At 41.3% G+C, this 126,482-nt stretch overlaps 5 protein-coding genes and 1 long non-coding RNA gene across 8 annotated transcripts; 4 read left to right on the top strand and 2 right to left on the bottom strand.

Moving 5' to 3' along the window:
• Positions 1 to 13,600: 13,600 nt before the first annotated feature.
• Positions 13,601 to 20,436, bottom strand: LOC307029590 (E3 SUMO-protein ligase ZBED1-like; the record flags this gene model as incomplete). The annotated part of the gene is made up of 3 exons (XM_079665670.1): positions 13,601 to 14,828; positions 14,998 to 16,056; positions 20,119 to 20,436. The coding sequence occupies 3 exons, from the start codon at positions 20,434 to 20,436 to the stop codon at positions 14,313 to 14,315; spliced, it is 1,893 nt and encodes a 630-aa protein (XP_079521796.1). The 3' UTR covers positions 13,601 to 14,312.
• A 2,629-nt stretch (positions 20,437 to 23,065) lies between these two features.
• Positions 23,066 to 29,053, bottom strand: pole3 (polymerase (DNA directed), epsilon 3 (p17 subunit)). The gene is made up of 4 exons (XM_079664320.1): positions 28,632 to 29,053; positions 25,124 to 25,209; positions 24,821 to 24,939; positions 23,066 to 24,487 (listed from the first exon to the last, which is right to left on the bottom strand). The coding sequence occupies exons 1-4, from the start codon at positions 28,695 to 28,697 to the stop codon at positions 24,309 to 24,311; spliced, it is 450 nt and encodes a 149-aa protein (XP_079520446.1). The 5' UTR covers positions 28,698 to 29,053; the 3' UTR covers positions 23,066 to 24,308.
• Positions 29,054 to 34,869: 5,816 nt separating this feature from the next.
• On the top strand, positions 34,870 to 44,499 carry kmt5b (lysine methyltransferase 5B). Its single transcript, XM_079666159.1, has 10 exons — positions 34,870 to 35,230; positions 37,434 to 37,679; positions 37,764 to 37,911; positions 38,067 to 38,232; positions 38,319 to 38,428; positions 38,633 to 38,799; positions 38,954 to 38,973; positions 39,079 to 39,215; positions 39,828 to 40,027; positions 40,425 to 44,499. The coding sequence occupies exons 2-10, from the start codon at positions 37,523 to 37,525 to the stop codon at positions 41,912 to 41,914; spliced, it is 2,595 nt and encodes an 864-aa protein (XP_079522285.1). The 5' UTR covers positions 34,870 to 35,230; positions 37,434 to 37,522; the 3' UTR covers positions 41,915 to 44,499.
• Positions 44,500 to 50,758: 6,259 nt separating this feature from the next.
• Positions 50,759 to 54,469, top strand: LOC307029538. Its single transcript, XR_013805382.1, has 2 exons — positions 50,759 to 53,440; positions 53,568 to 54,469. It is a non-coding gene; the product is annotated as an uncharacterized lncRNA (long non-coding RNA).
• An 11,770-nt stretch (positions 54,470 to 66,239) lies between these two features.
• On the top strand, positions 66,240 to 69,395 carry LOC307028738 (G2/mitotic-specific cyclin-B2-like). 2 transcript variants are annotated; one of them, XM_079664006.1, is made up of 8 exons: positions 66,240 to 67,080; positions 67,267 to 67,380; positions 67,640 to 67,927; positions 68,002 to 68,160; positions 68,233 to 68,469; positions 68,773 to 68,913; positions 68,992 to 69,102; positions 69,175 to 69,395. In XM_079664006.1, the coding sequence occupies exons 1-8, from the start codon at positions 67,054 to 67,056 to the stop codon at positions 69,283 to 69,285; spliced, it is 1,188 nt and encodes a 395-aa protein (XP_079520132.1). In that variant the 5' UTR covers positions 66,240 to 67,053; the 3' UTR covers positions 69,286 to 69,395. The 2 variants fall into 2 exon arrangements, with proteins under 2 accessions (XP_079520132.1, XP_079520131.1); XM_079664005.1 differs by having other exon boundaries at positions 66,251 to 67,080; positions 67,264 to 67,380.
• Positions 69,396 to 71,689: 2,294 nt separating this feature from the next.
• On the top strand, positions 71,690 to 120,103 carry LOC307030720 (CD82 antigen-like). Of its 2 annotated transcripts, none has more exons than XM_079667335.1 (9): positions 71,690 to 71,912; positions 99,566 to 99,638; positions 103,565 to 103,637; positions 111,171 to 111,292; positions 111,833 to 111,907; positions 116,908 to 117,006; positions 118,052 to 118,225; positions 118,335 to 118,418; positions 118,875 to 120,103. In XM_079667335.1, the coding sequence occupies exons 2-9, from the start codon at positions 99,576 to 99,578 to the stop codon at positions 118,950 to 118,952; spliced, it is 768 nt and encodes a 255-aa protein (XP_079523461.1). In that variant the 5' UTR covers positions 71,690 to 71,912; positions 99,566 to 99,575; the 3' UTR covers positions 118,953 to 120,103. The 2 variants fall into 2 exon arrangements, with proteins under 2 accessions (XP_079523461.1, XP_079523462.1); XM_079667336.1 differs by lacking the exon at positions 71,690 to 71,912 and adding an exon at positions 95,167 to 95,188.
• The last annotated feature ends 6,379 nt before the right edge of the window (positions 120,104 to 126,482 follow it).

Genomic DNA, 126,482 nt, shown 5'->3' with positions numbered 1-126,482 from the left:
GTTGTCTCATTCTATATCCTGTGAGAAAATGATATACATTTAGCATTAAAAACATACTATTCCTGAGGAAGATCTGAATAATCAACAGATTTGAATGGAATCTCTAACATTTTCATGTAGAATAAAGAAAAGAGTGATTATACAAATTACATTTATTGAAATTTGAACCAGAAGATGAAGTCTCAAAGAATGTTTTAAATAAAAGGACATACAACAAAAAGGTGGATAATAATAAAATCTATTACAATAAATGTATATGTAAAGACATTTGGTCAAATGAAATGATACTGAGCAAGTGATAACAGTAACGCCCAGCGTGGATGAAGCTGGTGCAGGTCTTTCTTCATGCTGAACGCTGACTCACTGCTAGCTATGTAGCTAACTGTTAGGCTACTTAGCTTGCATTGTTATGGATCTAAAGGTAGCGAAATGCTAACTTTCTTAGCACAGCTTTACTTCTCACTTACCACAATAAAGAAACAGACCGTATAGTACAGCACAAACAACACAAATGATCAATACTTACATATATTTTCACTTGTAGTATAGTATTATAATAAATGAAATGCTGGTTCTTCTGGAGGTGTTGTTGGCGCACCGCAGCTGCCTGCACTGTACAATCGCTGGAGGACTGGGCTGTCACTCAAAAACTGAGTAGCCAATGGGGGCGCACCCCTGAAAGTCCCGCCCGCCTGGGAGGTTTGTGTCAGAATCGAAAACAAAAAATGAGGGAGCGCAAATGAGAGTGCTGCAGCGAGAGCAAAAGTCTGATCATTGAGAAAGAAGAAACAAGAATTGCAAACAAAGACCTATGTTAAAAAAAAGAAAAAATACTTATAGTTTACATGATTACACAAATGATTTGTTTGCAACTTATAGTTTTATTTTTGAATTTTATTTTATTTTGCTTGACTCAGTTTTTTTTTCTTTTAAACTCTTAGTTTTGCTTTATTCTGAGAAAGTGTTGCTTTGTCTTTATGATACAAAACTAATCCCATACTATCCTAGTTAGCGTTAGTTTATTTATCATGTCATGCTAGAAAGTACATGTGGAACTCTGTTTTGTAAAAGTGAAACTAAAACCTAAATACAGTTGTATTAATGTGATTGTGACCTTTTTAATCATTTAAGTCTTCTACACACTTTAGGTCTGCAGCTCCTTCAAAATGAAACGAGAATCTATGCAGTTTTTCCTCTTCTGTGTTCTGAGGTTATGAGCCCACCATTAGTCAAGTTTGTTTTCATAATGTTCTGTAATAATAATAATAATGTTCTGTTAAAACAAAGAAAAAAAGACTTATAGTTTACATGATTACACAAATGATTTGTTTGCAACTTATAGTTTTATTTTTGAATTTTATTTTATTTAGCTTGACTCAGTTTTTTTTTCTTTTAAACTCTTAGTTTTGCTTTATTCTGAGAAAGTGTTGCTTTATCTTTATGATACAAAACTAATCCCATAGAATAGCCACCAAACTGTGTTTACAGACGAATTATACCTGAAGTCAAGCCAGACTTTATTGGGCCCCGAGCCTGTTTTCCAGGTCTTCCAGCGTTTTTCTCGTTTTAATGCCATTGAACACACATTTTGATCAGAAAAACAGCTAAAGGTAAGCATATCTCCGTTTTTTGCTACCTAAAGCTAACACACTAAACTTTGCCTAAAGTGTTGTGGGGCTTAAGAGGCAACAAACGTATACGACTTACCTTCTAGAAGTCTGGTGGATTTTTGTCAAGTCAGTAGAAAAGTCAATAGAGAGAAACGTTTTGCTGCAACCTGCTGCTGTCTGTGCGAATCTCAGATACCTCATTCACACCAACGCAACTCCGGTTCAAGCTCCGTGCTAGAGCTTTTCAGGTTCAGAACCGGTTCTTCGGTTTAGCTCCGGCTCTTTTCACACTGCCCAAAGTCCGGCCGTTTCTCAATCGCGAGGATGCTTGCTTGGTAGCACATGTCTTCCGAGTCACTTCCTTCAGAAGCTAGGCAAGAATCCTTCCTGGCATTCGGAAAACGAAGAGTGGAACAGGCTAGCAAGTGTGCAGGTGTGCGTAATATGAGAGGCCCCGCCTTACATTTTCCGCCACAGCTTTGGGGAAATTGGTCCGTGCGCAAAGCATTGTGGGGATTTTAAGGAAGCAAAGTCTACCCATGTGCAGCCTCAACATTTCCCCCAAACCAAGGACGCGGCCTCGGTGGAATTCCAAGTATGCTGGAGATTTGAACAGTCCTTCGGCGGCACTCGATGACGTAGTATCCTTGAAATATTGGCTTGGAAGCCAGTTTCCTCGAGATTGAGAAACGGCCTCCGACTGGGGCTGCGTCATTGGTTCATCGTTTGCGTCATGACGTAACCGTTTGCGTGCCTGCTTCATATAGCCAAACCGCGCGGAAACCCCTCACAGCTCACACCGACAACAACAACAATGGCCGATTGTGCTCCAGCTTCCTCTGTACCTCTTCGGAAGACCAGATTTCCAGTAGGTAGCTGGTCTCTTCAGTAGTCCACTGCTGCTTGTTAAGTTTCTCCATCGTTGTGTACAAACTGGATAAAACGCCGGCTTTTTGCTGTTGTTCAGGAGTTGATCCCGCCCCTGCCCCTGCCCCCGCCTCAACGTAAGCGTGACGTATGCGGTGCTTTTGCTCTAGCCGGACAATTTTTTGGTGCTCGGATTCTGGAGCTAAGAGGCTGCTCCGCTGCGGTGTGAACAGGAAAACCCGGTGCTTTTCAAGCTCCAGCTCCGAACCGGCCCTGAAACAGTTGGTGTGAATGAGGTAGGGCTGCCCCCCGATTAGTCGACCAAAGGTTAGTCGGCCAAAGAGTCTTTGGTCGGTCAAGATTTAATTGGTCGTTGGTTGCCAAAAAAGAAAAGATTGAGAAAAAAAAAACGGAAACAGGAGGTGACAGTGAGTCACTTGTTTTCACGTCAGATAAGCTGCTAGTTTTAACCATGTCAGGCGTAAAATCAAGAGCTTGGGAGCATTTCGAAAAAGTAACAGACAACCCGAAGAAGGTGATATGCAAACTTTGCAAGCAAATATTCTCCTATCATTCATACAACTACATGACTTATCACCTGAAACATGTAAGTACCGTGCAAGCCATTAAAAGATGGACGCTCTGCGGCTCTAGCCTTAATAAAAAGCCTGTTAGATCAAATGTATTGTTATATTATGGGCTATTAGGCTTAGTGTAAACTTAAATGAATGTGCATTTCTCTCAATAGGCTCATCCACTATACGTTGATAGGGCCACCGCATCTACCTCAACTTCATCTTCGCAGCCGCCATTGAAACTCTCACAAACAACACTCGTTTTGAAGCCCCCTCTTTCCGAGAAAAGGAAGAGAGACATCACCGACAAAATTGCAGATTTTGTGGCACTGGACATGAGACCTGTAAACATTGTCGAGGGGGAAGGGTTCAAACAGATGATGAAATTCATCGAACCGGGTTACACTGTACCCAAACGTGACACCGTAATGCACGCGATTAAAAACAAATATAACACGACCAAACAGGTACTTTTGGAGAAACTTAAAGCCTGCACAGCAGTCAGCTTCACTACTGACACATGGACCTCCAACCAAATGGATGGTTACATGACTGTGACGGCACACTTTATTTCCCAAAAATAGCAATTACATTCATTCGTGTTGGAGACTAAAGTGCTGGAGGTGAGCCACACAGCTGCCAACATAGCAGAGCGACTCAGCGAAGTGATGGAGGAGTTTGGGATTCCGCCAGAAAAGTCGGTCGCTGTGGTACACGACAATGCCGCTAATATGGTGTTGTGCGCTAAACAGCTATCTCAAAACCCGTCCTGGGGTAATGTCCAGGGAATTCGTTGTGCGGGGCACACCTTGTAGTTGTGCATAAACGCGGCTGTTAAATTAGATCCCATCTGCCGAGTGATTGCTGCTGCCAGAGGCCTTGTGGGACACTTCAAAAAAAGTGCCAAGGCAACAGCAGCTCTCACTTTGAAACTGAAGCAACAGAATGTGGCTGAACACAAACTGATACAAGATGTGTCCACACGATGGAACTCCACTTATTCGATGCTGGAGCGTCTTCTGGAACAGAGATGTCCGGTTACAGCTGTGCTTTCAGAACCCGGGACCACCCACCGGTCTGACCGAGATCTGGATCTCACAACTGCCCAATGGAGGACAGCGGAGGACATTGTCTCCGTGCTGAGGCCCATGATCACCCTCACCGAGCTGCTCTCACAAGATATAAACGCATCTCTGTCTGCTACGCTGCCGATGCTCGTCAACATGAAGAGGCGCTACTTGTTGAGTCGTGATGATGACAGCACGACCGTGAAGGCAGTTAAGAAAAAAATCACAGAGGAAATCGACAAAAGGTGGGAGCTCACAGGGAGTCTGGAGGGCAGCATATATATTCAAGCTGCAGTCCTTGACCCACGGTTCAAGAGCTTGTCATTCCTCGGTGCAGAGAAACGGGACGATGCATACACAACGGTGTGGGATCTGGCTGAGAGTTTATCTCCAGCAGAAGAAGCTACTGCTCAGAGAGAGGACAGCAGCGGCGCAGAGGAAAGTGAGCCCACACCAAAGCGGCAAAGGGAAAAGCAGCAGGACATATCAATGCTGATGGCCTTTGATGAAGATCAACAGACGGAAGAAGAGAAAAATGAAATGAAGACATACTTGGAGGACCGAACCAAGGTTGACAAGGGACGACTGATTTGGTGGAAAATTAATGAGGAACGATATCCCAAGCTTGCCAGAGCAGCTAAGCGCATCCACTCCATCCCTTCCACATCCACGCCATCGGAGCGCATATTTTCCAAAGCCGGCTTCATTGTGAGCAAGACACGGAGCTCACTTCTCCCGGACAACACAGACAAACTCGTGTTCTTGTCTCATAATATGAGAAGACTAAGATCGGAGGGAAACCCTGAAAGTCAGGTAGTGGCCTAGCCTAATATAACACCATAGTTTTGTAGTTTATAGTTTTCGTTCTTCGTTCGTTCAACTGAAGTGTTTAAGTTAAGTTTTGCGGTATATTTATAATTTTTGTTTGCATTCCGACCTCAGGAAAAAACTGAGTTTTATTTTCATGTTGAGAATACTTCTCTGTAGGCCTGTTTACTTTTGCACTGATATTTAAATATTTAAGTTGGCTTGAGCCTATATTTATTTATTCGTTTGTTTATATAATTTATATTTATTTTACATGTTTAAAAGAAACGGAAAATATAGTTTAAATTTAGTTTAACAGAAGACTGTTTTTGTTTGTTTTATAAAAGTTATTGTGTTGGTTTTAAAAGTTCATAAGTTGTGTGATGTTTTTATATGGTGTGTTGTGTTGAAATAAATTAACAAAATGTTAAGACAGTCTCCTTGTTGATTTTTCCAACACATTCAGAATCCTAATTTAATTACTTGCCGGTTGCGCGAAAAAGGCGCTTTGTCTCTGCGTGCGCTTTCATTCGCGCCACTGGTCGATCAATGGTCGACCAGTGGCCTTACCTGACGACCAGTGGTCGACCAGGAAAATCTTTGGTCGGGGGCAGCCCTAGAATGAGGTAAAAGTGCTGCGCGCGAGTGTCAGAGTGTTACCATGGTAGCAGAGGGAGAGGGAGGGGCTGCGGTATGCGTTGGAAGCTCAAATCAAGCGACTCGCTGGCTGTGTATTTGTTGTTAAATATCAGATAAACTACTACGCATACGTGACTGGCGAGGCGGTGTGTGTGGTGGGGGGGCCAACAAATATATCAGGGTGGCCATGGCCCCCCCTGCTGGCGCCACTGCCAGCAAGTAGCAACAGACTAATTGTATGTAACAGCCTGAACAAATACTAGAACAATATGCATCCAAAACATATTAACGTTAAACCGGTGTTTTTCAGAAAAACCAAAAAACTGACGTTATTCAGTTTTTAAACGAAAACGGGAAAACAGATAAATCAAGGTATTGTTTGTATGATTTACGGAGAATCCAGTGAATGCTGGGAAAACGAGGATGACCCCCGGTTTCCACCGGGTCCGTCTGTGTCGCGTTACGGCGTTCGCAAAGCTCAATGGGTGCTATTCCACCACACACGACGCGTTAGAGCTCAGAAGCGTCCCAGAAGTGTCTCGGCGCAGGGCTCCTCTAAAATTAGGATGAATCCTATTTTTTACGCGACGCAGCCATAAGGTAATGTCGGGCAGGCAGGAAGTGGAACGTTCAGAGCCTATATAGCATATAGCCTATATATACACACACACAAACTCATTTTGCAGACCCTATCCCTACGTAGTCTTTCAAGTAGGAGGAGAAATGCCAGCGTTGTCCTCCGGTTTACAAGAACTGTGTAAATTACATATTGTGGTGATCACTGGTTGACATAATTCACCACGGAACTGTGGGGTAGGGGTATTGTTTCCGCACGGGCATATGTGTTGCCCTCTATATATATTGTGTGCCCTTCTAGTTTCTTTCTCTTCTCTTCCCGGGCTCCGACCCAACAACATGTGCACTTCTGCTGCTCAATAAAGCCAGCTTTGTACCTTCATTGCATCGCCTCCGACTCCCTTCTCTCTGCACTACATTGGTGACCCTGACCAGGGGCGGACTGGGACTAAAATTCAGCCCTGGAAACTGACCCAGTCCGGCCACATGAAATGTCAAATGTTAGAAATCCGCTGTTTATTATTTAACGTTTTACGTCCGATTCGCTCCTTTTTTCCTCTCTGTACACAGCCTAGCTTCCCTTGGCCTCCAGGAGAAAACGCCACTGAGTTCAAGGGATAATTCTCACCCACCTCTTGCTCTTGCCCTGCACTTGTATGTGCCAGAGTTGAGCTGGTTCTTCCACCAGCTCAACTCTGTCCGTCATCATGAACGCAGGAGGCTGGCTATCTGAACTCGCACCCTCATCATTCTCTTCATCATCTAGCACTTGTTCTAATGCTACGTTCACACCGGACGCGATGCGACGTTTGGGGGCGGCGCGATTACATGTAAAGTCAATGCAGAGACGCGATCAGACGCGAATTCGCTCCGACGGCGAGCATGAAGCGGTGGACACGGCGCGAATCACGCGATTTAGGCGATTGAAGGGGGCCGCGTCAAACGCGAGAGTTCAATTTTTTCAACTCGAGCTTCAAATTCACGTGACGCGTTCTCGCGGAAGCCAATCAGAGGTGAGGATCTCAGCCTGCCATCACTGACGTTCAACCAGAAAACATCAGCCATTAGCTGTTAGCAGTTAGCACACAGAGATCACAGCTCCTCATATCTGTTCAGAAACTGTACAGAAGTTAAACAAGTACAAACCACAGACTGTCTGTGTCATGGCGAATACAGTCGCTGGTTTATTTATGTCTGTAGGCCGTTGTTATGAGTGTGGAGTGAGCATATACAACGTTAGCTTAGCCTGGTCGACCCAATCTCCATTCAGAAAACAAGCATTTTAAAAGGTTTTTCGCCTGCTGTCTTGTCTGCAGACTTGTCAAGCATTAATTCATGGTTTTTACTAACCGGTATCAGTATGTTGTTACGTCGGCATCATTTAGAAACGTGTATTACAATTTAATCATGGTAAAATATGTTCATTTTGTTGTAGTTGTAGCTCCCGAGCCAGCGCGTCTTGTTTGAATGATGCGAGTAAACACAGCTGGCAGCCGCGGTGAAACTCGAGCGACTAGAGTGATGCGATAGGAGCGTTTAGAGCGAAGCGAATATTCGCATCGCGTCCGGTGTGAACGTAGCATAAGCTGCTGCTGATAGTGCTTGTAGCAGCGCTGCTGCCAAAAAGGTCTGTCAATTTGCGACATTTATGCTTCACCTGCGAGTGACTTCACCTTTTTTTCTCTTGCCTTCTCGGCCCCACCTCGTTTTCTTTGATTTGTATCCATGTTTTTTCATTCTCCCTGTTTGCCACGTCGTCTAATCCCTTCTCTTCGTGTGGCCGGTCTTTTTTCTTCTTCATGTGTGATTATTAGACAGATAAGAACCACACAACTGCATTTGCGTCCGCTGTCTCCCTCTGACGGCCGTCAGCGCAACTTAAATGATGACGTTAAACAAAAAATGTTTAAAGGGCCGGCCGGCCGTCAACGGCCCTTGACGACCGGCCGTTTCTGTGGTTCTCCAGATTCTCCAGATGGCCAGTCCGCCCCTGACCCTGATATAGTCTCGAGTTTTTTTTTCTGGAAATGCCGGGTATTTATGGAGACCTCCGTGGCTGCCACCGGCACGCGGACTGAGGCTCAGTGCGCCCCCCACGGAATGGCTGAGGACATCGCTCACCATTCCCACATCGTCTCGGCACTGGAAGACAGCAAGCCTTCCGGCTAAAGGGAGACGATGCACGACCTGCTGGGTGGGGAAGAACCCATTCCTGCCTCATGGGGCCGTTTCATCGGGACGTGCGGCTGCATGTCCAGGCTGCGCTAGCTAACGAAGGCTAGCAGCTACCGATGGCTGCCAGCTAGTTGCTAACGGCTTTCGACATTCATCGGTTGACGCCTGACTGTTGACAGTTTTTTTTTTCTTCTGGTGCCAGAGAGGAGGTTCGGCCATGTCTGGTCGGCCTCGTGTGGGCCCTCTCGCCTTTTCACCACCTCGACGGCGGCTTCAGACGTCGCCCATGCCCTCTTCTGCGGCCGGGAAGCGCTCCTTCCTGCTGGGGACCACCAGGTTATTCACGCCGTCGCGGCTCAGCGACCCAGCTTTATCCGACTGGCGGGTGAGTTCTTTGTTCGCCACGACGCCTACTGCGGCCCCCTTACGATGGCCCGTTCCGGCCCGCCCCCAGTGGGAATTCCCTCGCCCTCGTTAGGGCCCCTACCTTTTCCTGCGGCCCCCTTCCGACGGCCCATTCCATGGCCCGGGCCTCACCTGCTTCCTCCCAGACGTGGGGATTGTCTCCATGGTTGAATTCTGGGGGGGCTTGTGTAGTGATCACTGGTTGACATAATTCGCCACGGAACTGTGGGGTAGGGGTATTGTTTCCGCACGGGCATTTGCCCTCTATATATATTGTGTGCCCTCCTGGTTTCTTTCTCTTCTCTTCCCGGGCTCCGACCCAACAACATGTGCATTTCTGTTGCTGAATAAAGCCAGCTTTGTACCTTCATTGCACCGCCTCCGACTCCCTTCTCTCGGCACTACAATATATAGAATAATTATGATGATGATGAATGCATTTTTTTACCACTAAAATACAGCAACACATATTTGATTCATGTCGATTATAACTGGAATATTATTATTATCATTAACTTTGTCTGTACAAAGTAGCCTGTCCAGGAAATATGCCCAAATCAACAAAACTGTGAGCCGGCAGGCAAGACGCTCCGCTTCTGAAATGCTTCTGAAACGCGCCCGGTGGGTTATGACGCTAGAGGAGGTCGGACCAAAACGGCGGCGCAGCCGGACCTGGTGGAAACTAGGGGTTACCCTACGGCTGCGCCACGGCTTCCACAAGGATCGCGGCCACTCTAGTCAATGGGTGCTTCTGAAATGCTTCTGAAACGCACCCGGTAGGGTATGACGCCGGAGGAGGCCGGACCAAAACCGCGGCACAGCCGTAACGCGCCGCAGACGGACCCGGTGGAATCTAGGGGTTAGGCTCAGCCGCCGAATCCCTCGGAACACCATAAAAGCCATTTTCAACTGTTTTCTGGTGAAAGTTTAACTAGGCTACTGGATGAAATGTTATGACTGGTATAGGTGCGAAAATTAAACGAAAATATTTTTATATATTTATAATTCTTCAAATATTACGATAAACTCACAGCTATTTTGCGGCCCGGCAGTAACACCCGGGGGTTGGGAACCCCTGCTCTAGCTAGACCAGTGGTTCTCAAAGTGGGGGGCACGACCCCCCTGGGGGGCGCAGACGCATGACAGGGGGGGTGCGAGAGACCAGGAGGAAAAATGGTTATTTAAAAAAAAAAGATTAAAAAAATAAATAATCATTATTTCAATAATTATTGATTAAAAAATAATATGATACAGTACTGTTACTGTAGAATGATCGAGGGTCGAGTATCTTTCACGACTCAGGTTTATTATACAGTCAGTCAAGACATTACAGTAGGCAGGCGGCAACAACACAACTGCGGGCTTACTCTGAAGTAAAGCAGTCCTTCGCATGCCGTAAAGCAGGGGTATTCAACTCAAATTCAACAAGGTCCAGTTAGAGAAAATCTCCCCATGCAAAGGTCCGGAGCTTCAAAATTTCTAAGTTGCTTTATGAATTAGTGTGATATATATTGAAGTAGCCTGCAGCATTATCAACGTCTGCATGTAATCAACAGCTGACTGCCAATCAAATAAAGAAAGTACAATTCAAAAACAACAATATTTATTGTCAATTAACATTGAACTATACAGATATACAGTACATACTGTGGATATGTGTAATGTTCCTCTCGGGCTGCATTTAAAAATAAAATAGAGAAAATAAATAAAATAGCTTTTGAAAATATGTGCATCTTAAAGTGCTTGATTTTAGATAAATAAAGTGTAGCAGCAGCTTGAGTTTCCCTTTTTCTTTGTTAACCGTTTCACAACATGACTTAACAGTTTCAGCCGATTATAGAACAATATCAGTCTTTACACATCATAACAATTGAACAGTTTTAAAGTTTCTCTTTCTTTCCCTCTTATATTGCAGTCCCTCACTCACTTTGTTTAAATTCAGTGCGAGAATTGAGCTCGAGCTTGTCCCGCCAGGAGTTTGTAAATCTGGGCTGAAATGGTGTCAAAAAAACTAAATTCACAGCCCATTAATTTGGCCTTTCTTTCAGTCTGTGCAAAGAAAAAGCAACCTCTTAATCCAGATATCTTACCATGACTCACGTATGCATGCATGTGCACGGTGTGGCATGACCACCAAAACAGAAAGATATGGACACAAGATGTGTGCAAATGTATTTAGTATCCTATAGGGATGTCCCGATAACCTTTTTTTGCTCCCGATCAGATTCCGATCATTTGATTTTGACAATCTGCCGATACCGATTTTTCCCGATCCGATCTTTATGCAATACATTAAGAGAAAAAAAGGTAACAGATAACGGCTGGTCATCCAACGCGATGAATTCAGCTATCTTGGCTGTTGGCTTGACTGTTCAGGGGCAGTTTCTCTTTCCTTTTAAAAGTCTCTGAAAGTGTTGGTTGTTTCAGTGCCGTTACCTGAGTGGCCGCTGTGTACTCGTCGTGTTGTTGTTGGTGTTTGTTTCTCAGGTGGCGTATTAGATTGGTCGCGTTGAACGTAGCTCTGTTCTTTCCACCACGCGGAACCTCCGCCTTGCAAACATTGCATCTGGCTGTTACACTGCCTTCGCTTTCAATTTTATAATACTTCCAAACTCCTGACGTTTTCTCTGTCCCGACTCTCGAGTCACCAGCTGAATGTAGCCTCTCGTTAACTTACTGTTACTATTAGACACTGCGCCCTGCCCACTCTGTTGCCAGATTTGAGAGAAATAAGCAACCAGGTCTATGAAAACAAGCCCAAAAGAAGCAACACATACATGATGTTGTGTAATTTTAAACCAAAACGAAGGCCTCAGAATAACTTTAAGACGTTAACATGGTCATTTTTGTTTTGTAACATTAAATAAAATAATACAAATATTTTATTAAAAAAAAAAAAAATCCCGATCCCCGATTTTTTTCTCCCGATTCCGATCTTTTCAAAATCACGTCATCGGCTCCGATCCCCGATCACGTGATCGGATCGGGACATCTCTAGTATCCCATCCATGTGAACATGATTTAAGTGGAGGGGGGGACCTAACCTCCTCTAGGGGGGTCCGGGGGCATGCTCCCCCGGGAATAATATTGAAGTTAAAAGCATCAATCTGGTGCACTTTGAGAGCAACATGAAGAGATCTATGGATTCATCTTTCAACACCCATTTGAAACAGAACTGTAAGCAGATTTTCCTTTTGGATATTTTACAAATCACTCCCGTTTTAAACTCTATTCTTGTTATTTTTAACAACTTTTTTTTCATATAGTATTTTATACCTGTTTTTCATTTAGTCTCATTAATAACTATCATGATCATATTAAGGTGTGCCTTAACCTCACTGAGCTGAGGTTATTTGAGCCTCTCAGGAGAGAGCTCTCTTCCACCTGGTTGTAGAAAAGCTCTTTAAATTCGTTAGCATAGCTAGCTAACCAGATGCTAATAACAACAGACCGCTACTAAAGACAAAGCCACGCAAACACTGCGGCATGTGTACGGCTCCTTATGGGTACTGCAATATTTGAAGGGCTGGAGCGGCCTTCCGGTGCTCTCTGTCAGCACTCCTTTCAGACGAGTCATATACCACGTGGAGACACGTTACGCTTGTGTTGTGTTCAAGGAACCTGTCCTTGGCCAGGAAAAACAGGTACTCTTGTTTAATTATGTTTGCGGTCTAGATTTCTTCTTCTTTTTTGAAGTGAGAAGTTGTCCGTCAGTCGGACTGACGGACGGACTCCCCACCCCCAAAACGAAAACTCTTCGGTTCTCCACGAATTACACAAGTCACCCAAATCAGCGTTAAAAAAGCGGGAGGCGCCGAAAAATCCCCTATTAATGTATTGATTATAGCTCCGGGTCTGTATAGGTCGGCGTCTGGGTCCGGATCCAGACCGCGGTCCGCCTGTTGCCGACCCCTGCCGTAAAGCATGTCGCAACACTGTCATAACAGTCCTTAACTCTGTATGCATTGTATGCATATGTGACATCTCCCCTTTTTTACTAGTTATTTAATTTTAAATAACTGTAAAGAGTTTTGACAGATTAGTCACAGCATTATCCTGTAATAGTAAACAACAGTCAAACTGTGATAGCAAATGTTCATTCAGTCGTACTGACTAACCAAAAGTGTCCAATGAATGCAGGTTAACTTCACAGATTATGTTAATAAAGATGGGTAACCGATACCTTCAGTAGTGCTGTTATAAAATAAAATTCAAGATGCAAGTTTTCTTTTCTAAACATTGCAGCAGTTATATCACATTTGTACATAACATTCACAAATTTAGCAGACTCAGAGTCTGTCCCTATTAATTAACCAAAACACTCCTGTCTACAAGTCCAACCTAATGGCCGACTTACTAACACGGTCAGACCTGGTCTGAACATGTCGTGGTGTTGGTGTATGGGTTGTCACCTCACTTGGTTTCACGGTAACAGTCTCTGGTGTGTTGGCGCTTACAGACTGGGAAATCGCAACAGCACTCTCTGCTGGTGTTAGTGCGATGTGCTGTGCAGGTCGGGAAGTTGGTTCTGCCCGGAGATGAAGTCGGTTCCGCCGCAGCACTGCACCTCCTTGTGTGTTAATGAGGTAAGACCTCGGAGTAACACACTCTTTTGAGACGATTGCTGGTGTCTTCCAGGACTTCTCGTTGTCGAGCTCGGTGTAGACTGTGTCTCCTGGCTGTAGAGCTGGTAGATGCCTGGCACCATGTCGTCGGTTGTAATTAGGGATGGGCATTTTAAGAAATCTCTTTAATCGATCATCGTGAGACGTTAACGATCAATTATCGATTAATCGTTAACATTTATACCCGTCAAAAAAACTGTATGACGTATTGTAACGTCCACCCGGACAGGTCGGAATGACGAGCGAAGCGTATACAATCTTAACAGCTTTATTGCGGTTACAGGAAGGGTCACTGTGGGCCGGGACCACGCCAAAACAACCAAAAACAACAAACCGCTCAACAACGTGCTGCTCTTCCTCTCCCTAACATGCAGCCTTTCTCACCCACACGCACGCGCCCACACAGACACGCACTCAAAAAGCCCTCTGCTCTCCACCCCGCCCCTAACTGCTCTCCTCACAGAAGCCTGACCATAAAACAACCGTTAACAGAACACGTGAACATTAATGCAGGTCGATACAGAATAACAGAAGTGAGAAACTCACTTTTATGTTTATTTAAATGTGCAAATGTTAAACAAAAGAAATATCCCCGACGCCTCCGCGACATTAAAAAAATAAGAGCCAGTGTTCTTAAAACAAACAAAAACCAAATAAATACAATTCCGCCTCTTTTAGACATAAAACATTAACTAACAATAGTATAATGAGAAACTCCTGTGTTTAAATGTGCAAACAATAAACAAAAGAAATGTCGCGGAGGCGTCGGGGATATTAACAAAATAAGAGCCAGTGTTCTCAAACAAAATAAATACAATTCCGCCTATTTTAGATATAAAACTTTAACTAACAATAGTAAACACAAAACAATAACACGTTATAGGCCTCGGTCTGACTAAAGGCTACGGTGGTTAGGAGGCTATAGCTTACTTAACCTACTGGTTTTTGTTGAGGAAAATTAGCATGTTAAAATTGCTCGGGGGTGAGACGTGAACGGAGCCGAGTGACGGTCAGTCCAGCGGCTGAAAAGACCCGCTCTGACGGGACCGAGGTGGCGGGGATGCAGAGATAGCGTCTAGCTAATTTAGCCAGCCTGGGAAACTTTCCACCGTTCACTTTCCACCAATCAGTCGGGCTGCACTCCAGAGGTGGGGGTATGTCCCTCAGAAAGTTCTGAGTCTCTGTTTCAATGCCAGTGTCCTGTGGGGTAGATGAGTATTGCTCCCCCAGGAGAAGTGCCATCGCAGAAACGTGCGTAGTGGCAGTGACAGTTGTGGGACTTCCCCGGCATGACAACACCGCCTCCTCTCTCCCAGTCTGTGGGATAGCCGCCTCACCTGCATCAATTGCCTCTCCCAGTTCAACCAGTTTAGCATTAGCAATTAGTCTCTGTGGTGGCGAAAGAAAGCTCAAATGCTTGTGACGGGGATCCAGCATGGATGCAATCATTGGGGCGGATGTCACAAACTCGTCAGACCAAACCTGTATAAATAAATTATAGAAAAATGTCGGATGATCGATAAAAAACGTTTGAAAATATGCCATATCTAAATAAGCAAAGCACATAAGCGACATTTAGCTATGCCTATGTCAGTCTCGTCATCAGCGGCTATTTATTATGAGTGTCATGTCAACTAATTAGTTAGTTTACCTTCATTCTGTTGCTGAGGGAGGACTTCACTTTGGTCTTGAATTCGGTTACTCTGGTCTCGTCTCCTTCTCTCCGCATGAGATGGGTGTTGATGAGGCTGAAGCTTACTGGATAAATGTTTGAGATGGAGACGTCCTTCTCGGCAGACATGGCAGTTGTGACACACTTAAGTGCTGCTAACACAGGCTGTGCGTCCTCCATGAGCCGCCAGTGCTCATCCTTCAGCTCCAGGACCCTGGCATCTTGAAGCTTGGTCAGGGTTCTGTCCGAGAGGACAGCAACAACAGCCCAGCGCTGCTCCACAAGTCGCTCAAACATCTCACAGACTGAGTTCCACCGTGTTTTGCACGATTGAATAAGCCGGTGGGTGGCGAGGCCCATTTGCTCCTGCTTCTCCTTAAGCGCATTGGTTGCCACAGTGCTGTGATTAAAGTGGCTAACGAGTTTACCAGCTGCAGAGATGACCCGATGCAGGTATAGAGCAAACCCGTCATTTATGGCTAATTGGAGAGTATGTGCAAAGCAAGCAACAGACACCCAGCTGACTCTGGTGGGATTGTTGGCAGCCGTAATGTTGGCCGCGTTGTCGTGGACGCAGGCGATAACTCTGGCTTCAAATCCCCACTGCTCTACAGCTTCATTCATCTTCCCAGCGAGAAGGTCGGCAGTATGCCGGCCTGGAAGGCTTTCAGTGAGCAGGACCGCTGAATTCATTTGCCAGTTGTCGCAAATGTAGTGGCATGTGATAGTGATGTAGCTCTCCGCTGTTAAAGCGGTCCAACAGTCTGTTGTTATAGCAACACTAGCTGCTGTGGCTAACTTGTTTAGGAGCTCCTGTTTTCGCTCCTTGTAGTGGGTTTCTATGACCCTGGTGATAGTGCGCCGTGAGGGAATCTGATACGCTGGTTCAAGTAAACTAACCACATCTCTAAATCCTTTCCCCTCGACGACACTTGTGGGGAAGATGTCCACTTCAATCATTTTGGCGATACTTTCTGTGATTTTCTCCGCCCGCTTCGCATCACAGCTCCTCCGGTTTAAAACTGAGGTGATGGTGGGCTGAACGGAGGATTCAGTGCCTCTTAACACGCTGGGATGAAGGCTCTTTAAGTGGTACATCATCGGAGTTGTTGTCGTGTTGTACTTGTAAACCGTGTCGCAGTGTATACAGTGAGCGGACTCGTTTTTTATCTCAAAATGGTCCCACACCGGACTTCGTTTCGCGCGCTTCATGTTGTTATCTTTGTGAGTGAGCAGCTCGCAGGAAGTTTTCTCTGCTGTCGCGACTCCTTACGCTATATCGCCCCCTGCTGGTAGGATGTTTTATTACCGATCATCGATAAGAAAAATACGAAATCGACAAAATCCTTAACGATCAATTATCGATCATCGATTAATCATGCCCATCCCTAGTTGTAATAAAAGGCTTGTTTTGCTTTATCACTCGTGTCCTATGGTTTGAGAATCTGTCTGTTAGGCCATTTAGGCCGTAGATTTTTCTCGATTGCGGGAGAGTTGTTCTGATCCTTCTCCCCATTAGCAGTTCTGCTGGACCAGAGGCGCGGAAAGGTATTTTGAGTGGGGGTGCTGAGGTGCTGGACTCCAGTGAACACTATTACGGGCACTATATAGACCCTCCAGAAAAACGTGGGCTAAATTCCTTGATTATGCGGGCTAAAATCCTTGATTATGCGATTAAACATGCGGGGTTTTTATGTGATTTTATGCGGTGAAATTGCGGGAAGTTGCGAAAAATGCGGAAAGTTGCGAAATATGCTAAATATGCGGGGAAAAAGAATAACAATTTTTTTTAAAAATTGGGCTGTCTTATTTATTCTCTCTCACACACAACCTGCCACTAACGTTAAACCCCTTTACTATTCAATTAAACACATTCAATGTTTATTTATTGTAAAAGCAATTGGGCTATTTTAATCTCACACACACACACACACACACACACACACACACACACACACACACACACACACACACACACACACACACACACACACACACACACACACACACACACACACACACACACACACACACACACACACACACACACACACACACACACACACACACACACACACACACACACACACACACACACACACACACACACACACACACACACACTTCTCCGCCTCATTCTGTTTTCATTTACTCGTTCGTTATCTGACCAGCTTCAATCTTGTAGGCTACTCACTTCGTTTCTTGTAGCCCTCGAAAGGGTTTTGGAGGTTGATGCCTTGGTGAACGTGAGTTGTTTGGCTTTCTTGTCCGCAGCAGCAGAAAGCATTTTCGAATGTTTGAATGAATCAAAGTGGGTCGTCACCATTGATTTTCTCTTATGCTCCAACACACAGTTGCACAGGGTGCAGAATAGTTTCCCCCCACTTTTTGCCCGGTCTTTAGTATAAATGTTCGTCGGTAAATGAGATGGATTCGATTTTTTCATCTTGGTGTTTTCTCTATCGTGTGAGCTCCACACGTTCACTCTATACAGTGTTGTTTACATTCTGTGATGCGCGAGCTGATGACGTCACGTCAAGACGCGTTAACTTTTTTTTTTGTCAACTTTGTGTGGAAAAATGCGGGGATTATGCGGCCTTTTGATAAATATGCGGCCTTTTAAAAATCTGCGCCATTTTGCTGATTATGCGGTGAATTCTGCGATCGCAGAATCACGTTTTTCTGGAGGGTCTAACTATAGAGCACGCACAAAAGCACTCCCCACACGCAAACACACGACTGACACCCGCGACTGTTGCAATGAAGGCTCGATAATCAGCTCACGGTGTTACAGTATAAGTTGAGTCATGACAACTGGCGACATTCTATTATTTTCGTCATAGGAATCCGGGGCGTGTACATTGAGGACCCATTGTTGACTTACCAGGAAAGAAACATCGTTTGTCGTTTACGTTCATCTTTTGCTATATCTGCCTTCCTAAGATCACTTTGCTGCACATTCAGTACTCGTATGTGAGAGTCCGATATCGTGAAGCTTACAGGGAGGTATCGAACATTACAAAGTAGGTGACTGTATGGATGCCTGTTCAAAACATTGCAAACTTCAATAAATCATTTAAATTAGATATTTGTGTCCGACTTTCATTTGTTCATCGTTCTTAATGTGATGTATAGTAGCTTTGATAGCTGTCCATACCTTCAGACAGCCTAAAAGTAAAACACAAGTTGTTTATTCACAGCCCGAACGCTCATCGAGATGACTGGATCAGTCATGACAACTTGTGATCAGCTCCGATTAAATTGTGATATCAATTCTGTAGCTAACCTCCAGGGAGCACGTTTATTTTATGAAATAAACGTTAAACGTATGTGCTTAAAGGCATAATAGAACTACCGTATTATATGTATTCAACTTGTGCCCCGCTGGACTTACTTTTCTGTGGTTTACCGTTACTGTGACATATCAGTATAGCCACGGAAGATAGTTTGTGTGTTTAATTCCCATGCATCAAGGTTATTTTCATGTATGTAATTGTTTTTCCTGCACAGTGTAGAGTCTTGTTGTGATGAGAGGGATACAGGTATTTCATAAAATAAACGTGCTCTCTGGAGGTTAGCTACAGAATTGATATCACAATTTAATCGGAGCTGATCACAAGTTTCATGACTGATCCAGTCATCTCGATGAGCGTTCGGGCTGTGAATAAACAACTTGTGTTTTACTTTTAGGCTGTCTGAAGGTATGGACAGCTATCAAAGCTACTATAGATCACATTAAGAACGATGAACAAATGAAAGTCGGACACAAATATATAATTTAAATGATTTATTGAAGTTTGCAATGTTTTGAACAGGCATCCACACAGTCACCTACTTTGTAATGTTCGATACCTCCCTGTAAGCGTCACGATATCGGACTCTCACCCACAACCTCACATACGAGTACTGAATGTGCAGCAAAGTGATCTTAGGAAGGCAGATATAGCAAAAGATGAACGTAAACGACAAACGATGTTTCTTTCCTGGTAAGTCAACAATGGGTCCTCAATGTACACGCCCCGGATTCCTATGACGAAAATAATAGAATGTCGCCAGTTGTCATGACTCAACTTATACTGTAACAACGGCATGGAGGCAGGGGTAAAGTGAGCGGGGATCTCACCTCCTCTAGGGGGGTCCGGGGGCATGCTCCCCCGGGAAGATTTTTTTAAAATATTGAAGTTAAAAGCATCAATCTGGTGCACTTTGAGAGCAACATTAAGAGATCTATGGATACATCGCTCAACACCCAGATGAAACACAACTGTAAGCAGATGTTCTTTTTCTTTATGGATATTTTACAAATCACTCCCCTTTCAAACTGTATTCTTGTTTTACTGCCATATAGTATTTCATAACTGTTTTTCCTTTATTCTCTTATTTTTTTTATAACTATAATGATCATATGAAGTTGTGCCGCGGAAATAATCTTTTGAATAATTTTTGACCAAACCGTTTGAGACCCACTGAGATAACTTAGACGAAAGTTAACTATCGAAACACTCAGAGAGTCCTTTAGCTCACCTGAGCCTCCAGCTTGTTGTGGAACAAACAGCTCCGTATGTCCGTTAGTGCAGCTAGCTAACCAGATGCTAACAACACGGTCCCTGCTGCTGGCACCGGTCCCTCTCTCTCTCCCCCTCTCTCACACACAGTAAATGCGCTATTTCCGCACACACACAGAGCCGCGAGCTTGAATGACACAAGCACACTTTTATTTCCATGCAACTCTCTGATTGGTCTGGTGTCTTGCCTCTGTTGCATTCAATGAACACGGGAAATTACAGTCCTGCCGTCCTTTCTAGTGTCTTGATGAGGTTCACGTAAAGCACGGTTAATGTATTATATTATTGAGGTAGAATTGTCCGGGGCTACAGAAAAAACATTCGGGGCAGGCCAAAATATTATTTTACCAATAATGTGGAATTTATTGGCTACATATTACACAGATTATGCACAGCGAGAGCAGCAATAACCGTCAAATAATAATTCAGACAGGGGAACTCCGCACCCCCTGCCTGCCGCTAGGGGGTGCTGCAGCGCCCTCAGCACCCCCCTTCCCGCGCCCATGGACCCCACTGTGTCTTCCTGCAGACTCACTTGTGCTGCGACCTCCTCTGACTGCCTGACGCTCCGTATCGTCAGTGCCAGTGTTAGGTCCGCCGTCAGCTGCAGGCTGCGCGAGAGCTCTCTGTCTCGTATCCCGACAACAATTTGGTCGCGGATATTCTCATCTCGGCTTACGCCAAACTCACAGTGTTCAGATAGATCATACAGGGCTCGGATGAAACCCTCTGCCTTCTCCCCTGTTCGCTGCACCCGCTGCTGGAAACATACCCTCTCGTGGATAACATTCCTCCTCGGGAAAAAGTACTCGTTGAACTTTCCCACCACAACGGCAAAGTCATTCGCCATCATCTTCTTAGGCAAAAGTGAACGACTTGAATATGTTTTCTGCCGTCGTTGCCCATGGCATAAATCAGGCAGCTCACCTGCACTCTCCCGTCATCTTTGTCGAGTTTAGTAGCGAGTCTGCACCACTCAAAGCGTTGCTCCATTCTAGCCATTCAGTCGGCTTATCAAATTAAAAGTTTGCTGGGGGATTAAACTTGGCCTTTCCTCCGTCTATATTCCTTTACTTTGTCTTGTTTAATTCCTGTGACTCACCGGTCACTTCTAATACCATGTAGAATGATCGAGGGTCGAGTATCTTTCACGACTCAGGTTTATTATACAGTAAGTCAAGACATTACAGTAGGCAGCAACAACACAACTGGCGGGCTTACTCTGAAGTAAAGCAGTCCTTCGCATGCCGTAAAGCATGTCACAACACTGTCATAACAGTCCTTAACTCTGTATGCATTGTATGCATATGTGACAATTACGTCTGGGTCTCTGTGTTTCATTAAAGCTCTGTGTGTGTGTGGAACGAGCCATTTTGTGTGCGTGCATGAGCGAGAGAGAGAGAGCGCACTGGTACCGGAGATCGTTGTTGTTAGCTTCTGGTGCTAGTGAGCTACGCTAACGGATATAGGGAGTTTTTTCAACAACAAAGTGGAGGAGATTCCTCTCCTGTCAGACTGAGGGACTCAATGACCTAAAGGACTCTCTGAGTGTTTTGAATAGTTAACTTTAGTCTAAGTTATCTCAGTGGGTCTCAAACATTTTGATGTAAACAATTATTTCCGAGGAACACGTTTATATGATCATTATAGTTATAAAAAAATAAGAGAATAAACGAAAAACAGGTATGAAATACTATATGACAGTAAAAAAAGAATAAAGTTTAAAAGGGTGATTTTTAAAATTTCCATAAAGAAAAAATAAATCTGTTTACAGTTCTGTTTCATATGGGTGTTGAGAGATGTATCCATAGATCTCTTCATTTTGCTCTCAAAGTGCACCAGATTGATGCTTTTAACTTCAATATTTAGAAATAAATCTTCCCGGAGGAGCTTGCTCCCGGACCCCCCTGTTAGGTCCACTCCCCACTTATAAAAGTAGAACTTTACCCCTGCTTACACCTATATGCCGTGAGCTGATTATCGAGTCTTCATTGTAACAGTCACACTGTGTATTTGCGTGGGGAGTGTTGCAGTAGAAAATTCCACTGTAGCGACCGGTACATTAATGGGAAACCCTAAATATTTGAGCACTCTCTATGAAACGTCAAGCTACCCCACTGAGCCTGACTATTTGTGATGGGGGAGCCCAACTTTTTTTTTTCTCCAATGGTGGGGCCTGACAGAAAAAGTTTGAGAACCACTGAGCTAGACTGATATGTAGGTTATTTCAGATCTGGTGACTACATTTCCCATAATGCAACAGAACTCATTCAGGTGTGAGGCTTACAGCAGCCTGAGGAACATAAGGCTATAGGGGTCTGGTACAGTAACCTTTTAACTACAGATTTTACATTTTTAAAGTCCTTTCAGACTTAATGATCCAGCTGGAGACGAGGGATCTTCTGCTTTTAAAGCATGTAAAAGGCCTCCCACCATCTAGAAACGTGTCACTTGCATCCTGACAAAGATGGGATATTCCATTTATCATTCTGTACATTTTCATTGTTATGCGGATGATACTCAACTATATTTATCAATCAAGCCTGATGAAATTAATCATCTAAATAAAATTCAAGGCTGCCTCGAGGACTTAATAACGTGGATGACCTTAAACTTTTTGATGTTAAACACGACCAAAACTGAAGTTATTGTACTTGGCCCGAAGAATCTACGAAACAAATTATCTGAAGATATACTAACTATGGATGGCATTAATTTGGCCTCCAGTGAAACTGTAAGGAATCTTGGTGTTATATTTGATCAGGATTTATCCTCGCCCACATAAAATCATTTTCAAGGAACGCCTACTTCCATCTACGTAACATTGTAAAAATCAGGCATATCTTGCCTCAAAACGATGCAGAGAAACTAGTCCATGCATTTGTTACTTCAAGGCTGGATTATTATTATAATAACTCCTTATTATCAGGGTGTACCAAGAAGTCAGTCAAGTCGCTTCAGCTGATTGAAAATGCTGCAGCTCGTGTACTAACCAGTTAGGAAAAGGGACCAAATTACTCCTGTTCAAAAATTCTGTCCAGGATAGAATTTCAAATTCTCCTTCTCGCCTACAAAGCCCTTAATGGGCAGGTGCCATCTTACCTTAAATAACTCATTATACTCTACTGTCCTACTAGCGCATTGCGTTCCAATAATGCAGGGTTGTTGGTCGTTCCTCGAGTCTCTAAAAGTACAATGGGAGCCAGAGCCTTTTCTTATCAAGCTCCACATTTGTGGAATCAGCTTCCAGTTTGTGTTCATACTGATATTCTATACTAACTGTGAAGTCCACTGAGACAAATGTAACATTTGTGATATTGGGCTATATAAATTAACATTGATTGATTGATCATTAAGAGATTATTTATCACTTAAACAGACATTTGATAAAGAATCACTAACTATATTTCAACATGACTTGTAAACAAACACAGCGAGGGGAATAAAACTGGTGGGTGATTTAGGTCACTCGCGAGCTAATGAACACTTTTAATACAAAAGATTTATTGAACATTTCAACCAGTCATTTACAATTCTACAAAAGTATAAATGGTTCAAAAATTGAACAAACACAGGTGCAGCTCTTTATACTGAGGTCATGTAGTCCACAACAATTCAATAAAGGCATCTTTTAGTACATTAAGCTCTTGGTATTTTGTTACATTGAAACAAGAACCGGGTTATGGTCAAATACAAAACTGTGATGCTTGCTTCCAAACTAGTGTGTGATTTTGTACCCTAAGCTAGTAGCAAATTTCAGGGCAGGTTTTTTGTTTATCAAACATGTCTTATTTGAATCTATTTTAATTTTTTTAGCTTTTGTGGAATAAATAAAAGGCTGTTCCTTAATTGAGGGTATCACAGTAATGCTGCCACTATCAAATACTTGAATCTATTCATAACTGGAAAACATGTCAAACTACGCCCTATGTTATGTGAGCCAATGGGCAAATGCAACGGCCCAAAACACTTCCATTAGACTTGACGAAACATACACAATGTTAACTAACAGTGCTGCATTAACTAAACGCAGAAAAACAAAATGCTTCAAATAAAAAACGCTGCAAGAAGCTCAAAACGCAACGGAAACCAGGCACACAAACAATTGAAGCACACAGCTGGGACCAGAGCACTTGTTGACATTCTGGGATTATTATAATTGGCCAAATTGGTGAATGTTTTCTAAATGTTGTGCATGTAAACACAGGTTGTCAAGTTGGTGAAGATGTTTCTTCATTTTCATGCGTTTTGGCATATTTATTTTATTTGCATTGTGTATGAATGAACAGCACGTTTCTCCTGGAAGTGTCTTAGGCCGTTGTAATGTCATTGGCCGTCAGCCAACTTAGTATATAGATTGAAAAGCTCATATACAAGAGCATATAAGTCCAATGAGCCAGAATCAGTCACTTTGAATTTAACTTTCTGTCAACGGACACTTGCTACTGTATATCCTTTACTGTAGAACAGTGTTTGTATCAAAAGGTGACAGATATATACAACTAATAAATACCAAAAAGGACAAAATATCAGGAAGTGCGTGACGTAGTTGTTGTTTCTTTGTTCTGAAGACAGCAGCTACCCTGTTTATAATTGAACCTCCACCCATTGTTGGCTCACTGAACCTGGATGAATTGATTCAATTTTGCTCAATGCTGACTGAGTGTCACTTGAATGCAACACGCCCAGGGGAGTGATGGGAATGTATTTTTGTTTGTGTCATCATCAGTTCTCCACGTCTTCCTCCTCTGCCTCATTCTCGGCTTCAGGTTCCTCGTCCATGCGCTCCTCCTCTTCCTCTTCCTCCTCCCTGCTCTTATCATTCTCAGAGTCGGTCTTCTTCTCTCTGTCTTTACGTTTCTGCTCAGACACCTCCTTCTTTCCTTTCTGGCCCTTCTTGTACACTATAAAAGAATAACAAATATTTGTGTATTACATAAACATTCTGGAAATTTTAGATGTTGGTCTCAATAGGTGTATTTCCATCTATATCGCTAACATATTTTCAATTTGAACGTAAAGAAAAGCAAAATTAAGAGTTAAAAAAACAGACTTTGATAAATAAATCATGTGATTTAAATATCCACTAAAGAGTGAAAAACATCAGGGGCCTAATTTATAAAAAAGCAAAGATGCCTTTTATAAAAAGACTGGAGTTTTTATGGAAAAGTGACTGTGGCAGTGAGGATGAGCCTGAAATTAACATTATATTTTCCCTTTAGAAGTGACGTACTGACCTTCTAGAGCTTCTCTGAGAGGCTCCAGGAATCGTTCAAACTCCATTTCCTCCATCGCAGACAAAACATCGCCTGCGTTCAGAGTTTTCCTTTTGGCTTTCATGGCAAAGTTGTTTGCACTGGAACAAAAAACAGAAAAACATTTTTATTGAATTAGAGGTAAAATAAGGAATGTCACAAATAATATTCACGGTCTTAAACCTTATAATGGTACTGGAAAGTTATATTACGTTTTTTTCTTGACCTTTTTTTTGTGAATCAACACTCAAGTGATTTTTTCTAAGTGAGTTTGTTTATCCTTACCAGGACGTTGCATACAGCACAAACACACTGGCAGCTTGGGATATGGCTCTCCGGGCTTCTTTCGACACATTAACCCCATCTGGGAGCTGTGGGGAAAAGAAATGGTGCGGATGAGTTAGAGCACATGTGTCAAACTCAAGGCCCACGGGCCGAATCCGGCCCGTCTACAATTTTGATCAGGCCCGCATATCAATTTATAATCACCAATACAATGTGGCCCGCTTAAATGTATGATTCTGTTCTGGCGCACGAAGAGCCTACGCCGTAAGCTACGCAAATGACGTTGTTGGGTTGTACCTGATTGGCGCAGGCAGAATGCTCTCAATTGCTATGGCCAATTACGTGTCTTACAGCAGAGCCTATGTAGTAGCCAACACAGAAGCGTTAACGGTCTGTGAATGTCAACTAGCCCACACCTGTCAGCTAGTAATGTCGACTAATCCATGCCTTCATTTCCTCCCGCCTTGACTACTGCAACTCACTTCTTTACGGCATCAGCACTACATCCCTCAACAGACTCCAACGGGTTCAAAATGCAGCTGCACGTCTCCTCACTCATACCAAATCATGGCATCACATCAGCCCAGTCCTCAAAGAGCTCCACTGGCTTCCTGTCTCCCATCGCATCAATTACAAAATGATGGTCCTCACCTACAAAGCACTCCACCATTTGGCCCCCCCTTATCTCACAAACCTTCTCACTCCTTATCAACCCCCACGGTCCCTCAGATCCACCGCAGCCGGACTCCTATCCATTCCCACATCCACACTCTGCAGCTTTGGGGACAGAGCCTTCTCAGTGGCCGCTCCTAGGCTCTGGAAATCCCTCCCCCAAGATCTCCGTGACTCTGAGTCCCTCACAGTCTTTCAGTCCCGCCTCAAAACACATCTTTTCAACTCTGCCTACCCATAAGCCCCCCTCCTCTCAATCAATTTCCTCTTGACTGCCTTTTTATTTATTTTACTATACTTACTTGTTTGCCTGTCCTTGTTTGTCTACCCTCCCTCATATTGTAAAGCGTCTTTGAGTCGTGAAAAGCGCTATATAAATAAAATGCATTATTATTATTATTATTAGTAACACAGAGAATGAAAAAAAAAAGAAAGATTGATGTTGAAGGGAGGCTATTTCAAGAGAGGTGGGAGATAGAATACTTATTTACTGAGTAAAGAAGAGAGGCCTGTGTGTCTTATTTGCAATGAGAACAAAGCCGTGTTCAAAGAATATAATTTGCGTCGTCATTTTGAGACGGCCCACCAGCAGCAATATGCCACCATGGACAGGGAACAGAGGCTTCAGAAAGTCACGGAGCTCAAAAAAGGCAGGCAACAACAGCAAAATATGTTTCATAGGGCCAAATCTTTAACAGATGGAGCTGTAAAGGCAAGTTTCATCATAGCAGAGGAAATTGCTAAATCAGGGAAGCCATTCACCGAGGGGGACTTTCTAAAAAACTGTATGCTTAAAGTTTGTGACATTGTCTGCCCCGCAAATAAACAAAACTTTGCCAATGTCAGTCTGACAAGAAATACTATAGCCAGCCGTGTGGATGAGCTTTCTGACAATTTGCAATCACAGCTCAAAGATAAAGCAAAATAATTTGTAAACTACTCAATTGCTGTGGATGAAAGTACGGATATATCAGACACGGCTCAGCTGGCGATTTACATCCGCGGAGTGGAGGCACAGTTGTCTGTTACTGAGGAGCTTTTGGACTTAAAACCGATGCACGGAACAACCACCGGCCAGGATATTTTCAAAAAGGTGGATGAGCGCATCAGTGGAACCGGTTTACCATGGAATAAACTTGTGGGGCTGACGACCGATGGGGCACCTGCTATGTGTGGGCAAAGGAGTGGACTGGTAGCAAAGGTGCGAGAGAAGATGAAGGAGACGGGAGGAGAGCTGACTGATTACCACTGCATTATTCATCAGGAGGCCCTGTGTGGAAAAGTGCTTGGTATGGAACATGTCATGACAGTGGTTACGAAAACTGTGAATTTCATCCGAGCACGGGGCTTGAACCACGGCCAGTTCAGGGCACTTTTGGAGGAGAGAAATTCGGAGTATGAAGATGTGCCATACCACACAGAAGTACAGCCAAGAATAGATGAACTTGCATCAAAAAAAATATGTCAGGTGTCTGGTGGCTTAAAATAGCATGCCAATATTGATGTGTCAAATCTGGGAAATTAGCTGCATGTGATTTTTCCTTGACTGAAAAGTTTATTTGTACGTTTATTGACATTTATGTGCACCTGGTTGCTAATCAGAAGGCTACAGTTTATATGGGACATGTTAACAATATGATCAAAGATCTGTTACTGTTACTTTTTGCTTACTATTTAATGTCCCACACAACCATATTCAGGACTTTAAAACAAGCCTTTTGAGAGTTGTAGAATGTGGGCAAGAACATTCACTATTCATTATTTAGCTTTTACATCAGGCCATACCTTTTTATTTAATGTCCCAAAGAACGTTTTTTTAAATAGTCCTTTTCAGGGCTGTGAAAGAGGTTGCTCTGAGTTGGCTGCCTACCAGTTCAAATGTATTCAGAACGCATTGTTTTGCTTGACTAAATGCTATGATGCTAAGAAAAAAATGTTTTTGTCGACTTAGTTTGGGCTTTATGTTGACCAACTAATGTGAAAAGGCTATATATATTTTATATATATAAATGTACATATGGTACTGGTCTGTGAATTAGGTTAAATGTGTGTTTTGCTTGACAGTGAGGTTAGTATGTAAATGTTGCTTTACTAAATGCTATGATTGCCAAGCAATGTGTTTAAATATGGGAAGGCTAGTAGTACATACAACAATACATTGAAATATATGTTTTTATGTTGTTTATTGAATAAAAAAGGCATGTCAGTAAAGCATATGTCCGGCCCTTACTGTGATTCCAATTTCCCAGAGTGGCCCTTTGTGAAAATGAGTTTGACACCCCTGAGTTAGGGCATCTCAAGGCTGCAGAATGAATTCATTTCTATCAGAAAAACAAGCACATTAGGAACATTAACAACATATGCAAAAGGTAATCAGTTACAACTAAATGCTATGATCTTTTTTTAAGAAAAACAAAAAACCAAAGTTCCGAAACAGCTAGGGTAAGTTACTTTTCACCATTTAATATGGTACATTCAAGCAAGTATTGGATACTGATATTGAAATATAAAACATTATTTTACATTTACATTTTGGTACAAGAAGTTCCCATGAAGAATATATAACTCAGTGTCATCTTTAAGTTTACTTACATATAAAATGTAAATATAAAACTTTAACGTTGTTTTTTTATACTTGTACTCAGGTAAATGTTTGTATTATTGTTTATATCTACGATACTATTTTCACTTAAACAAACTATTTGATGACTTTTCCCCCCTCTTGTCACACGGGACTTTTACTAGTACTTTTTTATTATAACTTGTGTTTTATTTTACACTAATAGTATTGTTATTCTGACGCTCCAAGACGAGTATTTCTTATGTATCCACTCACCGCCTCCTTGATGATGCGGGTGATCACCGCGTTGGGCAGGTTTAGATCTTCGGGTCTCTCCGCCATGTCTCTCGCCGGTTACCGAGTGCTTCACCCCGCCGTGTTTGCACCGCTAACTCCCCCGTCCGGATTACGGTTACCTCTCGTGTTCACAGATTAGCACTGTTGTGTTAGCCTGGAGCTACCTAAAGTGGCTAGCTAATGTAAGTAGCTCGTTCAGTTTCAAAGTAATATTTAGTAATATTAGTACCGCGTTTGAAGAAGACTTTATTATCAGTGTGGTTGATGGTTTCCAGTTGTATATATAAATTTGAAGCCGCTCGCGTTTCCAGACAGAACAGATTTGTTTTGGGATGTTTCCCGCGAACCTTCCAAGCACGAGCCCTCCTCCGTCAACTTTCAACTACAACCCCTCTGACGTCAGTGTAACGTACATCGACGGTGCGTAGTTACGTAACCCTTCCTCGTTGAGGAAGGCGGTCTGCTAACAACATAACAATTAGGTGCATTACCGCCACTGTTGGACTGGAGTGTGGTATAGTAGATCGTCAGAAAAAAACTAAATTATCTCTATTGTTTCGGTTGACTTATAATATTTTGTATTTAACAAACCGAATAATTCCTCTTGTATCTTCCTTAGCAAATCCCCCAACGTGAAGCTTAGTTTTCCATCAGTTAACAACATCATTAACTCTCTTTAACACATGCTTGACAGTTTACAGTGTGTTTATAATCTATTAGTATAGTCTTTTCTGTCGAGTGTTTGATTTAGTCATGTGTGTCCTGTTCTTGGATGGGTCATGACCTTCTCTTCTATTGAGGTCCTGCTCCGTCTTCCACCTATCCCCTACATGTTTTTGAATGCTCGAAACATGTCTTCAACTCCCAGTATTATTGCCAAGTTTTGCATGTAAAATATTTTATAATAACATTATATTTTGCTTTACTAAAGGGTTTTTATATATCTGTAAACTAAAGTCATTTACGTGAGTGTTAAGTTAGTTATTATAATTCCTTTTAGGACTACAAAAGACCCCCATCACACCAGAAACAAACTGTTCTGTCTGCTGCGGTCTGGCAGGCGGTACAACAGCATCAGGACTAAAACAACCAGACTCAGGGACAGTTTCATCCCACAGGCCATAAGACTGTTAAACACCTGCACTTTTGAAACAACATCCACAACATTAATCTGGCTGCAATTTAGAAATGATTTATCTAATATATCATATTCAATCACTTGCATAAAGACTCTTATTGCACTATTCCACTATTTCCCTTTTTTTCTTTTTGTATTTACTTGCACAATTGTTTCAGTTTTTTCAGTTTTATTGTGTTGCACTGTTGGAGGAGCCTGTGACCTAATATTTTCTACCCGTGACCAATAAAATCCTTGAACCTTGAACCTTTACTTCCACCCCAATGCAAACGGGAACCCAAAACATGGAAATCACTAAGATTCAATCTTAGTAGTAAATTCAACATTTTGTAGACGATATTGTCTGCATAACAACTCCCCAGATTTGAGGCTTGAAAGCACAGAAGCTGTTAGGACATTGGGTCGGTTATATTCTTCAGACCATTGCAATGCTAGCAATATCCCTATTTTTGCTGTGCAAGCTGAAAGGTGATCTGACATTTTCATTTTTACTAGTATTCCATGTACCATGTCCTCTTTGATTTCCCAATTTGCCAATATCTTGACCCTCAACTTCTTTTGCAGAATTTCCTCCATTTCAACCTGCATTGTATGGTGATGTGTTTAACACCACAAATTCGGTGAGTCTGAGCCTGCCCAACATCACGGTTTTTAAGGTTGGTTTCTGCTGCAGACATACGCGATCATCCATAATCTAGAACTGCAATCATAAGAGCCCAGTATATATTTAATAAAAATGTTCTGTGATATCTGTCACAATCTTTTCAAATAGAACTGCAACAATCTCACTGCCTTGACCTGTTCAAGGACTGGTCCATATAACTTCATGGTTACTACTGCACCATCATATGCATAAAGTAATTTCCCCATGTTTTTCTCAACATGTTTGATATATCATTTATCATTATGGTAAATAACAGTGGGCCACACTGCCGGGATTCTAATTACTATTGTATACACTTATTCGAAAATTCTGTACACCTTAACCCCGTTGTCCTCTGACTATAAACAGCAAATCTGACACCCAGTTGTATATTCTACCATTTACAGTTTATTATTAAATATAATTTAAAAAAGAAATCTCTCTTTCCATAACATGTCATAAAACTTTTCCACATCAAAGTACACAGCAATCCCCATTTATTATTTTGCTTGAGCTTTCCTGACTTAAGATTCCAGACAGATGGACTGACCTTTTCCGAAATCTCGGAAAGTGAGTGTCTCATCAGTATTTTGGAGTGGACGGAGATCTATTAAATTCTGCTCTGACAAGCGAACATTAAAACATCATTAAAACCATGAGGCACCTGAAGTGATCTCCCACTTGCCTCGTCACACTTTATTTGCATTGTACAGATGAATATTAAAACCCTGAACATACAGACTTTTAGCTCTGCTTACACCTTCATTACTAACAGAGTGGTGAAGATCAGGGGTATTTAGGTGGTTTCCATGGCAGCTGGTTCCCTTGCACATGCAAGGAGGTGAAGCAGCCCACACATTGTGAAGCTCTCCGTAGAGTAAGCTATGCAAAGAAAGGTGAGCGTCTACTCCCACCAAGTTCAAGCTTCTGTTGCTGCTTTCTGGGCCGGGCTCCAGGATACTAAAGTTTCCTCAGCCTGTCTAACTGTGATGTTGGAACAGTCGCTTCCATTGTGTCCATCTGACATGTTGACAGTTCGCTGCAGATGTGAATTTAATTCCCAAATATGTCAGACCAGAAGTGAATGTTTGAAGTAAAGGAGGAGTAATATTGCCTTATCTGTTCAAATACAATCCACAAATGCACCAATTTCTTTCAGAAAAAGAAAAGAAAATGGCAAAACCACAACAACAAAAATACAACAATAACTTAATAAAAAAACTTTTAATTGGTACTTCACCAACTTTGAACATGCCTTTAAACTTACTAGAACCCTACAAAATGATTGAATACAACATTAAGTATGGTTTCCTAAAACTTCTAAACTCATACAAAATAAATAGATGTTTATTAGTTCAGCGTTTTGGTACCCATTTAAAGTGTGTATAAAAAGTTTGTTTTTTATGCATTTATAGAAAACGTTACAACAAAGGATTTGCAGATACTTTGGATTAATATGTCCACCTGATGAACATGGGTCGATAATGAGGACAGACATGCAAAGGCCCCACCACCTCTCTCACTTACTGTAAGAACAAGACAGATACTTAATAGTTTCTGTATTCATTTTGTGTCTCTACAATTTGCCCGTTTTATATTTGGTGTGAGTCTTTTGTAATGCTGAGTCCCTTACTGGTTGGTATGTGTGTGACTAAGAGTCATTTCTGCAGTAAAAGTCATGATGAAGGCCAGGGGACCCTGACACTTTGGGCCCCTCTGCCCCTGTTATAATTCATCCATGCTGATGCATGAAATATCTGTGTCTTTAGCTAATGCGGAGCTTTTAAGAACACCTACTGCTAAAATCCACTTCAATCAGCGTTCAGACCAAAACACTGAAATTGTGGGACATAAAACCAAAACAATGACCCAAAAGACATTTCCTTCATGTGTTTCTTAACCATTTTAGATGCCTTTTAGTTACTTCCACAACATTATCTTTCAAGTTATTAATTTTACCCAAAGTTTTGACTATGTGCCATGGCTTATGAGGCTGGTTCAATGTCATTCAGGTTGTGCGGATTATCATAATAAAATGACATTTTTTCAACACATTTGTATAAAAGAACATAGGCCTTGACAAGAGTTAAAACAAATAAAAAAGAGGTACAATTATTATTATTTTGAATGATAAACATGAAATAATACAAAGTTTGAGAACTGTTTCTTGTCCATGTGTTCTACACAGGTTGCCCATATCTGTCTTTTTATAGACTTTCACTGTGATAATTGTAGTCTTTAATCTTCAATTGACTACAGCTGCAGCCACTATAGTTGGCAATGTTATTTTGACCTTTTTACACAAAACCAAAAACAGGTGCTAACAGAAGTTAAAATTATCCGTAGCATTTCCATTTAATGAAAGTTAAAAACTTCTGCTGCACCACTGCCTAGAGGTAAATATTGTACTTTTTACTTCAGTTATTTTTCCGATCACAGCTTTTCAACTCCTTCCTGTCCAGTGAATACAACGTATATCGAACGTTTTTTAATTTTAGGGATAAATTGAAGGATGGTATGTTTCTTTATGTGTTTAGAAATATATAGTTCTTAAAGCTAAATGATTCATTGCTGTAGATCAAACTGCCCAACAATTTAGAATGAAGCACAACCTTAAACATCTACAGCAGTATAAAACAGACCACAAAGCCATAGAGTCTGTATTTTAACTACTTAATAACTACTTATTTCAACTGCTAAACTTTCTTGATGAGCAATTATATAATAGAACAAAGAAGAGAGAGAGAGAGAGAGAGAGAATTGTACAGGAGCTAGAAACATCTAATGTGTTTATATAGTAAAAATATAAATCACAAGTGTGCCTTGTCTTTTGAAAAAAGAGATAAAAGAATGAGGATTGAAAAAATGAAGAATTATAAAAATGGGACAAAGTTATATTCAAGAGAGGAAATAAAGAAAAACAGATTGGTTTGAAAATAAGAAGAATACAAGCTAAATCTGAATTTGGGTATGAATTATCATCCAAATCCTTTATTCAATAAGAGGTGGTTTTCTTAATGTTATTTGGTTCCCTTCACATTTTTAACATTTTGAGATACCAAGACAAAGTGGTAAAAGTTGATATGCCTATAAAATGACAGATACATCTATAAATGCTGAACTTACACTAAAGCTGCTAAGTTTTTTATTTAAATGTTTAGATTTATTTTCAGTCAGGAGAAAACAATATTCATGCACACTGTTTGAATTGAACCAATGTATTGTTGCACGTCTTGTTGTCTGCTGCAAGCTGATTGTAAAATAACTTAATTAATTGTTGTTGTATGTATGTAGGCCTACTTATATTAATTTTAACATAATCAGTCAAAGCAGGTCACGCTAACTTAAGTTGATGTAGGCCTCTCAGCAAAGTATTGTGCAGCATGTGTCATGTGGTTGTCTACAAAAAAAGATAAAACAGAGTACAAGGTGTGTTTTTGAATTCAGTCATAAATGCTTGAGGGGGATATTGAAGTTTAAGGCAAACGTTTTTTGTTTGTCCGCAGTGGATCTAGACTAGAATTCGGGAATCAGTGAAGGTAATGAATTGTTTAATGAAATGCATGCATCTATTCGTAGAAAATATATTTAGCAGGTTATTAATTGTTTTTTTTAAATAGCTGTCATAACAGTCCTATTTTAATTTAATGTTGTTTTGTTACGTATTATTATTTCTGTGTCTTAGTATGCAACACATGTACAAAAGCAAATTCCTTGTATGTGTAAATCTACTTGGTAATAAAAGCGATTCTGTTTCAGATTCTGATTCTGATTATGTAATTTAAAGATGATATGATGATTAAAATGTATTTAATAACGAAATAAAAATAATGCATGAATGATTATAGGATTATAGGCACATTTTTATGAAAAGGGCCATTGTGCATAAAAGTAGCCAACTTTTTCTTTTGGTAGTCTTTTTTTAATATTTTTATGCTAATTAATTGTATTTTGGTTATATACTTTACAAATAACTAATACTAATACAACACTGGATAAGCTTATTACTTAATAATTGTTTGTAACTATTGTATATAATAATAATATTAATAATAATAACTCCAACAGTAAAACAAAAGTAAAATATTTTAAACAAATATGGTTGAGTATTCATTTAAGAAAAAAAAGTAACCTCATTAAATTAATGTCACTAACAATAATTCAATGATGTGGAACAATTAACAATGTCCATTGGGATGGAAAATCGTATGGTTTTATAAAGGGATCACTGAGGAACAGCATTAACAAGTAGTAAGTGAAGAGAAGGGACATCTCAATATCAGTGCAGTATAAGGAAGACGTTATCAGTTCTAGATGTGGTTCTAAGTTCACTTGTTCTGTTGAGGTTCTGCATGGTACGGGAGGCAGGCAGTGTTGTCTGCCCACTACCGTTGGGTTCTTTAGGAAGAGGTTTGTTTATGCAGCACTACTTTTGTGTACATCCGACAATTACTACCAAACTAAGTAGCAATTTTCGACCTCTTTTTTTAAAAAGAGAGCTACGAAAATTCTAAAACAGCGCTCACTTTTAAAGTTTCATACTCTATCCTCGAGAACTGTCTCCCGTTTCGACCCCGACAGACGACTTCGGCTGCGTTATTTGTTGGATCTATTTTCTTTTGGGGATGGCTGTGCTGCGCCTTTTTCTCCTTCGCTCCGCCATCTTGAATTGTAATGTTAGTTTCTAAAAAAAAAAAAATTGTGTTTCCTGTGATATTTTTTGTTTAGGGTGTCGTGCCAAATTTGGATGAGTTTGAAGGAGTTTGATTTCGTGATTGTTTTCACAAAATCACATTTGTGAGTATTACGTGTTTGTTCTGCGTCTGTAGTCGACTGGAGACATTTAAACGCTACCAACGCGTGAAAATGCTTTCAGCTATCTAACTGCCTGCTATAATGATAAATAATGCCTGGACTGATACTCTGATTGTTCTACTCTCTTTTTATGAGTACAGTGCACCGTGTGTACAAGGGGATCGACACACAAACTAACTTTTAATTCGCTTACAAATGATAGATTTAGCCTGCTAAGCTAACTAGCATTAATGGTTTCCAAATCAAACAACCCAGGCTAACGCAGTGTGTGTTAGCTTGGGTTAGCCTGCTGTGGTCCAGTGGTTTGCAGGTAACGTAAGTTACAGGGCAATGTGTGCAGTTATATATCTGCTCATTTCCTCGAATATTTGAAGCACACAACTGTATATTATTATTGTGATAAAGGGTAACGGTGGTGTGTTATTGTCGACTGTTGTTGACTGCTAGCTGACAAAGCTAGTGAGCTCACTGAAGTTAAGTTTGGTGCTAGCTAGCATAAACTAAGCAGTACTGTTAAATAATTCACAAATATGTGTTCTCTTAATAAGAATAGACACGTGTTAGTAAACGCTCCCATAAAACGGGGTTTTATTATCTCTCTGTAAGCATTTTTTAATGGAATATTTGAAATCATCTTGAGATGTGGAGTGCAGTTATTATGGTGTAGTTTTGTTTAATATCCCCACCCGTGTGATACTCTGTTCCGGTCTTTGTGTTGAAATAGGAGTTAACTGACAGTGTTTTTATGGTGGGTGTGCAACGTTTACAGTGCATGGCACATTGCCGGCGTTTGCTGCAAGCTAACCACCACCATGGCCGAGCATCTCCCCGGCGTCGACTTATAGTGGTTAGCTCCATGCTAGCGGAGAATGCACGGCTAGAGAGAAGACAGTTGACAAACAATGCAACGCTATATTGATAACTGAGACAATCTCGGCCTCAGCTCCTGTGCGTGGCATTTCCTGATACCTTGTGGTTTTAAATGTGGCTAACGTTAGCTTCTGAGCTAAAAAAAAAAAACGAAGATATTTTATATCCATCGATTACAAATGAGATGATGCTCATTGCGACGCAATAGCGCATTTGGATACCACTTTACTCATATGACGGTAGTATAAATATTGTATGATGTGTTTTATAGGATCAGTGCTCAGGACTGGCTGATCCATGAAGTGACAAAGCCATACTTTATGTGTTGGTACCAACGACGTTTCTGTTGCACTTGACAATAAGCCAGTGTGCATTATGTGGAGTTAACACTAAGCGGCGCTACAGGATAATTTTAAACTTCTTTCCTCAACACATCCTTTCCTGTTTGTGTCCAACCCATGGATGTATATTAAGAACATCCAACCTAGTGGTGTAAGAAGGAAAGTAGTAATACCACAATGTACACATACTCTGTTAGTACGTAAGTAAGTGCACGTCCTGTATTCAACCCCCCCCAAAAAAATAAGTCCAAAAATACTCCGGTATAATATGTATTTTATTACTAGATTATACTTATTAATGTATAAACTTGTATATTTAGTACTTTATATACTACTGGGTATCCTAACATATAATCATAATAATAATAATACATCATACTTTGTTTTCGAATTTTATATTTTGTATAAATAATCAAAATTGGCAAAGTATCTCAACATTAAATATACATTTAGTGGAGTAAAAGCACACTATTTTTCAATAGACTTAGTAAAATAATATTATCAAGTAGCAGGAAATGGACACACTCAAGTAATTTAAAGAGCCTCAACATTGTACTTGAGTAAATGTACTTAGTTACATACATTCCACCCCTGCTTAAACCTACCACAGTGTAAACAACGCCAGTCACCACTGGGGGAACTAACGGGTCACACTTTAGCAGCAGCTGCCAGTTGTGAGCTTGTCTGCCTTGAACCTCAACAATTCCAGTAATTTCAAATATTGTTTTAAGTTTTGTGCACAATATTGATCACGGAATATGCAAAGGTTCACAGTATAGAGAAAAATGAATTAATTACTTGTCCCCTGTTAGGTGATGAATCTATTTTGGTGGTTGAACAATAGTCATTTTTTCTGTATTTGTCTTAGCAGCCTTTGAGCTGATAACACATCCACCTGCTCATTTTCATCCCATCGATCCGTGTAATCTAATTTGTGTCATCTAGTGACATTTTGTTTTTCGCTATGCTTCCAGGTTTCAAACTCTAGACCCCAGTCTTCCCCACTCAAGAGTGTTTCTTCATCTCGGAGACTAAATGCAACTGGACCAGGGGGATTGTGGGCATGAAGTGGCTAGGCGAATCCAAGAACATGGTATTAAATGGCAGACGACACGGAAACAAGTTGACCAGCGAGCAACATGTGAGCCAGACTCGCTCCCAGCACTCACAGCGAGTGTCCCTGCGACACAGCAAAAACAGAAGTCGGAGGTGTAGCCGCAGTGAGTTACACATGTTTGTTAACAAATGTGTACATACTTCATTAGGCACATGCCTAACACCAGTCTTGGGTTTGGTGTTTACAGGGTTTATTGCAGCCAGCCTGGAGGCAGAGAGGCGCTGTGTGCCCTCGTCAGGAATGACTGCCAAGGAGTTGTGTGAGAATGATGACCTGACCACAAGCCTCATCCTGGATCCATACCTGGGCTTTCAAACTCACAAAATGAACACCAGGTCAGCAGATATATCACAGTGTAACTGATTATCCTGCAGCCTATTCACACTCCTATAAAAGCATTTATATTGATTGTCCTGGATTAGGCTGTATGTTATTTCAGATTTTCCTATTCGGGTTCCATTTGCTTCATGCCCTTAATTTATCCCTGCAGATTTCGACCAATTAAGGGAAGGCAAGAAGAGCTTAAGGACATCATCGAGCGCTTCAAGAAACACGACAACTTGGAGAAAGCTTTCAGAGCTTTGACGACCGGAGACTGGTCTCGAAATCAATTTCTCCACAAGACGAAAGCTCAAGAAAAGCTCTTCAAGCAACATGTAAAAAGACATTTCCCAAGATTTCCCATGTTTTACATTTTCCAGTATCAAAAACAATAACATGACTAACTTTTTGTTTCGCACAGGTATTTGTGTATCTGCGGATGTTTGCCACAGACAGCGGGTTTGAGATTCTCCCTTGTAATCGCTATTCATCAGAGCAAAATGGAGCTAAAATTGTGGCAACAAAGGAATGGTGAGGATATGCTGCCACTAGTCCATGAACTAATTGCATTAGCCCCCACCTGCTAAATGAATATTAACTGTATTAGTCAATACATTTAAAGGTTGTTCTGGTGTATGTGTGAAAGCACTTCTACCGGAGGTAATGCTGCCCATTTATGCAGTGTTTAATAAACTTTTCCTACCTTTTTTTTTTTCTCCTATCGTTCTTTAACAGGAAGAGAAATGACAAGATCGAGTACCTTGTGGGATGCATTGCCGAGCTTTCAGAGAGTGAGGAAAACATGCTGCTCCGGCACGGGGAGAATGACTTCAGCGTCATGTATTCAACCCGTAAGAACTGTGCGCAGCTCTGGCTGGGACCAGCTGCGTTCATCAATCACGGTACGAGTCAATATTATTTCTCATGGTCTGGTTTCTGACAACATCACGAGATGCCCTTAGGGGAATTTTTATAATTAAATATATAATTTATAATCTCCACTAGTCCAATATTCTTTGTATGGATACTAATTAAATGTGTCCCTTCTTTGTTCAGATTGTCGACCAAACTGCAAGGTAAGTTCTCTAGAACACTTTTCTTTAGAAAAAAATATAATCTTAATTATCAGTTGTTTTTTTTTAGAGCTCCTGTTAATAATCACATTTTATTTTTCTGTTTAGTTTGTATCGACAGGACGGGACACAGCCTGTGTGAAGGTTTTGAGGGACATTGAACCAGGAGAGGAAATCTCTTGTTACTACGGAGACGGGTTTTTTGGGGAAAACAATGAATATTGTGAATGCTATACATGTGAACGGTAGGTGGATCCATTAGTTGCACTGTGAAAATACATAAAAACGTAATCTAGAACTTAATCACAGCCGGTCATGATTCAACACTCTGATGTAAACTGCTCAACTTGTCGGCGTAGAATTATCAAAAATGACTCGATGGCTCTGTGTGATCGTGCTATTTAGACAGGTATTTTGCACCACATATTGATTTTAAAGTGCTTCTATTGCTTCCGTCAATAAATATAAACTGCTAGGTTCGCGATCCGAACTGCGCCTATAACCACGGTCTGTTATCTCCTCTAAGCATACTGTTGTTGTCAATAATAAAATGTTAAATGCCATTATTAACCAACATAATTGATTATCATGATAAACAGTATTATTTTTGGGACAAATGTTGTCATTATTTTATTTTTTTCAACCCAAAAAAATAAAAATATATATGAATGCAACAATGTAAAAACAAAATATATATTCAAAAGGGAAAACTCAAAGCAACATAAATTATTAAAAACTATGTAAACAGACGTGTTAAATTGTCAAACGGTCATATTACCAGTATTATAAAATCACAAGTTAATTCCAAGATATTTGCATTTGTTTTTTTGCTCAACTATTCACCTTTTTTGTCGCAGACGGGGCACTGGTGCTTTCAAATCCAAAGCTGGGCTGCCAGTGGAGGTGCCGGTGATCAACAGCAAGTACGGGTTGCGGGAGACAGACAAGCGTCTCAACAGGCTGAAGAAGCTGGGGGAAGGAAACAGGAGCTCAGATAGTCACTCTGTAGGCTCTCACACCGATGTTGACTCTCAGGAAATGCCAAAAACACATCAATGTAAGAGTCTTCTAAATATTCAATGCTGTAGCCATAGTTACTGCACAGGTTCAAATCCCAAACTCAAAAATGTCGGAGCAGAAAAGAAATCCCACCTGCCAGCGTGGTGTGGTAAAAGGAGCATTCTACTAAGGATTTGAATAAGAACATCAGTATATTAGAGCAGGGCTATATAGATGTAATTCTGTATCGTGAAGAACAACCAATATCTTTATTTTAGGACTTCTTGCTATCATAATTCAGTGTTTATCCTTCTCAGTGAAGTTATATTATTAATTATTAATGTTGGCTCTGAGTCACTGCTTGATTCTGTAAATGTCACCCAGCCAACACTGTTGGCAGGTTTCTTGAAACATTATAAATATGTTATGTGCAACTTTTTATCTTTATCTACCAGCTGCCAGAAAAAGAACATCATCTTCTGGCCTGAAGTATAAAAACAGGACTCAATCCAGACAGACTTTGTCAAGAGCCCTTACTACCTCATGTTCAAAACAAGGTCGTGTAAACAATAACAGGGTACCAAAGAGACTAAAATCCCAATCCAAGCCTTCACTAAGTAAAGTCCAGTTGCGGAGTCGCAGAAGGGGTGCAGAGCCCAAGGCGTTGGCCAAAGGAGAGACTTGCCAGCTGGGTCTCAGGGACTCAAAGGTGTCGCTGTGTAAAGGCGTCACCGTGAAGAAGGAGAAGGATGGACAGGAGCTGGTGCAGCAGACATTGGGCCAGCGGGGCTGCCTCACCCGTCATGCTGCCAAGGAAAATGGCAATCTACAACATGTGCAAGGTAGTGAGGGCAGTCAGTGTTCGACGTACAGAACTCGCAGGTCCACAAGGACACTGGTAACAGCCCAGGAAGCTGCAGCTGGTGTTAAGCTAGAGCCCAGTGCTATGGACGGCTTGAGCCCAGTCCCTGGTGGAGTGGTCATTAAAACAGAGCCAGCTGACATGGAGTACCACCTCCACCATGGGGTAGGACATGAGCAGCCATCGTTAGACTCTGGCTATGCCAGAACAGGCTCATGCACCAGGCGGAAACGGCCAACACGAACAATTAAATGTGAAGACTCGTACGACGAGCCGTTCATGCCGGTGGCTGCTAGTCACAACACTAACTTCTCTGACTGTGGGAATATGGTGTTGAGCTTCGCCGACCGGCATAGGGACTACAACGGGGTTTCGAACGGCAGCAAATCCCTTCGCAGGGACAAGGGCAAGAGTAGCTGTCGGTCACAGGACAAGGTGAAAAAGAAGCGTCAGATCACGCGATATGACGCCCAGCTGATCCTGGAGAACAGCACAGGTATCCCCAAACTGACGCTCCGCCGGCGGAGGGACAGCAGCAGTAGCAAGACCAACGACACCAAGGACCCCATTGGCTCCTCCAACCTCTCTGCCTCTTCGGTCAACTCGGCCTCTTCCAGCAAAATCAGCATCAAGTTCAGCAAGGACCATGACAAGGACAAAGGCAGCTCATACATAGCCAAACTAAATAACGGATTTTCCCCCGGGGTCCACAGTAACTCCACCAAGCTGAAGTTCCAGCTGAAGAGGGAGGACGATGCACGGAGGATATCCCAGACCAAGGCGGACCAGATGTCCTTTAACGGGGACATGGGCCAGAGTCTGGACTCCAGGAATGGTGGACATCGGACCCAAAAGGTCATGGCTGAGCCCTCGTCATCGTCGTCCTCATCGTCATCTTCAGAGGAGGACACGGACGACGAGGAAGAGGAGGATGACGATGACTACTTCGACAATGAGTTCGAAGACGATTTCATTCCACTTCCTCCAGCGAAGCGCCTCCGACTCATTGTGGGTAAAGACTCGATAGACATCGATATCTCCTCCAGGAGGAGAGAGGATCAGTCCCTGAGGCTCAATGCATAAGCTGTGGAGCTCATCACTCCCACCTTTCCCCTGTAAATAAAGATGACTCGCTAATCAACTGTTGTGTTGATGTAAAAGAAGTACAGTAATTTAAAGAAAAAAGAAATTGCTGAAAAGTTAAACATTTGAATGAACGTTACTAAAAGGTGCTGTTGACTTAAAACAAATGTCTGTTATTCACCTATGTTTATAATTTAGTTTCAATTTGAGTTTTTTTTTTTTAAAGCAAATACTCAAATTAAGAAAAAGTTTAATCACCAACTCCATTTTCCTGCATTTTGGCCCTGTCTACACGAATAGAGATAATTTTGAAAACTAATATTTTTGCTCACGTTTTGGTCTCCTCCCCATACAAACAGAATTTTCAGTCACCTAAACAGAGATTTTCAAAAACTGTGGTTACTGTGTATCCGTGTAAAACGTAGTGTTTGAGAAATAAAGCTTTGTGTAATGAGCATGCGCGTGAAACAATGGCGGACTAACTGTCGGCTTTTGTAAAGTAACACTAGGCAGCAAACCCACCTCATCTGGCATCCACATGTTTTACATTCACAAGACAAACTCGCTGCTCATTCTCCGAATCTTCTTACCTTGTATTTGACGCATCGTTGACATGGCGCCACCTATTGGTCCGACAAATATTTGGAGTTGGTTTGCGGAGGAGATAGTTAGGGAAAAAAGGCCAGATGGACAGTTTTTATTTTTTAAATGTATTCGTATATACGTGTATACGGAGGCAAATATTTGCATTCTGCTCTAAATGAAAAGGGCAGGAAGTGGTCCTCTTTATTGTTTCTGAATAATCTGGCCTCATCCTAAGTGAAAAAAAAGCATTTGTTTTAAGTTCAACTCTTCCTTTAAGTGAATGCACTTGTTATATTCATAATGGACATGGATATTGTAGAAAGTGTACAGTATGTTGACTATCCCCCTCTGTCTCATAGGCAGGTTTTTATTGAGCTTTTGATTTCTGTCTCATAGTTTGTAATCTTTTGTGTGGTTAACCATGCAGTGTGTCGTGGATTCTCCGGAGGCATTATAAGAACAGTCAGTCAGTTCATTTGGATTCAGGTGCCATGTTCTCATTATCCCAGTAGTTCTCCTGGTTTAAAGAACCACTTGAATTTCATGAATTATCAACATTATTTACTGTGTAAGTTAATCACGTGTCTCTCTGTAGAGTTCAATCATGCAATTTTAAACCTTTAAACAAATCTGTGCTATCATGTTTTTCACCATAGAAAGAGAAGCAAACTGTTTTATATATGTTATTAACATGCATCAAAATGTGCTACAGACCACTTTGCAGTAACATTATGCATGTGTGTTTAGTTTGCCTGCAGTTGTCGCACATTCACGACACAAACGATACGATGGAGTTGCACAATGTTTTCTTTTCCAGTGAATCGACTCCACGGCGCTGTAAATAAAGTCAATTAAGCTGCAGAATTCAAAGAAATAAAAGCACACCGTTTTTTATAATCAGTCGAGGATAAATGAATGGGCTTTTTCTTTGGCGCTACTGTCATAATGATAACATGGCACACATGGTAGTTCAAAGGTAAATCAAATCAAATCCATACGTTAAGGCTACCTATTTGCTTTTTTATTTTTTATTTGTAATTCTGAAAAGTAATGTACAGAAAGACTGGCTCATGTCCCTCAGATTTATTTTCTCTAAATGTCCAGTCTCACCTTTTCAGAAGTCAACAAAGATGTCCGTCTACACTAAAATCACATTGTCTGAAATGTTAGTGTAGAATCATGTATTCTTTTCTCTATGGTGCTACTTTTGTTTCCTTGTCATCTTTGTGTGAGTCTCTGTCCTGTGTGAATCTTGACTGGTAGATGGTGGCAGGATTAACTTCGACAGGCCCAACAATTCTGTAGAAATACACATTTTTAGAGCAGTAATATAAGTTATCAGTTGTCTGTAGCCTACATTTACTTTTTTTGCAGAAACTTTAAGAAACTGTCAATTCCACAGCAGTAGGTGCCTTAACAAAAAGCTTTTTGACACATTTAGACCACGTTTGTAACTAATCAATGAAAAGTGACAATGCTAAAGCCATCTGCTCCCCCCTTGAAATTATTGAAACACAATAAGTCCACCGCCAGTCCTTCTGTATATTATTTTATTTTTGTTGTGTGGAAGTTAAGGAACTGTCTAATAGATTCAAGGGATCAACAGAGTTTGAATGTTAACCCACTTCTCCTTGTGTGTACTGTTCATATCACCAGCAGCTAATCACCGTTCTGATCCTGGCTCAGTTCCCCCCTTTGTCGGACGTCTCCATCCTACACTGTAAACTGTTCCAGGTGTACCGTCTGTGTGGTCTTTGTCCAATAGACAGCTGTCAAGATTCCCAATTGATAAGAAAAAGTTAAAGCAAAAAAAATAAAAAAGGAAACACAAATGTGAATAGTTTGCGGACATTTTAGCGTGTAACGTGGGTAGTGGGAAACGTAAAGAGAATTAAAAATGGACAGTGCGTATATTGTCCGATATGTAAATCTTGTGAACACATCTTGTACTTATTTAACAGTTTTGAATACTTGAAAACTATATAAAGTTTCTTTGTGAATCTTGTTTCCGGAGCCTGTTTTAAAGTTGCCTGGATGTTCACATCCATGTTTGGCTTTTAATATGGTGTCGATCACAAATATGGCTTTTTATATTTAACCTTTTTTTGTATTATTGTCAACCAATTCCATGAATAGACCAACACCAGCAATGTTTCCCATTGGTAAACGTAATACTGATGACACATACATTTAAAAACAGCTCACAGATTTGTGGGGACTGTTTTTAGGTGCGGGTGAATTCACATTTGGTGGTATGTGAGTATTTCTGGCAGCATGTCTATGGGGGTTATTCCCTATCTTTATTCAAGAGCGTGGTATTTAAATTTGAGAGCATACTTTATTGATTTCTTTCCCTCAAACCCTGTCCTCGCACTCAAATAGTGCCTGCTTGCGCTTAGATTTGCTCTGCTTTTGCTCAAACTGTACGCTTGCACTCAGATATATCGCTGCTTACAGATTTCCTGTGTTCCAGCTTAAAACCTCCTCGCACTCAGGCTGTTTCTGTGCGCTCTTGAAATGTCTGCTCTAACCGCCCTTACGGGACACTCTAATAAGTAAAGCGAACGCACCCGCAAGGACACCTGGGGCCGTATTCACAAAGGATCTTAGGGCTAAAAGTAGCTCCTAACTGGCGAATTTAGGAGAAACTCCTAAACATAATGGGCGTGTCAGTCTTACATTTAGGACTCCTAATTTTATTCACTAAGAGCAATTCACAAAGTATTTTAGGCCTAAAAGTAGCACCTAAGTTTAGGAGAGCTTAAAAGTCCTCGAGAGGACTCCTAACTCAGTAAGACCTATTCACAAAAAATCTGAAAATGGCTGCGAGACGAAATGTTTTGGAGACAATGGAAGACTGTGAATTGATCAAGAGATATAGGCTAAATCGTGAGGGTATCAAACTTGTTGTGGAATTAGTGCGGGATGCAATAACATCCCCGACTAACAGGAATAACCCGATTAGTCCGGAAATAAAATGTTTGGCAACACTACGATATTTAGCAACAGGGAAAATGCAATTTTGCAATGCCGACGATTTAGGAATATCGCAACCATCAGTCAGCCGTGCCATAAACCAAACCATTAACGCGCTCTCTAGACCACATATCATCCAACAGTTTATTCGGTTTCCTTTGGACAATCAACAACTACACAGGATCAAAGCCAACTTCATGGCAATTGCAGGTATGCCCGGTGTGGTCGGTGCTATTGACGGGACGCACATAAAAATAATTGCGCCCTCAAAAGATGAGGACGTGTTCGTCAATAGAAAGAAAGTACATTCCATCAACACGCAGATTGTTTTCATTCATCATGATAGGGGGACTTGAACGGCGGTATGGGCTGTTATTGAAAGTGTTTAAGTGCTGGAAATATGCTCATTGGAAAATAGTTTGCAGGGTGCTTTTAATTGCCTCCTTGATTTAATGCAATTTACGTATTTTTATTGTTTGCTCTCTCTCTTTAACGTGCATATACAACGTCATTATCGTGGTCTGCACAAGCTTGTCATCATGCGTGTATTCTGCTAACTGCACTGTTCATAACTATTTGATAGGAATACCTTTCTAGCCTAGACTATTTCTTTGTTTTTCGGTGATTTAGTGGGCTCGTTTGTGGGATGTTGCGGATGAGTTTCACCGAGACCGCCTGCTCTGAACAACCAATCACCGTACTGACCGCTTCTAAACTCATGCACGAGAATCGACGTAATCCATAGCAACGGCGCGTCACTCTTAGTTCACTGTTAGTGATTCATCCTTAGTATGAGTAGGTCTCAGCGGCTTTGTGAATAACTTTTAAGAAAAAACTTCTACGTAAAATGTTTTAGCGCGAGTTAGGAGCACTCCTAGCGGTAAGATAAAATGCTTTGTGAATACGGCCCCTGGCCTCCTATTGGTTGAGGGATTTTGACAGGGTTGTTGCACAAAAGATCAGAGCGCGCACAGAATAAATCTGAGAGCAGACATTTCACGAGCACACAGAAACAGCCACAGAAACAGAGTGCGAGGAGAAGGTTTTAAGCTGGAACACAGGAAATATGATTGCAAGCGTACAGTTTGAGCAGAAGCAGAGCAAATATAAGTGCAAGCAGGCACTACTTGAGTGTGAGGACAGGGTTTGAGGGAAAGAAATACATATTCTGAACGTGAAATCAATAAAGTATGCACTCAAATTTAAAGACCACGCTCTTGAATAAAGATAGGGAATAACCCCCATACATGTCAGTGTTTGTGGATATTCAGTGTAACATGGATGTCATTGCCCATCCATCCATCCATCCATCTTCTCCCGCTTATCCGTGGTCGGGTCGCGGGGATAGCAGTTATAGCAGAGAGCCCCAAACTTTATTTTCCCTGGCCACATCAACCAGCTCTGACTGGGGGATCCCAAGGCGCTCCCAGGCCAGCGAAGAGATATAGTCCCTCCACCTGATCCTAGGTCTACCCCTTGGTCTGTTCCCAGCTGGACGTGCCTGGAACACCTCCCTAGGGATGCGCCCAGATGGCATCCTTACTAGGTGCCCGAACCACCTCAACTGGCTCCTTTCGACGCGAAGGAGGAGCGGTTCAACTCTGAGTCCCTCCCGGATGACTGAACTTCTCACCTTATTCCTAAGGGAGACATCAGCCACCCTGCGGAGAAAACCCATCTCGGCCGCTTGTATCCGCGATCTTGTTCTTTCGGTCATGACCCATCCTTCATGACCATAGGTGAGGGTAGGAACGAAAATGGCCCGGTAGACAGAGAGCTTTGCCTTCTGGCTCAGCTCTCTTTTCGTCACAACGGTGCGCTAAAGCGACTGCAGTACCGCTCCCGCTGCTCCGATTCTCCGGCCAATCTCACGCTCCATTGTTCCCTCACTCGAGAACAAGACCCTGAGATACTTGAACTCCTTCACTCGGGGTAAGGACTAATTCCCTACTTGGAGTGGACAGTCCATCGGTTTCCTGCTGAGAACCATGGCCTCAGATTTGGAGGTGCTGATCCTCATCCCAGCCGCTTCACACTCGGTTGCGAACCGATCCAGTGAGTGCTGAAGGTCGCAGACCGATGAAGCCATTAGAACCACTTCATGTGCAAAAAGCAGTGGTGCAATCCTTACCCCCAGTTTCTACTGGGTCCGTATGCGCCGCGCTGTGCCGCATCACGGCTGCGCCGCATCACGGCTGCGCCGCGGTTTTGGTCTAGCGCCATAACCCACCGGACGCGTCCCAGAAGTGTTTCAGAAGCGTAGCGTTGTGCGTGCAGGCTCGCAGTTTTTTATTGATTCAGGTTTAATTCGGGTATTAATTAACTTTAAAACATTAATATGTAGTTGTTACCTTCCACTCCACAAACTGCAGCGTCTAAAAACCAGGCCTTGTCCTTTCTGATGTTGTCCTTGTAATAAGCATTGGTTACATCATATAAAATAGTGTGTTTTTCCACTTCCATGATGAAAACCTCGTCTTCCATTGTGCGTATCGTAGTGGAGGTGTTGTGATGAAGGAGGGGGGTCTGCTAAATTAGTATATGTGGGGGATGGGCCTGGCCCGGATGCTCACCTTTCCACTTCCTGCGAGGGGGGGCTGCCTGCCCGACCTTACGTTAAAGCTGCGCCGCGGCAAAAATAGGATTCATCCTAATTTTAGAGAAGCGCTGCGCAGAGCCGCTTCTGGCACGCTCCTGGGACGCGTCTGAGCCGTAACGCGGCGCGTGTGGTGGAATAGCACCCATTGACTAGAGTGGCCGCGATCCATACGACCGCCGTGGCGCAGCCTTAACGCGGCGCAGCGGACCCGAACTGCAGACCCCCTCCCCAACAACTACGCCTCGAAATCCGATCCATGTATATTACAAACAGGATTGGTGACAAAGCGCAGCCTTGGCGGAGGCCAACCCTCACCGGAAATGGGTCCGACTTACTGCCGAGGACCCGGACACAGCTCTCGCTTTGGGAGTACAGAGATTGGATGGCCCTGAGTAGAGACCCCCTCACCGCATACTCCCGCAGCACCTCCCACAGTAACTCCCTGGGAACTCGGTCATACGCCTTCTCCAAGTCTACAAAACACATGTAGACCGGATAAGCGTACTCCCAGGCCCCCTCCAGGATCCTTGCGAGAGTAAAAAGCTGATCCGTCGTTCCACGACCAGGACGGAATCCACATTGTTCCTCTTCAATCTGAGGTTCGACAATCGGCCTGACCCTCCTTTCGAGTACCTTAGAGTAAACTTTCCCGGGGAGGCTGAGTACTTTGATGCCTCTGTAATTGACACACACCCTCTGATCCCCCTTTTTGAAAAGGGGAACCACCACCCCGGTCTGCCACTCCTTCGGTTCTGTTTCCGACTTCCACGCAACGTTGATGAGACGTACCAACGATGACAGTTCCTCAACACCCAGAGCCTTCAGTATTTCTGGGTGGATCTCATCCACTCCCGGGGCTTTGCCACTGTGGAGTTGTTTGACGACCTCAGTGACCTCCCCCCGGGAGATTGGTGCTGATCCCCCGTCATACTCCAGCTCTGCCTCTAACATAGAGGGCGGAGTTGTCGGGTTCAGGAGTTCCTCAAAGTGTTCCTTCCAACGCCCTAACACTCCATCAGTTGAGGTCAACAACGTCCCATCCTTACTGTACACAGCTTGGATTGTTCCCTGCTTCCCCCTCCTGAGGTGTCGGACAGTTTTCCAGAACAACTTTGGTGCCGCCCGAAAGTCCTTTTCCATGTCTTCTCCGAACTTCTCCCACACCTGCTGCTTTGCCTCGACCACGGCTGAGGCTTCTGCCCTTCGGGCCTGTCGGTACCTTGCAACTGCCTCGGGAGTCCCCCGGGATAACAAATCCCTGAAGGCCTCCTTCTTCAGTCGGGCGGCTTCCCTGACCACCGGTGTCCACCAGGAGGTTCGAGGGTCCTCCTTCTGGGCCTGGCTCCAGAAGGGGACCCCAGGTTTCCTCCGGGCCGGGTATCCTCACTTCCTGTGTCGTCTTTCATGAGGTCTTCGTCATTGCCATAGTTTTTATTTAAAAGAATCAGACTTTAATGTGTTATTTGATTTATTCATGTTTGTTTTTGAACTTTTAAGGAGATTTGTTGACAATAAGAAACATATGTCACATAATGAATTATGTTGATTTATGTTTGTCGGGAAAAATAAGCAAGTTAAGAAACTTTACCAGTAGTTTCAGTTTAAAAGGAAGAGAGTGACTAATTGTGATTGGTATTTTGGGTTCTCTTGGCAACATCTGTGACTGTGACTAAAACACCTAACCAGGTGCGAGCGAAAATTATGCCATTTAAAAACATAAACGGCTGTCAGCGAATCGAGCCGGCTGTGATATCATTTCTCGGTCATAATCGGTTGTTTCCGTGAAGGGCCGACTGTTGTGTGATGGCAAATGCTGCGGCTGCAAGGCATTGTGGGGCAGCATTTTATCCTCTCCTTTCCTAAAAGGGAGGTTCCTAAGCTAAAGGAGGTTATAAAGGAAGTTTTAAACCTCATACAATCATACGTATTGGGACCATTTATATTAATGTGGACCGGAGGGAGAGGCTGACGAGCATAAGTTTCACTTTCCTTTTTTATTTAAATTCCAACTTTGGTCATGAAGAATATGTTTCTCTGGTGTCCACGTTCATAAAGCATAAAACAACAGCATCAGAGCACGGTGCAGAGTCTCGAGATGAGTTACAGTAGTCCCTCGTTCTTATTATACATCCATGTTGTAGTCCTCTGTATATAAAACTGTAGTTTCCATAGTTTCCCTACTGCAGCAGACGCACATTTATGACGTCCGCTGGCGCATCATAAACACGTCGGATAGTGAAAGTGCAGTCGGATTCTCTAAAGTACCGCAGTCTCTTCTCCTAAGTGCTTTTGAATTCTCCTATCCACTATCCCTTATCCCGGTGATGTTTCACACAGAGTTCAAGGGATAGATGATAGGGATAGACGCTAGGAGCTGATTTTTTTACTATTCGACCGCAACCATGGCCTTGCTGCCAGTGCCGGTTCTAGCCAATTTGATGCCCTAGGCGAGATTTTAGCTGGCGCCCCCCGAATCTAGTGCACACATTAGGTGCTTTCACACCAAGTACTTTGCCGTACTTAGTTCCCAATAATTAATCAGAACTCTTTAGTTCTGATGAACTAAAGAGCAGATCGCGTTCACACCGGAATAAGTCCACGAGGGAGGATTAGGCAAATGAAGCCGCTGACGTCACTTCTTCTTCTTTGAGTTTACTGGCAGGGCGCAAACAACTTCACGGCGTATACCACCACCCGAAGTCCCCGGCCAGAAGTCCCCGGAGTTGGGGACTGGCTTCAGAAGCTGCTGGGACTCCCAGCAGCTTCTACTGAAGCCTTCCGAGTAAATCGCCAGAACGCCGACACCTCCTCATCACTCCACCGCTCCCATGTTTTTTTTTGTGTTGCCATAAGTTAGTCTCTCTCCATTGATGCGTTGGCCTAATGCTAATAATGCTAATGCCAGCAAATACAATGGTGTCAATGAGTGAACTCTGAGGCATGAACTCAATTGCACGACTCAAACTCAGACTCGGATAGTGTTTCAAAATAAAGACTTTACTGGGATTTGCACAGTAATCGAAACAAGGAAAACAAAAACACTCTTTCGAGGAAAACTAGAACAGTGATCAATAACATAGATCCATGAGAAGTCCGTGAGGTAAGCAGGAACGTAGGTCATAGAGAGACAACAAACTGACAATGAATAGGAGGGAGCTAACACAATATATACACAGGTAAAGGGGACACAGGTGGAAACAATCAGGGCGGGGAAAATAATCAAGGACGAAGGAGACAGAAGGGGGCGGGGAGCGTGGAGGCCCGAAATGAGAGGGAGAATTAATTAAGGGAATAAACATAAAGCACAGGACAAAGGGACATGGCAAAATTAACATAAAGAATAAACTTTCACTATAAGTTTATTAGACATGACAAATGGTGGCTTCAGAAAACGTTTCAAGAGTTTTATGGGCCGTGGTTTGCAATTCGCCAAGCCAATCAGAAATGGGAACCTTTTTCTCCCATGAAAGTACTTGCTCTAGCAGGGACTAAAAAGTCGTGTGAACGCAACATTTCAAAAACTATCGGAACTAAAAGTACTAATAGGCGCTCTCACACCTTTTTCAGTACTTTTTCCAGGAATAGTTACGATAGTTCCTGGGATTTTGCATTCACACCAAAAAGATCTGGAACTAGAACTTTTTTCAGCTGTCAGAACAAAGTGAAAAACAAACAATGGCACAAAATATTATTAATATGTTGAGTATAAAAGATTATAATTTTTCTCAGAGTTGCCAGAATGTGTAGTTTATATGTTAGTATTTCTAAAATTATCCTGGAGGAGAATCGCCCCAGACCCCGTGCTGGGGTTGGGTTTTCAGCATGTGGGCCTTTTTATGTTATACAGTTCAGCGTTGATTCCATCATCTCATTAAACCTTTTTTTAAATCATACTTTAGTTCTGTGAAGGGATACAAGCAGTGGCAAGAGGTCATGCCAGGGTGGCATGGGAGGGTGGACAGTTCGTGATATTTTGTACTGTATATATAACCTATTTATTGTTAAATCATGCCCTAACACAAGTGTTCTTAATGCACAAGAGAAACAAAGTGTTCAGACAAACAAACTAAAATATAGTATAAAATATCAGAAAGATACTCATGACACCCTAGAATTCTGTTTTACTGTAAGTACAGTAAGAGTACGTAGTTATAATTACGTACACAAATGACATCAACCATCTCTTAAGAGAGCTAAAGGTGACGTGTGCAGCAACACATTTCAATAAATATTTGTCAATACTAAGAGCCGCTAGATTGTGCTGCTGTAATGGAATATGCATGCAAGGAGAATAAAAACATACCATGTGGTCCAGCTGGAGTTTCATCTGCCTCCTGATCCCTGCCCCTCTGTCTGACACTTACTCTTTATTCCTCGTATACATGTCTTCTTCTTCACTTATAGAGAACCGCAGTGACGCGTCATAAAACCTGGAAGTAAGTTAGCATTTTTAGCCCTTCCGGTTCCTTCGTCAAAGAGCAATGCATTTTTTCCATAGGGTTTTTGAAAATAGCTCGAAATAAGGTCTGTGGTTGACACAAATTTAAGAGATAAATCAGGTTTTGTTCTACGACATCAAATACATCAGCAGTGACCCAGCTGGTGATTTTTGAAGAGTTTACGTGTCTGAAAAACGATGGTTGTTACCGAGTGGCTGAATAGGACTACAGAAATTGTCGAGGCCGTTGTACGTCATTACGCCGAACACGTAAACACTCCCGCTAAGTTTGTTTTCCCCTGTGTTCTGCTTGAAAGCAAGTACCTGCCTATCTTTAGTATCTGTATATCTATATCTGACCATTAGAATCTGTATATTTGAAATTGTCGTTTTTAACACCGTAGTTTTACAAATTATAGAATAATAATACCAATAATAATACCATGTTGAATCGGCGTCGGGAACACCATCGGAAGTCGGACAAAGGGATAACACTGATTGGCTGTTCAGCTAGCGAATCAGTGCATGAGAAGCATTAACGGAAGTGAGGGAGGTAAACAAATTATTTCAAATGGAAGATGGAACACACACGGATGGCTATTTCACCTCATCGGTTTATAGAGCTCCTGTTCGTTTATGTTTTCAATGGACGAGAGTGAAAATGGAAAGAAAAACGCTATTTGTTGTTTGTTTATATCACGGAGTCTGTTCTTCTTCTCTGTCTTCCGGTTGTTCCGGTTGTTGCCTCTTTTGAATGATGAATACACACTACCGCCGCCTGCTGGTAAGGAGAGTTATTGCCACTCACGCATGCGCAGTTCATACGTGCTCGGCTCAGATTTGCGGTGTGTTCCAGTGCGCGAAGTCGGCAAATACGCAGGAGAGTCCGGCGACGCAACAGTCGGTGTCGGCGTCAGCGACTTCTCAGGTGACTGGCCGGTGTATCTGGGCCTTAAGGATGTTCCTCGAGCAGGCTGAATGTTTCTCTTTCCTTACTGATACAGAAGCCCTTGATTTGCAATGCTTCACTAATTGTCATTTCCCTGGCTCCGTAGGGACACTTTACCTCCAGCACAGCGGAAGACCCTACCAGACCATCTGGAGATGCCCCCAACAATCCTGACTCATGGGCCTGCATCTGGGTTGCAGTGGTGAAACCCCTGACGCCCTCACATTCATTCATAGTCCCCCACTGTACAGACAAAACACCATCAAGGGCCTGTTGTTGCCCTAGCACCCTGGCAATAAGGGAAGCAGTCACACGCTTTGACCTCAGGACAGCTCCAAAGTTGCTGGCAGTCAACCTTCCTTTCCTGAACAAATGCCAGTTTGGGCTAGTTCGCTGACCAGTGGTAGCCACCTGAATTGCCCTCTGTTGCTCTTCAGACAATGCCATGCTTGCCACAATTGCCTCAGTTCCCTGATGCCCAACAGATTTGATCATTTCAGGAACAGTAAGTGTTTCCAAGCTGTAGTGTTCCTCTTCTGGCTCGGGGGAGAGAAGCCAAGAAATTCCTGAGAACCTGCCCCTGAGTCTGTCCCTCAGCCAGTCACGATCTTCGGAGGTGGGCTCTCTTGTCAGCGGGTTAGATTAGTTATTGGTTGGAGGAAATAGCTCCTCCACTGAATGCGTACGTTTAGCTGCCTTTGGCTTCTTCCACTGACAGGGGGTGTCAGTGCAGCTGAAATTGTGGATGGCAAAGATGGCTAATGCAGCCGCATGACTGCATTTCCATTCTCCACGTGGGCATTCACATTTAGTGGAGAGAATTCCCTCTTCTCCTGTAGATACCTGTGGTGGGGGGATTGTTTTATTATTTAAAATATATTTACATTTGTAATGCCTTCCCAATCATCCCTTTAATTGTTTATAGCCTACTGTATGTTTATTTCATGGATATTTCTGTGTTTTCTGGTGTGTAATATTTGTAATAAAGATTTCATGTGACACATAAAATGGATTTGTTGATGGGAATTAATGTGAATAAATTAACTCTATAGTACTCTTGCTATCACTACTCACCGACACTATAAACCTTGTCCCTCATGCTAGCCCTGACAACACCGGTAAGCACACCTTCATCTAGGCTGCAATGTTTTACGTGTCCTGACTTGTAGTGGTTCTCTCCTCTATCTACACTCTTCTTGTCATCTTTGTAAAACGATATCAGACTGGTAATTGACACAGCCATGACTTCTAGTTAAATTCAGTGTGGCTAAAATGAAAAGCTTTGTTAAAATATGCAAGCGCGCGAAAGTAAAAATCAGCTTTATTTTCAAAAATTCTACATGTGTTATACATCCAGAAATATCGAAATATCGTTTCCCACAGTGTGACATGTATTCATAAAACAAAACAAAAAGGGCCTAGATAAACGTGGTATACCTTAAACAAAACAAAAAGGGCCTAGATAAACGTGGTATACATTAAACAAAACGGGCCTAGATAACCGGGGTATACAGTTTAAAATGTTAATATATTTAAAGAGTTCAAAGTGCAGTTTCAGTGCAAGTCAGTTGAAACGATCTTAAGTTGGCGTGACGTTGAAGTCGTGCGACCCTGCTGCTGTACTGGCTTGTAGTTCGTTTATAGCATAACGTCAGCATTTTGCTTCTGTCGACTAGATTTATGATTCAAAAATTATAAAAGTACGGTTGACATCTGGAGATTATCCGGCTGAACAAAACGTGATCCCTCTCTTAAATGTGTGTCAACCACAGACCTTATTTCGAGCTATTTTCCAAAATCCTATGGAGAATTTGCATTGGTTTTTGACGAAGGAACCGGAAGAAGTTTACTTCCGGGTTTATGGACGCGTCACTGCGGCTCTCTCTTCATCTCCTTCTGGCTTTCTCCTGCTCTAACCATCCTGGTCTCTTCAGTGTAGCCTACTCTCTTTTCCTTTTCCTGTTTCTGTTCGTCCTGATCTCTTCTCAGATATGTCTTTTTGTTGTTGTTGAATTACTCCAGCTCTGGCCTGCAAGAGTCTACTTGTGAAAAGCACTGGTACAAATGCGCGTATATCTTTACACGTTAGGGCCATATAGCTAATAATAAGTAGCATAGCCTATAATAAATATAAAATCAGAAAGTATTTATCAAACGCACACAGGCAGCTGTGTTTAGCTCCAGTTTGACGGTAAAGGATGTATCCTGGTTTAATTTATCTGGCCTCATTGCTGTTTACGTGGATTTAATAGTACCGCATAGTTTAGCACATAAAGTGATCGATCTCCCAGGTAGCGCTGTCTGCGTAGTATTCTGTAACGTAACGTCCCAAACAGCGACCGTCTGTTAAACGCTATCGATTCAAACGGCAGCGTTTTATTAATATTTTTGTTTCAAGCTCTCGTCTTTAGTAAAAACAAAGCTAGTGAAAGGGGAAATGCTCCCAGTGGAAGCTGATCCACCATCAGGTGCTGGGACAGCTCCCTCACTCTCTGCAGCTGTGTGAGCCGCAGTCTGTGTGAACCAACGCGCCGCTCCGCAGTTAAAATAATAATGCAGGGTTGAGCTGGGTTTTTTACGTGCCTACAATTATATTTTAAATGATTCACTTTTAATTAATGAGCTGCTTGTTTCGTTGCTTGAGAAGCTTCTGGACATAGTGTAGGTTTGTTTCTACAAGAACAGTTTTAGGGACACAAAGAGGCGGAGCCGAGGCGGGACCTTCTGGGTTATGGCTAGAAAGGATCCGTCTAGTGTAAATATGACGTCACGTTCTCGTTGTAACTCTCGTTGTAATCGGAGGGGCTCGGAAACACATCTACAGCAGTAACATGATGCAACATAGTGCAGCAGCAATATTAATAGAGAAACATCAGACATAATAGTAAAACACTGCAAGGGAACATTTTATTGCACCAGGAGCTATCTTGGGACTTTTACTGCGACAACGTTGACTTGCCTGTGAATAAAAAATAAACCATAGTGTTGGTGATCTACAGTGTTGTTATTCTTCTTTGAACACCAGCAAGACCGCTTTTCAACAATCACACTCCCTGTCATTGACATAATTAATAGATAGTTTAGCTTCTCACCATCATTTGCTGTGGCCAACTGAAGTTAACGATCGTAACTGAAAGGCTGCCTGCCAAACGTAAACATTCAGCCACGTGACATTCAGCCAAACTCTCGCGAGAGTTTTACACAAGACGGATCCTTTCTAGCCATAACCGACCTTCTGCCACCGTGCTGAAAGTTCCTGAGCTAGCTGAAGCTACCAAGCTAAGCTAACATGCTCCCCATCTGCACACTGCCGTGGCATTTTACGTTTCTAAGGTAAGCGGACATGAAACTATTCAGCAAAACTATAAATAATAATCTAAGTTATTGAGTTTTTAGCATAATACTTCAGAATCTTAAAATCCCTTAAAGTGTATAATGTGTAGGAAAATGATGAATACACTAGATTTTCCCAAAAATATACAGAAATATACACTACAATGACGTCTGGCGTAGTTTTTGTAAGAAATGTTCACTTCCGCATAAAAAAGCCTCGGCACGTGACCTCCCGCGTGTGACGTAACACGGGGGACACAAGGGGGAGAGCGGCCGGTGTAACGTATTAATAAACATGGATCCCAATGCTAGTTTCGAAACAGAAGACACAGAAGAAGTTGAACATGAATATTCGAATGCATATGACGGACCACAACCTTATAATTATGAGCCTGCTAGGCGTCTAAGAGACCAGGAGCAGCCAAGGATTAGAAGAAATAACGGCCATCGGAGAGAAATTGAGCTGTGGTGTGAGGAGAACCAGTGGAGAACTGGGCAGCTATCTTGGTGAGTGACCGGCGTTAGCTTCAGAATGTTAGCTGACGTCACATCACAACATTGTAAAGTTAGCTATCATATATCAGGCTATAACTAAAGTAGCATAGATAATATAGTAACGTTACTGGCAGGACTGTTGATACTGATCCATAACAGAAATGCGCAGGTATCAGCCGTATGTCGCGTTACCTAATGCAACTCCACACTACGGCGCTGTGTACCGGAGGAGAGACGCGAGATACGGCTGATACTTGACGATCTGGCGGAGAAAGGTTGTGGAGCCTCCGTTGATATGTCGTTGTAAATGGCTTGATGGAAAGCAGGTTTGTAGTCGGGGAGGGTGCACAGCTGATTGCAGCAGGTGAGTGGAGGTTGAGCCGGGAGCCAGGAGTGACAGCCACCACGCACACACAAACAACACAAACAGGGGGAAACAAACAAACACAAAGGAGACGACTGGAGCAGTACAGCCACCACAGCGTTACCTAATGGAACTCCAGACTATGTCTTACGGTGCCGTTTACCGGAGGGGAGAGAGAGAAAGCAGCGAATGGGGGGGGGGCGGAGAGAGAAGTAATACGGTTTCCTAATAAAGCTGTGGAGAGTATGTGCTGCAGGGAGGTGGATGCACAACGCACCCAGGAACGAACGCTAGCTCCGGTCCTTTTTACTGTGGACTCGATGTCCTGACAGGCTGGTATTTGTGCAACCTGCACAAGCACAATACTGCACCATGATTACAAATGTTGAAATACAATGTAAAACTACCGAAAAATACCAGCTCCTTAAAACACAACCGCTCTACTCAACGCAACTCTACCATACCCGCGGTCAGAGAGCGGAGATGTGTCCCCTGTGTGATGTAATATGACGCGTTTGACGTATGACCTTAAAAAAAAGCCGTTTTTAAGAGCAGAGCTCAAAATTGCTCCTTTCCCTCTGAATTCCTGCACTTATGTCTCGTAAAACATATCAAATCCTGCATTCACTTTTTTAATTGTAATTTTCAAGCAAGTTTAAGCATAAATGTAGAAAAAATAAAAACCTGCAAGATGCTCTTTAACGTTTGTATGCAATTGTGCTAAATTCAACACTGGAATCAAGCAAATATTAATATGTTTGCATGAGATTAGTTATTTATATTTTGATATCACTTAACTATACGTTTAATACATTTAAGTCAAGCTAAGGTACATGTGATGGTAGCTAGTTAGTACTCTTACCTGTGAGGCCTCCTTCAAACAGCATAATAACCAGACTGTATCATTAAAACTAACTACCCGTTCTAGATCCTTGACTTTAGACAAACAATTCAAAAGACAACATGTATTTAAAGAACAATCTTTATTTGAATGTGCCTCTTAACCTGATATATTAGTTATACAGTAATAGTATTGACAATCTAAAAAAATTGAGCAACTCAACAGTCAACTTTATGTTTCTTATTGTCTCAAGCATTTGTTATTTTCATTTTCCCCCCCTCATATTCAGTGTGGACGGATTAAGACATTGTGGTGTCTATAGAGCTGCAGAGACTTCAGGGAGAAACCTCCGTGTGATGGACGTCCTGTCTGTTGGTTTGGAGAGGACTGAGGGTTTTTCCTCTGTGAGGAGGTCCAGGCCTGATGGAGGAGCCCATGCTGGGCAAAGCTGATACCAACTGCACAGGCCTAGTCTGTCACTTTATTTGACTAAATGTGTTTACTTTAATAGTTTTACACCTTCTGTCCATATGTGCTTTTTATTTAAAACATGTTTGATTAAGTTTTGGTTCACATTTCAATAAATTGTATTTGGACTCCTTTTGTCCATTATTCTGACTGAAGATTGGCCCCATTTATTTGTGACGTTGCAAACTCTTCGGTACAAGGCACAAGTGATGTGAAGCTCATAAAGCGAGGCAAATAGAAATAATCAGCTGATGGAGTGTAGATGTGGAAATAGGTGCATTCGATCAGCTGACTGTTTTTACAATAAAAGTACTGTACTGGTCTTAAAATCTCATAGCATCAGCTTTTAATTTTCCTCTTGGATGTTCTTCTTGACCCTCAGTGAAGGAGAAAATGTCGTGTCTTTCAGGCATGTCCTTTCCTAACAAAAATTACAGGAAACATAAAACATATTATTGCAGAACAAGTGTGTTATTTATGAAAGCGGTGTGTTTGTGTGTTTAGGGGCTGGAGATATAATTATTTTGTAATTGTAATGTTTTTTGTTTTTATTTCAACAGTGAGCTACAAAGAGAATCAGATTATGAATGAAAAGTATGAAGTTCATCAACATTGAAATATATGTTATTATCAAAATAATATTTAACTGTTATCAAAACGTAGTGCAACTGTAGAAGCTTGCTCTGTTGTCTCACTGAAATAATAACTTTTACCACGTTTTTTACAGACAATATTGAGAGATAAATAGTAGCAGTTCTCACTATGTGTTAAATATCTTTGCCTTTAATACATTAAATTAAGAAAGCTGACAAAATCATATTGCTTGTTAACATCTAAATGTATCTTTTTGCACAGAAAAAAACCCTCAACTTCACTGGTGTGTAGGTGATCTAGTATTGTCTAATAGAATGTATATCAGTGTATTAAAGTCAATACTTTCTTGATTCTTTGTACAGTATGAAAAAAATAGTATTTGTACCTTTGCTGAAGTTCACTGCTGTGAGGAGTCCAGTTCTGTCACTCTCTCTCTGGTCCAGCCTGTCTGCATCACCTGGACACCTTAAACAAACAGATATATATGTAAAGTACCATGTGTACAAACAATATAACTGATTCTCTTCTGTTGAACATGTTGGATTGTGTATTGTCCGAGTCAGGGTCCTTTTTATTTTACTGTAACTTTGGAAGTTGTGTTACCAATGCTTGCTGTTTATTTGATACCCATTTGGTAATGCAATTCATAAAAACAACAAGGTTTGGGTTTGTTCTTCAGATGACTGTGATGTTAACGTGTAAGCTCAATAATGAACTCCAGCTCAACCAACCATATTGTAATATCTAAGTAATCATCTTGAAATATGACATTAATAATTGTAATATACACACATCTTGTTGTGAGGTTGATTTCACATACACTACTTCGACATTAGCTTGTCTACATACTTGAGCATAGCCAATTTAAATTAACCTTAGCGATGCATACAGTTCCTACCTACATAATAATCATCTCTCTAAGTTACAAGGATGACCTTATTTTATCAACATCAAACAGAAGCCGTTTGTTGTACAGTATTATCCCACTTAACACTTGTCTATTTCGTTTTAACCTTTATAAATATAGTCTATGATTTTAACTTGGAGGCTACTATTAGCATCGTTAGCACCGATGTAGCTACCACTCGCTTACACGCTAACCCAAGCCGTAACATTAATTACGTAGCTGATTAAAATCATTAACACATAAATAAGTACTCAAATTTCAGTTAACCCAAAACCGCATTCATGCACCGTCTGTTTCGACCGCAGAGCGAGTCACAATATTCCGATATATAAGCATGAAGAACAAACAAACACGGCCGGGGGCAAGTTTTGTTCCCTGGATGAGCTGAACAGGCAGAGTGCCTGTAGCTTCACGGAGCAGCTAGCAGAGAGACAAGAAGCTAACAGCAGCAGTCACTTCACAGAGCCGTCACTCAATGTGACCACGCCCTAATTTATGCAAAAACTTTAAGACCTAATATAAATAAAAGGGTCGTGTTAGAAAACAATTCACTCCCAGATCCATAATCATGAAGGTGGAATCTAACTATATTCATCATAATATTTATTGCATCCATGGGTAGAAACATGTTTTTTTCTGCTGTAAAGTTGGGCATTTTAACATGGGGGTCTATGGAAGTTGCTCCTTTCTGCAGTCAGTCAATATCGGCCAATATATGAACTGCAGTGTGTGCCACTTCCGTATTGGCGGCCCGGCTCTTCCACAGAGTTTGCCGCTTGGTAGGGACTTGAGTAGGGACTAGAGAAGGGACTTAAGTAGGGACTAGAGTGGGGACTCGAGAGGTGACTCGAGAGGGGACTCTAGAGGGGACTCGAGAGATGACTCGAGAGGGGACTCGAGAGATGACTCGAGAGGAGACTCGAGAGGGGACTCGAGAGGGGACTCGAGAAGAGACTGGAGAGGGGACTCGAGAGGTGAGTGGAGAGGTGACCTCGAGAAGAGACTCGAGAGGGGACCCGAGAGGTGACTCGAGAGGGAACTCGAGAGGAGACTTGAGAGGAAACTTGAGAGGTTACTTGAGACGGTCGGTACGCCGACAGGACACGGGGAGCTGGCGTCGGCCGGTACGCCGACAGGACTCGGCGAGCTGGCGTCGGCTGGAGAGCCAACAGGAGACGAGGTGCTGGTGTCGGCCGGTACGCCGATAGGACACGGGGAGCTGGCGTCGGCTGGAGAGCCAACATGACACGAGGTGCTGGCGTCGGCCGGTACGCCGACAGGACTCGGCGAGCTGGCGTCGGCTGGAGAGCCAACAGGAGACGAGGTGCTGGTGTCGGCCGGTACGCCGACAGGACACGGGGAGCTGGCGTCGGCTGGAGAGCCAACATGACACGAGGTGCTGGAGTCGGCCGGTACGCCGACAGGACTCGGGGAGCTGGCGTCGGCTGGAAAGCCAACAGGAGACGAGGTGCTGGAGTTGGCCGGTACGCCGACAGAACACGGGGAGCTGGCGTCGGCCGGAGAGCCGACAGGTGACAAGGAGCCGGAGTTGGGACCATGGCTGCTGGGTCCGGTACTTGAGCCGGAACCATGGCTGGAACTTGAGCCGGAACCATGGCTGTAAGGTCCGGTTCTGGAGCAGGGACCATGGCTGCTGGGGCCGGCACTGGAGCCGGAACCATGGCGGTTGGGCACGGAGCAGAAGCCTGGACCCTGGATGTGTAAGCCAGGTAATGGAGCACGGAAGCATGGCTGTGTGGGCCAGTACTGGTGCACGGATCCATGGCCTTGTGGCCGGTTCTGGAGCCGGAACCATGGCTGCTGGGGCCAGAACTGAGGCTGGAACCATGGCTGCTGGGGTCACGGCTGCAATCCTGGCCTTGCGTCTCCTAGAGACCTTTTGGAGGCTCCGTGGACCTCCTAAGGCAAGGCGGGATCCCAAGAAGGGGTTTGAGGCTTGAGGTTGGCACTCAGGGCTACTTTTAAAATCCTTAAGCCACTCGGGCAACAAGCTCCAGAGCCAGGGTTTGTTAGGAAGCCTCCTTGGCCGCTCTTGAAGACACCCTCATCCACTTGTAAAAAATATACTCAAGAGTGTACAACCGTGGATCCAACTCTTGAGGGGGAAAAATTGCTGGGTCCATATTGGTCTGTTCGTACTGTCAGGGTGTGTGGAAAATGGGACCCAAGTGCAGTTTAAAAAAGGACTAAAAAGGGTAAGGTAACAAAAAGCAAGCTTTATTATCAAAAAGCCGAAGGCATGAAAAAACAAGAAACTAATTAACAGAAACAAAACCCGGGAACACGACAGACAGGAACAAACTTACAGACGGGAACAGGCAGGAGACAGGGACAAGCATAGGTGACAGGGACATGAAATGACGACGAACAGACATGGAGCACAGGGGAAGCCAAGACTAAATACACAGAAGGGTAATACCAGGACAAGACACAGCTGGCAGGGAAGGCAGAAACACAAGGGCAACAGGTGAACACAATGAGGTACAATCAGACACAGGAGGGAAACTAACGACAGGATAACAAGACACAGGTGGGAACAGAACAGCAAAATAACACCCAAACAAAACAGACTAAACTAAAACCGTGACATGACATTAGGATTGTGACACTTTCGAGGCGAGCCGCAGCTCATCTCAAACAAGCCTAGTGGCTCTGCAGCAGCTTTACTTGACATTGAGAAACGGCCAGAGTGCTGCTGTGCCTCCTGTCATCATTAATGGACGTCTCTTTAAAATGACCGCTCAGAGGAGAGGATTTCCTATTTCTCTAAACGCCTGCTGCTTCCACTCCTCTCTCCTCGGTTCCCCTCCTCGAATCCTCCGCCATACAGTATAAGCCATGGCTTATACTGTTATGGCTTATACTGTACACAGTAGGGGTTTCACAACTACCAATATTTACTAGTCGACACGTTTTTCAAAATAGCAGTCGACTAGTCGTTACGTCATAATAAAGACACACAAAGAGAAGTGTACAACTGTATTTTATATTGGAACTCATACAGTAACATTAAACACTGCATTTTAATTTGTGTTACATGGCTGAGTAAATAACAAACAGTAACTGGACTCACCAAAATCGACAGCAAAAAACTCTTGTTTACATAAATGCCACGTAAATCCAGTGCGCAACAGCGCATTGCGCAATACTTTATTCGCTGTCCTCCACGATAACGTCCACCTTTCCATATTTTTGGTTTGAACACCAACGCATCGACATGTGAGGGAAGGAGGCTTGACCGCTTTCGGGTGACAGTGTTGCCTGCCAGGGAAAAAACCCTCTCGTTCGGGGTGCTTGTGGCTGGAATATCCAGGTAGCTCCTCGAAAGCGGGGGAAGCGGTGCACGTTTTCTGCCCACCACTCCAGTGGATTATCTATTGTGGGGATATGCGGTGTCCGCTGGCAGTAATCCCGTAGCTCATCATCCGCATCACTGTTGACCCGTGTTTTCTTGCTGTTCGTTTGCCTCTGTTCAGTGCTGACGCCGGTCCGTTGCTCACTGGTGCTAGCATTACTGCTAGTGCTAGCTGTCGGCAGCGGGTGTTTCATCTTCAGATGGTTGCGCATATCAGATGCATTTGTATTGTACTTCAGTACAGCTGTACACAACTGACACTTCACTGTGGAGTTGGTTACATCTTCGTTGAAGTACTGCCATACATAAGAATGTCGGACGTGTTTTGTAGCATTTTGCAGCACCTCGTTTACCTCCATTTTTTTCACAACTAGTTAACAAGGGCCTACAGCGCCGACTAGTGGTAAAGGTAGTCGACTAGTCGATTAGTTGGTGAAACCCCTAGTACACAGTAGTACAAGCCATGGATGTATAATAAGAACTGGTTACAGCGTCGGAGGCGGAGTCTCGTTCTTTCCTGAGCTGCTCATTGGCGCATGAAGGCAAAATGGCCCAACTTTTGAGAGAGCACAACGTCACAGATTACCCGTCATGCCTGGCTGTCAGAGCAGAAGTACCGAGAAGTAGGCCTACCCACTCTCGGCTCCCAAAAAAAATACTTGAGAGAGAAAATAAATGTAGATTCAGCTTTTAGTGCATTTTACAACTTTAAGGACCAAATTATTCTAATAAGGGCTATAACATAGTTCATACTGGGTAGTTTATTTAGCACTTTGTCGTAAAACTGTTGAAATATAAGACTATGAAAAATATGCAACCAGAAAGACTACAAATCCCAGAATCCCGGTCCCGACTTACTCCCCTTTTGTGTATGTACAGCTCTCAACATGCCCAGACTTGTCGTGATTTTCACCTCTTTTAATACTTTCCGCCTGATTCTGAAAGAAAGAAGTGAAATATGCCAACGTGACGGCCGTCTTGGTGTGTGGTGCGAGACGGGAGATGTAGTTCATTGAGCGGTTTCACACAAAAAAAGTGTTACTTCACAGTTTTACAACACATTTTTATTTTTTTGACTTGTCAAATTATCTTTTAAATTGACAAACATCTTATGTGTAATTCGTGGCACAATTCAAACGGGATCGAAAGATAACCTTTTTCTCTCCATTGACTTCAATGCATAACTTTTCCGAAATCAGGGTTGCGTTCGAATAGTCCATTTAGCTTAGGAACCTTCCTAACCGAGTGAAATGACCCGGAAGTCCCTCAGTGGCAGCCATGATAAGTGCCGTTTGAATTCTTTAGAATGATAGCAAAGGAGGTTTCAAACTTCCTTTATAACCTCCTTTAGCTTAGGAACCACTGGACCTCCCTAACCGAAAGGAGAGGAGAAAATGCCGCCCCACAATGCCTTGCAGCCGCAGCATTTGACGTCACACAACAGTCGGCCGTTCACGCACACAAACGATTATGACGGAGAAATTATATCATGAAAGTTACGGTGCTTATTAAGCATTTTAAAACATATGTGGTAAGTTGCCAAAGTGCTTTGTTTTGAATGTTCATCAGTATTATAATCAAAAAGAGAAATATGAACGTTAGTTTTTACTGAAATGATCAAATAAAGTCAACATTTCACTGAGCTATGTGGGGTTTGTTCAACTTTTAAAAGATGTTTGAATAGTGATATACACAGTGATAGGTGTTAAAGACTAATGTTTATAATAAATACATTTGTATTGATTTTAAGATATTTTTATAGTTCATACAATCATACGTTTTGGGATCATTTGTATTAAGGGAGGGAGAGGGTGACGAGCATAAGTTTCACTTTCATTTCAATTCCAATTTTGTTCATGAAGAATATGTTTCTCTGTTGTTCATAAAGCATAAAGCAACAGCATCAGAGCACGGTGCAGAGTCTCTAGATGAGTCCGTCGTTCTGATTAAACATCCATGTTGTAGTCCGCTGTATAGAAAACTGTAGTTTCCATAGTTTCCCCACAGCAGCAGACACACACAATGACGTCCGCTGGCGCATCATAAACACGTCGGATAGTGAAAGTGCATTCGGATTCTCTAAAGTACCGCAGTCTCTTCTCCTAAGTCCTTTTGAATTCTCCTATCCACTATCCCTTAACCCCGTGACGTTTCACTCAGAGGTCAAGGAATAGGAGATAGGGTTAAAACGTAGGAGCTGATTTTTAAACTATCCGAACGCAACCCGTGTTAGAATTTAGGAGCTGATTTTTAAACTATCCGAACGCAACCCAGGGTGAATATTATTGTATTCTCTTTTTTCGGAGTTGCACTTTGCAGACGGTCCCTGAGCACTCGTTTCTTCTCCGGCTGCGGATAGAGACCAATGTAATGTGTCCAGCTCGGAGGACGGCGCGTATTGGCTTTTTTTGATCAAAATGTGATTGTAGTTCGTTGTCAACCTTACCACGGTACTTAGGAGACGTCATTTGTGTCTGAACAACGTTTTGTTCATGAGTTATTGATCCGTGAAATCAGAATCTCCCAATATCGTTCCAACTTCACTGAACTAAGCCAGAAGACCGTCTCATTTCGTAGACCGCTCGGTTTGCTGTTCCTTCATTTTATTTTTATATTTATATACATTTATTTTGGACGAAAACTTAGTGTGAGGAAAGGCATGTGTGGCGTGAGTGCGTGAGATATGGGTTAATTGCGTGACTCTCACGCTCAATGCGTGAGTGTTGGCAGCCCTGAATGTAGGCTAACTCAACATTTTAGCAAAGTACAGTAGCCTACTTAGTAGAGAATTATATACAAAGGTCCTGATCATGATAGGCTACAGGTTTTAAATGACACGCCAATCAAAGTCATTCTAGACGAACTAGTTGCTTTAAATAATGACTGAAACTTGTATCCCCTTGTAGATTAACAACGCTAGGTACATTATGTATACTTTATTACTTAACAAAACATATTCTTGTTATTTTCTGAATTTAAATGTCACCTGGCTTCTACCTTTGACCTCATGCTGTCAGCCAATCAGGAGCGTCCTTCTGAAGCAGCATCCAATCAGATTTGACGGAGCACTATTTGAAAGCCGCTTGTCGCTGTTTTATTTACCTGCTGAAATTGATGTCCAAGGATCCTGTCGCTAAATCGTGCTTGTTGGTACTAAACTATATCCCCGTATTTTTGTTTGAATCTGTTTGCCCTCGTTGCAGCCAAAGTTGACATGTCTTCTGTTGAAGTTCGTGCTGTGGTGAGTAAACTATAGTTCACTGTTTTACTGCATGTCACGTCAATTGTTTGCAAAGCTCGTAGCTTCGCCAGCTAGCATTGCCGGTTCTTGGCTTGATTTTATGTTTACATTAGCTTATTTAACAGGGTTTTTATTTTCTTAAGCTTCTCTGTAGTTTGTGACTTGTTTCCTTTTCTCTTTCAGCAGCTCCCAGCCGGAGAGAAACCCATGAAGATGGGTAAATCCGTCGTGGGTCTGAGGAGAGCTGCTCTCGGAGAGATCACCAACTTTAAAGCAACAGCAGCAGCAGTCAACACCAAGGTAAGTTACATCATCATCATGGAAGAACTGTTTGGGTCAGCTACTGCTCTCCATGTTTCATGCCTCCTTTGTAGCTCTTTGAAGTGTTGTGTATCAGCCCTGTGAGCCAAAAATAACAAGAAACCCCCTAACACACCTGCACATGAGCTATACTTTAAGGCTAAGAGTATGTGGGCACTATTCATAAAGCTAAAACCAAGCAGCACATCATGTTGCAGTTCATGTTTAAACATGCATCTTTCCAAACTTGTTTCCTTAGAAGACGGGCCCTGCCAAAGCTTCATTCAAACCCTCAGTGAAAGCCTCCATTGCCCCAAGAGCTATAGCTCTGGTGCTGCCTATGGCCCCGGACCCTGCAGACCCCCTCCCCACACTCTCAGAGGAGTCTGCTGATGTGTCCATGAAGGAGGCGGAGGAAGAGGAGCTGTGCCAGGCGTTCTCTGATGCGCTGCTCATGGTGCAGGATGTGGACGAGGAGGACGGGGACCTGCCGCAGCTCTGCTCAGAATATGTCAAAGATATCTACAGCTACCTGCACGTCCTGGAGGTAATTCACCCCTCCAGTAATGCTCTCTTCCCCCACCCTGCAAGGTTGAGTGTTACATCTGTTTGCCTCCACAGGTGGAGCAGGCTGTACGACCCGACTACATGCAGCATTATGAGATCACTGAGCGCATGCGGGCTCTCCTGGTGGACTGGCTGGTCCAGGTGCACTCCAGGTTCCAGCTGCTGCAGGAGACTCTGTACCTCACAGTTGCTATCATGGATCGATTCCTCCAGGTAGGAGCGGTCTAAACTGTCTTTTCTTTGTGTTTTGTGAGCTGTTTGTAAATGTCTGCCGCTGTGCTTCAGGTCCAGCCGGTCTCTCGCAGGAAGCTGCAGCTTGTCGGTGTGACGGCCATGCTGGTGGCATGTAAATACGAGGAGATGTACGCTCCAGAGGTGGGAGACTTCGCCTACATCACAGACAACGCCTTTACAAAGGCTCAGATTCTGGTGATGGAGCAGCTGATTCTGAGGGCCCTGAACTTTGAGCTGGGACGCCCTCTTCCTCTCCACTTCCTGAGACGGGCTTCCAAAGTGGGAAACGTAGGTTCTTGTAAACATTTACCACGGCAATATTGTCTGGGCAATGTTTAAGGACTATATTGGACAATGCTGTGTAGAGCTACAGTATCTATCAATCATTTCACTGCGTGTTCTCAGTTTGACCTTGCATAAAGAGCTACCAGTGATGTCTTTTTTTAAATGTATTTTAATTTTAATTGATTAGGTAATTTAAAGAACTCATTAATTCTAGATTTGCCCTACGGGAACAAATACTATAAACAATCTTTGAGATTTTGTAAAAAAATTAATGAGATTTCACTGGTTTGGATGGTTGTGCCTCAGTCTGATGTAGAGAGACACACGCTGGCCAAGTACCTGATGGAGTTGACGCTTCTTGACTACAACATGGTGCACTATCGGCCCTCTGAGATCGCTGCTGCTTCTCTGGCGCTCTCCCAAATGCTGCTGGTAGCCCTGCCCTGGGTGAGTGATGGCATTAGAGGGGCATCTACACTTAAAATGTTTAATTTTCCTCGTGGTAATTTTTCTGTCTTGTCTCAGTCTCCTCAGCAGCAGCACTACTCCACTTATGACGCCGCTCACTTGAAGCCCATCATGCAGCACATCGCCAAAAACATAGTGATGGTCAATGAGGGGAAGACAAAGTTCCTGGTGAGTTGAACGACCAAGTATAAGCATTAAAGTTTTGATTTGTAGTAAAATAAAACCCTTTTTCCTCTGCAGGCTGTGAAGAACAAGTACTCGAGCAGCAAGCTGATGAAAATCAGCCTCATCGCTCAGCTGAACTCGGCCATCGTCAAGACCATGGCGGCTGCTCTGCTCAGTAATCCTTGAGAACTTTTACATAATCAGTGGATGTTTCACTTGCACTTTATTTAATATTGATTACATTCTGTGGATAAACTATAGTACTTTTTTTTAATAAAATCTTTTTAACATTTTAATCCAAGCATTGTGGTTTTGTTCATAGCTTGTGGGAGAGAAACTCCCTCTGGAGCGAACACGGGTAGCTTAACATTTGCAGACTAATTACATGCACAAACTTGTATAACACACTGCAGGAAAGAGAACCCAAAAGGTATAATGGGGCGGCCCTTTCGGAGAGCTTTCACTGTTTGTAAGCCAGTTGTTCCCAATAGTGGTCTTGTAAGATGACAAAAGGCACTTTTTTCTTTTTGGAGAGGAACCTTAACTCCAAAAGGGTTTTGAACGGGACTTAAACACTGAACTTTGACACCATCTGATCTGTGTTGCAGATCATTGCCAGATGCAGTAGCAAATCCTGGCATTTTTGTATTGTGAAACACTAAATATTGTGACATGCTAAATAGAATGTAATAGACTTGTCTGACATTGATTCGAAGCTCTCCAGTCTATACACTTAACAGTTCAGAATTTCATCACTGAATGGATCTAGAAACAAACATTGGCAATGTGATACAGTGTTGTGGTTACAATATCTTAGGAATGCATTAAACAAGGACTTTAAACATGTGGAACAATGATTAGATTTGGGTAAACAAGGGTCAGTGACCTCTAAACACCATTTTTGCCCCGTACTCAATTAATTTGCCAATTATGACAATTTCATACACATTTTTTTTCATTTGGGACAGGCAGGGTCTGGAACTGCAACCGGACTGGTTGGCACACTCAATCCTTACACTGATTTATTATACAACCATCTGTCGTAGTACTCCACTCCTTGAAACAGTCTTGTGTGGAATCAGTTGAGTTCCCCTTTTAGTAACGCTCAAGTATCTGGGAACTTCACTCTGGCAGTGACATGTGATGTCTCATTTGTGGTTCAGTAGATGAAATGAATGAGGCCACTGTGATGCAATGTAACCCTTACTGAGAGAATGAATCCCAAGTGTGAGGTCACGGTGTCGTTAATCCACAGCGTCACTCATCTGTTATGAAACCATCTGAAGTCCAGCGAGAGAAACTGTCTTCTGTCTTTTGCTTTGTCCAAAGTGTGCAGCAGCGTCACACATTACTCACAAAGACGGTTAGCTCACGCAGAATAACGCCATTTATAGTCCCGCGTTCCCTCACACACTGTGCCCGACTGACTGTGCTGGTGTGTGGAGGAGCATTGTACTCGCCAGACTGACCCTGACTTCACCACCACCACCCTCCTCCTCCTCCACACTGACTGAATGGTGCTGAGCTGCTGCAACACAACAGACATATTACATCTTATATATAGAAAGAAAGCATGTATTTTGTATGCAAATAGAAAGGGTTCTACTTTTAAGAACGTACATATTTATTATACATTTTTTAGATATTTTTGTCTTTTAAGAAACTTACATTTGAATGACCAAAAAACTAGTATAATACTATTTCTCAACCTAACTTTTATTTCTGGCAGTGTGGGCTTTGAAACATTACTTAAATGTTATGAAATGTAACTTTATTAATGTAATGCCTGATTAAAAAAATACTTAATTAAATATTATCATTAGATAATACTACAGCAGGATTTTCTTGTTGAAGTTGGTGGAGGGGAATTTATCTGCTGATTATTTTATTATTTAGTTTGTTTTTTGTCAAACCAACAGTTCAAACCTTAACAGTATTAGTAATGTAATTATTAACAGTAAATGTTTCTACTGAAGATGTTTAGGGCCGGCTACATCAGCGAATACATATCTAATAATGTATATCTTATTAGGACTAGGACCAATCGACCACTACATAAATACAAAATATTGTTGACCAACGTGACCTTTTTATCTGATTAAAAATCAGATCAGTCGATGATCATTTGGTTTAGAAAAATTATAATGCAAAAATGTTATCTATGTGTCTAAAGGAAGATGATTAGGGCAAAATTATATACACAAGATCAATGGGGGAAAAAAATGCAAATATTAAGGTTAAGCGTTAGGGTCAGAAACCTTTTTATTGTGATATATGTATATTTATTGGATTTTTTTTTAACGTAGTATAGGCTATTTAAATGTGACTACTTTAAGACCAAACGTCAAAAACGTTGAAACATCTGGTAAAAATGCAGATCAGACGATTAAATCATTTAGTCAAAAAATGATAATAACAAAACATATGTCCATGGATTATCTCCACTTTATCCTGTGTTTTTTGTAAACTGCTTAATAAACACTTGTGTTGTCGCAGAATAGCCTGTTTTTAATCCTCTTCTTCTGTGGTGATGCGTGCTCTGCGGGGATTTAGGGGTTAAAGCGGGGCATTATTTGACTCATTAATTCCCATATCTGCCACACGGGGGGGACCCGAGGAGCCTCTCCTGCTGCTGCCTTTCCTGCTGCTGCCTGTCCGCCTTCAGTCTCACTGTCTGCTACTGCTTTGTTGTCCAGCCGGAGGAGGTCACTCAGTCCGAGCAGCAGTCCGCTCACAGCGCACTCAGGAGCCGCAGAGCAGCCGCCGACTCTCCGAAGAAAACAATTCTCTCCGCAGTTTGACAAAACAACCAAGTAAGTAAATATACGACTCTTGCTCTCTATACGGAAGCTTTCTTTTCTTTATTCATGTTTTTTCCGCGAACACGAGGCATGTGAGGCTGCTGTGTTCAGATCGATCATCAGGTTGTCGATTAATCGGTTCTTCGTGACAAACGGCCGCATTTCAGACATGTTGATGACTTTAATTGAGTAAACAGGACTGGTGATGTGGCGCATGTGTGCATGATTTATGTAACATATCTGACACGATGAGGAGCTTCAGTATTAGACCACTTGTTTGGCCATAGAGACACTGAAGTACAACTTTCAACTTCAAACTGGACTCAAATAGTAATAATAACAGTACTTTTCAGAGTCCAAGTATCAATGAGGCTCTTGTTGTAAAGCACGCAAAACAAGTTATAAGATAACGTGAAAAAAAATGTGTCAGAAGAACTTTACAAACTTGTTTTAAAGCCCTTCAGGACAAGCATTAACTGTGCAGATACACACTTTTTTATTTGCATGTAATCTGGTGTAACAGAAACTGAAGTGAATCAACTTTTGGGACTTTGACCCACACTTTGTACCCTTTTAGTTAAAGAGAAACACACAGAAACAGAGCAGTTTAACATATATCAGTTATTTGAAGCTGATCCAGGCAGTAATCTAAGATTTTAAGACGTAATTTGATTACAAGTTAAAAGGTTTTATTGATTTGAAGTGCCTTTTATTCCCGTGGGAGTATAAAAGCTTTTCAATATTACACAAGTAAAAAGGCATAGAGGGAAAGTCTGAAAAACGTTTAGATAATTTGAGGTAGCAGAAAGGGTTCTGGTTCCTGTTGTGGTAACTACTGATTGAAACCATCATGGGACACAGGGTTTTAGGCTGTTAACTGAAAAGTTAAAAATAATGATTATGTGGATTATTCTGACATCTATGCAGTCAAAAAACAGTCATAGATGCCCAAAGTGACATCTTCAAGTTGTTTACTTGGTTTGGTATTTTGTCTAATCAACAGTCCAAAATGAATAATAATAATGATATTGTAAGACCATCAGCAAGTTTTTCCAAACAGCCACCAATTTAAACGCCAAAATTAATCATTTTTATACTACCATTTTCTGATCTAATGTCCATATATGCAATAGAACACGATTTATTTATTTTTTTAATAGTTATAGCTTACTTTTAGAGTTTAAATAATTTAAAAAAATGTATATCTGTTTTTTGAAAAGGACTTAATGGAGGTGCCGGGATGTCCGGTTTTTGTCTCGATACTGTTTGCTTATAATTTACAAAGTGGTATTGTTTGTATCCCAGGAAGACTAGACTAAAATGCTCCCATTAGATAAGCTAGTTAATGGTTGGCATCAACTGATCGACAATTTGTTTTAGGCCTGAGCCGAACCCCGAGGCCAACCTGACTGACCCACGTCGGCACAATATTTAATCAATTTACAAAACATCCAGCTCTTCTTCTGCAGGGTGATTGTCTGCATTACAGATATGGATGTGGGTCAGTGTTGTGGTGTTGTTGTGTTGTAGTGTTGTTGTCAGTGGCATCAGTCAATATTTCAGTTTTCTCCCTTCCCCTCTTGCACATCGGTGAATCTTGTCCTCAACTTGCGAGGCAGTAAATCAGTCCAGCTGCAGGTCGGGCTTCACTGCGGTGTGACCTTAATTACCTTTCCATACACGGGGAACCAAAGTCTTGTTGAAGTGCTTCTGCCGGAGTTCTATCAGACAAGAATGTTTTCGCCCACAGGAACTAGTTAATCTGCGTTCTGAGATATTTAACACAACACCCAGTCTGTGTGTTTCAAGTGTAGAAAAACCTAATTCAGTTTGCTTCTCACAAAAAAGAGTGAAGTCTGTCTGTTTGCCGGAGACTCACCCTTAGTGAGTCTATAACCTGTTTACCCTGTTTAGTGTAATAAGTAAGTAAGAATCAAGTAAAGTAATATGTAATGGAATAGCCCTGAGGTGTAATTATGGGTTTAATAAGGCTTGAGCCTTTCGAGCTGCTCGCATTTCTCCTGCGCAAAGAACAACATGCATGGTGGACTTGAGATGAAAGGCTGTAGCTGTCGGGGGCAATTTTCTTTCCTGACAACGAAAATGTACTTTCTTCTGTCAAAGCCCAGCAATAGACCAACCAATGAATGTACCTACTTTTTAGGTATTGTGTTTGTATTTTCACTTGAATATTGTCATTCTTTGTTGGTAAGCCAGTTTTTACTGGACTTTGATGGGAACATTTGAGAAAATCTGAGAGACAATATGTATGTCTGTCAGCCAGATTACGCAATGACACACATTTCATGAGCATTGTTGAAAGGGTGCAGTATCGGCCAAGGAAAAACCTATTACATGGAGATGGCCTTGGCAGAGGTTTGGACAGCAGAATTGTTGTGGTTTTTTCAAAGGAAATCTCACCACAATTACAGGTTCGAGCCCCTTAACTGTGAATATCTGTGGGTTTTGTTGATTGTAAATGGAATATATTTTTGGTTTTGGACTGTCGGTCTGACAAAACAAGTTACTTTACCGAAGCTAAGCAATGTGCCAGTCAAAAATGAATGTATTTGTTAATAGGGGTCCGTGTTTAGGTGAAAATGCTGATGAGATTGAGTATTAGTGGAAGTGAGGTTTCTGTTTACATGCCTCACGTTGTGGGAGTGAGCGCCTGAGTTTGGCACTAAACAAGTATGAGATTTGAGTGACTCCATTTTCCCACACGCCCCCCACCTCTCCCTTCTGCGGCGTCGTCATGGAAACGTGCACAGATTGCTCCTTTCAGTTGACGTCTGGGAGGCCCGAACTAGTTTTGCCACCTCCGAGTGGTACAACACTGAATTAATGATGGTGGTGGATGGGGTTAAGTTACCACAGTCAGTCTGAACCTCGCTTTGTTTTGGTGACTCCCCCCCCTTTTGTTCTTACTGTGTGTCCTCCATCGTCCTCACCCCACTAGAAGACAAGTTGTTGTCACTGCAGCAGTAAATGGAAGAAACCATCAGGATCGTCTCTTAAAAACTATTCTATTCTCTGAAATTGTGTCAGTGGTGAAAGTAGTACTTGGGCCAGAAAGTAGCGAACCCACAATATACAAATACTCCTTTTACAATGATGTGAAAGCACTATTAGTACAGTATTATTGGCTAGATATAGCCTACTTATCGTATCAAATGTGTTGAACACTTGTGTCAAACACTTATTTAATGAAACCATGTGAGGAGTGAGGATGGGAATTGTCTCTTTGGTGGAAACATGAAAGTGCTGGATATTCTGTGTGCCCACCAGCAGGGTTTGGAGGGTTACATTAAACATGTTTTCCTTAACAATTAACATTTTCACGTGGGGAAACAAAGTATTCACTAACCTTATTTTTATCAAAATATTAAACTAATATGTAATCTAATTACTTTCCATTGCCTCTTTGGGCATGACCAGTTATGCACAGCCTCTTACATTTTAGACAAGGTGGAAGCAACCAGCAACGTCAGGAGACTAATGAAATAACCAAGATATTTTTATCTTTCAAATTAAAGTGACTTGTTATCCTATTACTCAACAAGATTACGCACAATAAAAGACACTAAAATAATAATTTTGACCAGACATTTTTATATTTAATTTACACTGTCTTATCTTCCCACACCAATGTACATAATGTATTTAATATACTAGAGCAGGGGTGTCAAACTCAATTTCATCCCGGGGCACATCAGCATTATGGTTGCACTCAAAGGGCCGGTTTTAATTTTAATTATATATAAATATACATATGTAAATATATTATATATATTAAATAATGTATTATATTACATTGTTGGCCCTACATTGGATTGTTATCAGTTCTGGTAATATCTTTCCAAATAACTACGTCTGAAAGCAGAAGTCTAGGGCAAATAATTGAAAGTAAATATTCAACAATTACACCAATTGTATTGTATTGTATTGTATTGTATTGTATATTATATTCTTTGAAAGCTCTTGCGGGCCACATAGAATTAGGTCGTGGGCCAAATTTGGCCCCCGGGCCTTGAGTTTGACACCCCTGTACTAGAGTATCCATATCAGTGCTTGAACAATAAGCGGTTTAATTTATTAATTGAAACACATTTCTTATACAATCCTTTTAGATTTCAAACTGACTGGACTAGAATATTGTGATGGACATGGTCCACTTTTGATGAATTCAACCAAAACATTATGTTATCTCTGTGCATATTAAGCTATGTATTGAGCTATTCGTAATTTTTACAGTGCATCCTTGTAGGATGTTTTTTTGTATTCACAAATATTATTTGATTGGCTTTAGTCAATTTCCACGAGGTGTTACACATCTTTACATCACCTAAAATAGACTTGTGTCCGGTGTCTCCGAAAAAAAAGTTTCACGGTGAGAAAAGGGCGCCTGTTAAACTGCTACTGCTGTTTTATTAAGTAAAGCAGCCTCACGGTGTGTCGAGTTTCTCCTTTTGTTTCCAGAGAGGAAATTGTGTCTGAAAGCTGCCATTGTTGAGGAGTCCCGTCAGAGTGGGACTGTGAGAGCTGCGGTGTTATTAAAAGGGTGTGTAGGTGGGGTTTATTTCAGGTGGAGGGAGGAAGAGAAGGGGTGTCAGAATGATTCATCAAAGAAAATGAATTCATCGTTTTAGTCATTTTCATAACAAACACTGGATTTGGATGTTGGTAGGATTTAAAAAAAAAAAAAAAAAAGCCATTTATTACCTATCTAAAGCTAACTCTTTAAAAAATGCAAATGTTCTCACATTTGTCAACCAAATTGATTCATTTGATAAAAATGTATTTATACTAAAAAATAGAAATGGTGATGTTTGTATATATATATGTTAGAATACATCATGATGAGACCATTCCAGCTGCCTTCATTAATACATATACACTTCCAAGATGATCTAATTACTATATGTATTAATTACTGAATAAACCATGATAGATTTCGCTTTTAGTCACTCCACAGATAATCACCTGTATTTTAGTGTCTTTCAGCTCGTTGTGCCATTTATCTTGCTCAAATGTTATGTTTTTCATTCTCACCTACAAGAACTTTTTTGCCAAGAAATTGTTGCAGAACGTACAACACATTTTCGCTTTTAAATTTGTTTGTTCAACATGTTACTAACTTAGCTTTAGTCGGTGAACGATTTAACATGACCAGACTAGCTGTTTCTTACTGCTTCCAGTTGTTATGCTAAGCTAACATAGGCTAACATCCTCCCGACTACAACTTCAAATGTATACAAGACCAATAGATAATACCATAAAACTGTTAACTGTGTTAATCTGCAAATGACGCACATCTTTTGCAAACCTTTGTTGGATTTTGGAAAAAATATACAGATGCACATAGACAAAGTTAGTCGAACATCTGAAAGTGCATTTTTTTATGTTTTCTTACGACCAATGTGAAAAAAGACATGTTATTAAAGCTAAATATCCCCAAATCTCTTAATAGTTTTTGCCTTTAAAGTCTTGTCTTAACGCACAAACAAGAGTGATATCGACAATTCCATCTGACTCCAAATACCAAAAAAAGCAAACAGTTTCTAAAAAAAAGGCCAGTAGTTTGATAAACACTGACTGCTTCTGTGTGAGGAACCAATTGACCGATATTAAACCGTGAATAATAAGCACAAAAAAGTGTCAGATAAACGCCTCTTTTGTTTCTGCAGTCCTAATAAGAGATTTAAATTTCAGACATTCTACAAATGGATTGTGTCAAAGAGAACAGTGAGGGAAGAGTGGCGACAAAAGAGTTTATTGTGGTGTTTGTTGTTGTTGCTGCAGCCCCACACTCCGCCTGCACATTTCTGCATGAGTCAAAGAGTGTGTAAGCGTCTTGGATGACATGTCTGACTGACGCCTTCAGCAACGTCTCTGTCAGGAGAACAACATGTTGTAATGAGGAGAAAGCGCCTTCTTTTTAGTCATTTATGTCAAATAAATGACAATGTTGGTAGAATAAAACATTATTGCCAAAGTTCACTTGTAGTCTATACTTGCCTCGTCACACATTTAGTAGTGCTGCATCTAACAATTATTTGTATTATCCATTCGTTTTGCAATCATCTTCTTTATGTTTCTGATGTTTTTGTCTTTAAAAATAGTGCCTGCTCTAACTTCCAACAGCCTGGGATATTCTTTCAAACAGTCCAAGCCCTATAAAATATACTTTTATATAATCAAACAACAGAGAAATGCAGCAAATCATCACACCATGAGCTTTGACATTAACATCAGGGACACACGTAGAACTAGAGAATGCAACTTGTAGAAACATCAGGCAACAAGCACTTTATTTGTTAACTTGTACTAGTAAGGGATAATGTGCAACCGCTTATTACACGGCCACATACTAAATACACCAACCACCTGACTATCAATATTGAATAAAATGAGTTTATTGACTTAAAAATGATCCTGTTCCAGTTTTCACTTCTTGACTGTCTTCAGAAGTTGGCTTCTCTGTTGTCCAGTGCTCTGTCTTTTAAGCTCTTTCCTTCTATTGTTAACTTTTCTGTACTGAGGACAGTTTAGCCATCAGGAATCCAAAGTTTGCTGCTTACCAAAAGTAACAGATATGCCCGAAGTATGGGAGCCCGCTTCCTGAGAAATAGGATATAGGAAATAGGCTTCCTGACCCCCCCCCCCATTTAAGGGTCCAATTAACGCGATACTGCCTTTTCTGTACTGAGGACAGTTTAGAAATCAGGAATCCAAAGTTTGCTGCTTACCTCAAATATACTAGTGAATATTCAAAAACTAATCCATTGTGTTTTCTAATGGAGAAAACCAATGTTTGTTGCCCTCCTTATCAATGGTTTTCCTTAGCGATGGTCATGTTATGCTTAGCAGTGGTGTGTTATCCAGTAGTAACAACCCCATAAATGTCAAAATTGGCCAATCAGAATTGTGTATTCGACCAAGCAGTGTCATAAATTATAAATAATTAATTTTTTAAAAGGAAGAGGAAAATACTAAAAGAACGGTGCACATATTTTTTATATTCAAAGCAGAACATTTTTTGGTAGAGCATTCGTTGCCATTTCTCAGATTAATTTGCAGTGCACCTGTGTGAGTATTTTTCTTGTATTCACACATTTTTTGTAACCAAACAATAGCGTTGTCAGAGCGAGCGTGAAGTGAATGGCTGCCTTGGATTATAACGGGATTGTAGATAAAAAGATGTGAAGATATTTGCCAGGGAAAGACTGCGCAACAGAAAGCGACTGATGTGAAAACACAGCTAAAAAAAGAAACTGAAAGTTGCTTTGTGTTTACTTCTGATTATCTCAGCTTGCTTTATGCAGCAGAAGTGACAGTTATACAGGAGGAATTTAACCAATGTTTTAGACACACCTCGTTACAAAAGACAATAATGGCTGGCTCATCTGCATTTTCTCACAAGTGTGTGTCAAACAGAAACCTGCTACACAAATTGAAATTACGGGGGAAAACCATTGGTAGACAGAAATCTATATAGAAAGGAAACAAGGATAGAAACGGAACATATTTAAGCCCATGAATTAAAACATCAAATTTAAATAAAAGATTAAATGCGGCAGTGAACAGTAACTAAGTAAATTTACTCAAGTACTGTACTTGAGCACAATTATGGGGTACCAGTAAAAGACCTGAGTACTTCTTCCGCCTGCTGATCTGAATGCTAGGTACCTGGGGTAAAGTACCGTATGTATTGAGGTGCATGTAGGGACTCATTTGTGAGTCACAGTCATAAGATACTTCTAGACATAATGTGAAAAATGTGGATCACAAATTGGCCCTCATACTTTTTTTCTTGATGTATTCAATTTTTCTATTTATCTATATATGGTATAATGTAATGTCGGCTGGAAACTGGAGAACTAAAAGGTTGGCATTGAAATGTGATATTGTATTTAAATCGCTCTGCACTGCGTAAGGTGCTGAAATGAAAATTAGTATAAGGAAAACCTCTTATTTTCTTTGGTTTATGTTCCTCGTTGAGTTTTGTGGCTCATTCAGAGCCAGTGAGCGGTATATTGTTGTGCCTGGTACAACCAGAGGCTATAGGAGGCGGAGGAGGAACATTAAAAATTAAGGAGGGACAAACTGTGAAAAAGTGTTGTTTATTACAACTCAGAATGAAACCAAAGTGAAGAGAAAAGAAGAAGCAGCTGTAAATATGAAGACTGTTTAGAACAGACTGGGCTTTTTATGGATGTTAAGGTCCAATGGATACTTTGGTTGTTTGGAAACTTCCAACAGGTGTAATGACTCCAGTTTTAAGCATAGCCTACCAAAAAGGGGAAAGAGACTCATCAAATCTATGCAGTCACAAGTAGTGCTGTGTACCTGGACTCACATTCAGGTTCAGGTCCGGACTCAAGTCCAGAGGTTCAGGTTCAAGTCCGGACTTATAAGTCCGGACTTGTGTCAAGTGGTGTGAGTAACTAAAGTGAACTTACTGTGAGCTAATTATCAATTGAAAATAAACTCATAATCAACTCAAATTCAAACTCGTCAGGTTTATTGTGCCCCCTTCCAACTTGTGTCTACACCATGTCTTTTCTAGAAATCTACATGTGTTACTTACTAACTACACAACACAACTACATACATAGTGATGTATACAAGACTCAATATGCAAGAGTACAAGTCTATGTGTTCTTGTTCAAGAACAACAACATATTGACATTGTCTGGGTGAAGTGTTGCTCTTTCGGCAGACACTATATCACCATACATACAAAGGAGTTAGCTTAGCTACACTACCAAATATGGCAACCAGCATCCCACGCTGTCAGTGTCCAGCTTCCCTTGACGTCACACAGATCTCGCGAGCAGTTGCGATATTTTGCGAGACTTCGTGAGCTCAGTAATGGCCGCCATATCAGAAGCCAAAACAATGTTTTTCGTCTTTTCTCAGCGCAAATTTCTCGATCTATGGAAGGTTTTAGATGGTTTAGAACAAAAAGGAGAATATACGTAAGTACCGGTTCCCGACGTTCCGGTTTTAACCGGACTTGAACCGAAACTTTTTACAAGTCCAGTACCGGTTCGGCGTACCGGTACGCAGCACTAGTCACAAGTTGTATTTGTTTATCGCTAAATGTTGGTTTGCCATCTACAATTGACACTGAGAAGGACAAGAAGCATGTACATTTACTAGATGTTATATACTTCCTTTTAAAAATGTAGTAAGGTTATCTTATCCTAACCCTAACCATAGCCCATACTGTAAACCAGGGGTCGGCAACAGGCGGACCGCGGTCCGGATCCGGACCCAGACGCCGACCTATACAGACCCGGACCTATAATCAATACATTAATAGGCAGTATTTCCCCTATATACAAATATGGGTGACGCAGCGCCGCTGCTGAAATATGCGCGCCACTGCTATAGGGGGGGGGGCAGCCAGGTACCCAAAAAAAAATAATAATATTTGTTTTACTTTTTTATTAAAATAATAATAAGAGGTGACCCTTTTTCATTTTTGATTGTTTGTTATATGGATTTGTAGTATTGTATTACTGTATGTTCAATAAAGGTGTATTTTTGCTAAATCTTGAGACATTGCCACTGTATGTATGTACTAGGCAGGGTAGATTTTTGGCATAGGCGACATAGGCGGTCGCCAGTGGCGGCGCTAGGGAGTGGCTACTTGGGCTCAAGCCCCGGATGTTTTCTGAAAAGCCCCGGATGTTTCACTTAAAAAAAAGAAAAAAAGATATATATATATATATATTTTTTTTAAACGTTTCGGGAGTAATGTGCAGTACCGGAGTCCACCAGAGAGGCAGCCGCTACGGGACAGTAGCCTGCGTACTGCGTAACCTTCCCTGCCCTGAAGAAGAAGTGATCCTTCCTAGTGCCCATCGCCATATGGCTCTGCTAGTGCCTGACAAGTTTTAAGCTAATGGCCTATAAAGTTATGGATATTAGAAAGTTATTTTCATTGAAAATTGCGCCACAAGCTGCAGCAGTAGTATCAGCAGCTGACAACAATGTCATCACCAGTAGTGAAGAAATGGATGATGTTTCAGGTTTGTGAATCTAATGGTATATCTGGATATTTGCAGTCTGGCTGACTGAGTAAGAAGTGAAAAAGAGTGATGTAATCTTAATGTTATAGCTTGTAAACATGGAGTAACCACACTAATTATACCCGTATATGTTAGTATGTATACAGAACATGACTAAAAATTATCCTAAGATGTAACGTTAACCCTTCATACCTCAGTCTACCTTTAAGACACTAAAATAACGTATTCCAATTTTTATATTGTTTTGGAATTATACCGGCTCTCGTTTCAGTACACTTAACAACGGAACCATAGCAACGGAACTGACAGGCAACCCTCTGAATCAGACTCCGATTGGCTGTGACTGCATCCACTCAGAGTGTCTGATTCAGAAACGTGAGTCTTACACTCTCACAAACAAAGATGGTGGATGAGAATAGATCTATAAAACGATAAGCAATGCGCCAGAATCAAGGTGAGACTATCAGCATCCTTTAAAACTCTACGCACATTTGTTTCACCAAAATAAGTAAACGACTATATTTGAGTAAGTTAAGGCCTTAGTTTGCTTCATTAAAGGATGTTAATGAATAAGTGTTCTCCAGTGCCTTTTGTCCGCTTTAAGGTATTATTAAGGTAGGGTTAATTTTGCTCTCAAAGTGCACCAGATTGATACTTTTAACTTCAATATTTAAAAAAAAATCTTCCCGGGGGACCATGCCCCCGGACCCCCCTAAAGGAGGCGACGACCCCCTAAAGGATGTTCGGTCCACCCACCACTTGTAAAAAAATAGCACTTTACCCCTGCACCCCCCAACAACTCCTGGGCTATACCCCGGATCTCCTACAATCCTAAATCCGCCACTGGCGGTCGCCTATGGGCGCCAGATCTGGGGGGGCGCTGCGCTGGTAGCTCTGGGAGGTGAAAAACATTTTTGACCGTTGGCGCTCATCCTAATTTTCGGCCTTGATGTAACAACATTCATAATTAAGTAAATGTAACACCCTTTTCACCCCGGTTACACTTTTCATTTGCCCTGTACGATGGGCGCTGTAAGTGATGAAAGTGGGGGATGTTGGTTTATCAGGCGCCCGCAGCTCAGTCAAAGTGCGAGCGTGGAAGCGAGCGAGGGTACCGGCGCTGTTGTTATTAGAATCTGGTGCTAGCTGCGCTAACGGATAAGAAGTAGATGTTTCTACAAGCAGGGTGGAGGAAAGCTCTCCTGTCAGACTGAGAGGCTCAGTGAGGTAAAGGACTCTCTGATTGTTTAGATAGTTAATTTTAGTCTAAGTTATCTCAGTGGGTCTCAAACGTTTTGACCCCAAATTATGTAAACACATATTTCCAAGGCTCTTAAAATGTAAACGGATCTTTTTCATATGGGTGTTTTTAGAGTTGTAGCCCCTGGATCAGGTCTCTAGTAATTGTGTGCTCAAAGTGCACCGTATTGAAGCATTTTACTTTAAAATGTTCAAAAAAATCTTCCCCGGGGGGCATACCCACGGACCCCCCTAGAGGATGTGACGTCCACCCCCAAATTAAAACATGTTCATACAATACTGAATACATTTGAAGCCATTTTTACGTATATGACCTATGTCAATACGTTTCTGTTTTTGTAGTGTATTTGTCTTTTGTAGCGATTTTTCATTTATTCTTTATATATAAAATCTCGCCTAGGGCAGCAAATTGTCTTGAACCGGCCCTGTTACTAGGCCTCAAGAGCCTTTCTTGTGCTGGCAGACACATAGAAACAAATTGGCGGGGCGCACTTCGCACGTGCACACACTAAAATATTCCACGGGCTCCGCGTTCACATTATACTGGGCCCACGTACCTTAGCACCGCTGCTATGACTCCACCCTAGGGGGAAAACAGATCGGGGATTTCAATTTTGACGGGGCGATTCTATTTTAACCGCCGCCGACAGGGGGTGAAAGAGACGAGTGAGCGATACAGGGAGAGGAGACCAGAGAGCGGCAGAGAGAAGCGGCGAGGAAAGTGAGTGAACAGAATAATTAGGCAGGTTTGCCATCACTTACTGTACGGAGGCTCAGTCATTGGTACACGTTTATTTATAAAGCCATGTTGGGTAAACTCCCGTATTACATCTGTTCACTGATAACAGAGAGTTGCAAGTAGCTATTGCAGGGCTCGACATTAAGGGCTGCCCGATGGCCCGGGGCCATCTAGTATTTAGCTCGGGCCATGAAGCCTCACCTGCTGGTTGCCCGATCGGGCAATCTATTATACCAGTATCATGCAGGTCGCGGATCCAGTAATGAATGACCCGACAGTAAAACTAAACATATCTATAACTAGTTTAGGTAGTTTGAGAGGTAATTAAAATAGCTACCTGTGATATTCTAACCTGAAGTGTGTTTTGTTCCACTCACAACTGCATGTGATCATGAAGAGCTGCGTGTCGACTCGTCAGCAGCAGCTGATCTCTCTCTCCTGTCAGATTAGACCTCACTCGCGTTTTATGTCCATATCGATCAGATCCAGCTAGTTTTAGCTAATGATATGACTACCTGCTTATTAAAAAAACACCGTGACCTAAACAATAAGTGTCGCTATGCAACTGGGTGAGGCCACAAAGTATAGCGCAGCATTTTGCATTTGTTTACATGCCCACCGGAACCCCGAGGCATTAGCAACAGATCAACGCACAATCAACCCATACAGCACATCTCTTTCTCCACATTAAGTGTTACACATTAGAATTGACTACTCTTGTTTGTCACATACTCTTCTTGTCTGTCACATAAGTGGCGCAACTGAAGCGGTATTGCGCTAAAGGGAAATTATTTTGACCGGACATTTTGACCAAAGAGATTTAGATTTGCTTGCTAACGGGAACTCTGACGTCGCCATTGTGTGTGCTTCGCGGATGCACTCGGCTGCTCGGGTCTGCTCGGTCAGCTTCTGGATGAGTAGGCATTCCTTCGACCAACTTACAGTAGATAACATTACAAACATTTTTAACAGGGGCAATAATAGCGTAAATAATGTTTTGTTTTGGCAGTTATAACTGAATTTAATGTTTTCTACTTGTTTACATCTGGGAAGGCATTTGCATTTGATGGAAAGTGTCTTGACCAACAACTTAAGTATTTATTATAGCTATGCAGGGCATATTATAATTCAGTCTATAGAATGCACCAGACGGCATCTAAGACCTGCAAAAATCTAAATGTTCTAGGGGGAGGCCCCCCAAACCCTTTGTGCGTCATTTAGTCCGCGCACATTTTTCAGGGCAATCTCTATTGGGCTCAGGGCCATCTGTAAATTACAGGGCCATCTATGCACTGAGCTATTGTCTGAGATCGCATGATGTAGTCTTGTTAGATGTGCCAAGAGCAAGGACTGTCTGAGGTAAGACAGCTTTTATGTGCGCAGCGCCACTTGCTTGGAACAGTCTACAGCTAAAATTGAAACTGAGCAATTTTATTCCTCTGAATGTTTTTAAAGCAAGTCTAAGTGAAATGCTCTTTGAAACTATGGGTATTTGTAAATGTTGATAAGTATGTAAATGTAGCTTGTAAATATTTTGTATGATATCCTCTATTGTTTCATGTGGAACCTAATTGCTGCAGGTCTCCCTTGAAAAAGAGATCTATGATCTCAATGGGACCAATCTGGATAAATAAAGGTTACTAACAAACACAGGGACGTTGTTGACCTCAACTGATGGAGTGTTAGGGCGTTGGAAGGAACACTTTGAGGACCTCTTGAACCCAACAACTCCGCCCTCTATGTTAGAGGCAGAGCTGGAGTATGACGGGGGGTCAACACCAATCTCCCGTGGGGAGGTCACTGAGGTCGTCAAACAACTCCACAGTGGCAAAGCCCCATGGGTGGATGAGATCCGCCCAGAAATACTGAAGGCTCTGGGTGTTGAGGGACTGTCATGGTTGACACGTCTCATCAACGTTGCGTGGAAGTCGGAAACGGTACCGAAGAAGTGGCAGACCGGGGTGGTGGTTCCCCTTTTCAAAAAGGGGGATCAGAGGGTGTATGCCAATTACAGAGGCATCACACTAGTAATCAGCCTCCCCGGGAAAGTTTACTCTAAGGTACTCGAAAGGAGGGTCAGGCCGATTGTCGAACCTCAGATTGAGGAGGAACAATGCGGATTCCGTCCTGGTCGTGGAACGACGGATCAGCTTTTTACTTTCGCAAGGATCCTGGAGGGGGCCTGGGAGTACGCTTATCCGGTCTACATGTGTTTTGTAGACTTGGAGAAGGAGTATGACCGAGTTCCCAGGGAGTTACTGTGGGAGGTGCTGCGTGAGTATGGGGTGAGTGGGTCTTTACTCAGGGCCATCCAATCTCTGTACTCCCAAAGCGAGAGCTGTGTCCGGGTCCTCGGCAGTAAATCAGACCCATTTTCGGTGAGGGTTGGCCTCCGCCAAGGCTGCGCTTTGTCTCCAATCCTGTTTGTAATATACATGGATCGGATTTCGAGGCGTAGTCGTGGGGGATGGGTTTGCAGTTCAGTGGACTAAGGATTGCACCACTGCTTTTTGCAGATGATGTGGTTCTAATGGCTTCATTGGTCTGCGACCTTCAGCACTCACTGGATCGGTTCGCGACCGAGTGTGAAGCGTCTGGGATGAGGATCAGCACCTCCAAATCTGAGGCCATGGTTCTCAGCAGGAAACCGATGGACTGTCCACTCCAAGTAGGGAATGAGTCCTTACCCCAAGTGAAGGAGTTCAAGTATCTCGGGGTATTTTTCTCGAGTGAGGGAACAATGGAGCGTGAGATGGGCCCGACAATCGGAGCAGCGGAAGCGGTTCTGCAGTCGCCTTACTGCACCGTTGTGACGAAAAGGGAGCTGAGCCAGAAGGCAAAGCTCTCTGTCTACCGGGCCATTTTCGTTCCTACTATGGAGTCAGATTTGGGTCAATATTCCAGCGTGCAAAACAAGCTACTCACGAGTGGAAAATGTGCTTTTACACGGGCATTAAATGACCCTCTCGCGCAGATTAAACCCCCGCGAGCAGAGACAGCCCTCTTGCTCGCTCGCGGTAGTGTCAGCCTCCGCTTGCGGAGTCTGTGTGCGCGCGAGTGAAAAGTTTGACACTTTGGGGCGGAGCCACTGGACTTTGATTGACAGCTGCCAGGAAACCTGGAGTTGCCAGGTTTGATAAATGCCTGAACTACCAAGAGCCGAGGAGTGACAGCAGCAATATCAGTTGGACGAGATTGAATGGTAAAGATGTCCATAAAGAAACATTATATTCGTAAAGTGTACAGCTTAAATTAATTAATATATATATATATATATATATATATATATATATATATATATATATATATATATATATATATATATATATATATATATATATATATATATACACATACATACACATACATACAGTGGGGCAAAAAAGTATTTAGTCAGCCACCAATTCTGCAAGTTCTCCCACTTAAAAAGATGAGAGAGGCCTGTAATTTTCATCCTAGGTATACCTCAACTATGAGAGACAAAAATAGAAAAAAAAATCCAGAAAATCACTGTCTGATTTTTAAAGAATTTATTTGCAAATTATGCTGGAAAATAAGTATTATAAGTACCCGGGAAGGAGTGGCTTCGTAAGAAGCATTTCAAGGTCCTGGAGTGGCCTAGCCAGTCTCCAGATCTCAACCCCATAGGAAATCTTTGGAGGGAGTTGAAAGTCTGTGTTGCCCAGCGACAGCCCCAAAACATCCCTGCTCTAGAGGAGATCTGCATGGAGGAATGGGCCAAAATACCAGCAACAGTGTGTGAAAACCTTGTGAAGACTGACAGAAAACGTTGGACCTCTGTCATTGCCAACAAAGGGTATATAACAAAGTATTGAGATGAACTTTTGTTATTGACCAAATATTTATTTTCCACCATAATTTGCAAATAAAGTCTTTAAAAATCAGACAATGTGATTTTCTGGATTTTTTTTTTTTCTCATTTTGTCTCTCACAGTTGATGTATACCTTGGATGAACATTACAGTCCTCTCATCTTTTTAAGTGGGAGAATTTGCACAACTGGTGGCTGACTAAATACTTTTTTGCCCCACTGTATATGTTATTATGTAAATCTCAGAAAGATCTCTAGGTTAAGGAAAGACGCCAGTTCTTTTGGGCCTCTCCGTAAGAAAAGCTCAGTCTCGCTCTTGTGGTGACGTAGATTCTCTCATTATGCCAACTGTCTCTGTGCGTGTTGGCGATGTTGACCTCTGTGTTGTGACAGGATGTTTAACGTTGTCAGACAACCCAGTTTATAAATCTATAGAAACTGGTTCAAAACTTCTGAGGGCTCAGATCAGACTGAAGAGTTTCTGTATGTCCAATAATAATTTTAAATAACATTTTATGACTTTGTCTCAGTTCACGAGATTCAGTGCCTCCAGATTGTGTTGAAAACTTTCTGTGGAAATAATTAGGATGGCATGTTTTCTATTTTTGTTCTACTTGTTGCACATTTTTGCACAGATGTGTAAAAGCAGCTGTTGTGAATAGTTTCCTCCCTATGGTTTTATTAACGCATTTGAAAAAATGTGCCATAATCAACTACTTTGAGGCTGATACATTAATTGAACCATTGTGTACTTTCCTGAAGCAGACATGTTTTTATTCACTCAGCAGCTGCAGTACAAAGGGGCTCTGCGTGGCACTACTACATTTTAAGAAAGCCTTTGTTTCTGGATCTTTTTTTCCTACCAGAAGTGCATACATGCATTTTTCATGTTCACAAGAACCAGTCCAACAATTATAACTCTGTAGAAGCCTTAATATCATGTTATCATTTAAAAAGCTAACTGGTGATATCTTATATTTTCTTCTGTCAACAAATCCCATGGAAAGACAAAAACCAACAATGATGATAGGAGCTACAGTGGGGCAAAAAAGTATTTAGTCAGCCACCAATTGTGCAAGTTCTCCCACTTAAAAAGATGAGAGGCCTGTAATTTTCATCCAAGGTATACCTCAACTATGAGAGACAAAATGAGAAAAAAAAATCCAGAAAATCACTGTCTGATTTTTAAAGACTTTATTTGCAAATTATGGTGGAAAATAAGTATTTGGTCAATAACAAAAGTTCATCTCAATTCTTTGTTATATACCCTTTGTTGGCAATGAAAGAGGTCAAACGTTTTCTGTAAGTCTTCACAAGGTTTTCACACACTGTTGCTGGTATTTTGGCCCATTCCTCCATGCAGATCTCCTCTAGAGCAGGGATGTTTTGGGGCTGTCGCTGGGCAACACGGACTTTCAACTCCCTCTAAAGATTTTCTATGGGGTTGAGATCTGGAGACTGGCTAGGCCACTCCAGGACCTTGAAATGCTTCTTACGAAGCCACACCTTCGTTGCCCGGGCGGTGTGTTTGGGATCATTGTCATGCTGAAAGACCCAGCCACGTTTCATCTTCAATGCCCTTGCTGATGGAAGGAGGTTGTCACTCAAAATCTCACGATACATGGCCCCATTCATTCTTTCCTTTACACGGATCAGTCGTCCTGGTCCCTTTGCAGAAAAACAGCCCCAAAGCATGATGTTTCCACCCCCATGTTTCACAGTAGGTATGGTGTTCTTTGGATGCAACTCAGCCTTCTTTCTCCTCCAAACACATCTAGTTGAGTTTTTACCAAAAAGTTCTATTTTGGTTTCATCTGACCATATGACATTCTCCCAATCCTCTTCTGGATCATCTAAATGCTCTTTAGCAAACTTCAGACGGGCCTGGACATGTACTGGCTTAAGCAGGGGGACACGTCTGGCACTGCAGGATTTGAGTCCCTGGCGGCGTAGTGTGTTACTGATGGTAGCCTTTGTTACTTTGGTCCCAGCTCTCTGCAGGTCATTGACTAGGTCCCCCCGTGTGGTTCTGGGATTTTTGCAGACGGTTCTTGTGATCATTTTGACCCCACGGGGTGAGATCTTGCATGGAGCCCCAGATCGAGGGAGATTATCAGTGGTCTTGTATGTCTTCCATTTTCTAATAATTGCTCCCACTGTTGATTTCTTCACACCAAGCTGCTTACCTATTGCAGATTCAGTCTTCCCAGCCTGGTGCAGGTCTACAATTTTGTTTCTGGTGTCCTGTGACAGCTCTTTTCTTGGCCATAGTGGAGTTTGGAGTGTGACTGTTTGAGGTTGTGGACAGGTGTCTTTAATACTGATAACGAGTTCAAACAGGTGCCATTAATACAGTTAACAAGTGGAGGACAGAGGAGGCTCTTAAAGAAGAAGTTACAGGTCTGTGAGAGCCAGAAATCTTATTTGTTTGTAGGTGACCAAATACTTATTTTCCACCATAATTTGCAAATAAATTCTTTAAAAATCAGACAATGTGATTTTCTGGATGTTTTCTTTTTCTCATTTTGTCTCTCATAATTGAGGTTTACCTAGGATGAAAATTACAGGCCTCATCTTTTTAAGTGGGATAACTTGCACAATTGGTGGCTGACTAAATACTTTTTGGCCTCACTGTATGTGTACCACTGCAGCTGGTGAGCTAACAGCTAACACATTTGCCAGCCAGGAAAATGCTAGTGCTATTAATTCACAATAGTCAAGTTTTTTTTTTAACAGTTTAACTCCTCCTGATATGATAGCCATTCCATAAAGTCATTTATATTTGTCTCGAAGTGTGGTGTGGTGCAGCAGCAGCTACTCACTTGGCTAGTTGGTAAAGGACTATGGTATGCTAACTGCGAACATGCTAGCAATTCAAATACAGGGTTGCCAACTTTGGGTACCTGGCTGGAGTGAGATTTTGATATCATGGGTTTAATTACACATATGCGCACTATATGACTGCTATTGTGTCAGTAGCGGGACCTTAGCATATATATATATATATATATATATATATATATATATATATATATATATATATATATATATATATAGGATATACAAATACACAATATTGGACACAGACTATAAAGGGCACAAAGTTTCATTCACGAATGAAAGTCAAACACATGTTTGTTTCCACTGTTTTATTGTGTTCATAGGCCTGTCGCGATAAGCAATTAATTGACTTATCGTACGATAAATAAAAATGAACTCGATAACTTTTCTGACCTCGATAAATTGCCATTTACATGAGGATGTGACTAGCAGTTTGAAAGGATGTACTTGAATTATTATTATATTATCATTATGTCAGTGGTCTAAAATGGTCATACAACGGTGCCGACAATATTATCGTTTATCGCAATAATTTCCGGGAAAATGTATCCAACAAAATTAATTATCGTGAGAGGCCTATACATGACACACACACACACACACACACACACACACACACACACACACACACACACACACACACACACACACACACACAATCTACAGACACACACACAAATCTACAGACACACACACAAATCTACAGACACACACACAAATCTACAGACACACACACACACACAAATCTACAGACACACACACACACACAAATCTACAGACACACACACACACAAATCTACAGACACAAATCTACAGACTTACTCCAAACTGCCAAATACAGTTGCAAGAAAAAGTATGTGAACCCTTTGGAACTACCTGGATTTCTGCATACATTGGTCATAAACTGTGTTCTGATCTTCATCTGAGTCACAACAATAGACAAACACAGTCTGCTTAAGCTAAAACCACACAAACAATTATATGTTTTTATTGAACACGCCATGTAAACATTCACAGTGCAGGGTGGAAAAATGTGAACCCTTGGATTTAATAACTGGTTGACCCTCCTTTGGCACCAATAACCTCAACCAAACGTTTCCTATAGTTGCATATCAGACCTGCACAACGGTCAGGAGGAATTTTGGACCATTCCTCTTTACAAAACTGTTTCAGTTCAGCAATATTCTTGGGATGTCTGGTGTGAATCGCTCTCTTGAGATCATGCCACAGCATCTCAATTGGGTTGAGGTCAGGACTCTGACTGGGCCACCCCAGAAGGCGTATTTTCTTCTGTTGAAGCCATTCTGTTGTTGATTTACTTCTGTGCTTTGGGTCGTTGTCCTGTTGCATCACCCATCTTCTGTTGAGATTCAATTGGTGGACAGATGGCCTTAAGTTCTCCAGCAAAATGTCTTGATAAACTTGAGAATTCATTTTTCCGTCGATGATGGCAATCTGTCCAGGCCCTGAGGCAGCAAAGCAGCCCCAAACGATGATGCTCCCTCCACCATACTTCACAGTTGGGATGAGGTTTTGATGTTGGTGTGCTGTGCCTTTTTTTCTCCACATATAGCGTTGTGTGTTCCTTCCAAACAACTCAACTTTGGATTCATCTGTCCACAGAATATTTTGCATCCAGGTGCTCTTTTGCAAACTTCAAACGTGCAGCAATGTTTTTCCTGGACAGCAGTGGCTTCCTCCATTTTATGACCAACTTATGCAGAAATCCAGGTAATTCCAAAGGGTTCACATACTTTTTCTCGCAACTGTATATGAATTAACACACTCTCACTCTCATATACTCTTTGACTCTCTTTTGGCCTAGTAGAACAATAAGCAGCAGACTTTTACTTCTTTATAATTTCTACTGGATCTTAGATCTGCGCAATACGGGTCGGGGATTGACCAACCGGATACCACTGCTCTGCTGTCTGTTAACGTTGTTAAGAGTGGTGGGTTGGGGGAGGGAGCGGATTGACAGCTTGAGCAGCTGTCAACTCAACATTGTAAATGACCAACCAAAAACGATCGCGGGTTCATCTTGTTTTTGGCGTGAGAATAGTTTGGGCAGCGTGAGATTGAGAGTGAAAGCGTGTGTCACACGCCAGATGCGTGAGAGTTGGCAACCCTGTCAAATAGCTTTATTGGCATGACCATAATGACATACAGTATTGCCATTGCAGGCACTATTTTAGAAGTGGACTTAGTGGGAATTGTATTGAAGGAGAGAAATATGTCTCTTGCTAACTCTTGATCAGCAAGCACATAAGACGTTAGCGTAGCTCTGTCGCTAAATGGACAAAACTAATAAATTACGTGTTTTTACCTTCTGACACAAAACTCTGGAGGTTAAAGGACAGTTGACGGTGACACACAGCTACAACCTTGATATTACTGTACCTTTTACTTTGAGCAAAAAGTCAATCCTTCATACACCCTCTTGCAATTGTAAATGTTCTGTATGTTAGCACAATTACCAGCTGTTTCAGGAAAAAACGGAGCCTTTAAATGTTTTCAGCTGAGAGTCACGGACACAAAGTCAGGACGTTTTGAGAGACTGACTTACACGTTGTTGTTTTGGTCTTGTTTTGAAGAGTTTTCTTGTAAAAAAAATAAAATAAAAAATGGACTATACCAATCGTTAACCTTTTACTTCTTTCAGGTCTCTTTTTATTTTAATTCCTGTATTGTAAATAAATTTACCAAAAGTCTAAGCCTAAACTTAAATGAAGAGTCTTATGTGTCAGAGGCCGACCTGGTCTTTGTTAAGACTTCAGCCTGCTCTCTTTAAAGTCTATAATACCTTCCATCTGGCTTTGCTGAAACTGCCAAAATCTCTTTCCCATTGCATATTCTCTTTCCTCTGTCATCCCTGCAGGTGCCCCCTCTCCTCACCCCCCCAACCCACTGGCACAGGCAACCATGTAACAGTAACCCATTTACAGTGAAGGGAATATGGGTTGGATACACGAGCGCTGAGCTCACGCTATGGGGCTTCACTGCTGGGAGGAAACATCGAACCGGGCCGCCGTATTTCACCCAGATTTTCATAGATTTATTGGACAGTAAGAGGCCATTACTTTATGGAGGGGGCGCTGCGGGGAGGTGAAGAGAAAATAAAAACCATCCAGAGAGTTCCTCCGTTCATGTTAGGCTAGTTTTTTTGTAAATAGGAAAAACCACATGATAGGAGAAAGGTCAATGACATTTTTCTGGTGTTGAATATGAGTTTGATACACTTTTTGCTCTTTCCAATCTGCACTAGTTGGACTGAACTTGAACTGTTAACGTTAAAAAAGTTAAATTCTTATTCTACATATTACTTGTGATTTGAGACCAGGTGAAGGGGGGTGATAAAGAAAGAAAGAATATTACTGCACTTGAAAATCAGCTAATTAGAATAAATTGAAATGCACAATTTCGTTTTTTGTTGCTCCCAATGAACTTACAAGTTAGAAATTGGAAGAAGATCCCAAGAGACCACTTTATAAAAGCATGTGGATGGCTGATATTTCATGTTTTCTGGCTTTGATTAAAATGTAACTTTTTGTATATTTATGTTTATAAATGTAGGAATAATTCAAGTTGAATTTTGAAAAACCTTATCTGCTGTAATTGTAAAGCCACCGCATTACTCCACATTACAGTAGTGTAGATATACTGATTTCATCTTTAGACATGTAAGGATCTGGACCTGAGGAACAGACAGGGCTGGAGATCCAGAGCGAGCAGGTCACAGATGGTATGACCTCTCCGCTCACAGATTGAGGTTGTGATTGCACTGGTTGTTTTTGCGGGTGTAATCCTGGAGGATTTGAGCCCCCCAGTTCCTGATCATGATCAGCCGGACCAGCTTAGCCTCCGAGGTCTGTTGTTCTATAGCATCTGTCAACACTTGTTCACATCACGCTCTTCTCCACAGCAGACCTGCAAACACAATCCTGCTCTGCTCTCATACACAATAACTTCCCTTGCACTCTGTTTATGGAAATTATTGTTACATTTTGTACAGTACATTGGACTGTTTGACACATTTTTCAATTACTTTATTAACGATATAATACATTCATCTAATCATGAAAATAATAAGTTGGTTAGTTTGGTCAAACCAATAACCCATCACCCAAACAATTGCGTAGATCAGAAACATTTAGCAAGAATATTTTACTCGACAAAGGACCTGTCCAGAAATATTTGTTGTAATATTGAGAACATGTCAATCACCAATTGATACAGTATAAAATTATACACAGATATTACCTGTCAACCAGAACATGCTGTCAATTAAGGATGATTCCAAGCCCCATATGCCTTCTCTGTAACCAAAAGACTATTGGCACATATCATGTACACATGGTTTATGAATGTACTGCAGTAAGAACAATCTGGAAACGAGTTATTGACATTGTTTCTGAGATTATTGGAGTTCACATTGTATTGTTGAATGATGATTCTTCTCTTGACCTACTAAACCAGGGGTGCCCAACCTTTTTTGAACCGAGAGCTACTTTTAAAGTTGCCAGTCTGCCGAGATCTACCAGTCCAAATAGAGAGGCGTAGCCATTACTGACTACCAGGTAAATATACACTTCTACTTTTATAAAACTGACCTTCGTACGATAAATACTTCATAAAATACTGCAGATCCTTTATTTTAGCCCTTTCTAATCTACACACATACAAGTATTTAACTGAAGTTACACAACAGTGTTGTTGATACAGAGTTGGAGTTTATTCACACGTCACATACTACAGTGGGTAATGTTTTCAAGAAACATTGAACAGTGCTGCCACATATGACACAGGAAAAAAAGAGAAGTCACTGAAACCTTTCTTTGCCATTATATAAAAATAGTGTTACTACAAAAGTATACATTAGGCTTACTAATAAGACAACTCAGATCTGAAGCTACACAGGCCTTTTAAAATAGGATGCAAGCAACACTAGTTTCTTAACCTGAATTGATAATAGACTATAATAAATTTAAACAGAACATATCTTAATGGTTGCTTTCTTATACCATTTTGTGCAATAATTATAATTAATAAGTTCAAACAAACTAAAACTTACAGCTGATTAATAACGGTATCTAACTTGAGTTTTTATTATATAAAAAAACAGTTGAAATTACATTACATTGCATTGAGCTGACGCTTTTATCCAAAGCGACTTACAATAAGTGCGTTTGACCAACAAAATACAAACTTGAAGAAAACAGAATCATATAAGTAAATCAGGTTTCATAGAGCTAGAACATTTCAAGTGCTACTCAACTGGCTTTAGATAAGCCAGTCCTTTATTAGTATATAAGTGCTTTATTAATAATTCTATCGCTCGAAGTGGAGTCGAAAGAGATGAGTTTTCAGTCTACGTCGGAAGATGTGTAAGCTTTCTGCTGTCCTGATTTCAATGGAGAGCTCATTCCACCATTTTGGAGCCAGGATAGCAAACCCACGTGTTTTTGCTGATGGGAACTTGTGTCCCCCTCGCAGTGAGGGTGGAGCGAGCTGTTTGGCTGATGCAGAGCGGAGTGCACGTGCTGGGGTGTACAGTTTAACCATGTCCTGGATGTAGGAAGGGCCAGATCCATTCGCAGCATGGTACGCAAGTACCATTGTCTTGAAGTGGATTCTAGCAGTTACCGGAAGCCAGTGAAGGGAGCGGAGGAGCGGCGTGGTGTGGGAGAATTTAGGAAGGTTGAAGACCAGACGAGCAGCTGCATTCTGGATGAGCTGCAGAGGTCGGAGGGCACATGCAGATAGACCAGCCTGGAGGGAGTTGCAGTAGTCTAGGCGTGAGATGACGAGAGCCTGGACCAGAACCTGCGTCGCTTTCTGGGTCAGCTGGGGACGTATCCTCCTGATGTTGTAAAGAGTGTATCTGCAGCAGCGGGCTGTAGCAGCTATGTTTCCAGTGAAGGACCGTTTGTTATCTAGGGTCACACCCAGATTCCTTGCAGTCTGAGTCGGGAAACAACAGAGGTGCCGATGTTGATTGTTAAGTCAAGAGTGGGACAATCTTTTCCTGGAAGGAAAAGCAGTTCAGTCTTGTCAAGGTTGAGCTTGAGGTGGTGAGCAGACATCCACTGAGAGATGGGGGGATTAATTGGGTGTCGTCGGCGTAGCAGTGGTATGAAAAACCATGCGGGCTAATGACAGATGACAGATCCGAGCGAGTTTTTGTACAGGGAGAAGAGGAGGGGACCGAGAACAGAGCCCTGAGGGACCCCTGTAGTTAATTGACAAGGGTCGGACTCCGACCCTCTCCAAGTAACCCTGTAGGTGCGGTCTTTGAGGTATGAGGTGAGGAGGGAAAGTGCAGAGCCTGAAACTCCAAGTTCTTGGAGAGTTCGAAGGAGGATCTGATGGTTCACCGTGTCGAATGCAGCAGACAGGTCCAGAAGGATGATGACAGAGGAAAGGGAGGCTGCTTTAGCAGTGTGCAGTTCCTCAGTGACAGCAAGGAGGGCAATTTCTGTTGAGTGACCTGCCTTGAAACCAGACTAGTGCGGATCCAGAAGGTTGTTCTGATGGAGATAACAGGAGAGTTGTTTAAAGACAGCGCGTTCAAGTGTTTTAGACAGGAACGGGAGGAGAGAGATAGGCCTGTAGTTTATAACATCGGACGGGTTGAGAGTAGGTTTCTTTAGGAGAGGGTTTACTCTTGCCTCCTTGAGACTGTTTGGAAAGTGACCAGAAGTTAGAGAAGTGTTGATGAAATGGGTGAGAAACGGTAGAATATCAGGAGCGATAGTCTGAAGGAGGTTTGAGGGGATAGGGTCCAGAGGACAGGTGGTAGGGCGGGCAGAGGTAATGAGGGTAAGAACCTCACTTGGAGAGAGAGGGGAAACATAGGTTAGTGTGTGGGTGAAGGGAGGGTCTGGTGACCCAGTGGTGAGTAAAGATGAGTCAGAAAAAGAAGAGCGAATATCATCAACCTTTTTTTCAAAGTGGTTAACAAAGTCGCTTGACAGAAGGAAGGAGGGGGAAGGGGCTTTGGGGTGGTCCAAGAGGGTGGAGAAGATAGAATATAGTTTTTTGGGATTGGAATAGGAAGATTGGATCTTATCTTGCTTTTTGCCTGAGAGATCGAAGCAGAGAAAGAGGAGAGCCTGATAGGTTAGGAGGCCGTCATGGTGTTTGGATTTCCACCATTTCCGCTCTGCTGCCCGAAGGATGGTTCTATTAGCACGCAGTGCGTCATTTAGCCAGGGAGCAGGAGGGGACTGACGAGCCTGCCGAGATGTGAGAGGACAGAGAGAGTCCAGAGAGGATGAGAGAGTAGAGAGGAGAGTTTCTGCAGCAGAGTTTGGAGGCAGAAGTTGGAACGAGTCAGAGGAAGGGAGGGCTGAGAGCACCGATGAGGCAAAGGTAGAGGGGGAGAGGGAACAGAGGTTACGGGGGACAGGTGCAGAGTTAGAAGAGATTAGTTTGTTATGTTTGGAAAGGGGTAGAGAGAATGAAATGAAATGCTACTGTTATTTTTACTGTCCCCCAAAAGCACGTCGGCTGCCTCCAGGAATGCTTCTTTCACAACTTCGCCTTCTTTGAAAGACTTCATGTGTTTCGCAAGATAAGATAAGATGCTATGGTAGCAGCCTTGTTGTTGGGCCCAGTGAAAATGGACTGCTGTGCATTTAGCTGTCCTTTCAGGTCCCTCCCCTTTTGGGAGCTTAGGTCAGAATTAGGAGGGAATTCTGTCTCGTAGCGTTTGTGCACTGTTTTTTGAAATGCCGCTCCTAAATTATCCTTCTTCGATAAAGCCACGCTCACATTGCAGATGAGACAGATGGACTTTGAATTGGAATAGATAAAAAAATAATCATCCTCCCACTCGGAGTGAAAATTATATATTTTGGGCGTTTTTGCTTCTGCCATAATTGCGGTCTTGTGTGTGTGCGGACTGTCACTCCTGTTGACACGGACAACGTCAGCTAACTAGTTCCCACTGCCCACCAGCCACGCCCCGACACATGGGGAGACGCCGGCCAATCACAAAGCTTTGATGCGTTCAAGTGCATTATTCTGGCACAGAAAGATTATGTTATAGGACATTAACGATAAAACTGAATATTGTTGCTCTATTTTTAGACACATCTCACGATTGACTGGGAATCTCCCCGGTCGATCGCGATCGACTGGTTGGGCACCCCTGTACTAAACCATCAGAAAAGGGTTCTAACACTGGTCTAATGGCAGCCAAAAAATCAATTGTAATACGATGGAAACACCCACATACTTTATTTATTAAGCAATGGATATCATCCTTCCATGACCTACTAATCTCAGAGCTGTCAATCGCTTCTGCTAATAAGGCTAAGGGGGAAACATTAGAGGCTATTAAAAGGGCTGCTGATCTGGTAATATCATTCATGTAAATTTAAGATTATTAGAAGCCAATTTCAATTCATTTGAAAAAAAAAAAAAAGTATGAATGTATTTGATTTGGATAAATTGTTATGCTATAATATAAATAATCTGAACTCAGACGATCGCTAACAAACATCAGGTAGGATTTTCTGTGAAATGGCAAGATGGAAGGGGTGGCATGGGAAAGGGATTCCCTATATTTTTTCTTTGTTTTTGTATTATTGTCTATATAATTTGTATCTGTGTGTACAGTATAATCTATTTCTTTATAGGTCTTTAAATCCAAATTCTACATTTTTTGTTGAACACCAACAACTCTTCTGTTGTGATGAGAAGTGAATGTAAGAAGGAAGAGAAAATCCAGCCTTGGTCCTCTGAGAAATGAAAAAAATATACATCTCCAAGTTTTAATTAATTGGGTAGTTAATTAACAAATAATTGCTTGAGAAAATTTACGATATTTGCTATCTCAATTCGCAATCAAATGATATTGAGAAACTGAAAAAACGCTGTCTGACAGACCTGTGAGTTTAAACATTCTATCGGTATGTATAACGAATATTGTGACTTTCTTATGTTTCCAGATCCAGCATCATGGGGAAAGGCTGCCTGACAGTGACCAAGTACTTACTGTTCCTCTTCAACCTCATCTTTTTTGTGAGTATATTACTCATAAATTATAGAAAGAAAAAAAATCCACTTTTCTTTTTTTTTATATAGGATATATACTTTTCGGTTAATCGGTTAACCGTTTTTTTGGGGGTCGAATATTCAAATATACATTTGCTTTCAAATTCCCATCCCTAGTAAGTACTAGCATCCCTCCTCACATGCTCTCACTCTGCTGCTAGAAAGAGAGGTGCCGCACAGCGTTTGGAGGCAGGACCAAACCATTACATGTAAATAGAGGGGGGTGTACAGAGGCTTTGGATAATTAAATTTTGGAAGAAAAAAAGTGAAATGAATCATAAGTTTAGTGAGTAAATTATCAATTTAACGTGAATTATTGATGATTGATGAAAGGTTACTTAAACATTTTTTCTTAATGTTCTAAAAATGTTTGGGGTCCCTGTCAGTCACGGGCCCTTAGAATCGTCCTAACTTTTCACCCCCTTACGGCGCCCCTGGGCGGGGGTAAAGGACATGCTGCCAACCCTGCGTATCACCTTCATGCGGTCATTGATCTCCAGGAAGGACTTGGTGCCAACCCTCTTATCTCCTTCATGTGGTCGAACTCCAGGAGGGTGGACGAGGGTGAAAGGGTAAACAGAGAGCAGAGAGAGCTGGGGGGTGAAGGAAGATTATCCTCAAAGGTGATAGGGGGGGTGAATGGCGGTGGAGACTCCTCCATTTGTCTCATAGGTTTCCCATAATCAAGACATTCCTCAGGCGGGTGCAGTGATACTTCTTCAAGGTTATCTGCACGATATGTTGTGTCTTTCTCCTGTTTTGATTTCTCTTGTTGCTTGTCCTTGGCAGAGGGAACAGATTGATGACGCAGGCAGTTGAATATGTTAGAGACAATTTCACTCCTGACTTGTTCAGGCAAACTCCATCTGCCTTAAAAAGATGTCTGCAGTCCCAGAAAAAGTTAAAATTGTCAACAAAATTGACAGAATGGTCAGTACAGGCAGTTGAAAGCCACGTGTTCAGTGCAAACAATCTGCTGAATCTCTCCACTCCTCTTCTGACTGGCGGTAGAGGGCCACTGATGAACAACAGACATTTAAAGTCTTCTTTCAGCACTTCTGACTGTTGTTTCACAACATCATTTGTTCCAATGTGCAGTACCACATTTTTCACAGTCGCATGTTCAGCCCCAATATGCAGGATCTTCTCAGCCAAGTCAGAGACCATATCCTTGGGAAAACAGAGTACTTTGGTGTTGTTCTTACTACACAGACTTTTTACATCTCTTACAGCAGAGTCACCCACAATCAGAGTTTCAGGCCCAGTCGTTAGCTTTCCCTCTAGCCTTTTACTTTTGGAGTAGCTATTGGTCCTTACCCTGCTGTGTGAATACGTTATCCAGGTCATCAGAAAGAGATCTCCGGTTCTGGGTCAGCGGAGTGTATCTGCTCTGGATTGGCACACTTGGTGGTTTAGGAGGATTGTTTGTAGTTCTCCCTTTAGCAGCTGTCCACGGCTGTTTCCTAGTATGAATAGGGGTTGAAGAGGCGCTCTTCCTGGGTGATAACAATGCAGGCCAGCCGGTCGCATCACAGATTTCAGAGCGCTGGGCTCTGCCTGTTATTCGACCTCCCAAATCCCATGGAAATGATTTACTCTTAGGCTTTGCACCCAGAGAGTTCCAGGGAGGACTACCACCTGTAGATGTATTACCCAGTACACAGCCCTCCTGTTCCTTGGAATCCTTGTAGCTGCTAACTAGCTGAGTTATCATGCCTTTGACCATTATTTTGCAACACTGGTAAAGTGGTGTCATTCCAACCTAGTCCATTCACTTCCACGTTAACTACGTTAAGGGGTCTTAAACCAAAAAACGAAATCTCATTGGCTGGTATCAATTTCTGACATCGTGATTCATTTAGATGCATCACGTCGTGTGCTAAAACACTTCCTGGTTTAGCTTTCCGCTGGAAATTTAAATCTCAAAATGGCAAAAGAACAGCCAAAAAAACGTTCACAGAGAAGAGGACAACAATTGTCATTAGTGATATGACAAAGGCCCTAGGTATCATTCGTGCTTCTATTGGCTAGCGCTCCAACACCTTGTACGTGATTGGCTAAGGGGCCGGACGTCTCTAAGCAGTTGACAAATCACAACGGAGCCGGCCAGCTAACCAATCGGAGCAATCTGGGCTCTGGTTTCTTTTTCATGAGGAAAATAAAGCACTTTCAAAAATTGAAGCCTCTAAACATGTCCAAGGTAGAGGCACACGATAGAAATATGAACCTGAAAATGATTAGTTTGTTAGAGAGTGTCCACTCTAACACAATCTGGGGTAGAATTTGATGAAAATACTGGTGTTTAAAGAGCAGGAAAGAGCAGCTGACTGAAAACAAATAAAAATAGACTATTGGGAAAATTCTATAAAAGTATATTATCTAGTCATATTGCTTGCTACAGTTCTCAACAAGAGCTTTTGAACAGCTTGAAAAGACGTCAGGCACTCTTTCTCTGACTCTGAGTATTAATTGCAGTGTCCGCAGTAACCACGGTAATACTCACTTTCTTGTTTCCTCTCCTTCTGTGGAAATTAAATCTTACGATCTAAGGTTTAGAGGTTCTTAGCAACAGATAAACACTGTTTGTATTTCTCGGTATTGAGAGCATTACTCTCCGCTGTGCTTTCCTGCAAAGTACATTCAGTTCCTGCTTAGAGAAACGTGATGTCATTAAGTTACATTACTGTTTGGTTTCCCCCAATAATGTATATTTAAACTCACTTGCAGTATGTCCTGCCAGTACACCACATGAAGGTACAGAACATGGCTGTAGTAAATACTGACGTCATGATCTCAATATGTTCTTCGTTTTAATTCAGCAAATGAATATATTGCATATTTTTGAGTGGTATTTTTTTCTTAACTGTATAAAAGAAAATGCAAGCCCCTAAAGGACCTCGATCTTGAATAGCATTCCAACATATTCTAGGTGAAAGGCCAAGGGGCAGTAACCTCTCTAAGCGGTTGACCAATCACAACAGAGCTGGGCTCTGGTTTCAGACGGAGGGTGAAAATAGGTGCTGCAGCACAGGCAGTATGAGAAAATAAAGAGCTTTTTGAACATTTAAAGCATGTAAACACCTCACGACAGAGGCACTAAACACAAATGGGAACCTGAACATTAGCATAATAGAGCCCTTTTTAAAATCATGTGCAAGTACCATATTTTGGACTTTGCCATTCAGAGTAAACTTAGTTTTTTCTCGTCCCTTGGTACTTTTTAAAATGTTAATCTCTTAAAAGCCTCTGAAAGACAAACCATCAGGAGGCCATTTGAACCATGTATTAATGGTTAATGTTGATTAATGTCCCTTTTTGATATTATTCAATAAAAACAGATCTACACCAAAAGGTTTTGACTTATTTGGTCAGAAGATCAACTTTTAGTTTGGCAGCAAGGTAGCCACAGCAAGATGTTAGATGAAGAGAAAAACATTTGAAGGTGACAAATACAGTGATCATGTATTTGTCACTGAAAAATACATGATCGATACCAATGCTGGAATTTTTTCATTCCTGCAAAAATCTGAATGAAGAAAATTGGATACACCAGAACAAATATAGCTCACCAGTATAAAAGACTGTGAATTGCACTTAATCTGTTACTGTTGAAATGTGCTCGTTTGCAGCATGTCTGAAGCTGTGTGTGTGTGTGTGTGTGTGTGTGTGTGTGTGTGTGTGTGTGTGTGTGTGTGTGTGTGTGTGTGTGTGTGTGTGTGTGTGTGTGTGTGTGTGTGTGTGTGTGTGTGTGTGTGTGTGTGTGTGTGTGTGTGTGTGTGTGTGTGTGTGTGTGTGTGTGTGTGTGTGTGTGTGTGTGTGTGTGTGTGTGTGTGTGTGTGTGTGTGTGTGTGTGTGTGTGTGTGTGTGTGTGTGTGTGTGTGTGTGTGTTCCAGCTGTGTGGGGTCGTCATCATGGGCTTCGGGCTGTGGCTCCTGCTGGACAATCAGAGCTTCATCGTCGTCCTGAGTGAGTTCTTCCTTCATTCTCCTGATGATGATCTACCACGTTTACTTCGTGTGACGTGACTTTTTATTTGCACGTTTGTTCAAGTTATCGCTGCAGTGAAGTCCTCTTTTTTTTGTCTGTTGTTGGGAGTTGGGATAGGATAAATTATGTCTCAGCGGTTAGAGCTGTCTGCTCAGTATCAGCTGAGGCAATAGCAGGTTTTAATCCAACCAGCGGTGACCTTTACACGTGTCTTCCCCTCTATCTACCCCTTTCAACTGTCACTCTCTTAAAAGGGCAAATCAGGCCCTATAATTGTGAGAGATGGAAGGGAAACAGGCGGGAGTTGTTGAAAACTTTACCTGTTATTAGTGTGAACTGTTGAACTATGACGTCTAGACAAACCTTTAATACTGCACAGTACTATAATCTGTGTACAGAACTGTAATGTATACAAAGGATTTTGAAAAGCCTTTGCCTAGAGATGTGTCAGACGGATCCTTTAGAAGTAGTCGTTTTTGGAAACTTAATCCTCAAATAGTTTTGAAAGTTGTACTTTGAAATAAAGTTGTTTTGAAATAAAGTTGTATCATGTACAAGTGAAATTGTATACCACAACTCCAACAACAATCTGAGACCTAGGACGGAAAACGGAAAGTAAAAATCATAAAAGGCTTCTCCATGAATTTGATCTAAATCTGGTATCATATAATTTAGATGATTTGGGATTTAAAGACACAGGTCTCCAGTTGTGTACTATTTAATATTGTAATAACTTCTTATTAAAGATGTATCATCTTATAGAATTTCTACACAATAATAATTGTCAGAAAGATGGATATTTATAAAAGTTGCAGGACTCTTTAAAAGAGAATTTAGATGTTTCCCTTTTCTAACAGTCCTCCACTCAGCACTTCCACAGAAGCGATAAGTTTGTGTCGCTTTTAGACCGAATAACTTTCGACAAAGACAACATCCATCTGTTGGAGGCTAATCAAAACATCTCCTCTTCCACTGTCAGTGTTAATGTGTCCAGCCTATGCATCGATCTATATTGCTGTTTTTAATGCAGTTATCCCTTCTGACTTGGTCTCCAAAGAGGCCAACATGTTTAGGTGTCCCCATACAGTTGGGGTCTCTGTGTGTTCACTGGTGTGTTGAGGCTATTGAGTTAAAAACAAGTGTCCAGCAGATTTCCTCCACGTTTGTCTGTCTGCTTCTCTGGATTGTTTAAAAAAAGAAATTCCTTCAAGCCACAAATCTTTCCCTCTGTCTTGGTCCTCCTCCGTATCCTCTCCTCGTGGCTTCAATTACTCTCCTGTTACTGAGTGTTCAAAGACATCTGACATAAAGAGCTCATTTGACATTTAGGGAACACACTTATTCATTTGCTTGATACAAATAATATAGTGACCTTTAGACGGGTTTGTGTATTTAGATTCTTTACTTAATTTAAAGTACTTAAAGGGTGCCTATTATGCTTTTTCGGGTTTTCCCTTTCCTGTATTGTGTTATCTAGGTTTGTGTGAAGGGTCTGCAAAGGCTTAAATCCCAGCGTTCCTCCCTTTACTATTAATTAATGAATATTTCTCCATTAATCACCAGATTGTTTGTTTTTGAAAATATTTAAGTACATATACAATTACATAGGAAGTCATGTTTTCTGAGGTAAGTGATAAAAAGGGGTTATCTGAATTCAGGAGCAATTCAGTATAACTTGAAAATGTAAATAGCAAGTATATCATCGTTTATTGTATCCTAGGATTATTATTACTCATTGATTCATATGAAAGGATTGAACTGTTGTAGTTCGTTAAGAAGAGGCTTATACAAATGTTGTAAAAATCAAACTTTTTTTAAGTAACTAAAACTTTAAGATGACTATAGTGAATCAAGAGGAAAAATATTCTCTCCCCATCAACTTGCATAGAATGGAAATACAAATGTGAAAATTATACTTTAGTACAGTACTTGAGTTAATGTATATGGTTACATTTAGTAAACTAAAACCATTGTACACTGACTCTGTGTTGGGGACCAAAAAATGTTGAACTATTCCGTTAATTCTAAATTCTGCAAACAGTAACAGTGAGAAAGAGACGACCAGTGTGAGCGAGACAAAGTCTCAGACACCACTGAAGAAGTGTCGATGCAGAAATATAGAGACAGACATTGAGCAATTGTCAGAGAGAGACTGTGTGTGTGCATGCGCTTTCGGAACAAGCCAGCGCCACTGAGGACATTTGTCTCCCGTCCTCGTGGGCTCTCTGCAGGTGTCGTCCCCTCAGACACTGGGCTCTTTCTGCTCCGTCCAGCATCAGCATGCATCACATCAGCCCAGTGCGCTCACCGCCTTACTCATCTCTCTCTCTCTCGCACGCACGCACGCACGCACGTAAACACACACACACACACACACACACTACATCACGGTCAGTCAGATAGTCCAGGCATTTTATCGGGGTTGTGGTCATACGACACTAACCATCAGATCACATGGATAAAGTACAGTGCACAGTTTAGCTTTGTGTTCATACATAAACGAGGAGTATTGATGCTCGAAACATTTTCTGAGAGCGGCGTCACTGCTCATCACAAGTGAATCTATGCTCAGCCTGGTGCTGCTGGAACCAGCTGATCGCACAAAGACAGCGCTGAGTCACAACCACACATCATTACTGCCTCAACACGTTTGAAATCATCCAGTTTGATGGGATATAACAGGTTGTAAACATTACTTCATGTGGAGCAGGGGGACCTCGAGGAACACTTCTGACTGAAGCCATTCCATTATTGGTTGAAATGTAATCAAGTATTAAGTTAAGTAGTAACTTAAGTGTTTTGATTTTGTATCGCTTTGTACTTCTAATCCACTACATTTCAGAGGGAATCAATATTATATATCATTATACTTTTTACTTGAGGATTTCTCTTAAGCCCCAAGCCTGTTGTTCAGGTTTCAGGCTCGAAAATGACATTCCCAGAACAAATGACCATATCTTCCCTTCTAAAAGGGTTAAATTAATAATCTTTTTTCTCAAAGTAATGATAAACCTGGGAGTTGGATGTAGAAAAGTCAGAATCAATATAGATGTTTTTTATTTTAAAGAAAATTCAGATTGAACATGGTAAAAAAAACGGTAAATTATAGTGTCCGTCCAAAATATATTTTGTACTTGAAAACTAACCTTGGATGATGGGTTAGTAGACTAAAAGCTTTAGGAATCCAAAGTACAACATATAATAAGTACCCTGTATCAAGATTGATACAAAACAACTGATATTTGACCTTTTTAGACAGATTTAGCAAAAAACAATTTCCTTATCTCTGGCCCCCCTTGCTCGATTTTGACATGTGACATCTCTTTCTGACCGTTATAGCCAATAGAATCGAAGGGAAATCGTCCCGCACACACTCATGTTAAAAAAAAAAGGGTAGCGTCTTTGTGCATTCAATCTGGCTACAGAGCGTAGGATCTCCCTGCTCTGATATTTGAAAACGGAATTGCAGTTTTAAGAAATTTGATGATTATTTAGAAATAATAAAGTAAAATATAATATTTAAGTACAGTACTCCAGGAAATGTTGTTTGATATACTGTGACAAATATAAAATATTTATTTTAAAATTGAATTGTTTAAACAGTCTGAGAAAGAATGGGCTTCTTAATTAAGCTTCATTTTAGGCAGGAAATCTTAAAAGGGAATGCTTCAGTTTGGTAAGAATTCACTGAAAACAGCATCAACATGAGTATTTGTAAATGTTGTATCAGCATTTTGTAGGCTATAGAACTGCACAGGTAGTCTATCCACAGGGACCCTAAACACATGAACCTGTCTGTAAGCGCATATAACACACACAGGTTTAATTGACTGCCCCCCCCTCTCCCTGTAGCCTAATTTTCCATCATAAACTTCCCTCTTTTCTCGTTGGCTTGCGTAGGAGCAGCATGCCCTGGTTCACTGATCCCCCGGGGGTATCCAATGATGGCTTGAGGCCACAAGGACCCAGCAAGGAGGAGGGGGGGGCTTGTCTTTAAAACGGCTCATTGGCAGACTTCAACACGCTTCTTGTTCACAACCTTTTTGAGTGACAATACGTTCTCCACTGCAGTAGCAGATTCTGTATTTCTGTCATGAATAATTTGAAACTGGCTCTGTTTTTGATGAGTCATGCTCCATCAATAAAGGGTGCTCATCAAATTGCGACCCAGGGTTTGGAGTGTAGCTGAATTCTCATTTGAGCTCCCTGTGTTTCTTTGGTCCCTGGTAACTTGCTATAAATGGAGCGCTGCAGACGAACACTTGCTTCTAATTTCCTTTGTTTTTCATCATCACACATGTTGCTGTATGGAAGTGCTCGTCTGGTTCATTTCTGTGAGTTTGTAGATTTCAGAGACTTGTGTATTGGGTCGAAATCATGTTGTCAAACATGACACAGCCGCTGATCTTGTTTTATAGCTAATAGAGTGGTGCAGCGATGACGTATTTACCCAGAAATAAGCTGCGCTCGGTTTCCCTCAACAAAAAAGCACTGGGATTTCTCCGTAGGGTTTTGGAAAATAGCTCGAAATAAAGTGCATTTATCAAACGAACCTGTTTGATAAATGCACGTTTTGTTCAGCCGGATAATATCCACATACCTACCCTACTTTTATCATTTTCGAATCATAAATCTAATCGCCAGAAGCAAAATGCTAACGTTATGCTATAAACCAGGGCTATTCAACTACACATTCAATTGGGCCTGATTTTATAACTACAAAATTCAGCTGGGCCAGACATTCAGCGGCCTGTAAAAAGCGGGTAGTGACACATTTTAAACCAACACATATTACTGCGAAGAAAAACATGCAATTTTTATTCCTTGTTCATCTAACAAAGGTACGTAAAAAAGTGCATAAAAACACAACAAGTTAGCATTAATTTAACAGAATCTGAAAAAAAAGTGCACAGTTGTGGCATTACATTTGTTTGCTTTAGAAGTCAAATATTCAGGTTATTGTTTTTTAACCAGGCACATCACAAAGTGCATTTAATGAATACAATAACAGCAGTCTTAATAAATGTCCTCACATACAAAAAAAACAGCTAAAGAGCTCCAATGCAACACAAAGAGGTAGTACTGTAGCAATGCTATTTTTTCACTTTTCAAGTAATAACAAAAAAATCATACGTTTTGGTCACATTTGACCCAGACACATTAAAAAGTGCATTTAAATGAATACAGAAAGAACTGTCAAGTTACCCTTCAGTGCACAAACCCATAACAAGGGATACGGGTAACTATATGAATGAATACTACAGTACACGTCTACTATAGTAAACTAGGTGCTTACTATCACCTCATTTGTGATTTGTCATCGCTGACTTTCTCAATGGGAGAAGGGACATTTTTTGTTTTGAACAAGAGCAGTGATTTTTGGCTCATAGGATGTCAATGCAATCCTAAAACATTGGTGAAGAGTGCTGTCAGTCAGGGAGCAGCGAGTGCTACTTTTGATTGAGTTCATGTGTGAAAAGCTTGATTCACATGTGTATGTTGATCCAAACATACTGAGCACACAGATCGCTACTTTCTGAACGCTAGGGAACTGCTGTTTTTTGACATCACTCCAAAACTTCGCTGGCCTGTTGGTGCGCTGCATGTCAATAAGTTCCAGTGTATATTTCCCCTTGTCGATGCAGGGGAGGGGACCACTTCCTTTGCTCTGGTTGATACGTCCCCCTCTATTGCAACAGTGAAGGGGTCTCTGGCAAAGCCCATCATCACCTCTGTGGGCAGAGCAAGTCCATCCAATCGACCGGCAAAGTTCTCTTTCAACCCCGCAATGAAATCTGTCATCACATCCGTGATTTGTGCCGGAGATGTGATGTGTTTTGGGAGCGTCGGAAAATGCAGCATCCGACCCGTGCTCAAGTCGGTCGCGAAAAGGTCCAGCTTGACTTGGATCTGCTCCACAAGATCAATGACCGTTTTGTCTCTGTTTACGCTTCAGAGTTGAGAGAGACATGTTTTAGAGTTGTTATCATAGGACCACCGTTACTAGCACCACTAGATGCACTTTCAAAAAGCGTGCTGCGTTGTGGTTTGGTGGTTTCTATGCAACGCGGAGTGTTGCGTTCATGGTCTGTACTAGTGTAGGAATTTGGCTACGGGAGGCTGGGCCACTCGGGAGTTGGTTCTGGGCCGCATCTGGCCCGCGGGCCGCCAGTTGAATAGGCCTGCTATAAACTAACTACAGCAGGGTCGCTGCTTCAACATCACGCCAACTTAAGATCCATATTCAAAAATACAGATTAAAAATGGTACAAGTTGAAGCTTTTGTTTTAACAGTTTGCAAGAGGCAGGTACTTGATTTCAAGCAGATCAGTGCAAACTAACTTAGCGGGAGTATTTACGTGTTCGGTGTAATGACGTACAACGGCCTCGACAACTTCTGTAGTCCTATTCAGCCACATGTTAACAACCGTCATTTTTCAGACACGTAAACTCTTCAAAAATCATCAGGGGTCACTGCTGATGTATTTAATGTCGTAGAAAAAAAACGTGATCCGTCTCTTCAATTTGTGTCAAACAAAGATCTTATTTCCAGCTATTTTCCAAAATCCTATGGAGAAATCCCATTGACTCTGAGACGAGGGAACCGGTAGTGATGAAATGCTCACTCACTTCCGGGTCTTAGGACTCGTCACTGCACCACTCTATTGGGTTGATGTCACATCTAGTCAATGTTTCTGATTGACTTCTATATAATTGAAAAATTCATTTTAAAGACCATCAAATGAGATGACATTAATTCAAACCTCATAAGTATTTTGCTGTCAAACTCTGTATATATTTAAAGCACTTTTTGCCATACTTTCTATAATCACGGTGCTTGCCAATCCCCATTTTGAAGTTGCATGTAATTTGTCCCAGGTTGTTGACATGGACTCTGTTTTTAGTTCTGAACTGAGCTCTTGGCAGATGTCTGGACTCAAACTCGATGACATGAACGAGATGATTCCCACTTCTGGATCCTCTATTTGGGACTGTTGTGTAGACAGTGATGTGGCACACAGATGCCTTTTTTTGCCAATGCTGAAGTGCACACTCTCCAGAAAACACTCCTTTTTGTCCACACTCAACTGAGAGTTTTCCTCTTGTCAGTATTAGGGCTACAACTCACTGTTATTTTCATTGATGAGATTCTGGCAATTGCTTTCTTGATTTAATAGTCGTTTATGCATCAGAAACTACTGAAAAAAGAAAATTGTTAAAGTCCTATTGGTCGAGAAATGTCTTACAGTTGCAGTAATCTACTCTGCTTATTCTTCTAATTTCAGTTTTTTACTCATTTGTTTTACATCAGGTTACAAATAGGCCTGAAATATACACAGGGTACACATGAACAAACAGAGCTACGGGTCGCCCAATGATTCGGTACCTGGTACCAGGAAGTGAACCGGCACCTCTTCACCTACCAAAATAACTCTGTACTTGATCCAATTGGGGCTTGAACCGGCGACCCTTCAGTTCCCAAACAATAACATGTACCTTCTGTCCACACAGGTAACTCCACATCTGTGAAGGCGGCCTGCTACATCCTGATTGGCGTTGGGGCCTTCTCCATGCTCATGGGCTTCCTCGGCTGCCTGGGGGCCATTTACGAGATCCGCTGTCTGCTCGGCCTGGTGAGTGACACTTCTACACATGTCTGAATGTATGTACACTCTGATCATTTAAACATGATGATGAGTAAGACAGGCGATGTGCTAGTGGAAGATTTATTGTGTAAGTAGTTGGACTAACTTCTCCTAAAGGACCAAAAACAGCTCACTGCCTAACTTAATGAGTTTTCAAGTATTCCAGCGGTCTTTCAAAATAAAAGCCCCAGAAAGAATCTTAATCCTGACAGGAAGCTCAAGATTAGTTTTTATTCCAAATAAAAGCCCGAACAAGTATCTTAAGCCTAACGGGAGGCTCATAGAGTACATACAGTAACTCTTTACCATATATACAGCAAAGAATACAACTATTACAGAATGTAGTTACTGACTTGCCAGGCTTCAATATGCATGCACACGCATACCACTTTGAAGTTGGTTCATTTATAGTTGCTTTGTTGCCATTAAGATCTCTTTTTTTAAAGGTTTTACGGGGCTCCTGTTGCACCAACATGTTTTACCACTCAGATGTTTCACATGAGTTTACCATCTGCTGTCTCTCCGCAGTACTTCACCTGCCTCCTGCTGATCGTCATCGCTCAGGTAGTAGCCGGCGCCCTCATCTACTTCCAGAAGGAGACGGTGAGTGATGTCACTTCCTCTTCCTCTGTCCTAGATTTCATTGAGTGGTGCAGTAATGATGTATTTTTGAAGGCCAACCCTGAAGTTAGCGTCCCAAGTCCTACCACGCGAAAATAGCAATTGCATTTTTCAAATTGATTTTTACAGAGAATTAGCTCAGTGCAGAGTCCTGCACGGGTCTGATTTTCAAGATCCGCTCCCGCCCGCACCCGCGACGTTCAATACCGAACCCGCCCCGCTACCCGCACATATTGCCAATTAGTTCCGCAAACCGACCCGAACCCGCATATCCTATGAGCAGTGAAGACATGCAATTATTAACACACGCAGTTGCATATTTGGCTCAAAAAGCGTGTGATGTTAATAATTTCATAATACGACCTGGTTCTTTTCTCTATCTAGGATGACACCAAAAACCTCCCAGTCGTTGGATTTCGCTCTTGCGGAAGAGTTATTGACAAAGCTGTATTCTTCTTAAGAGAGCTTCGCAGAGGTAAAAATCTAACGTAACTGTCGCATGCCTTCATGTCACCACTGCTAAGCTAAAGGTGGCAAATGTTCGACGTGACGTTTAGTAATCTCTTTTAGTCTTAAAGTTTTGCACATTCACAAGTTGGGTATTTACTGACATACTTTATGTTGTACCACATAACGTGAAAATCGGTTAAGATTTGTCAACCACAGACCTTATTTTGGGCATATACACTGTAGCTACAACCTCAAACAAAAAAGTTAGGAGGCGTGCGAACGGGAATCGGTAGCATGCCAAATCATTTCTAGTTTTTTAGGACTCATTCCTGCACCACTCTGACAGCTTCATGGGAGTTTCCCCCCTTGTTTTCTTTTGTTAGTTGAGTCGATTCCGACTAGTGGAATGAGAAGGGTTGCAGAACACTTATCAGAATCAGAAACAGGTTTATTGCCAGGTAGGTTCAAACATACGAGGAATTTGACTTGATCTCATGGTGCATACATAGAATATAAAACAACAAATCTTTAAGGACACTGTAATAAAATGTAGTTAAATGGCAATAAAATAAAGCAGTAATTTACAGTGAAATAGAGTGCAGTGAATAATAGAATATAGACTATGAAATAAGAATATGTGCAGTAAGCAGTATTTGAGCATTAATGTAATGCATAGAGTCTATGATGTGGCTGAGGTAAAGTGTCAGTGGGGGAGCCGGGCGTTGTTTAAGAGGCCGGTAGCGGAGGGGACAAAACTGTTCAGGTGGCGAGAGGTTTTGGTCCCCTCCCCTCCTGCCAGGGGGGAGGGGGGTGAACAGTTTGTGTCCAGGGTGGCAGGGGTCGGCCTCTATCTTCCCTGCCCGCCTCAGGGTTCTAGAGGCGTGGAGGGATGGCAGATTGCAGCCGATCACCTTCTCTTCAAAGCGGATATAACACACCTTCATCTTCTTATTATGTGTCCACACCCACGATGTGTCATAACAAGCAGAACTATGTTTGTCACTTAAAAACAACACATGCTGTGATTAGAAATGTATTCTACGCCTCCCACAAATATTCAGCTATAACTGAGAGTAACATGTGGTCATGGGACACCAGACAACTTGAATTGAAACTATTGCCTTTGTGTTACGTCGCCCTCTGGTGTTTTAATCTGAGAAATTGTACAGATGAACAGAAAGAGCAGAAAAGAGATTAATGTAACTTTTGAATTTAAATGCGTTTTACGTGTGTTGGCCTCATTATTTTTGCTTTTCTAACTTAATACGATAATCATTTCTAAGTAAAACCTTTTATATGTTTGCTGATGAGTTCTCGATCACATTTGACCAAGTTGGATGATGTCCAAAGAAGAAGCAGTTCATAACATGTTTATCTGCTGAGATTATTTTTCCAGGCCAAACAACATTTATCTGCCTCTTAAAGAGTTCTGTTGGCTTCAGTTTGGGACGTACTGCACTTTATCTTTTATCAACAATAACCAGGGCAGTTTTAGAATAAAGATATATTTTCATGAAAAGAGAATTCATGATTTATCATGGATGACTTTCATTTGTCTGTAAACATCTTATCAGAATACATTTTAAGGGTCTTGAATATGATATCTCTTTGCAGAAACGGGTTTGTGAAGTTTTCTGTGAAACAGACACTGAAACAACAGCTTCAAAAACAAGAATACATGAGAAAAAGTTAAAAAAACAAACACTAAAAAGTTAACAAATGCTTTATAACCAATGCATGTAGAAGCAGAGTAATGCATTTCAGCCCTACTTTACCTTCCAATATGGTAGAGTGAGGAGTATTTCTGATGGTCTTCATCTTCTCTCATAACCAATAGATGACGTGTGTGACTATTTAGTCAACTCTTCCCTCTTTGGCAGAAACTTACCCAGATAAACTTGTAGCTAAATCAACACTCAAGAACGAGTTGTAAATATGACTGACAGAGATAATCTGTTCGTGTTCGAGTCTAACTGACACGGTGGGCCTGTGCCGTGAAATAATGTTTAACCTGTGGTCCTTTGTAAATAGTTTAGTACATTCATTGTACAGAGCAGCACTGTAATAGCAAGAGGATTTTGTGCACACTTTTTCTCTGCTCACTACTTCAGACTTAGATGTTTAAATGGACAGTAATGAACTCTAACGCAAAACATCTGTTTCCCTGAGACAAGACTTTATGCTGGGCTCATATCATACAAATTACCATAATTACCAGTTTCAACTCATAAGTACCGTTTATGTCAACATCCAGGTTGTAATTACAATCGGGAAACTCAGATCTATCTAATAGCTTTAACAAGTGCTTAAAATGTAAAATAATGTTTTTGTAACTTCACATCAAATAAAAAATCTTAATTTTAAACTCTTCCGGTGACGAATATCCTCATCATATGGCAGCTGCGCTGTGTACATTTTAATTTAATTCTTCATTCATTCTCGTAGTTGTTGTTTTTTTACTCCCAACTGTGACTGGTGCGTATTGTGATTGAGAAGGCTCTATGAAAGTTTTTTTGCGAATATGATTCAAACTGTTCGACTTACGCCAGCTGGGCAGGGTCTTTATAGTTTCTCGCCCACACATATGGAAACCTAAAATAATGATGTGCACATTTATGATTCGAAAGCTGCAAGAAAATCTCAGAAGCTTGCTGATACAAATTTCCCGAGGCATAAATCATCTGAATCCAATAAAAATGCGACAAAAAGGAGGAATTTGGTTCTTGGGAGTGCAGGCAGATCTCTGTTTATTGTATCTGAACGTTTGTTGGAAGCGTTTTTCAGCCACTTTGCTTTTTCTGCCAAAAAGAATCCCAGGCAAAACCTCCAGTTGAAAAAAAAAAGAGTATCTGCTTTTTCAGCATGTGTTCGCCGGAGACCTTGAGTGTCTCAACATTCTTGGATTAGAGATTTAATCAACAATTACTCTCAGATTTTCTGTCTGGTGTGCAGCGATTTGGATAATGAGATACATTTAAAGGTGCTGCTGTATTTGGCTTCTGATTGAAATGTTTCTGTATATCCTAAAGATTCGGATTTCGCAGATCTGGATGTCAAAATCTTTACCACAAGAATTCAAAGCTTATGTTTGAGTTAACAAATCAAGACATGCAAAATAAAATCGGATTGTTGAGAAACACAAGTCAAACGAGAATCTGATCTATAAGCCATTTTAGTGTTGTTAAACGCCCATAAAATTCCCTCTTTGTTAAGTAATGCTGCTGTTTTTGTTAAAATGGCTTAAACCTAAAAGACGGTAACTAAGAACTATTGATTATTTTTTTATTTTTGAGAATTAGACAAAGTTGATAGCACTCGTGTTTATAAGTTAAATATGAAGCTACAGCCAGTGCTGGTTATGCTAAGCTAGCTAACTGCAAGATGTAGCTTCATATTTAACAGGAAGACATGAAAGTGATATCTTAATGTCTCTGAGTGAGAGATCGATACCACTTATGTTTTCTACAGTAAATATAAAAGCTTGGCTCTTTCAAATAAGTTGTTTTACACACAGATTAAACAAACAAGATATAAATAAAATAAAATCACTAGACACAAATATACACTGTTTCCACAACCCATGTAAGTATATTAGTAGTAGATCAAATATGTAGATAGATATGTCACTATATGTAGCCTACAGATGTCCATTTTCACTTTCCACTTGTCACTTTAACTCATTTCGTACTTCATAATTTAGATGACCAAATATGTAAACATGCTGACAGTTATTTTACTCTTATTTTTACTCATCTCCTATTTCATAGTCTTTTATTATTATTATTATCATTATTATTTTAATTTTGTTCTTGATTTTATTTTTTATTTTATGAATCTGTGTGAATCTGTGCTGTCCTGTTTTTCACGCTTACCCTGTTGCTGCTTGCACAACTGAATTTCCCCACGGGGATTAATAAAGGTCCATCTTATCTTATAACATGTTACAGCAGGTTTTGTTACCTTTGGAGACAGCCATGTTAACTGTTTGGCTATGTACTGTAAACTAGTTTGCCGCAAGATGTAGCTCCATATTTAACAGAAAGACATGAGAGTTGAATCTATCTTATGTCTTGCTCTCAGTATGTTTACAGTGGGAACAATGTATTTATTTACTTTAACTCCACATTTATTTATATTTTAATCACACATTTTGCAAGTCTTCACCCCTCTTTTATGCTATAATATGCATTTTATAGTGACGTTGGACTTACCAAGGAACTCCAGAAGTTTCACTTTTTTCTCAAGATCTTTTTTCAGAACATTCATGACCTGCACCTACAGGATAAATTGTTAGAATAAAATCAATCATAAAACAAGCATCACTATCGAACAGTCCAAATAACTAGGGGGAAAAAACAAGTCAGAAATATATAATGAAAAAAACTATAAACGTTGAATAGCAAACAAAAAAAAAGCAAAGTATTTTGCTTCAGATCAAGCAAGCTCAAGCTGATTTTTGCCTCTTCACATTGCTGAATCTATACTTTGCATCAAAATACATTTATTTTATGAACATAATTGTTTCGTTTCAGTTAAATGAAAAGGTGTCAAAGGTCGTGGCCCAGGTGCTGGACAACTACTCTGGCAACAACTCGACCACGGAGCAGGCCTGGGACTTCATCCAGAGGAATGTGAGTTGGAAAAACTGATCCAGGCTTCGATTCAAGATGCTCTTTTTGTCCTATAATTCTATCTCTTTTTGTCAAAAGGATTTGATATCATGACAGAGTAATACAAACTAAAGTACAGAAAGAATTGTTCCTGTTATTCAAAGATATATCTGGATACACAGGCCTCAATTTACAATAGATTCATGGATGAAAATGAATAATAATAAAAAAAGAATATTAAAATGTTCTCAACTGCCACACACATACTGTAGCAAAAAAGGGAAACAACGCATTTGAACAGCAAAACCCATTAACTCTTATCTTTTACTACTGACCACAAAACTGCGGAATTCAGGTGACCTCTGAATAAGGCCACTTAAAGGATAAGTTCTTTTTTTTTTTTAAATCTCATCATTGAAACATATTTTCCTTCACTTAATTTAATTCATCAATTAAAAAACTATAAACCTTCAAGTCATGAAGGTGCTGTAACACCGGTAATAATTGACTTGTGGCTAGTATGTTGGTTGAATTGAACAGAAGGTGTGCAAAAACCTAATTTCTAAATAAAGTAACTAAAGCTGAGTAGAAATGGCATTAAAGGTACAGACCCAAGTAAAGGTATGATCAAAACAACATATACGAGCATTCTAGTTGACACAGTAAAACGACACAACTTTGATAAGTTTAAACAACAAAACTGCTTGGTTAGTTTTAGAAAAAGATTGTTGTTTGGGTTGAAATAAGAAAGTGTGTTACCTATGTAACGTAGTGACATGGTACAACTAACATTGTAACTTAGGTAAAACAACCTAATGTGTGTACTTTTAGTTTCTAAAGGAACACATTTCCTGGATGAAAGTCTTGGGTTTGTCAGACCAAACCCTGAACCTTGTCATCTTTCGTGGGCTTTGACTGTCTTTATACGGTGACAAATGACTTCCTCCTTTGCTCCAGTCATAACTACTTAAGCCACTAGAGGTTGTAATGAGCTGCATTCAATGACGACCTATAGGTCAAGTTTGTTGAGTAAGGACACCTTATAAGTGTATTTCTGTGTGTGTAGATGGAGTGCTGTGGCTGGAGCAGCCGTCTGGACTGGAGTGGGAACGAGGTGATCGTCAACAGCTCCCAGCTGCTGTTTCCCTGTTCCTGCCAGAACATCTCGGCCTTCACCGGGAACTTCTCCGACAGCAGCTTCTGTGAGGCTCAGACGCCCGACTGGCCCGTATACGACACGGTAAACACTGTTTTTCTATTTCTAAAGGTTGCATTAGTTTCCTGTTTACTGTTACATGATTGTGTTCTTCGTGTATTCATTCTTCTGTCTTCTGATTACTCGCCTTCAGGGTTGTGCTGCCAGCGTGGAGAGCTGGCTGCACACCAACCTTGGGGTCGTTCTGGGTATCTGCCTTGGAGTGGCTCTGATTGAGGTACATTGTCATGGTCTTTCTATAAAGTTGCACTAGGGGCACAAAGTCTTTAGGCTGATCTGAAAGCTCTCAGTACAACTGGCGGATAAAACAATCAACCAAGACAAAACGGAACAACCACACACTGATGTGATTGCAGATATGTTCTTTCTTTTCATGAATTAAAAAACAACGCTGTCTATTAAGTACTTTAATGTAGTGACCACATAGTAAAAGCCCCCATACATCATGTCACAGTACAAACAGCATATTCATAGTGAGGCTGCGGCTTACTTTCAAAGAGCCGTTACAAACAAGTACGTGTTTTAAAGATAAACATTATTTATATTTTATGTTTTAGAGATAGAAAAAGTTTCGTAGACATACAATATTTAAAGATGTGCACTCATAGATAAAACATGTCTTAAAGATGAAAAAGGTTTTAATGAAGTATTGATCTATGTTTTTGTTTGACAGCTGGTGGGGATGATCTTGTCCATCTGCCTGTGCAGGAACATCCACAAAGAGGACTACACCAAAGTGCCAAAGTACTAAAGCAGCTGACTGGAGGAAGCTAACTGGTGGAACAGAAAGAAAGAGAGGGAACCTTCAAATAATGCATTTTGTTCACCATCTTGTATTTGGTGAAACATTTGTCCAAATGTAAAATAATTTGTTTGTTTTATACCTTGTTAGATTATTCTTCTCGTGATCAACTTCCACCTTTATTTTATTTCTGTGACTTTTTTTTGTGCACTTTAGAGAGAGATGCTGAAAATGATTTTGATTACATTTATACAAGACTACATTTGATCAGGAACCTGTTGGTCCCGATTAAAGCGTCTCTGTAAATGATCACTTCTTGATTTTAGTTTCCCCCAAAAATCTGAAGAGAAATTGCATTTTTATCGTCTGTAGCGTAAGAAGCTAAGCTAACATTAGCATGACAACTGATTTGAAAAACTGGAAAAATCCTCTGTGTGAGGCATGTTTTTTTGTTTTTTATACACCAGCGTTCTGAGTTATTGTGAAATGTTTTTAGTCATTTGTACATAATTTTAGTCATTCTTTGTGTGAATTTGACTCAAAAAAAGTTTTATTTAGCAGCTGGTTTTTAAAAGTTGGCAATTTTTTGTATATTTCTTTTCTTAAATTTTGTCCTGGAAATAATAGAAATAATATGGTACTAAAGAGGAATTTATGATGCTTGTTTTGTGAAAGTATCACTCAGAGTTTACAATTGTCTTCGACAAGCAAAAACAAGATTTTCCTTTTTTAAGATAGCTTTAAGTTTATATTTGACCTAAAATAGATCCAGTTTAAGGAGTGAAATGTTTTTTTTTTTAACTGTTTTTGAAATATATGAACTTAAATGTGGAAAGGGGATACAATTATTTAGGCAGAAGAAATATTTTTAGCAAAGATCCGTCTTGGAAATTTGTTTATACAGAAAAATCTTTTGAAATTCCTTTATGTAAACTTTTTCATTCTCATCCAAGATGTGGTGTTTTTATAATGTACAAATCCAGTTCCTGGTTTCTTTTTATGTACAGTCAGTATGAAAAACAACCCATTAACCTTTATAATAGTTTCTTAGACGGAAAGGGGACGTATGTTTGTAACTAGATGGACTTTTGGTAGCTTGATACGCAAGTGTGTACTCACAACATTCATCCTTTCATTTGACCAATAAACTGATTACAGTGGCTCGTTGTTTGTCTTTAATCCACTTTCTGAGGTCGTAAAGCGGCAATCATCAAAATTGTATTATTTACGAATGAAATTACTGTATAGTGTAAAATAAATGGTGTGTTGCCTTTAAAGGGCCCATGTCATGCTTTTCCCGTTATTACAGCGCTGCAGCATGAGAGAGAGAGAGAGAGAGAGAGAGAGAGAGAGAGAAAAAAAAAAAAAGAAACGGTTAGATAAAAGGCAGGAGCTCCAACAAGCCGTTTAGGACATAGTGAATACATGCTGTATGAGAAACCAATGTGAGTTTGGAAAATTGCAGAATATAAATCTATTCTATTTCTAGTAGACCTCAACAATGGAATTATGATCAGTAGAAATGGCCATGACATGGGACCTTTAATGATTTGATCTATAGACCATAAAAATAACCTGTAGTAGTTTTGAAAATGGGTGTAGTTCAGCTTTAGTAGCCTGCCTGAAATCTACCAATCTTGGCAAAAGGCATTATGGCGTGATAACTTGACCCCAAATTCGATATATTTTAGTTTTTGTGGTATTAGTGTTTTTATTTCAATTTTATATTAATATTTTATGAACAATTAATTTGTTTCAAATAGCTTTTGTGTCATGTGACTCCTTAGACACAACTCTTTATTAGATTGTAATGCTTTTTTTGTTATACATTTGGACTTTATGAAAATTCAGCTTTTTTCAATTTGTAAATTTGGCTTGCATTGTATACCTACATTACAATAATAGGCCATACCTCTTTTTATTTGGATTTTGTTCCACCTTTTCTATTAATAAACAAACAATCCACATGAATAAGTGGACACATACTTTGTGCAGTTCCTGTGCAAACCACCAGAGGGTAATGTCACTTTGCATAAAAACTACACCACATACAGAATAAGTGATAAAGAAATGAGACAGCTCTGAGAGTGAGGAAGTCCTCGGAAATGTTCATTTAGAGATGCATATGCCTACTAATAGTCCTGGTAAGTTCCTTGCTTAGACAAGTTATGCAAAAGATGCTGCAGAAAGTATGATTGACATGTTTTAAACGCCCAATGTAGTTATTTTAAATGAATACAGGACATAATATGCTCCAAACTTTTTTCAATAAAGCTTATTTTTATAAAGTCGAAAATAGATTGTTTAAGTACAAGGAGAGCTTGATTATTCTATGTATAAAAAACACGTTTATATATTTGGTTACTTTTCATAGATTTCATTCTGATTTCTGACATAATTCAAAACGCATTAAAAAGACAATTCCGCCTTGTTACAGATTATTAATAAAATGTGCATTATTCATAGGAGAGAAATGTTTCCCTCATGTTTTATTTTATTTTGAAAAAAAACCTTTTAAAAAACAGTATTTCCCAAAAAACAGAAACAAACATTTAAAAAATTGTCCAATAACAAAGTGAAGCCACACACCCACCCCACACTCTCTCTCTCTCCCATGTTATTCCAACATTCAACTGCTGCCCAGAGCAAGGAGTTCAGAAATCTTTGCCAAAACTCATCATGTATCCTACACAGAAATACACACACAACCTGTGCAAACAACTACAGTTATGAAAGAAATACAGCAGTCAAAAGTGCCTTGGCCTACCTCAGGAATATACTGTTATCAGATCATGTGCAGCTTGTGTCCATGTAGTAGCCTGTAACGAGATAATATATACTATAGTAAAGCCAATGTACCTGAGGGTGTTGACAGCATATTGATGGATGGTTGATTGGTTGTTCCAGATGTGTTCTCTTCCCTGGAACATGTGACATGCTCAGGAAGTGACTAAATAAAGTTACACACACAATCACGCCAGACGTCCTTCAACGCACACGGTAGAAACAACAGCTGACAGGAAACAGGCAAGACACACGGTCCAGACCAGTGAGATCACCATCAGCCATGTTAAGCATAATGTGATTTCACCTCACAATGAGTGCCGTTGAATGCACAGAGAGGAAGTCATTAGTGGTGTGGATATGAGTCTGTGTAGGGTCATTTTGATGAATCTCTGCTGGTGGTTCACCAACACTCAGGAAAAGTTCGGAGAGATATGTGATTTTCACAGCAATAAAACACTTGATGATCTTATAGAATATGATGTCATTGTAAAAACACCTTATAGAAAAGTACCTCTTGGCAGTCAGCATTTTCCCAGTGGGCAATATATTCCTGGAACACAATAGAGTGGTGCAGGAATGTGTCCCAAAACCAGGAAATTAGTTAGCATTTACAACTTCCAATTCCTTGTCCTCTCTCTTTTTTTTATTAAGACAACTGAAATAGGGTCTGTGGTTATCACAAGTAGAAGAGATTTTCACTTTTTAGTTTGACAGCATAAAATAGGATGATGTAGTTTGTTATAGCCTAGCGTTAGCTCTATACTTCTGGAGATTCCATTTACGCTACAGCTATTATAAAAGTGGTGTTAATATGTGGAGGTTATCCTGGTGAACAAAAATGTTGAGTATCATAAATGTGTGTTTGCCCCTTATTTTCAGCAATATTCCAAAATCCAAAGGAAATCGCTTAGATTTTTGTCGAGCGAGCCATTGCGAAGCTATCATTTCCTGGTGAAAATACAAAAATATGTCATAACTGCACCGCTCTATTTCACTAGATCTAAGGATCATATCTCTTAACTCTGTAAACAGACAGTTGTTACTGGACAATTAAATACACTGCCATAAACTAGTAGGGGTTATATCATTATTTTTTTAACAGTCTGTGCCTGTTAGCTTGTATATGTGCTATCAATGTTTTTTTCCGTCTGTTGCATGTTTATGGGTTTGTATTCAAGTGTATTTCATTTGAAATGTGTGCTTTAATATGTGCTGTAATTTGGCTTGTATGATTTAGCTTAATGCCATCTACCTGCCAGAGACTTCAGTTGAAAATAAGCCTACATGTCTAAATCTGGCATATTTACATCATGGTCTCAAGTACCCATGTTAATTAATGTGCTTTTGTCTCTTTTTAGATAAATAAATAAAAAATATATAATAAATTGCGGTGAATGGAACTACACATGTACACAGCAGTAAATCAAGTAATTAAATAAAGCATAACCTTCAACATCTAAAGCAGTAGAATTAAACACACACAGCAGAAATATTAACCCAAATACATATAATAGTAAAACACGTTTTACATCACTAGGGATACTTTTCATACTCTAACTAGATTTAGCTGACAACCCCGGTTTTGAATACACGTCATGTTATGACCACCCAGCTAGAATAATTCAATTGAAGCTAAATCAGGAAATAGCTCTGTAAAAAAATGTATGCTTTAGTTGGGTAAACATTTTTTGTTTTCCTCATGATAAATACTTTGAATTGATGTTTCGAACAGGAGAGGATTTGATTTAGGTTGAAGCTTTATTGACTCATGGCAACACAAATGTTTTGGAAAATTCTTTCATATTGGCGGCTGCTACTGCTACATGTAGGTTGTTTTTTGATGGATTGGCCCTTGAAGTGCTGCAAGAATCATTTTTTCGTGTCCTTCGGGCTTTAAGCTCGACACTCTGCTCCTGGTGCCATGTCCATGAGGGTGATGTAGCATGGAGGAACTCACCTGCAGTTATTGACATAGCTGTAAAAGGTCCACAGGGTCTCCAATGTGTCTTTCCCTGCATCAGAGTGTTTGTTATTCTGTATGTGCTGAGTCCTCCTCCTCCTCCTCCTCCTCCTCCTCCTCCTCCTCCTCCTCCTCCTCCTCCTCCTGCAGCATCAGAACCAGAGGATTCATCAGCATGACAGGGAAGGTTTGGGCTTCTGTTTGCCTACAACATCTTTAATGACACCCTTAGTATCTGGAGTGAAATTATGCAATGAGCTCATTTTGTCATTAAGGTGGTTGCTAATGTGTTTTTCCACCTCGTTAACCTAATCAAGAAGTCAAGCTTCACTTCCCTCCCTCGGCTGACAGTGAAACATCAACACTGACAGTGAGGGGAAAAGAGTTCAACGTTCCATTGCAGGGTTTCGATGGTGTTTTCCTCCAAATATCCTTTTATGTTTGTGTCTGATCATTTTATTGGGTTTTTCTGTTGCATCACTAGAGTGGGCACTGAGTGGGTGAAAAACACAACATATGGACTGTAGACACTTTCATAAGCTCAACACAAATCTAAATGTTATTAATAAAATATGCTTCCCCATTGATGTAACACCAAAAACTGACCTACAGTAAGAGCATTGGACCGGTGTTATCAGTGGTAATCAGATTTGGTAGAATGTAACCAAGTACATCTACTCAAACACTGTACTCCAGTAGGACATGTGAGGAACTTGCACTTCATTTGAATATATTCACATTATTACAATTTACTTCTACATTTTTTGGCCAAATGTTGAAATGTGTACTAAATTTCACAGCATTTGTTACTAGCTACTTTGCAGAGCTGAGTTATCACTACAAAATATAATCCAACCAATACATTATAATAGATTTGATTACCCAGCAGTTTATAATATAAAGTAATTACAATGAGCTCAAATTATAATCAAGTAATCTAATTATTTAAAATAAGTATTTTTACTTCTTGTACTTTGATGGTGGGGATTTCATGCCGTTACTTTTGCACATTTACTTTAAAATGGGGGACTTTTCGTTTTATCAGAGTACTTTTTACACTGTATTATTGATACTTTTAATGAAGTAAAATATCTGAGTACTTTATACACCTTATCCTAGTTGATATAGGTTGAAAGCAGCCTGTTGCACTTTAAATGAATGGTCAAATCATCACTTTCACCTATAACCCCTGTGTCCTTGCTGAAACCAATAATAAACATGTTAACTTGTTTTTAGTAACATTACTTCAAAGTATGTGTATTTGCTTAAAAGTGGCAATTTATAACATCTACTGTAAGGGGCTGAGGGGCGGGGTAATCAAAGGCATCTACCTGCCAGGTGGCTCCGCCCACTCCCAATGAACAGTGTTGGGAGCAGGTGTGGAGAGTCACACACCTGGAGCTGATCTCCACAACAAGAGAGAAAAGGTTTATTCAGTGATCCCGAACTGGTAAGGTGGCCTTTTATTGTGCTCAAATTATTTATATAATTGTTTAGATAAAAAAACAAAAACTTTAGTCTGAGACCTTGACTATCTGTTTGATTGATGCATTACCACTGTTTCCCTTTTTCAGTCCAATCCTGTAACAATTATTTTTTCTAACTTATTGCACAAGTTAACGGCTTTAGAATTATGACACCATTTGGCTTTAGTTTGGTTTCCTTATAGGACTGTCTTTTTTGATGTCTGTTTAGGGTCCCAATCTCCTTTTCACAATAAAAGCCCAAGACATATAGCCTGCATTTTAATCTTCCAGAGAACAATTTGCTACAACAAGGTAACTAAATACCTTGCAACTGAATGTGCAAGCAGTTTGCCCCTTTTTGCCCCGTCTGAAAACCATCTGTAGATAACGACCAAAAGGGGCACCAGAGGGAAAATTGCACTAACATTTATGAGGTGGACACAAACACAATTCCTAATGAAATATAATGATAATCTCTAAGATTTTTTTTTGTAAATTAGCAACAATTTGCGAGTGTGTTGGAAAGCCAGTTTGAGTGAATGAGTGAATACGCGATAAAATAAATATCTCAAAGAAGTTTTTCCTGTTGGGCTGAGATCAAAAGTTGCTGTAGAAACAGGCTCATTAAATAAATCATGATGTATGAAGCGGCTACTGAAGAGAACATCCCACTGGAGGGAACTTTGGGTCTTTGCAGACCATTTACATGCACACAAACCTTTAAAACACACTACAGGAAAGGCAACCCCCCAAAAGAATAATAGGGCCTCTTAAATGAAAAGTCAATCATCCTCTCATCAACATTAGCCTCTCAAGTTTAAGAAAAGTTTTTCTGTTGTAAAAGACTTCAAATTGCATAGAACATTTTTGTCCCACAACATCAAACTGACACTTTCCAGCACTCTCACAATCACAGCAGAGACACACATCTCCCCCCTGCTCGCGCCTCAGCGGGCGACCTTTCTCTGCTGAAAGTCCTTGATGCCTGCAGCTCCTCCTGAGGCCTGTCAGGGTTCATACATCAGACACCTACGGCGGGATCGCTGTGCCCATCACATGTGACAGGGGAACACGCTGAGGTAATGGACAGCGACAGAGCAAGACTCAAACTCACAACTCACTGCTCCACGTCTAACTCCCTTCTTCAGAGGACAGCCACACACAGCCAGAATCTCAATTTCACTGGTGGTGGGCGGCTGATTTGAGACGGACAAGCTGTCATGCTGGATGGCAGGTGATGTTTTGGGACGAGGGAGAAAAGAGTAATTTGTATGCAGAGTGAGTTTTCTTTCTGTTTGACTTACGGAAAGGCTGAAGTCTTTTATC

The sequence above is a fragment of the Notothenia rossii genome (assembly GCF_949606895.1).
Source record: "Notothenia rossii genome assembly, chromosome: 2".
NCBI classification, from domain to species: domain Eukaryota; kingdom Metazoa; phylum Chordata; class Actinopteri; order Perciformes; family Nototheniidae; genus Notothenia; species Notothenia rossii.
Note: the sequence above shows the minus strand (reverse complement) of the source record. Positions and strands in the feature narration are given on the sequence as shown.

What these genes read in the sequence shown, in the direction of transcription:
- pole3 (XM_079664320.1), bottom strand. Translation starts at nt 28,697, where the DNA reads ATGGCGGAGAGACCCGAAGATCTAAACCTGCCCAACGCGGTGATCACC. An exon ending in CCCGCATCATCAAGGAGGCG is followed by an intron (nt 25,210 to 28,631) that starts GTGAGTGGATAC and finishes TTTTCCCCACAG; the next exon opens with CTCCCAGATGGGGTTAATGT. An exon ending in TCTCAGAGAAGCTCTAGAAG is followed by an intron (nt 24,488 to 24,820) that starts GTCAGTACGTCA and finishes ATTCTTTTATAG; the next exon opens with TGTACAAGAAGGGCCAGAAA.
- kmt5b (XM_079666159.1), top strand. Translation starts at nt 37,523, where the DNA reads ATGAAGTGGCTAGGCGAATCCAAGAACATGGTATTAAATGGCAGACGA. An exon ending in ACTCACAAAATGAACACCAG is followed by an intron (nt 37,912 to 38,066) that starts GTCAGCAGATAT and finishes TTATCCCTGCAG; the next exon opens with ATTTCGACCAATTAAGGGAA. An exon ending in ATTGTGGCAACAAAGGAATG is followed by an intron (nt 38,429 to 38,632) that starts GTGAGGATATGC and finishes GTTCTTTAACAG; the next exon opens with GAAGAGAAATGACAAGATCG.
- LOC307030720 (XM_079667335.1), top strand. Translation starts at nt 99,576, where the DNA reads ATGGGGAAAGGCTGCCTGACAGTGACCAAGTACTTACTGTTCCTCTTC. An exon ending in TCTACTTCCAGAAGGAGACG is followed by an intron (nt 111,908 to 116,907) that starts GTGAGTGATGTC and finishes GTTTCGTTTCAG; the next exon opens with TTAAATGAAAAGGTGTCAAA. An exon ending in GGGACTTCATCCAGAGGAAT is followed by an intron (nt 117,007 to 118,051) that starts GTGAGTTGGAAA and finishes CTGTGTGTGTAG; the next exon opens with ATGGAGTGCTGTGGCTGGAG.
- LOC307028738 (XM_079664005.1), top strand. Translation starts at nt 67,054, where the DNA reads ATGTCTTCTGTTGAAGTTCGTGCTGTG. An exon ending in TCATGGATCGATTCCTCCAG is followed by an intron (nt 68,161 to 68,232) that starts GTAGGAGCGGTC and finishes GCTGTGCTTCAG; the next exon opens with GTCCAGCCGGTCTCTCGCAG. An exon ending in GGGCTTCCAAAGTGGGAAAC is followed by an intron (nt 68,470 to 68,772) that starts GTAGGTTCTTGT and finishes GTTGTGCCTCAG; the next exon opens with TCTGATGTAGAGAGACACAC.